This window comes from Hyla sarda, chromosome 6, assembly GCF_029499605.1.
Source record: "Hyla sarda isolate aHylSar1 chromosome 6, aHylSar1.hap1, whole genome shotgun sequence".
Classification (NCBI taxonomy): domain Eukaryota; kingdom Metazoa; phylum Chordata; class Amphibia; order Anura; family Hylidae; genus Hyla; species Hyla sarda.
This window is the reverse complement of record NC_079194.1, coordinates 131,057,196-131,201,374: the sequence shown is the minus strand read 5'-3', so window position 1 is coordinate 131,201,374 and position 144,179 is coordinate 131,057,196. Positions and strand designations below refer to the sequence as shown.

Here is a 144,179-nt window from a genome sequence, read left to right as displayed (position 1 = left end):
GCTCCAGTTGTAGATTAAGAGAATACAGATACATTTTTGCACTTCTCTGGATCTGTGATGTTTTCTGGGCCATTAGACCACAGGTGGGTAAGGACTTGCAGTTGCAACATAAATGCAAAATGCATTCATATAACACTCACGTGAAACTGGCCTAAGTAATATTTTGTCTTATACTTTGGTCAAATTCAGCATTTGACAATTTCGAATCTATCATCACACTGGTGTAGATAGTAGTACTTATGGTGAGAGAATTAGTAATGATTGTATTACTAGTAGTAACAATGGTGATAGTTGTATTGAGGATTATGATAGCATTAAAGTGTACCTGTCGTTAACAAAAACTTTTTATATAGGGTGGATAATACCATTTTATGTATATTTATAATATATATTGGTTAAAAAATGTGTATCGTTTTGTCCCTATAGCTATTGTCTTTGTGTCTTTGTGAGGAAACCAAATACAGAAAGTGAGGATGGACAGGCAGGGCTCTGTGTACTGAGGAAAAGCAGGGCTCTGTGCAATGAGGACAAGCAGGGCTCTGTGTACTGAGGACAAGCAGGGCTCTGTACACTGAGGACAAGCAGGGCTCTGTACACTGAGAACAAGCAGGGCTCTGTGTACTGAGGACAAGCAGGGCTCTGTGTACTGAGGACAAGCAGGGCTCTGTACGCTGAGGACAAGCAGGGCTCTGTACGCTGAGGACAAGCAGGGCTCTGTACGCTGAGGACAAGCAGGGCTCTGTGCGCTGAGGACAAGCAGGGCTCTGTGCGCTGAGGACAAGCAGGGCTCTGTGCACTAAGGACATGACTAGGGGAGATTCTCGCTGCCTGACCCTGCCCATACAAACCCATCCAATAATGACCAACACATCTGTATGGTGCAAAGGCCACAGCAGCCCAACTTTATTAAATAACAATTACAACATTGTGCATAAATATATAACTTTTGTAAGAAAGTCATACAACAACATAAATATATATGTATATAACCATAACTGTTACCCCGTTACCAGGAGAAGACCCAGAGGCACCGTCCACTTTGTTTCCACCAACATGAATTCCTAGGGTCTCCTACTCTTGCTCCCGGCCGACCAACACCTAGCCCTGGAGCACCACCTTCGGAGCCCCGTATCCTTCCCTGGGCCCCCCCATGGCCGCAGGAACCATACCGCCGGGGCGTATCTCCCCCACGCTCCACCTTACTTCTGATCCAAAGTGCCTCCAGAACTTCTCCTGTCCCCATCCACTGCTGCAATGAAAACAGATACCAGAAAGGAGGGTGGGTGGCAATCTTCTTCTCCTGCGCGGCAACTGCCTGGCTCCTCCTCTCTTCTTGCTCCTTTGAAGCCCTTCCGGACTCCTCCCTCCCCCCTCATCCTAACTACCCATACACAACCTAACCTATCCTTCCTTTCCGGCCCATAATCCCCCTGTCATGTGCCCCTCCCCTCCGATTCTCTGCGCTACAGGGCTTACTAGATGGGCTCTATGCACTGAGGACAAGCAGGGCTCTGTACAGTGAGGACAAGCGGGGCTCTGTACACTGAGGACAAGCAGGGCTCTGTACACTAAGGACAAGATGGGCTCTATGCACTGAGGACAAGCAGGGCTTTGTGCACTGAGGACAAGCAGGGCTCTGTACAATGAGGACAAGCAGGGCTCTGTGTAATGAGGCTCTTTAACATGCTCTCAGCTCATACATTAGGATGATTGACAAGCCAGGAGCCTGCACAGAGCCCTGCTTGTCCCGTCCTCACTTCCAGACAGTAGCTGCAGGAAAGCATTTTTTCACCCAAAAAATATACAAACTTTTAAATCAATGTAAATTACAAATATATATATATATATATATATATATATAATAGTATTATCTACAAAATCTAAAAAGTTTTTGTTAACAACAGGTACACTTTAATGATGGTGGTGAGTAGCATTGGCTAGTAGTAGTACTGGTGGTGATAGTACTAGTGATAATGGTGGTGATAGTAGTAGTAGTACTGATGGTGATAGTAGTAGTGATGATGGTGATAGAAGTGATGATGGTAGCAATAGGAGTCGTAGTGGTGGTGATAGCAGTAGTGATGATGGTGATGGAATTGATGAGGGTGGCGATAGTAGTAGTGATGATGCTGATAGTAGTAGTGATGATGGTGGCAATAGTAGTAGTACTGGCATTGATAGTACTAGAGATAAGGGAATTTTTGAAAAATTTGATTCGGCCATGTGTGCTGGGTTAGTGAAATAATACTGTTATTCAGTATGACATGCAGATCAGAGGTGTCGCTATTAGAATCACTGTTGCAGAGCGGCACCATGACAGAGCCTGGAGGTGGCATCAGTATGAGGAGACCATATAGTGGCTGAATGACACAGCGTGGAAGTGGCGGCAGCATGAGGAGACCATATAGTGGCTGAATGACACAGCGTGGATGTGGCGGCAGCATGCGGAGAACATATAGTGGCTGAATGACACAGCCTGGAGTTTGCGGCAGCATGAGGATAACATATAGTGGCTGAATGACACAGCCTGGAGGTGGTGGCAGCATATGGAGACCATATAGTGGCTGAATGACACAGCCTGGAGTTTGCGGCAGCGTGAGGATAACATATAGTGGCGGAATGACAAAGCCTGGAGGTGGCGGAAGCATGAGGAGACAATATAGTGGCTGAATGACACAGCGTGGAAGTGGCTGCAGCATGAGGAGACCATATAGTGGCTGAATGACACAGCGTGGATGTGGCGGCAGCATGAGGAGAACATATAGTGGCTGAATGACACAGCCTGGAGTTGGCGGAAGCATATAGTGGCTGAATGACACAGCCTGGAGTTTGCGGCAGCATGAGGATAACATATAGTGGCTGAATGACACAGCCTGGAGGTGGCGGCAGCATATGGAGACCATATAGTGGCTGAATGACACAGCCTGGAGTTTGCGGCAGCGTGAGGATAACATATAGTGGCGGAATGACAAAGCCTGGAGGTGGCAGAAGCATGAGGAGACCATATAGTGGCTGAATGACACAGCGTGGAGGGGGCAGCAGCATGAGGAGACCATAGGAGACCTGAAGAATACACAGTAGAAAATCTATCAGCATCAATTCTGGGTCTTGAACAAACTCAAGTACTTGCGAAAGGACTCAATTTCGTCCAAACACAGAGAGCTGACTTGTACCAGACCATTAAAGATGTCAATAGATTCATAAGGAGCATTATAGTTAAAAAAAAACACTTTTCTACATTGGAGAACTCTGACAAAGAATCCCTTAATGCCAATCCCTGCATTCCTAATTATCATACCTCGGTGCTGAACGAATTGGGAAACAACTGTTTACCTCTTGAAACATCTTTTCAGGATTCCACTGCTGTTTTTACTCTAATGGACATTCAAGATCATATTACACCTAATCCTGAGCAAATACGGCATAACACTCTGGACAGTTTTTCCACTTCCAATCCATCATTTTACCCTATTTCATCCAGAACTGACTCCATGGATACCTTCCAACGGAGAGTTGAACGTGATCTTATAGATCTATTTAATAGCAACACTGATATAACATACAATCTGAACAAAGCTCAACAGAAGGCACTAACAGAACTTTCGAACAATAAACACATTACTGTCAGACAGGCGGCAAAGGGGGATCAGTGGTTGTATTGGATACTAAACTCTATGAATTCCTCATTATAAAACAACTCAGTGATAGCACCACATATCTACCTCTTACAGTTAACCCCTTCAAACATATTACAAAAAAAACGTAATCTTCTTTTACAGGATGGAGTTTCTTTAGGAATCATCAGCATCAAACAAAAATAACATTTACTACCCCACTCACGAAAATGTGCAATATTTCATGGTTTCCCTAAAACACATAAAACACTTTTCCTCCACCACTCTGACCGATAGTTGCGAACATAGACTCGGTCCTGGTAAGAATTGGTGCTTGGCTGGATCACCTGTTACAGCCACTCGTTATCCGAACCATGGGGTATATCCAAGATACAAAAACATTGCTGCAAGCTATGAATCACATGCCCTGGAGTGAAAACAGTAAATGGATGTCTTTTGACGTTACTGCACTTTACACATGCATACCACATAATAAGGCTATTGAAGCCGTACAATACCACATGACAAAGTACAGCAATTACTCTGCAACGTTAATAAAGTACACATTAGATGTATAGCTTAACATCCAACCAATCACAAGGTAAAATAACTTTCTCTACGGCCTACACAGTGGACTTTAATAATATTCGGGACATCATACAAAAACACCTACCTTTACTATATCAAGACTCCATCACAGACAACATACTACACAATGGATATCAGATTTGTAGCTAAGTGAGCAAAATCACTACAGGACAAACTATCACCTAGTGAGTATCATGAAGTAGAAGCCAATACCACCTGGCTATCTACAATGGGATTCTTTAAATGCAGTCAGCCACGATGCTCCACATGTAAATTTGTTACCAATACTCATACTTTCTCATCCACTACCACAAAATGCAGTTATCAAATAAAAGGACTCATGAATTGCAACTCTCACCATCTTGTATATCTTGCCACCTGCAAATCTTGTGCTCTACAATACGTGGGGTGCACCACTAGGAGACTTAAACTCAGAGTGGCAGAACATATGAGAGGCATCACACCTTCCCCACAAGTCACCGGTACCAGAAGTTCATCTCACAAATCAGGGATATACATATGGGTGACTCTTCTTGTATCTCTGTAGTAGGGATTGAAAAGGTCAACCAAACTCGACGGGGTGGGGACTGGACCAGTCTGGTGTTTGCACGGGAGGCATATTGGATTTTATCCTTGGGCTCCTGTGCACCCAGCGGACTGAATTACTGCAACGACCTAATGTACATTTATTGAGTATACATACCATATATTTAATTCATATATATATATATATATATATATATATATATATATATATATATATATGTTACTAGGGGGTCATTTTCTTTCTATTTTTTGTTCTAATTAATACGATTATACCCTTATATGGTCCATAGTAGTGTATCTTACTTAGGAAATTACTTTTTACTTTACTCGGGTTACATCTACTGAGTGAGTTGGACAGTATATTATTATTATATCATTACTAGGGTCTTTTTTCATATGACAGTCTGACAGACTATAGTTATATATTTTTTTTGCCTATCTCATACTACATTGTACTAATACAACGTATTTTGTATATATATTATTTCTATATATTTTTGTCCATTTATTCTTATCTCATTATATTCATCATATATTTTGTTTCATATTTCTTGCTAGTTTGCATGCTAAATTGTATACTTGAATAATCTCAATTTTTGTACATGAACCTGCACCTAGCTACTTTGCAGTTGATCCGTTCATGTTATGACATAGGCTCGTACCTTTTTATATAATTTTCTACTTATTTACGCTAGGTGATGTCAAGTGCATTTGATATTCTGGTTCTATTTATTTTGTGTATTATACCATGTCCATTTTTCAATGCTGTTCATGTTTTGTATTGCGCTCGACCACTGTTACTAAGGGATACTACAGCACTTGATCCGATTTGTGCGGTGTATCCCAATTAGGTCTTTCCACGTGTGAGCCGGGATTGCCCGGATATGTTGACACACGCTGGAAAATCCAGCCCGATGACTCGCGGGCCAAACCACGTGCAATTACTCATTCCCATCACCAGCACATATAAACCGTGCTTCAACAGTGCAAAGTAGCCATGACTAAGAGCTCTCTAGTAGCTTTAAACGCATCGGCGTACTGATTTTATGTGTAGGAGTGCCTCCCCCTCCCCCTTTTTCTTTGTGTTTGTTCATTATGTTTTTAACATGAGCCAGTAAAAGCTATATTTTAACTACTACCTTCATTCCTGTGAGCTGGATCCCTTCTGTCTTCATAGACCATATAGTGCCTGAATGACATAGCATGAAGGTGGTGGCAGCATGAGGAGAACATATAATGGCTGATTGACACAGCCTGGAGTTGGTGGCAGTATAAGGACAACATATAGTGGCTGAATGACACAGCCTGGAGGTGGCAGAAGCATGAGGAGACCATATAGTGGCTGAATGACACAGCCTGGAGTTGGGGGTAGCATGAGGAAACCATATAGTGGCTGAATGACACAGCATCAGGAGTCCTGAAAGTGACCCGGTGACAGAGTGGTGCGGTGGGTGCCAATACCAGTACCCGGTGATAGGTGGGTGAAAAAAGGTGAACTTTGCATCAGATGTGTGGCATCAGGCGGGTGGCAGGATCAGAATAGTAGTTGAGGCAGGTAGGCAGAAGAAAACAGCCTCTTTTGTAAAAGTGTTAGTGTGCACAGGTAAGTATTGAGGATATGCATTACGTAAAACTTTACTTTTAATAATATGCTTAGGATAAAATATATGGACCCACATTTTTTTTTTAAATCAAACAAAAGGAAAGGTGTGCAAAAAACACCATGTGCCACCTTCACCACCAAGTATTGATGTGATGCAAAAACCTCTAAAAGGTGGGAGGGAACAACGTATGGTCCACTGCAACCGGAGAGGGTAAAAACTTCACCTGTAATGCCCTACTCCCGCACTATTAATTCCCTTCTTGGCAAGTGTTACTCTCCATAAAAAGGGTGGCCCCACACAGGAACCTCTCCCTATTTCCACCTACAAACACTGTCATTTTCCAGGGTTTTTAGGTGGAAATAGGGATTTGTTCCTGTGTGGGGCCGCACTTTTTAAGACAAGTAACACTTTCCTCGAAAAGGTGGAAGGGACCAACGTATTGTCCATTGTAGCAGGTGGGGGTAAAAACTTCCCCTGTAAGGCCCTACTCTCGCCCTATTCATTCCCTTCTTGGCAATTGTTACTCGCCCTAAAAGGGTGGCCCCACACAGGAAACTCTCTATTTCCACCTAAAAACCCTGTGAAATGGCAGTGTTTGTTGGGTGAATAGGGAGAGGTTCCTGTGTGGGGCCGCCCTTTTTAGGGCGAGTAACACTTGCCAAGAAGGGAATTAATAATACGAGAGTAGGGCCTTACAGGGGAAGTTTTTACCCCCTTCGGTTACACTGGACCATACGTTGTTCCCTTCCACCTTTTAGAGGTCTTTGCATCACATCAATACTTGGTGGTGTAGGTGGAACATGGTGTTTTTTGCACACCTTTCCTTTTGTTTGACTTTAAAAAAAATTTGGGGTCCATATATTTTATCCTAAGCATATTATTAAAAGTTAAGTTTTACAAAATGCATATCCTCAATACTTACTTGTGGTCTGATGCGGAGGAATTTCTGTAACTGGGGAGCAGCGCCTTAAATATGTTTAGCACTATCCATATTTGTGAAGTGTTGGTGTGGCACCATGGTCAATCTACTCTGATGCATCATGCATTGGTGGTTGGAAATCCTGGCTGATCCATGCCTGATTCATCTTCACAAAGGTCAGTCGCTCCACATTTTTCGTGGACAGACGAGTTCTCCTTGGGGTTATCATAGCCCCCGTCGCACTAAACACCCGCTCTGATGGAACACTACTGGCCGGCCAGGACAGCTTTTCCAGGGCAAACTCTGCTAGTTGCAGCCACAAATCAAGTTTGGCTGCCCAGAAGTCCAGCGGATCTTCAAGGTATGTTGGCATGGGCATGTCAAGGAATGCCATCACCTGCTGGTTCAGGTCCTGCTCCAGGTCTACCTGCTGCTGATGAGTTGCTTCACTATGCAGGTGAAGAAAGCTACTCATCAGCAACTGTAGACTCAGGCTGCTGCTGATGGAGCTGGTACTGCTCCTGCCACCCCACCCCTCCCCAGCAGCCATGGCAGTGGAAGGTGAGCGCAGAGTGCAAAGTTTCCTTCGCATTGTTAGGATGTCTTGTGGATGGGGGGAACACTTCCGGAACTGCTTGACAACCAGAATGAACATGTGTGCTATGCAGGGCGCATGTCTCAGGCTTCCTTGTTGTAGCGCAGACAAGATGTTCTTCCCATTGTTGGTCACCATGGTTCCCATTTCCAGTTTTCGTGGAGTAAGTCATGATTCAATTTCTTCATGAATTACTTTTAGCAGTTCCTCCCCTGTGTGACTCAGTTCGCCAAGGCAATCCATGTGAAGAACAGCATGACACCGCAGTGCCCTCTACACATGGTATGCTGGAGGGGCACTGAGACTTCTCCATGCAGTGGAGGCTGAGGACACGGTGGGGGTCACAGGACCACAGGACCAACGACCTGACAGCATGGAGGCGAAAGCGGCATGACCTGTCCAAGTTGCTGTTGTCTCTGTGCAGGAACCACATTTAGCCAGCGGGCTGTAAAGGACATGTATTGTCTCTGACTGTAGTTACAGCTCCACACATCAGCACTGCCGTGCACTTTGGTACACACCGACAGGCTCAAGGACTGGCCCACCTTCTGTTCCACAAAATTGTACCGGCTGGTGCTGTCTTCTTCGTGAAGAAATGACGGCTTGGCACTCTCCACCTCGGCTTGGCACAAGCCATCAGTTCTCTGAAAGTTGCAGAGTCCACCACTGGAAAAGGGAGGGACTGCAGCACCAGCACCTTGGACAGGAGCACATTTAGCTTCTGTGCCAATGGATGAGGGGGTGCATACTGTTGTCTCTTGGACATGGCTTCGCCGATGGATTGCTGGCGGAATGACTGACTCAAAGTAGGAGGAGCAGGAGCATCTGGAGCGACAGAAGATGGGTATGACACACAGCTCCCTTTGGCTGAGGTGGTGGAGCCTTGGCTGGCTGAAACAGGGAGCAGTGTGGCACTGGGTGATGAAGCAGGCTGGACCACCACATCTGAGCCACGGTTCTCCAGGCCGCTTTATGGTGACGCTGCATATGTTGATGCAAGGCCATGGTGCCAACATTGCTACCCTGGCCACGCTTCACCTTCTGCCAACACATCTTGCATGTGGCCATTGTTACGCCGAGCGCTCCGGGTCCCCGCTCCTCCCCGGAGCGCTCGCTACACTCTCCTCACTGCAGCGCTCCGGTCAGATCCACTGACCCGGGGCGCTGCGATACCGCCTCCAGCCGGGATGCGATTCGCGATGCGGGTAGCGCCCGCTCGCGATGCGCACCCCGGCTCCCGTACCTGACTCGCTCTCCGTCGGTCCTGTCCCGGCGCGCGCGGCCCCGCTCCTTAGGGCGCGCGCGCGCCGGGTCTTTGCGATTTAAAGGGCCACTGCGCCGCTGATTGGCGCAGTGGTTCCAATTAGTCTGATCACCTGTGCACTTCCCTATATCACCTCACTTCCCCTGCACTTCCTTGCCGGATCTTGTTGCCATCGTGCCAGTGAAAGCGTTTCCTTGTGTGTTCCTAGCCTGTGTTCCAGACCTCCTGCCGTTGCCCCTGACTACGATCCTTGCTGCCTGCCCCGACCTTCTGCTACGTCCGACCTTGCTTCTGTCTACTCCCTTGTACCGCGCCTATCTTCAGCAGCCAGAGAGGTGAGCCGTTGCTAGTGGATACGACCTGGTCACTACCGCCGCAGCAAGACCATCCCGCTTTGCGGCGGGCTCTGGTGAAAACCAGTAGTGACTTAGAACCGATCCACTAGCACGGTCCACGCCAATCCCTCTCCGGCACAGAGGATCCACTACCTGCCAGCCGGCATCGTGACAGCCATGTTAACCTCCTCCGGATGCTTGATTAAAAACTGCCACACCGCCGAGTAGCTGATTTCCCCCCCAACAGTCGGCACTGATTGACTGCTACTGCCGCAGACTCCAGGAACCCCTGTTTCACTATCTCCTGAGAAGGTAGGCTGCCGCGAAGAAGGGGGTCTACCCCAGGCACGTTTGGCTCAAGACTTTCCACTTCTGCTACCATGCTACCACCTTGCTGGCTTAGCTGCTGCCTCACAGACAACCTGCCACCCTCTTCTACTGATGATGATGAAGACCCTTCTGCACCCGGCTCCCAAGTGCCATCGGCTTCATCATCAACTTGTGTCAGCACGTCACTGATGTCCTCCTCAGGTTCCTCAACAGTGTCTGCTTCAGGAGCCTGAACGCTCGCAACACCACCTCTCATGCCCCTCTCCTCATCACTACTTGCCCGCCTAGCGGAGAAAGCGGCAGATGTCTCCTCCACTTCTTGGCTGGGTAGTATCTGCTGACTGTCCTCTAGATCGTCCTCACTAAATAGTGGAGCTGAACCCACAGAATAAGATACTTCTGTGGAGGAAGGAACAGCATATGACAGAGAATGGGAGGACAGGGACTGCTCCTGGGCCATGCCAACTGAGGGTTGTGTCTAAGGAACCCACCGACTGTTGACTGGGGGTGTCAGATGTCACTTGTGATGAAGTGGATGACCGTGTTAACCAATCGCTGACGGCAGATGGGTGGCTGGTCGAGACACGACCGCTGGCTGATAACGGGAGCTCAGGCCTCTCGCTGCAACTCCTGCTGCCACTAGCCCCTAGCCTGCTGTGACCTCTACCTGATGAATTTAGGCCTCTGCCACTCCTCTGTGCACGTCTTGACACTTCTCTGTCTGACATACTTAGTGCGTATATGAGGGGAGTACAATATGCTCCACTACGCTTAAAACAGTATTTGTCTACAACACCCGCCGGTGTTTACCTTTGGCTGGCCTTTCACAGTAGGCCCTTAAGACTTTAACTGGAACAAAATAATACACCACTTAGACTTACCTTTGTGGTATACACTTATGAGGGTAGGACAATGCGCTCCAGTACGCTTAAAACAGTATTTGTGTACAACATCCGCCGATGTTTACCTTTGGCTGGCCTTTCACAGTAGACCCTTAAGACTTTAACAGGAACAAAATAGTACACCAATTTGATGTACATATGTGGTATGCACTTATGAGGGGAAGACAATGCGCTCCAGTACACTTAAAAAAGTATCTGTGTACTACACCAGCAGTACACACCAGTGCTGCAGCACACAGTCACTGTGTACTACACCCAAAATTGCACGTTCTCTCTCAATCTCACTCCCTTCCCTATCAGTGCTTCTAGGCAGGATTTGGGCTTGAGGTGAATCGCTGCTGTTCTGTGCAACACACTGTGCAACACACTGCTCTCTGTCACTCTCTGTAATAGAATGCTGTTGTGACTGGGAGGTGAATCGGTGCTGTAAAAATGCTTTTCTGTGCAACACACTGCTTTCTGTCCCTCCCTCTGTGCAACAGAATGCTGATATGACTGGGAGGTGAATCACTGCTGGAAAAATGCTTTTCTGTGCAACACACAGCGCTCTCTGTCCCTCTGTCTCTCAATCTCTCTGAAATAAAAGGCTGAAGTGACTGGATGCAAAATGGCTGCCGATTATATAGGGCTGTGACATTACAGGGGTAGCTAGCTGCTGATAGGCTGCATGCTGCATGTGATTCAAGGTCATCCCGCCTTCCCTTGTTCCCGCCTTCCCAGGATTCCTTGCCCCATGTCCTCACATGTGGATCCACCATTTTGGATGCCCTGGAGCCTGGACTGCACTAAGTGGAGTTTAATGAAGCGATTCGTGCGATGGAATCGTGGCAATATTCGCATTCGTTGCGAATATAATTTTTCCTGAAATTCGTAACAAATTTGGATTCATCAGATTCGATTCACTTATCCCTACTAGTGATGATGATGGCAAAAGTAGTAATATGGGTGATAGTAGTGATTACGTTGGTGATAGGGTTAGTACTAATGCTGACAGTAGTAGTGATAATAGTGATAGTAGTATTGATAATAGTGGCAATAGGAAGTAGTGATGGTTATATGAGTAGTTATGGTATTAGCAGTGTTGATGGTGGTTATAGTAGTAGTACTAATGATGATAGTAGTAGTAGTAGGGATGATAGTAAAATCAGTGATAACATTGGAAATAGGAGTAGTACTGATGGTGATAACAGCAGTGATGATAGTGATAGTAGGGATGATGGTAGTACTGACAGTCATAGCAGTAGTGAGGATGCTGATGCTTGCCTCCTGGTCTTCCTAGATACGGGCTGTATTTTTAGCAGCTTATATTGATGCCGGGCTATTAGCCACATTAGGAATGCAATTAAAATGAAAACAAATAATGAGCTGCCTAATTACCCTTGAAGCTGCAGACAGAATGTGCTGGTAACATTCAGGCGACTTTCATCTCCTCCCATCTTTGCTGTAAAGTGTAGTGTGCTTGGTCAAGGAGGGAAGACGGGAATCTACCAAACATTGGCGCCATGTGCACTCACCACTCCAATGTCACAGAGTGCCAACACAACCACAAGGGTCATAACACAGTGTGAAACACCTCTACATTATACAGCGTGTAATGGAAACACTACAGCAGAGCAAACTGTGGAAAGACACTTCAACAGGGAGCAACAGGGTGACATGAACTGCTGCAGCCAATAGAGTTATGATTATGAGTACAGCTCTGGGTGTCACCGTGGTATAAGAAACAAGAAAAAATGAAGTCGGTGTTAGAATAGTTTGTTATCATAGTTATCATATATCTGAGGTGTTGCATAGGACTGCATGTAACAGCCACTACATAATATTTTCCCAATCACAGTACATTATCTTTGGTGTTACATAAGACTGCAAGGAACTCCTACTGCATTGTCTGCACTTAGAGCTATCGCTGTGTGATATCTGCAGGGTTACATAGGACTGCGGGTATGCCTATCTCATTTACTGTACTAAATAATAGGTAAAAAAAATAAAATGCTACCCACGCTACATCTGTGTGTGTATATATATATATATATATATATATATATATATAGAAGGTACAAGCAAGTCGAACCAGCTCTACCCCAGGCTTCAGCGCACGGACAGGACCAGGACTGGATCCAGAGAAATGCAAAAGAAGAAGAATGTCCAGCGCACACACGTATAAAACTGAGCTGCTTTATTGCATAGTTGCCATGGGAAACATCAGACACTCAGGTAATGTGACGCGTTTCGGCCAGCAAGGCCTTAGTCATACACTGTGTGTATGACTAAGGCCTTGCTGGCCGAAACGCGTCACGTTACCTGAGTGTCTGATGTTTCCCATGGCAACTATGCAATAAAGCAGCTCAGTTTTATACGTGTGTGCGCTGGACATTCTTCTTCTTTTGTGTATATATATATATATATATATATATATATATATATATTTATTTATATAGTAATATGCAGCACACCGAAATGAACTTAAAGTGCTTTATTGTGTTGCTTATATTGGAACTGTATATATATATATATATATATATATATATATATATATATATATATATATGGGTGAAGAGGAGAGACAGCACCGATCCAATCAGCATGTGCAGGTGATCATCCGGGAATGCCAACCCGGAAAGGCATACAGAAATTCAGAGTGGATACAGCACCAAATAGCTGAGGACTCAGGCTGGTAGATGGAGCAAGACTTTATTTGCCATCCATGTGGGGATAACGTCTCCTGGGTAGACAGGCACAGTTTTGCAGGAACACTGTAGAAATTGCAGTCCAAACAGCAGGGAATTCGTTTAACTGACCTTAGCCAGTTTTATTGACAGGTTGCGGTACAGAACATAAAATATAAAAAACAAAATCCTAAGCCTGTCCGGCTCTAACTAACAACAGGAAACCTCACTAACCAAGTGCCGGCCTAATACCGGGCACCAAACAATATGGCAAAGTCCATACCACTTGAAGTGCTCTCACAGGCTCCATGCAGATAACCTGTTCCCAGGCAGAGAGAGAGATGTGTCTGCATTCTCAGCCTTATATGAGGCCAGCACACCTGAGGAGTGATTACCTGACAGCCCAAAACCTGGACTGTCCGGATGGAGTGGGGGCCCACCCTTCTCTCCCCACTCCAGCAACACAGGCCCTAAAAACACACAGGTTTTATACAAACCCAAATTGCAGAGACGTCTGCATAGACCTCTGCTGAACATTTCCCTGGTTGCTTTAAATTACATAAGTGAGGAACCTCGGGCACACATAAACCCCATCCACTACTTCTCCAGACACTCTGTCACAATATATATATATATATATATATATATAGTGTCCCGGTACTGCATCCTATGCGGTCCCTTTATGTGTATGGGTCCCCATAGCCACAGTCCCTAGGACGTAGGGGTCCATGTTGTATAGTCTACCCCTTGTCACCTCTATTCCATCTAGTAAACCAGTAACTTTTGCAAGGTTTATGTAAATATAGTTATATAAATGTAAATGAATAGTTAATTACCTGCGCGTAGCGTACCCGGACCTGCGGGTCACGTGACTAGGTGAACTCTATGGTATTTCTGCTTGAGGACCTATGGAGGTCCCTATGACATATGCAATCCCATCATTCTGTGTACGAGTGAATGACAGGTATTCGGACCAATCAGTTTCACCCCGCCCCTGTCCATATAAGTGAGCGGTGCCCATTATTCTCTCTTTTGTTCCAGGGCTGTCAACCGAGAAGGACCTGCGCAGCTATTCTCGCAGTGAGTTAGGCCTGAGCCTTGCAGTGACGGCTGATCAATACTAAATCGAGAGTGTATCAATCCCCAGACACGCTGCATCATCACCGGACCTAATCTAACCCCTAAATCCGGACGGATCTGCAATATCTACCCTAAATTCAGAGACTTTCTAAATACCTCAAGGTCCTCAACAACTGTCAGTCACTGAGCAATATAGACCGAATTAGACTGTTACTGTGCCTTGGATGTACCGTAAGCACATAAGTAAAGTTGTTCAAGTTCAAGTTAAATCTCCTTGTGGACCTTCAGTCATTTCATGCATCTATCATTACTGGGAAGGGCGGCGATAGGCCAGAGAATTACCTCAGCATACTAGCCCTCTGCCTGGCGTCACAAACTATCGGGTTAATATTAACCCCTCATATACCGATACAACATCCCCACTACTATACACCCCCCAAGGGTTACCACAAAGCCATTTTGGCATCACGAACAGGATACGGGTGTGTGTCTACTACAGTCGCCATTAGTGAAAGTGTACTCCCCCCAGAAAAAGAACTTTATTCATGTGCTGTAAACCGTGTTGCTGTGTACAGGAACGGTGCTTGCGCTGCACCACACAAGGGGGCCAAGAGAAAAGTAAGGGCCCATCAAGAAGTCGAGCTGGCCGAATTGATGGAAAAGCTAAAGGCCCGATACAAAGAACTCTATGCTCCCAAGCACGTGCATTTGCCTTATGAAGAAAGAGTGTGATATCAAGAAAATACCAAAGAAATGGAGGCATTGTACATCTGTAAATGGGATCCCCCCCGAGAAGGGGAGGAGCCATTAGAAAGAAGAAGAGCAACTGTGGCCAAGTTCAACAAGGTCAGAGGTTATGGGACACTCCTTGACTGCCACACTGGGCAGACCATCCTCGTAAACCGGCGAGCAGTGCAAAGGCCATATCTCCATAAAAAGTTCTACACCTTGGGGGTGGGTGAATTTGGGGAGTACACCCCCGTCCAGAGCCTTTGTGGAGAATGGGCTGCAGCGGTCACTAGACCAACAGCCCCAACACAGCTTCCTTTCAAATATTTCCCGTCAACGGATTGGGAGTCTGATCCCTTCAACTTGAGGCCGACAAGGTCTGCTCCTAAAGCCTCCACCAGCGCACCCAAGGAAGAGGAGCTTCAACAGTCAAGTTCATCATCTTCTATGTACAGTAAAGAGTCAGGTTCTTCATTTTCTACAGATCGTCGAGAGTCAAGTCCTGCTCAAGTTCAAGAAAGCAAGCCCAAATTGCGGGCAACAAAGACCGTACCTAGGCCCTTTCGGAGCAATGAGAGTTTGCCTCCTGCACAGGTACCAACGTATGTACCAAGGCCCTCTTCTGACATGGAGAGTTTGCCTGCTTCCAGGGTACCAACGAAAGAGTCATGGGTCCATCCTGGTTTGGAGATGGTGCTCAAGCCCTATTGCCCCACTGTGATCCTGGCTAGTAACCCTATAACCCCTTCTCAAGCTGCCTTTCACCACTCCATCCTCACCAATGTGGTGTGGCAAAGCTATGTCAATTCTAATCCTGCCCCTGATGTTGGCAGATATAGAGGAACCAGAAGAGGCACTACAAGAGTAAGGAAGAACATCTTCTAAAGAGACTCTAAAGTAATGTCACATTGTTTTTCTGTCTAACCATTTTTGTCTTACAGCAACCAAGTTCAAGAATAGTGCCTAGCAGGACTGTGCTAGGTTTTGTTCCAGTTCAAAGTTCAGCAACGTAACCACTAAGCTTGTGCCTGACTATTAAGTCAATAGACTCCTAGCCTGTAGGAGATTCATTAAAGGGGTAGTCCAGTAGTGAAAAACTTATCCCCTATCCTAAGGATAGGGGATAAGTTTGAGATCGCGGGGGGTCCGACCGCTGGGGCCCCCCTGCGATCTCTCTGTACAGGGCCCGGGCTCTCCGGCCAGATAGCGGGTGTCGACCCCCGCACGAAGCGGCGGCCGACACGCCCCTTCAATACATCTCAATGGCAGAGACGGAGATTGCCGAAGGCAGCGCTTCGGCTCTGCCATAGAGTTGTATTGAGGGGGCGTGTCGGCCGCTGCTTCGTGCCGAGGTCGACACGCCCCCTTCCCGCGGGCTGTCGTAGCTCCGTACAGGTGATCGCAGGGGGCCCCAGCGGTCGGACCCCCCGCGATCTGCAACTTATCCCCTATCCTTAGGATAGGGGATAAGTTGTTCACCACTGGGTCACCACTGGACTACTCCTTTAAGGACTGTGCCGCTGAGTTGTGATAAGGCCGTGTTTACCTTTCCCTTCCTATGAACTCCTAGTGTAGGTGGACTGCTGATCCTTACACTCCATTTTGTATATTTTCTTTGGACTCTTAGTGTAGGTGGACTGCTGATCCTTACACGTCTGCTTTATGTATATACCAGCAGCTTCATAAGAACTCTTATGCTGAATGTTGCACTTATCGGGTGAATGCACCTGAAACATGTTGGAGTGTTGATAAATGTATAGTAAATATGTACATGGTTCTGTACACAGGAAGGTATCCTTGTGTCTGTGTACATGAGTAGTAAGTAAAGGTTGTACATAGGAAAATAGTCTAATGTCTATGTACATAAAAAGTAAGTTAGAGTTGTACACAGAAAATATCGACGTACTGCACGTGTACACTCAACACTAAAAATATATATCATTCTTGTACATACAAATGTATAAAATGCTAAAGGTGTTTAATAGGTAGCTCAACAGGGGACACCTTGGCTCCTCCGAGGGTAGTATTATTGCTGTTGCCCATTGCTAGCACCTGTCTCGACAAAAATAGTAGGGAGGATTCCCCTTAAAATAGTACTTGTACACATAGTACCCTAGATTACTAACTTAAATGTACTACCTAAAAATTTTCTAGTACATACATCAAAACAAATATCTCACTTAAGAAAACACTTAAGGAATTGTAGCATATTGATACACAGTTCCTGCCACTGTTAGGTACACTTCTTTTTCTCCTTCTTTGCGTATGTGAGATTCTCTGCCTGGCCAGTAGGTGCTCCTACTAATATAGAATTAAACACGTAATTCTAAGAATAACCTAGATAGGTCGTTTTGAAAGTGCTCTAGGGGTAAGTAACGTGTAGGCGATAGACCCTAGCAGCCATCCTTACTGTGGCCTAGCTTCCGGCTAGCCAGTATAACCTTATGTGTACTTACAGGTATCTTATTGTTGGCAAAGAAATAAAATGTGTGAGATAATAATAAAATTGTCTAGTCAGCTTGACGCTAAAGGTATATAGAGCTGAACTAATGTCTAGATAGTCTCATGTGTAGAGAGCTGTGCTAATGTTCAGTTTAGCCTCATAAAAATTGTATGGAAAGCTAATAAAATGTCTTAGGAGCTAGCAATTACATGTCAGATAGCTGCCTAATTGTCTAGTAAACTTCAAAATGTATAACAGGTCTAATAAGGTTGTATAGGAAGCTAGAAACTAAAGGGTAAATAGCTTTGTTAATGTCTAGATAGCATTAAAATGTCTAGATAGCATTAAATTGTCTAGATAGCATTGAAATGTCTAGATATATTTCTATTGTCTAATTCAGATACTAGCAAAGGTATCAAAAGAATGTAAATGTGTTTAGTTTAATTAGGATGTACACCAGATGTATAGATCATCCTGTTTTGAAGCATCCTGTTCTAGTCCTAGTCCCTTTGTCTCAGGGGACAGATGTCGAGGTCGACTTATCTTAAGTAAGGGGGTTTGTGGTGTCCCGGTACTGCATCCTATGCGGTCCCTTTATGTGTATGGATCCCCATAGCCAGAGTCCCTAGGACGTAGGGGTCCATGTTATATAGTCTACCCCTTGTCACCTCTATTCCATCTAGTAAACCAGTAACTTTTGCAAGGTTTATGTAAATATAGTTATATAAATGTAAATGAATAGTTAAATACCTGGGCGTAGCGTACCGGGTCCTGCGGGTCACGAGACTAGGTGAACTCTATGGTATTTCTGCTTGAGGACCTGTGGAGGTCCCTATGACGTACGCAATCCCATCATTCTGTGTACGAGTGAATGACAGGTATTCGGACCAATCAGTTTCACCCCGCCCCTGCCCATATAAGGGAGCGGCGGCCATTATTCTCTCTCTTGTTCCTGGGCTGTCAACCGAGAAGGACCTGCGCAGCTATTCTCGCAGTGAGTTAGACCTGAGCCTTGCGGCGACACTCTGCAGCATCACCGGACCTAATCTAACCCCTAAATCCGGACGGATCTGCAATATCTACCCTAAATTCAGAGACTTTCTAAATATCTCAAGGTCGGCAACAACTGTCAGTCACTGAGCAATATAAGGACTGTTAGATTAGACTGTTCCTGTGCCTTGGATGTACCGTAAGTACATAAGTAAAGTTGTTCAAGTTAAATCTCCTTGTGGACCTTCAGTCATTTCATGCACCTATCATTACTGGGAAGGGAAGGGCAGCGATAGGCCGGAGAATTACCTCAGCATACTAGCCCTCAGCCTGGCGTCACGAACTATCGGGTTAATATTAACCCCTCATACACCGATACAACATCCCCACTACTATACACCCCCCAGGGGCTACCACATATATCGTATTTATCGGGGTATACCACGCACCGGCCTTTAACACGCACCCTCATTTTACCAAGGATATTTGGGTAAAAAAAGTTTTTAACCCAAATATCCATGGTAAAATGGGGGTGCGTGTGTGTGCATGCGTATACCCCGATACACCCCCAGGAAAGGCAGGGGGAGAGAGGCCGTCGCTGCCCGCTTCTCTCCCCCTGCCTTTCCTGGGGTCTAGAGCCCTGCTGCCGCCGCTTCTCTCCCGCTGGCTATCGGCGCCGCTGCCCGTTCTTTCCCCCTGACTATCGGTGCCCGCGCCCCATTGCCGATGCCGATAGCCAGGGGGAGAGAAGCGGAGCCGGCAATGGGGCAGTGGCGCCGATAGCCAGGGGGAGAGAAGGGACAGCGGCACCCATTGCCGGCGCCGCTGCCCCGTTGCCTCCCCCATCCCCGGTTGCATTATTACCTGTTGCCGGGGTCGGGTCCGCGCTGCTTCAGGCCTCCGGTGTGCGTCCCATGCGTCGTTGCTATGCACTGAACGGCGTGGCGCAATGACGAGTGAAGTAATTGCGCCGCGCCGTGCAGCGCATAGCAAAGACGCAGGGGACGCACACCGGAGGCCTGAAGCAGCGCGGACCCGATCCCGGCAACAGGTAATAATGCAACCGGGGATGGGGGAGGCAATGGGGCAGCGGCGCCGGCAATGGGTGCCGCTGCCCCTTCTCTCCCCGTCTGTTGGCGTCGCTGCCCCATTGCCGGCGCCGCTTCTCTCCCCCTGGCTATCGGCGCTGGCAATGGGGCGCCGGCACCGATAGTCAGGGGGAGAGAACGGGCAGCGGTGCCGATAGCCAGGGGGAGAGAAGGGCCGGCAGCAGGGCTCTAGACCCCAAGGCAGGCAGGGGCAGAGAAGCTGGCAGCGCTGGCGGTCTCTGCACCTGCAAAGCCGCTGCAGTTCATTGATTTAAAGCGCCCGCTTTAAATAATTGAACTGCAGCGGCTTATCAGTGTATAACACGCAGGTAGACTTTAGGCTAAAAATTTTAGCCTAAAAAGTGCGTGTTATACGCCGATAAATACGGTATATAGACTCAGTTATTTTTATACATGGACAGCTGACTATTCTACAGCTAATCCATGTGGACACATTTCCCATATACATTTCATTTCCTGACATTAAAAGGCATTGGCACAAGCCTGAGCCCCAGCTGACTGATAACAGAGGTCAACAGCTTGCAGTGGGGGAGATAACACAGCTTGCATTGACGTCTTATCTCTGAACATTATTTATACATTTGTGAATGTCACCGGATGGGTTTTCTTATTATGTGTATTTGTCCTGGAGGAGGAGCCAGCGATAATATAATGTACAGCAGGCAATAAAACCTGGTAAATTGTAGCAGTCACCCGGTCCTTTCTTATTTATTACATTGTATATGTGCATAAAGCAATGTATACAAGTCTAAATAAGATGGCTGTATGGGCATGCAGGAGTTTGTAGTTTTTCAACAGCTGGAGGCGCCTTGCTTGGGAAACACTGGTGTACATATATGGTAGCTTGGGGGTGTAGGGTAGGTAGTGTGTAGCTGTGCAGTGATGAAATGTTGTTGGATTAACCCTCAACTATCGTGATGCCAGGGTGAGGTTTCTTCCTTTATATATATATCCTACCGCCAACCGTCCCAGGAACAATAGGGAGGAATAAAGGATTGTCCACAACTGGAGTTTTAGTAAACTGAAGATAACTTTACTGCAGATTTTATGCAGGTTAAACGTAGTAACAGTCTTTACAGAGGACCGGACTTTAGGTTCCCCACAGGTTTGGTTGGGACCGTTAGGGAATAAGCTTGAAGTAATTGCTTTACGTTGTTCCACTGGATTTAGGGGAATTGTTTAGGTCCAGCAGTCACGTAGGATTAGGATTGAGTTGGATTGAACTCACGGTTTTGTATTCGGCTGAAGTTAGCAGGCTTCAGGCCTAGATTTGTCTTGCAGGTGTACACAGAACTCCTCTCTCTCTCTCTCATAGTCCGGAACCCAAGAGGGCATTGCTGCTTGCTTTGCAGCCAGGAGACAAGAGAGCGATGATTGGGTAACAGCGCCCTTATATCTAAAGGGGCAGGCTTCAAGCTTATTGGTCCTCCAGACCTGTCAGTTCTAATACAAACCATTGTGGTACAACATGTGACAAGAGCACCTGACCTGGAAGGTCCTTAACCTTAGCAACAATATAATCACTAGTCATGTGACCTAAGGTCCTGGAAGCAATATTTACACTATACATTATACATTCCAAACACATAAAATTAAAGAAGGAAGAGGTGACTAGGGGTCATCCCATGAAGAGCATCCTATCGGTGCTGAGGAACTCTGACTTTGGGGACTTATACGACAAGGTACAGTACGTGTACGGTACCGAGACACCACACATACAGAGAGATATACAGGGGCTCAGATGTCTGTTGATCATATTTACACAGAATAGTATGATATTTCCCAAATAATTCCACCCTCTTTTATTACTTGTTCCCTTCACTGTAAGGGGCATGGCTGGGCAAGTGCAACATTGTATTATTTAATAATCTTACTGCACCAATTCTTCACCTCCAAAATGGCGATTGTATACAATAAGTTGGATCTGTTGGATAAGGTTTCTAACATTAAATGAAATCAGCTACAAAGTGACTGTATTGATCCAGGCCCCCTGGGTAGTGCGCAGAAATCATCCTGCATTACCTATAATGATACTGTGAGCAGAAGATAATTCACCCAAAGAGCAGCTGAGGCTTCACTGATCCGTTATCTGTAGATTTTACAACTACAATCCTCATTATCCCCCCCCCCCCCTTAGGTGGGGCCCTTAGATGATTCTGTTTGGCCCTTATCTACCCATCCATCTAATGCAGTGTTTCCCAACCCGGGTGCCGCCAGCTGCTACAAAACTACAACTCCCAGCATGCCCGGACAGCCAAAGGCTGTCCGGGCATGCCGGGAGTTGTAGTTTTGCAACAGCTGGAGGCACCCTGGTTGGGAAACATGATTTAACGTCTCATGAAATCACAGATAAGTATTAGCCCCCAGCATTTCAGCACCTGGACAGCGTCTGCACTGCAGCTGTGATCAGTGAATCTATCTCTGCAATGTCTACCAGAATCTGAATCAGGCTGGGTTCACATCACGTTTTTGCCATACTGTTTTCAATCCGTTTTTCTAAAGAAAAGCGTATGGCAAAAAAATGTATGGAACAGTATGGAAAAAAGTAAACCGTATGCATTTTTAAACAGTATACTGTTTTTAAAAGTGCTTACAGTTCCGTCAGTTTTTATAGAAAAAAAAAACATCCGTTTTTGAAAATTTTGTCCATTTTTAATGGGAGGGGTGTTGGGTGGGGACTTTAGGATTCAAATGCGCATGTGCAAAGTAAAAACGTATACGTTTTTCCCGCATGGAACCGTATACATGTGCGTTTCCCATTGACGTCCATGTTAAAAAAAAACGTATGCGGTTGCAGTACGGTTTTTAAACCGGAGTCAAAACCGTGCTGTTCTGTTCTCTGTGCTTAACCCCTTAAGGACCGGGCTTTTTTCCGTTTTTGCATTTTTGTTTTTTTCTCCTTGCCTTTAAAAAAGCATAACTCTTTCAACTTTGCACCTAAAAATCCATATGATTGCTTATTTTTGCATCACCAATTCTACTTTGTAATGACGTCAGTCATTTTGCCCAAAAATCTACGGTGAAACGGAAAAAAAAATAATTGTGAGACAAAATTGAAAAAAAAAACGCTGTTTTGTAAATTTTGGGGGCTTCCGTTTCTACGTAGTACATTTTTCGGTAAAATGACACCTTATCTTTATTCTGTAGGTTCATACGATTAAAATGATACCCTACTTATATAGGTTTGATTTTGTTGTACTTCTGGAAAAAATCATAACTTCATGCAGGAAAATTTATATGTTTAAAATTGTCATCTTCTGACCTCTATAACTTTTTTATTTTTCTGCATATGGGGCGGTATTAGGGCTAATTTTTTGCGCCGTGATCTGAAGTTTTTAACGGTACCATTTTTGCATCGATAGGACTTATTGATCGCTTTTTATTCATTTTTTCATGATATAAAAAGTGACCAAAAATACACTATTTTGGACTCTGGAATTTTTTTTTTGCGCGTACACCATTGACCGTGCTATTTAATTAATTATATATTTTTATGATTCGGACATTTCCGCACGTGGCGATACCATATATGTTTATCTTTATTTTTATTCCAGTACGTCATGTGTCCTTAAAGGGTTAAAGGGGTATTACAGGAAAAAACTTTTTTTTTATATCAACTGGCTCCAGAAAGTTAAACCGATTTGTAAATTACTTCTATTAAAAAATCTTAATCCTTTCAATAACTATCAGCTACTGAAGTTGAGTTGTTGTTTTCTGTCTGGCAACAGTGCTCTCTGCTGACATCTCTGCTTGTCTCGGGAACTGCAAAGAGTAGAAGAGGTTTGCTATGGGGATTTGCTTCGGTTCCCAATCGGACCAGATCAGAGAGCACTTCATCAGCTCATAAGTACTGAAAGGATTAAGATTTTTGACCTGCGGGTCATGTGACCGGGTTGCAGAACTCTATGGTTTTTGCTAAAGGACCTTTGGTGGTTTTGGTCATGTGATCACCCACAATCCATTGTAACGGTGAGTGACAGCTGATATGGACCAATCCAAGACGGCCAGCCCCTGCCCATATAAGGGAGTTGCGCCATTTTTTTCGTTCTCTTTTCTCTTGGGTTGCTGACTCTGGACGAGGTAGGACCTCCGCAGCTTACAAGACAAGTACTAGGCCCAAAACTTTGCGGCCTAGGACTGCCCTATAGACGGACAGTTCTTACAATTCCCTGCTATCTCCGCAAGATCTCTGGACCTAATCCAACCCCTAAATCCAATGGATCGATGCACAAGTACAATCTTCCTAAACTTAAGAGAACTTTCCGGTCCAAAGCATCTGTCAGTCACTGCTGTGCTGTTTATAAAGACTCTGTTATCTGGACTGTTACCGATACTGCATGTACAGAAAATCTTCAGTAAAGTTCCTGCAAGTTTTAAGTTCAGCACTGCTGTGGACAATCCATTTATTTTACACTCACCTATCGCTCTTGGGAAGGGTGGAGATAGGCCCAGCATCACTACAGAGTTTTAACCCTCACCCTGGCGTCACGAGTGACAAGTGTTAACAGCGCCCTTTATTATACAGAACCGCAAAACCCCTTATACCCTACAACCACCACCAGGCTATCACATAATTTACAAATCTGTTTAACTTTCTGGAGCCAGTTGATATATATATTAAAAAAAAAGTTTTTTCTTATATTCACAGAAGGGGTACACACATATTAAAACTTAACCTTTACTGGCCAATTAAAAGAGAACCCCACTACAAAAACCAAAACAGGACACAACAGGATATAATATAGTGTCAAATATCCTGTAGTAATGCTCATGGAGCTAGATGGAACAAAGAAGTCACAACGTCTCGCTTGATGTATTGCGAGAATAATAGGGGTAAATCTGGTTGTTGACCCTAGTAGTCTCTATCAGGGGGAAAGGTAGTGAGACTACCCCTGCTCGCTCAGGGACCTTCAGAGCACTCGCCCTAATAAGGGCGGCCCCTGCCCCGTTCTACCCCTTGGACTCGCCCTAGAAGTCCCTAACAAATTAGATAAGAATCACCCTTAGTACAACCCAACGCGTTTCCACCACATAAAGTGGGTTCATCAGGGGTTGAGACACAATAAATGATCATGCACATGTGAGGTAGGGGAGCTGCCAGTAAACACAGTTCTTACCCAATGATATTGCAGAAAACAAAGTCCATGTATTTCTATGTATTAGCAGTCAACAGGAAGTCAAGGCATTACAATGTGATTTCTGTAACAAAACATTAAACTATGAAGCCCCTAGTGAGAGAGAAATGTCAGGAAACAGGTATTGATGGATGTCAGCGCTGTAAAAAAGGCCTTTAATGTCCAAAAACACCAATACTGTCCTATCCCTTGCCGATCTAGTGGAGATGCTACAGTATTCCCTTGCAGTCTTTGTTTACATTCTGTCAACAATTATGCACTGTATTTGGCTCATGACCCCTGCAGCCAATCACTGGCTTCGGCATTGCCGTCAATGGGGACGGTGCATTTCCGTGTGATCCTAGCACTGATTCATTTCGGTGGTGTCTGCTGTAGTGTTGAGCGGCATAGGCCATATTCGAATTTGCGAATATTCGCGAATATATGGACGAATATTCGTCATATATTCGCGAATATTCGCATATTCGTTATATCCTCGTTTTATTTTCGCATATGCGAATATTCGCGTATGCGAAAATTAACATGTGAATATTAGCATATACAAAATTAGCATATGCGAACATTCGCATATGCGAACATTCGTATATGCTAATTTTCGCATATGCGAAGTTTCGCACGCCAGTCTCACACAGTAGTATTACAGCCTTCTTTACACCACACAAGCTGGAAGCAGAGAGGGGTGATCACTGTGATGTGTACTGTGAAGAAAGAAGGAAAAAAACAAAAAAAAAAAAAAGAATATTCGTAATTACGAATATATAGCGCTATATTCGCGAAATTCGCGAATATGCGATATTCGCGAATAATATTCGAATTGCGAATATTCGCGAGCAACACTAGTCTGCTGCACGTGTCTGTCCGAAGAAGTTTCGTAGTGTGACTGGGCCATTACTGGTATCATGGCACAATGCTGAGAGGTGATGCCAGTAATATGGCACATGACTTCCAATGGTCACGTGTAGCCACAGCATTTCACCAATGGCAGACTGTAAGATGGCAGAGCATCTGTATAGACAGGGGATTGAAGACTGAATATTGTTTTTTTTTTTATTTTGTAACCTATGTGGCTCTTTTTATTCACAGGCAATAAAACACAACTTTAGGGTACATTGACATGTACAGGACCTGCTGCATATTTTCTGCAGCTGATTTTGTTACCCACTGAAGTTAATGGGTAGCAAACTTAGCTGCACAAAATATGCAGCAAAAATATGCAGCAGATCCTGTATGTGTGAACGTACCCTTACAGAGCAAAAGATAGGAAATAAAGTCTCATCGCGTCTTCAGGTCTTTAGCTGGGTGATGGCCAATATGGCTACATGACATTTTCCACAGAATCATGCAGATAGGGGGGGGCATAACAATACATATGTGGACTGGCTATCTTCCTAATTAGAACTCTAGGAAATTTGGGTCATCTCCAGGGGGAGCTTGCCCACATGGAAGCAGGTGATCTGATGCTGCCCATGTTGTGGGGGCAGGATAATATCATGTAATTGTTCTTCTGGATTGAGTAGACTAAGCCTCATTCTGCTTTGAGAAAAGTTAAACTGAAGTCCCTTCTCCAGTGTTGGAAGAGTTAATCTTGGTTGGGTCGATCAATTGTTCCTTACATTATCCAACAATGATGTGTTGCTGGTACAGATGAACATGGGCACTAGATGTTGACAAAGCTCCTTATTCTAGAGCTGCAGCCCCAATAAGCATTCTGCTGCCGCAGCACTCGAGCCGTGAACTCTGCTGCACCATAAACTTTTTATATGCACTTAGCAGAGAGTTGTATGAGGTCAGTGTGGGTTCATTGAGCGCCTGTACAGCTGCCAAGCACATTACATTACTGCAGTATACCACCTGGGGCGAGCCAGTTCACTCACAACCTACCCTGCAGAACAGCAATACCCTAACACAGTGATATCATGTTAATCTTAACAACATACATTTATAAAAGAGCAAGAGATGGTCCTACTGTGTATTGCAAATGGAAAGACCCCTAAAGTCTCTGTGCAGAAGTCTCTGTGCAGAATGTGATTGAGCCCTGTTTGGTGTATACAACAGGAAGTATCCATAGGGCTTCATTCACCTGATGTGTCCTGTCCTCCTTCAGGCTTGGACAGTAAAACTTATCCAAAAGGATACCTCCTTGAGAAGACCACCCTCTTATCCAGACCTGAATTTGTGTGATGAATTTTTAGTTTACCATACAGTATGTATGCACGGTGTCCATTTTCTTTGAGAAGACTACCCCCATAGAGGTCAACTTTTCAATGCAACTTTTGGTGGTGATCTCAAAGAGGTTTCATTGTATATGCCAGTATAAAATTATTTTAACTGTATAAGAAAGCACAGTGACTGCACTTCACCAACACAGTGGTGTGGTGCCACGGGGTGCAAGGGATTCTTGTCAATTCGTGACACCAGGGCACCGTTAACCTATACACGGTCCGAGGTGGAGACAGCTTCTCCTGGGCCAGACACGGGGGTAAGAAACACACAGACATTGGGTTACAGATAACTGTCTTCTACTGAGCATGTGTAGATGGTACAACAAACGCAGTACAGAGCAGAGGAGAAGGGATGCAGTGTAACCCTTGGGAGCCCTGTTGCCTTGCTGGGAATTATGGTGCTTTACACCCACTTTGAACATATATAGACTTGAGATTTGAGACTGGAAGAATTCCCATGCTGACTAGTGTTCTGACAAGGTCCAATCACTATCACCGCCAGGGCTTGACTCACCACTGTATGGGGGAACCCTTGCAGAATGGCGGGGCTGACTTGATTCTGAGATTTTCTCAGGCCTCCTTCAGTATTCACCACACATGACTTTTGTCTCCTTTCCCCACTGGATTCACATGGAGCTCTGCACTAGACAAAACTGGGGCAACTCCTCTCCCCCTACACTATATAAAGGAGAATTTGGGGGTTCCCATTGGGCAGACAGGGTCACCTGATCACCACTGCATTTCTCTCTCCTAAAGGCACAGTACATAAATAACAGAACGAATGCAACAAATATAATGAATGTGATAAAGTGCATGAACATAGTATTGTATAATTAATTTATGGGGCACAGTCTATTTTGTATTTCAGAGGTATAATATTTATTTAAGGGACTATCTGTGATGGAATGAATTTATCTCTAGTGACAGCTTTTTGCCCCGTAATCCTTATTCATGCCTCATGAGCAACATTTTAACACAGCTCCTGCCCGGCAGGTGCCTCTTTGACACTCTTTTTTTGGCACAGCTTAAATCAAGATACAGAAAATATCCTTACACTAATCTATGGGGCTGTGCAGACTGTTTCATAACCATACACAATAGTGTGACAGATACACTTAAGAACATATAATATTGACAATGTTAGAAGTTAAACAAAATGACAAGATCAGTTTCAAAAATATCAGAGAAGAGAAATATACAGTTACCATGGGGACCAAATGCTGCAAACAGGCATAATAGTACAATAGCACAGACTAGTAGAGTTCATTCCAGGTTGTGTTGACCATTACTGCCATCTACTGTACTACAGTAGTATTAATGACAATTCCAACTGCAGTCTGCCTCTTATATCCCAAGTTCACACTTTTTAACAGACTTGATCATTTATGATAAATTAACATCTGTTCATATTAGTTTAGCAATCTGTTAAGTTAACATTAAGGCATACCTGTACTTTTAAAAGAATTTTAAAAACCTTCATGGTTTTGTTGCAGTTTAGCATATAGCATACACAAGACCCTCTACATTATTCACATATTATAGCCTATGCTGCACTATATAATTAAATAAAAATGTTCAATTTACTAAAACTGCTGTATGAAGGTGTGGCGGCCACTGGGTGTAAGTAGATGTACCTTGATCACTTCGTGATGCCAGGGCACCGTTTATCCAACCCACGGTCCGAAGGTGAGAAGCAGTCTTCCTGGGCCAGATACAATGAGTCAATAAACACACCGACGTAAGGTTACAGTTAACTGCTTTACTGAGCTTGTGAAGTTGGTATAACACAAACAGCTGGCCTTAGTGTGAGAGTGCAGTGTACCTCTTGCGCGCCTTGTTGCCGTTCTGAGACTTGTGGTGCTTTTCACCGGACGGGATTGTAGAATTTGTGATTCTGGTAGTTAGGGTCCTTCACAGGCACTGTAAACTATTCTTCAGGGACATGTAGTTCTCCTGCAAGTGACACTTGTAGGATGACCAGGAGTAAACTGAAGTCGGTCTCTACTTAGGACTCACGACTCAACACACCTGAGCTTAGCTGTTGCTCAGGAGTCTTGCTGGAACTAGACTCTAGCGTGAACTAACTAACTCCTCCCCTGTACATCACTGTACAGAGGGGAATTTTGAGGTCTCATTGGCTCACATGGTCACATGAGGTTTGCTGCTCACAATTTTAAAGGCACAGTTACGCATTACACTTACATACATGGAACAATAACAAATTTAAAGAAGATATATTATTTTATATTACACTATACACATAATTTATGTTACAAAGGAACGGCAGTGGGACACCACAAAGGTCTTCATGGGTAGTACATTGTAATGTGATCAGGAAAGCAGGAGGTCCAGTGCAGCAATCTCAAACAGATATGCGGTTTATTTTATCATGCAAGCAGCATACAGGACAAGCATGGAGGTGACGCGTTTTGGCCGGTATACCCAGCCTTACTCATGAGTAATGCCTGATCGCAACTATCTAGAGCAAGGTTAAGTCCACCTCTTTTCCAAAGGAGAGGCGGGTGGACTTGGCACTGGCTTCTGTATTTATTACACAATAGTCTACATGTGACCAAATCAGTCATTCAGCTTTACAGTAAATACAATGCAAACAAGTTACCCCCTGCATGATGTAAATCTCAGTGCATGCTTTAGACTTGTGGTGCAAGACAGAAAATACATTTAACATAGAAAAAAAACTTTGCACAACCATACAATACTGAAATCATGTAATATGAAACAAGAAAATCGATAACTTAGCAACCCAACTACTCTTTGATGGGTAGCAGATGAAAATGATGTATTGGGCCACCACAATGATGATGATGATGACAAAATAATGGGAGGGAGAGAGGTGATTACAGCAAGAAAGGTGTTACATCACAAAAGCACCCTTGGTCTAAGCAGTGAACTGCTGCTGACAATGATAACAAGCTACAGACAGCAACACACACATTTCTGGGTGGTAAGATAAGAAGGAAGCCTTCATTTACATTTCAGGCAATGTGTGGACCGGCTTGAGGAGAAAGACAGGCTCAGTTTGCATGCACACAGTACAGGCTCTCTCTTACACATTGCACTAGCTAAACCCTAGCTCCATTTCCTTTGTTTTCTGGTCTCTCTGCTGCTAGTTACAGAATTCCCCTAACAACAGGCAGTGGACACCTAGTGATCAATATTTTAGAACTTTTTTCTGCAGTAGGGAGTCATTTTTGGTAACTTAAGTGATTCACAAATAGGTTACAGATCACATAGGCTATCACATGAAAGGAATATGTTTAAAATGACAGTGACCATTTATAGGGCCACTAACTGTGAAGTTATAAGTCTATATTCACACACTGTATTTTAAAGCAAAAAAAATATTTTTGTATAACATTTTAGCCATGTTTTCTTGTTTATTGACAGTTTTTTTTTGTCATTTTTTTAATCAGCTTTTTGCAAATAAGGCTGCTGCCCCATTCAATACCCCCCTTTGAGGGGCTTCAGTTGCACTTCATTTTCCAGCTGTAATAAGTCCAGCAGTAAAATTAAGCTACATGTGAACTGAAAGATGTTTTCTCATTAAATTTAGTTGAAAAAAATGGCAATTTTGTGGACATCTTTTGAGGCATACAAACAGATATTTTTATGCCTCTAAATGAGGTCCAAAAACAATGTGTGAACATAGCCTAACAATACTTTGCATTATAAGAAAATTAAAATGTACCTCGTCAACAAAAACTTTATATAATGTAGACAATACAGTTATATGTATATTTGGAAAATACAATGGTTAATTAATGTGTATATTTATGGGTGAAAAAGTGCTGTCCCTGCAGCTATTGCCTGTGTGTCTCTGTGAGAAGTCCAAATACAGGAAGTGAGGACAGGACAAGCAGGGCTCTGTGCAGACTCCTGGCTTGTCAATCATCCTCACGTGTAAACCCCTAGCATGTCACAGAGCCTCAGTGTACAGAGCCCTGCTTGTCCTTACTGCACAGAGCCCTGCTTGTCTTCAGTGCACAGAGCCCTGCTTGTCCTCAGTGCACAGAGCCCTGCTTGTCCTCAGTATATAGAGCCCTGCTTGTCCTCAGTGTACAGAGCCCTGCTTGTCCTCAGTGTACAGAGCCCTGCTTGTCCTTACTGCACAGAGCCCTGCTTGTCTTCAGTGCACAGAGCCCTGCTTGTCCTCAGTGCACAGAGCCCTGCTTGTCCTCAGTATATAGAGCCCTGCTTGTCCTCAGTGTACAGAGCCCTGCTTGTCCTCAGTGTACAGAGCCCTGCTTTTCCTCGGTGTACAGAGCCCCGCTTGTCCTCGGTGCACAGAGCCCTGCTTGTCCTCAGTGTACACAGAGCCCTGCTTGTCCTCAGTGTACAGAGCCCTGCTTGTCCTCAGTGTACAGAGCCCTGCTTGTCCTCAGTGTGCAGAGCCCTGCTTGTCCTCAGTGTACAGAGCCCTGCTTGTCCTCTGTGTACAGAACCCTGCTTGTCCTCCGTGTACAGAGCCCTGCTTGTCCTCACTGCACAGAGCCCTGCTTGTCCTCCATGCACAGAACCCTGCTTGTCCTCAGTGTTCAGAGCCCTGCTTGTCCTCACTGCACAGAGCCCTGCTTGTCCTCGGTGCACAGAGCCCTGCTTGTCCTCAGCGCACAGAACCCTGCTGGTCCTCGGTGTACAGAGCCCTGCTTGTCCTCAGTGTACAGAGCCCTTTTTGTCCTCAGTGTACAGAGCCCTACTTGTCCTCAGTATACAGAGCCCTGCTTGTGTACAGATTCCATTTACCTGTCCTATAAAGTTAGCCTCTCCCCAATATGACATTGCTTATAAAAAGGAGCTCTTTATTATCTTTCTGTCTTTTTTCTTTATTTATTTTACAAATGTACAGCTGCTGCCCAGAAACCATCAGCAAGCTGCTGTTGATGGACACATCATTCTGTGTTTGATAGTTTAGGGCATAATGTCCTCCAGCTGTGAACCTGATGGGCCCTGCAAAACACTTAAATAACCAATCAAAAAAAATGTATATGCTTTGAACTATTATGATGTTAATTTATTGATTTATTTTTTATTTTTTTTGTCAAATCTTTTTATTAGGCCCAGATACAGAATACAAAAGAAAGGAAGAATATGTTCCAATTATAATCAAGGAACAAAAGCAAGAACAATACTCCTCTATAACAAAAGGATCCCACATCAAAAACAAGCCCTCCTTCTCCCCCAATGCACTGCAAGCAATACATCTTCTACTGAGATAGGAAAACAATAGAAATCGGCAATTATATGGGCTGCGAATATTCAGGTGTTTGTCCTACTAGCATTAACTTTCATATCTCGGCCATTGAATTGAAAATAGTGAGGTAAATCTTATTGGCAAATGGTTGTGTATTCATAAATTCAGTTTTTTGTTGTAAAGAACTTCTTAGAGTATTTTGCTTAAAGCCTCATTCCTATTGACGTTTGCATCCGACCCGTTAGGGGTCCAATTGGCTCTTTAATTTAGATTTTTTTTTGAGCCGATCGGACCGTAAAAAGGGTCGTATGCAAACGGCTACTATCGGGTCCCAACGGACTCCATTCACTTGCATGGGGTTTGTCAGTGATCCGGTAATTTTACAGGAATTTAGTGGAGAAAAAAATAGTGCTTGCATTATTTTTTCCCCCACTAAACTCTTGTCCTACTGGTCGGATTGCCAACGAAACTCTGAATAGCAGAGTCCGACAACAATGTGAACAAGGTCTTATCCAGCAATGTGTTAATCCAGTATATCCTGATGAGAAACCCCTAACTGCTATGAAGAGATATTGGTTATTTTTATCTGAATGGGGATATTTAAATGGATAGAAAAGTTGTACACAATTCTGCAAACAATGTGAAAACTTTTCCTAAAGGTATATTTTATATGTTGGGTCACCATGTGCTATCAAAGAGATCAGCCAGAGATATAGAACATTAAGAACATAGATATTGCCCTGTTGGTGACATTTTAGGATTATATTCAGAAAGAGATTATCAGCTCACCCGCGGGTGAATAAGGGTGGATGTATCTGCACTTTATCTGCCCTGGACATTCCTTCTGTTTGTTGAGGGTGTATAAGCCTGATGAAAAACTATTAGCGCCATTGTATTATAACGCTCTTATGGTAGAATCGTATTGATTTTTAATGCAGCTTCTAAGCCATCACTGAGAGAGATGATAATTGCAATGTCCAGGACCTGAGGAAGAATCAGTCCACTGAATACTGGGTTTTATGATCTGGTGTATAGAACTGAGAGAAAAGGAAAATTGTCTGGCTTTGAGAAGCATCAAAGATAGAGACTATCCTCTAGTGTCATCAGTTAGTCGGCAAAGTGCATAACCTGTAACAAAATGTAAACCGGTTAAAGGAGGCATCATCGTAAGTGTTATACTAACAGTCAAGAAATTAAACCGCGACCAGATGTTTTCAAGGCAGTAAAATTTGAGGGGATTAGGGAATAGAGAAGGGTTACTCCAAACAAAGAGTAGGGAAAATCTGAACCAAATCTATTTTTATTCTCACAAATGCTACAGGATACAGCAACATTCTGACATGTATATTAACTGTCTGCTCTGTTGGTTTTGTTAGCGCAACTTCCTGTCTGGTGTACATCCTGTAACAGACTTCCTGTTCCTGTGTACACTCTAGCTGAGAATCCAACCAATTCTATCTCCCTCCCACCATGTAGGAGGGGTTAAAGTTAAGAAGGTGGTAATGACTCATCCGTGTTTGACCTGAAGGGTTAAATTTCCCTGGGTTTCGGCTTGGCCTGGTTGCTTTGGCTATGCCCTAGTCAATCTGGGCTGTGAGCAGCTAACCAGGCTGAGCCTGCACCTGTGGGCTTAGCTACTTAAGTCCAGCTTTCTCTGTTTGCAGTTGCCAGAGAAAGACTGTTTAGTAACCAGCAATCTTATAGTGTTTCTTGATCTTTGGCTTGGCTTTTGGACTACTCTCCTGCTAAGTGTTCTGGTACTAAGTTTTGGGTGCCTCCAGCTGTTTCCGACTGTTTTGTATTTTATTGTTTTGACTCTGTCTGTCCCTGCACGAACATAGGAAGGGACTGTCCTTGTGGGTTGTGGACCCGTTGTTTAGGATGGGTACACAAGTAGGCAGGGACAGAGGGTTTAGGCAAGATTAGGGCTTCACTCTATCGCTGCCCTACGTGACAAAAGTGTAGTCTGGCTGCGAAAAATTTGGCAAAATTCCCAGCTAGAGTGTCCTGGGCAGACAGTTTACATCAAATGCCAAAGGAAACCATAAAATACTACAAAAAGGTAGTTAAGTAACTTTATTTACCAACATATGTTTATTTATTAGACAATTTTAAATAAGTTTAATTGTTGTACAACCCCTTTAAGGATGCTGGAGCCATTGTGTATTTTTCCTAGAATCCACTTTCTCAATTTACTGTTACATAGAAATGTTCTGAAGGTTTTATATAACAACTTTTATTCTGACCTTTTCAGTATCCCTGGTAGAGCCTGTAATAAAAATTTTAACTTAAGGCAGGAATTAAGTCTCTTTGCACTAAGCACAAGATGCTACAGCAAGATGCTGGCCTCAGCAGTGCACGCAGGAAGACTGGTGATTGGCTACAGCGGTACGTGCTGGCGACATCATTGCAGCACCTCTGGTGGAGAAAGCCTGATTGGCAGTGGGGTCAAGGATGAGGGTTTTTTGTTCCTTTTTTCCACCTCATTCCCTGTCTGTATGCAATTTTAAGGCCATAATATCTTCTTAAATTGCACTGCACACTAAAAAATATATACAGATTTGCAGTGTGTCTATACTGGAGGACACTAGGAGTTAAATGTTACAACCCACCAGATCAACAAAGCCCCACAGCCACATAGTTAACACAGAAACTGTCTGTTTGGAACAGTGGCCATCTGCAACTACATATAGTCCATGGGAGGAATTTATCATTGGTTTTCATTGATTTTGATGAATAGTTTTTGAATAGTTTTTTTCGCATGTGCAGTTTTGTGCATACTTTTTGTAAGAGCAGTGTCTCTTTAAATTTCTTGTTTGTTTTCTGTGTTAAGTTTCTGTGGTTACACCCTGACCTATCGTTATTCTGTCTCACCTACCTATCATATACCTGGTGTGACCACACCTGTTTAGCTGGCTATTAAAGCTTTTACTGGCTAAGACACCTCTGCCAGTGAAAGAAGAAATTTTCTTTAGCTAGCATTCTCAATTGTATTTTGCTTTCTGGTATCTAACTTTGGCTCTGTTTTCCTACATTAACCCCTTGCTTTCTGATTCAGCATCTTTCTGGTTCTCTAAGTTTTGATTTTGGCTTGTTGACTCTGATTTATCTGTTGGTTTATTTGTCTCCCTCTGTATTGTTTAGTGTGCATTTACCTTTTGTATTTCCTGACAATCCCCTGACCTGTGACTGTGATTATTTTGAAGTTTGTTATTTTGACTCTGAAGTCCCAGCACTTAGATAGGCAGGGACCATTGTTGCGCCGAGCGCTCCAGGTCTTTGCTCCTCCCCGGAGCGCTCACGGCATTCTCCTGTTCGCAGTGCCTCAGTCAGACCCGCTGACCGGGTGCGCTGCGATAATATCCCCAGCCGGGATGCGATTCGCGATGCGGGATGCGCCCGCTCGCGGTGCGCATCCCGACCCGCTTACCAGACTCGTTCCCCGTCTGTGCTGTCCCGGTGCGCGCGGCCCCGCTCCCTAGGGCGCGCGCGCGCCGGGTCTTTGCGATTTAAAGGGCCGGTGCGCCACTGATTGGCGCATGGGTTTTAATTAGTGTCTTAACCTGTGCACTTCCCTATAATACCTCACTTCCCCTGCACTTCCTTGCCGGATCTTGTTGCCATTGTGCCAGTGAAAGCGTTCCTTGTGTGTTCCTAGCCTGTGTTCCAGACCTCTTGCCGTTGCCCCTGACTACGATCCTTGCTGCCTGCCCTGACCTTCTCCTACGTCCGACCCTGCTCTTGTCTAATCCCTTGTACCGCGCCTATCTCAGCAGTCAGAGAGGTTGAGCCATTGTCGGTGGATACGACCTGGTTGCTACCGCCGCTGCAAGTCCATCCCGCTTTGCGGCGGGCTCTGGTGAAAACCAGTAGCAACTTAGAACCGGTCCACCGACACGGTCCACGCCAATCCCTCTCTGACACATAGGATCCACGAGCTATCCAACGTTTCTTGGGGTTTGCCAATTACTACAGACAGTTTATTCCACATTTTTCCACTATTGTGGCCCCAACCAAGAAAAACGCCAAAAGTCCTGGCCTCCTGAAGCGGAAGAGGCGTTCAACCGTCTCAAAACTGCCTTTTCTTCTGCTTCCGTACTCTCCAGACCTGATCCAGCTAAACCCTTCTCACTGGAGGTAGACGCCTCCTCAGTGGGAGCTGTACTCCTACAGAAAAATTCTTCCGGACATGCTGTTACTTGTGGTTTCTTTTCTAGGACCTTCTCTCCGGCGGAAAAAAAATACTCCATTGGGGATCGAGAACTACTGGCCATATAACTGGTTCTCGAGGAATGGAGGCACCTGCTGGAGGGGTCCAAATACCCAGTTATTATAAACACCGATCACAAGAATCTCTCTTATCTTCAGTCTGCCCAACGGCTGAACCCTCGCCAGGCTAGGTGATCGTTGTTCTTTGCCCGTTTTAACTTTGAGATTAATTTTCGCCCCGCTGACAAGAACATTAGGGCTGACGCTCTCTCTCGTTCCTCGGATGCCTCTGAAATGGAAGCCTCCTCGCAACACATTATTCCTCCTGACTGTCTGATCTCCGCTTCTCCAGCTTCCATCAGACAAACTCCTCCAGGAAAGACCTTCGTCCCTCCACGCCAGCGCCTCAGGATTCTCAGGTGGGGACACTCCTCACACCTCGCTGGCCATGCTGGTATCAAGAAATCCGTCCAGCTCATCTCTCGTTTTTATTGGTGGCCTACCCTGGAAACAGATGTTGCTGATTTTGTTCGGGCTTGTACAGTCTGTGCCCGGGACAAGACTCCTCGCCAGAAGCCTGCCGGTCTCCTCCATCCTCTGCCTGTTCCTGAGCGACCATGGTCTCAGATTGCTATGGACTTTATTACAGACTTACCTTTATCCCATGGCAACACAGTTATTTGGGTGGTCGTTGATCGTTTTTCTAAGATGGCACATTTTATTCTTCTTCCAGGTCTTCATTCTGCGCCTCAGTTGGCGAAACAATTTTTCGTGCACATTTTTCGCCTTCACGGGCTTCCCACGCATATCGTCTCGGATAGAGGCGTTCAATTTGTGTCGAAATTCTGGAGGGCCCTCTGTAATCAGCTTAAAATGAAATTAAACTTCTCGTCTTCTTATCATCCCCAATCCAATGGGCAAGTGGAAAGAGTTAATCAGGTTCTTGGTGACTATTTGCGACATTTTGTTTCCTCCCGCCAGGATGACTGGGCCGATCTCCTACCATGGGCCGAACTCTCGTACAATTTCAAAGTCTCTGAGTCTTCCGCTAAATCCCCATTCTTTGTGGTGTACGGCCGTCACCCTCTTCCCCCCCTCCCCACTCCCATGCCTTCTGGTTTGCCCGCTGTTGATGAGGTGACTCGGGACTTCTCCACCATCTGGAAAGAGACTCAAAAATCTCTCCTACAGGCCTCATCCCGGATGAAGAAACATGCCGACAAAAAAAGAAGAACTCCTCCTGTCTTTTCTCCTGGAGACAAAGTGTGGCTCTCCGCCAAGTATGTCCGCTTTCGTGTCCCCAGTTATAAACTGGGACCACGTTATCTTGGTTCTTTTAAAGTCAAATGCCAAATCAACCCTGTCTCCTACAAACTCCTTCTTCCTCCTTCTCTCCGTATTCCTAATGCTTCTAACCGCTTCTCTCCTAAGGTTGTTGCTCCTACTCCTGTCTCCGGGTCCTCTGACATCTTCTCGGTTAAAGAAATTCTGGCATCCAAGATGGTCAGAGGTAAAAAAAAAAAATTCTTGTAGATTGGGAGAATTGCGGCCTGGAGGAGAGGTCATGGGAACCCGAGGACAACATCCTTGACAAGGACCTTATCCACAAGTTCTCGGGTTCTAAAAAGAGGGGGAGACCCAAGGGGGGGGTACTGTTACGCCGAGCGCTCCGGGTCTCCGCTCCTCCCCGGAGCGCTCACGGCGTTCTCAGACCCGCTGACCGGGTGCGCTGCGATAATGTCCCCAGTCGGGATGCGATTCGCGATGCGGGACGCGCCCGCTCGCGGTGCGCATCCCGACCCGCTTACCAGACTCGTTCCCCGTATGTGCTGTCCCGGCGCGCGCGGCCCCGCTCCCTAGGGTCTTTGCGATTTAAAGGGCCGGTGCGCCACTGATTGGCGCATGGTTTTTAATTAGTGTGTTCACCTGTGCACTTCCCTATAATACCTCACTTCCCCTGCACTTCCTTGCCAGATCTTGTTGCCATTGTGCCAGTGAAAGCGTTCCTTGTGTGTTCCTAGCCTGTATTCCAGACCTCTTGCTGTTGCCCCTGACTACGATCCTTGCTGCCTGCCCTGACCTTCTGCTACGTTCGACCCTGCTCTTGTCTAATCCCTTGTACCGCGCCTATCTCAGCAGTCAGAGAGGTTGAGCCGTTGCCGGTGGATACGACCTGGTTGCTACCGCCGCTGCAAGTCCATCCCGCTTTGCGGCGGGCTCTGGTGAAAACCAGTAGCAACTTAGAACCGGTCCACCGACACGGTCCACGCCAATCCCTCTCTGACACAGAGGATCCACCTCCAGCCTGCCGAATCCTGACAACCATCTTCGTAGTTGTGGATCCATCAGTTAGAAAGAGGTTGTGGGCGAGTGCAGGACTTTATCTTTTCCCTGCCCATATGTGACACTTTTTATGAATTTTGACAACACCTAACTTCACCGTGATTTGCTACAAAACAGACTAGCTACACGTTTGACTTGCAGTGGTCATGAATTTATAAACTGCAAAATTATTGAAAATGCACAAAAGCACACCGCAAATGGTCAAAATATTCGCAAATCTATACCACCCCAAGCAGAGTGCCAGAAAAAGGCTTTCTTATATGTTTTTACATTTTTAATCTTACAGCCTTCTTTAGTGTACTTTCTTTAAATTTACCACATAGTGGCCCTCATTTACTAAAGGATAACCAACGCTTTTTCTCGGTTATTGCGCCTAAAATTTGCGACCAAATCTGCAACTTAAATTTAGGCGCACAACCTACATTTTCTTAAACACTCTGAGATTTTTTTTTTTTCCTACAAAATGGGCATGTTTTACTCGAAAAGGGGCGAGAACCCAACAAAAACAGAAAAAACACTCCTGTGAGTTTTGCTTCACAGAAAGCCGACAGCTCAGAGCTGTCAGTAAATTCCTCAAAACGGAGTGAATCCTGCTACCCCCAGCATGGAACAGGGTCTGTTCCATGTTGGGGGTAGTAGTAGAGGGGCTGAGGGATTGATCGCACCGGGTCTCACTTCTGAGACCCGATCTGATCAGATGTTATTAAGCAGGGGAGCGGGCGGCATGTTCCAATCCCCTGCAATGTACAGTAAACTTTCATTTTTACATTTCCCACCCGAAGCCCTGAATGGCCGGGACCGAGGAGCCAATCAGGGCTCCTGGCAGGGTTTTAATATAGAAGCGCTGTGGTGGGCAAAGATGTATAGAATCGCTGGGGGGGGTATATATCTGGCCCCTCCAGCGTTTCTATATATCTTTCCCCCTGCTGCGCTATATCAAACTTAGTGCCCGCTGCGCTTGAATAAATGTACTGCCCCCCAGCGCTATTATATATCTATACTGACCCCCGCTGCGCATATACTGACCCCCGCTGCGCATATTTATATATACACTGACCCCCCTCCCCCCCAGCTGCGCATATTAATATTCATATTTTCTCCCTCCCCTGGCTGCCAATGAATGAAAACTCTATTAGCGGCGGAGCGGAAGGCTGCTACCCGCTCACGCTGCTAAGAGTTTGTCATTCATAGCGGGCAGTAGCTGCATATCATGCTGTGGGGGTCAGACATATGGATATATGTCTGACCCTCACATCATACATATACAATTGCCGGCTCACCGCTATGAATGACAAGTAAGCTATTAGGAGCAGCAGCGCAAGCCTCCCTGCACTGCTTTACTTGTCATTCATAGAGGTGAGCCAGCATTTGTATATGTATGATGTGAGGGTCAGACATATATCCATATGTCACACCCCCACAGCATGATATGCAGCTGCTGCCCGCTATGAATGACAAACTCTTAGCAGCGTGAGCGGGCAGCAGCCTTCCGCTCCGCCGCTAATAGAGTTTTCATTCATTAAATATGAACATTAATATGCGCAGCTGGGGGGGGGGGGGTCAGTGTATATATAAATATGCGCAGCGGGGGTCAGTATATGCGCAGCGGGGGTCAGTATAGATATATAATAGCGCTGGGGGGCAGTACATTTATTCAAGCAAATAAAGATATATAGAAACGCTGGAGGGGCCAGATATATACCCCCCCCCAGCGATCCTATACATCTTTGCCCACCACAGCGCTTCTATATTAAAACCCCGCCAGGAGCCCTGGCTTCTGGTGGGAAATGTAAAAATGAAAGTTTACTGTACATTGCAGGGGATCGGAACATGCCGCCCCCTCCCCTGCTTAATAACATCTGATCGGATCGGGTCTCAGAAGTGAGACCCGGTGCGATCAATCCCTCAGCCTCCCTACTACTACCCCCAACATGGAACAGACCCTGTTCCATGATTGGGTTGGTAGTACAAGCACTAATGTAGTCAGAATTTGCAGAGACTTTTTTCTGTCGGACAGAATACATTTTGTGCGACAGAAAAAAAACCTGCAACAGAAAGAAAGGGAAATTGGGCGACAGATTAGTAAATCACAAGGAAAAAAAAGACGAGTACACTGAAAAAAAAAACCTAACCGACACTCCAGTCTTTGTAAATGAGGGCCAGTGTGTAAACTTTTAATACATTTCCCACAAATCCACTAAATTCAATGACAAAAAGCAACAAGGACAAGGAGAAAAGTAACTACACACATGGACCAATAACCCCCCCCCATAAGTCATCAAAGGAACCTCCTTGTTACAGGGATGTTGTTATGGCCTTTATTTGGCCTGACTGGCTCACTTCTTTTTCCAGCCTTCCTGTGAGCAGCCTTGTTTATTATCCAAAAATGTATGTCATCCTTTAATCAAGGGGACTCAAGTAGCACCAACAAGAGTCCAGTTTTCTGTTGCAGTACACTATATTGTATGTACTGTGTACACTTTTTTTTTTTTATATATTTTTATTGAGTTTTCAATCAACAGAACAACAATTAGAAAAATGGAAAAAAAAAACAGTTCCAGTAGACCTGCCCCATCCACCTCCCAACATAGTCATGTCAAGAAACAGTTGTACAAAATCAGATCTAATATGATTGGTCAGAGAAGGGTGGGCCCACCAACAACAACAACACAAAAAAACTACACTACAGACTAGGCCAGTCACACACACACACAGCCATTCACACCCTAGGAGATCCTATTCCCATCCAGCCACTCTACGTCTGAGAGGCTCCCCGAACTGGGGGGGTCAGTAGAGACGTCCGACAACAACCATGGTACCCAGACTTTGTCAAATTTCCTTGGGCATTTCCTACTGACATAAAGTGCATGGTACAGGGGGACATACAGTACTTGTTGACTAGGGCTATCCACCTGACCAGAGGGGGCGATGACACATCCTTCCATGCCATCACTAGGACTTTGCGCGCACAAGACAAGAGGAAGCGTATCAAAATGCATCTATAGGAACCCGTCACAAACCCATTAATGACTCCCAGCAGACTTACCTCTGGCGTGAAAACCAAGGGAAAATCCAAGTGATCCGACAAGAACGTCATTACCTCCCTCCAAAAGGGTACCACACAAGAGCAAGTCCAAACCGCATGTAGAAAGGTGCCTCTCTCACTCTCACACAACAGACCTCTGATCCTGAGACCCCCATACTATGCAGTCTCACTGGAGTATAGTACAAAATGAGGACAAACCTGGATTGGATAAGCATGTCCCGAGCACTAACTACTGTAGCATAATACGTCTTAACAACCTCCTTCCACATATCCTCAGAAAGACTGGGGATATCCTCAACCCACTTCAACTGCGCCGCAGCAAACGGGTCCGGGCCACTGATTGCAGTAAAGCATAACTCTGGGTGAGAGGCTTAGCCAGGTCAGTGGTCCCCAAGAACAGCTCCAATTCAGTAAATACAGGGGTAACCTCCAGTGAACCAAACTGCGCAGAGACCACATGTCGCAACTGGAGATACATCCCAAGGGACATTGAAACGATCTCTAACTGCAGCAAATGAAGGGAAGACACAGTCCTCTCTAAACAGGTGCATGGCAAATTTGATTCCCTGGGAGCTCCAATACTATGCTGCCTCCAACTCCTGTAGGTGTTCCAAATGGAGATTACACCACAGGGGTGCTCTCAGGGAAACAACCGGTTGAGGGAACCATCCAGTAACCACCAGGCCACAGCCACTGTCTTGATAGGGGCCGGGAGGGATAGAGAGGGAACGTACCTGTATAATGTATTAGTCAACGTCTCATAAGAACCCAGGAGAGCCCCCGCCAAAGCCGTGAAGGCATTTGAAAGGTCCAGGTCGATCCACCAGGCCGCGTACACCAGCTGTGAGGCTAGAAAATAATTATGCATATTAGGGGCAGCTAGTCCCCCCCGCTGCTTAGGCGCCTGGAGCATAGCCTGTCCCAACCTTGGAGGTTTATTCTGCCAGTAGAAGGATCTCAGAGCTCGATTTAGTTTAACAAAAAAACCTTTGGGAGGGATAATAGGTAACAAATGAAAGGTGGAGGAACTTGGGGAGGAAGATTATTTTAAAAATGTTAACCCTACCAGCCAAGGATAAAGGCAAGTAGTCCCACGCCCGTAAACGAGCAAGTGTACTATTAAGCAAGGGATCTAAATTAACGGCCATAAACTCAGAGTTGCTAGGGGACACCTCCACACCCAGATATTTAAAGCGGGATACAGCCTGCAACCCATTAGGAAGTATAGAGGGTAGAACCCCCTTCACGAGACAAGGACATAATGGATGATTTAGCGCAGTTAACGTGCAGACCCGAGACCACACCAAACCTATCCAACAGACAGAATAAAGCATCCAGGGAGTCCCCAACATAAGCCAAATACACTAAGGTGTCGTAGGCATATAAGTACTGTGTACACTTTACCAGCTGATCAGAGGTGTCTTCCACTGATATGACCCAGGCAGCAGAGATGAGTCTGGTTATTCTTATATCTCATTCCTTGCAATTATGGGTTCTATTCGTCTTTTTTTTTTTTTTTTTCTTTAGCTGAATTTCTTGTTAAACATACATTGCATTCGGAATGTTTTCAGACCCATTAACTTTTTCCACATTTTGTTATGCTGCAGCCTTGTACTTAAATAAAAAAATTTAAAGAAACTCTATTTTTCCCTATCTGTATATCAAATGTTTGAAAAAAAAAATAAAATAAAAAAAAGATTAAAAAAACAAAAACAAAAGTATTCTGCACTCGAAGACCCATAATGAGAATGTAAAAATTGAATTTTAGACAATTTAGCAAATTTATTAATAAAGGACAAACTAAAATATCACATGGACATAAATATTTAGACCCTTTGCTGTGACACGTGAAATTTAGCTCTGGGGATTTTACATGTCTTTTAAGTGTCGGGACAGGGAGACTGGTCAGGGTTGAGGAAAAGCTGGATAGTCTTAATGAAAACCTGAACCAGAGTGCTCTGGATCTGACAATGAGCCAAAGGTTCGTTTTCCAACAAGACAATGCACACAGACAAGATAACACAGAAAAGAATTGTGTGGTGACCCAGTACAAAATATAGCATCCTGCCCGGCCTGTGTGGCAAATGTTGCCTTCAGTGTCCGTCTTGGGCCCAAATTACTCAGGACTCTACTATACTACAGTTATGCTATGGTTAATGTATTGTCATTTATTTTATACCTGTTGATTTAAGCCCTGTTCTTAGAAACCTTGTTGTTAGGGGAGTTTGCCTGAGGAGAACCATGTGACCTATCTGCCCAATGGGAATGCTCCAAATCAGCCCCTTATATAGTGTAGGAGAGATGAAGCTGAGGTACAGTTTGGAGAAGTCTGAAGTGAGTGTGTGAGGTGATCCTGAGGAGGCCTCAAGTCTAATCCTGCAACCACGCATCTGCTAAAGAATAACCCCAGTACAGCCTAGCGGTAAGCACTTAAGTCTCGGGGATTCAATTCAAGTCAAGTTAGTCAAGTCCAAGTCGATAAGCTTCCATGGTTTACCCTGCATCTCTCTTTATACCAAGCTGTAACAGATTGTACCATTTATTCTGCCTCAGTAAAGTCAGTTTCCCCTTAACCTTGCGTTGGAGTACTTATTGTCCCGTGCCTGACCCAGGAGAAGCTGGTTCAACCTCGGGTGGTGTATAGGATAATCACCCCCTGGCATCATGAAAAGGTTAATTACACATTACCCTCACCCGACACCCCACATGTCCATCAGTGTCCCAGCCAGAGCCCTGACTTGAACTCAATCGAACGTCTCTGAAAAGACCTAAAAATAGCTTCCACTGACGGTCCCTATCTGACCTGACAGAGCTTGAGAGGATCTGTAGAAAATGTCAAAAATCAGCAAATCCAGGTGTAAACCTTGTGGCCTCTTCTCTAAGACTCCAGGCTGTAATCCCTGCAAAATGTGTTTTACCTAAGTACCGAGTAAAGGGTGTGAATACTTATGTCAGTGCAATTCTTTAGTTTTCAATTTTCAATAAATTAGCAAAGAATTCTAACATTCTATATTCACTTTGTCACTATGGGGTATTGGGTGCAGAATGATGAAAACTAGAATGTTTTTTTATTTATTTTTTTAGCACAAGGTCGCAACATTTCTTGTGTTCCTCCATTTGGGAGGTATTAGGAGGTATTTCCATCTATGACATTTCAGGTATACAAACAGAATACCAAAACCATCTGATAAATGAGGATTCCCACCTCTCAGGCCTGCACCTATCTGGTGATCATAGCCCCCCATCCCCATGTGGACTGCTTGCAGCATCAGATTGCCAAAACCAGATAACTGGATTGCTTTATGCAGTTTACCTAGGTGTCACGATCACACCCTATTGGTCCAGACAAGACATTAGAGAGAGTGTGATGGTGCAAGGGTTAAGGCCACCAGACCTCTGGGTATCCACTACTAGTCCCAGCAAGTCACCAAATGAACCCTTAGATAAACGTGTTTCACCAGAGCTTCCTTCAGAAAGGTGAGCTCATATATTTAGAGATCAAAGACTAGATCTGATTAATTAAACATTTAATCTGATAAAAGGTATCACAGTACTATATATATATATATATATATATATATATATATAAATAAACAAATTACATACATAATAATAATAACAAATAACAAATAATAATGAAAGAGTTTAGCAAGGCAAGTTCAGAAAACGAAAGATGAAGTTCTTACAGCATGATGGTATAGCAGTCCATGAGAGTGAGGTTCCAGCTGTTCTTAGGATGGTCTTGTCAGCCTATACCCTGACCAGTATCTCAGTTCTTATAATGGCCTATCTGGAGGGGAAAACCTTCATTCCCCCCCCCCCCCCTCCCCTATGATCCCACCAGGTGGGGGCATCTCTTATCTCATATATGGGACCAGAGACCCCTTACATCCTGCTGCTTCAAAGGACCTTTGACTTCAAAAGAGCAGACAGACCCCAATTGACTGCAATACACAAACACACAGTCTGAATGACCCTCACCCCCAGGTCTTAGTTTATACACAGATACAATTATAAAACACATGTATGTTTCCATAATCAGGCCTTGGGCCTGACACTAGGTCTCATAGGAGTTACATAAACAGAGTATAGTCGGCCTTTCGTTTTGCTGTTTGCTCCTCTCATAGTAGCTGTAGCAGACAACAAATGTAAGTATTTCTCATTGCTTAGGGTACATTTTCTCAAAATTGATAGTATATTAACCCCTTAAGGACCAAGGACGTACCGGTACGTCCTTGGTCCTGCTCTTCCGATATAACGCGGGGTTACACAGTAATCCCACGTCATATCATGGCGGGCCCGGCGTCATAGTGAAGCCGGGACCCGCCTCTAATAGCGCGCAGCGCCGATCGCGGCGCCGCGCGATATTAACCCTTTAGCCGCGCGCTCAAAGCTGAGCCGCGCGGCTAAAAGTGAAAGTGAAAGTTCCCGGCTAGCTCAGTCGGGCTGTTCGGGATAGCCGCGGCTAATCGCGGCATCCCGAACAGCTGACAGGACAGCGGGAGGGCCCCTTCCTGCCTCCTCGCTGTCAGATCGCTGAATGACTGCTCAGTGCCTGAGATCCAGGCATGAGCAGTCATCCGGCAGAATCGTTGATCACTGGTTTCTTATGAGAAACCAGTGATCAGCATAGAAGATCAGTGTGTGCAGTGTTATAGGTCCCTATGGGACCTATAACACTGCAAAAAAAAAGTGAAAAAAAAAAGTGAATAAAGATCATTTAACTCCTCCCCTATTAAAAGTTTGAATCACCCCCCTTTTCCAATAAAAAAAAAAACACAGTGTAAATAAAAATAAAAATAAACATATGTGGTATCACCGCGTGCGGAAATGTCCGAATTATAAAAATATATCATTAATTAAACCGCTGGGTCAATGGCGTGCGCGCAAAAAAATTCCAAAGTCCAAAATAGTGCATTTTTGGTCACTTTTTATATCATTTAAAAATGAATAAAAAGTGATCAATAAGTCCTATTAATGCAAAAATGGTACCGTTAAAAACTTCAGATCACGGCGCAAAAAATGAGCCCTCATACCACCCCATACACAGAAAAATAAAAAAGTTATAGGGGTCAGAAGATGACAATTTTAAACGTATTAATTTTCCTGCATGTAGTTATGATTTTTTCCAGAAGTCCGACAAAATCAAACCTATATAAGTAGGGTATCATTTTAATCGTATGGACCTACAGAATACATATCAGGTGTCATTTTTACCGAAAAATGTACTACGTAGAAACGGAAGCCCCCAAAAGTTACAAAACAGCGTTTTTTTTTTTTCAATTTTGTCGCACAATGATTTTTTTTCCCGCTTCACCATAGATTTTTGGGCAAAATGACTGAAGTCATTACAAAGTAGAATTGGTGGCGCAAAAAATAAGCCATCATATGGATTTTTAGGTGTAAATTTGAAAGAGTTATGATTTTTTAAAGGCAAGGAGCAAAAAACGAAAATGCAAAAACGGAAAAACCTCCGGTCCTTAAGGGGTTAACCAAATGCATGTCAAAAGGAGGTATGGGACAAAACTCCACTTATTATGGAATAGTTACTGGTAGCATTTTGGTAGGATAGTGTTACTGGTTGGATTTAACATAATGAAAGTTACAGGAAATTTGTCATCAGTTTTACCTGTACTTACCTGTTCCAAGGCCTACTTGGAGCATGGACGGAGCTTAGTGACATCACTGCTGCTGTTCTCTGCTGGGTCCCTCTGCTAGCAAACAGCAGCTGTGACATCATGAAGCTCCGCCAATGCTCTAAGTTGGCTCTGAAATGGAAGACACAGAAAAGGATAGCCAGAGAACCAGAGCACGGAACTGGAACAGGTAAGTACCATTGTCATCAGTGTCACTTGTATTAGCTGTCTGTACCGACAGGTTAGTGCAGGTGAAATTGATGACAGATTTTCTTTAAAGGGTGTACTGTAGCTTTTAATGGCCAATGCTGTAAGAAGCCAAGAGGAATGTTTATGACAATCTGCTGGGATAGATAAATCGCCCACTGAGTGTTACTGTAAGAGTGCGGTCATACGGATGTGCCGACGTCAGTCACACAAGTAGGCTCCCTGCTGTGGCTCGATAGCTCCTACAAGAGGACATACAGAGCTATGAACGGACACACAGAGCTACCTGGCCACAGCATGTGACTGCCGTTGGCGTATCTCTAGCATGAAATACGCTGTGGATGCGCTCCGTGTGACCCTACCCTAAAAAGGTAAAATATCTTTATGGCTTTAGTAAAAACTATGCGGGTGTTCTGGGTGCCTCTACTGCAGGACAAAATTATTTTACATGGATAACTCAGTCCCTGCGACCTGTGTGGCCTATTTCCTACATTATAAGGTGCTACTATTTGGTGCCAATGCATCTACTGAGCTATGTACTGCATACCAAGTAGGTAGATGACTCTTAGCTATTGTGGCCTGGAGTGTCAATGGTGGTCCGCCACTTACCGCAGACAACATCTCTCAGTTGCAGTTAAGACCATAGACACAAAATACAGTCCACATTACTTTTCTAAGAATAGATATAGTGGAAAATCAACCAAAAATCAGTCCTCAAGGTATATAGGAAAATGGAGATAATAGAAAATAGAGAGAGATATCCAGGTATATTAATTAAGAATATTTATTTGTTCAGTAATAAATGTGTAGTTCACTAATGATCACTGTCCCAGCAGGGCCCTTGCATGGGACATAGAACACAGTGTAAATATTAAAATGGAATAAAATACATAAATTAAATCAATAAAAGATAAGTAAATCAAATAGGTTAGTAACTTGCATCTGAAAAGTCCGGTTAGTAGATCGTAAGATCAGTGGGTAATGCTGTTCAATAGTAAAAGGAACAGTGTCTCTCAGTAACCAGAGAAATTCCAAAGTCTGAGTGCAATGTAGCAGCAGTAGGATAAAATAAGTCTTTCTGCACAGTGGCACTGTGAGTATACAGTAGCGGTCTTTGCATATAATGTATCAAATGTGGCAGATTGTATCACAAAGTCCGGTGCACAGCACCACTCACCTCTCCTGGGATCGCTGTTTATGATTAAGTCAGCGGGATGGCATGGAGGTGTCAGGCCTCCGGCAGTGACCGGTCTCTGTCCCCTGCAATTGGTAGCGCTGTGGGTAAAGCTGCAAAGAACCTCCTTCAGAGGTCCGTGGCTGTATTTCTTTAGAGATCCGCGGCTGGCACGGATGGATGATGAATCATTATTGTACTGAGGAAAATGCCCGAGGCCTTGAAACCCCTCTAGATATATATTATATACTTGCATCTATCCATACTCATCAGAATTTCTCAATAACCCAGCGAAATACAGAATTCCATTCGCAACTGCTGGAAGTCCCTAGCTTCGGGACCACTGTTACCATTTCTGCTGCTCCACGCGCGCTTAAGCACCTAATTCACACGAGGCACACCAGCACCCACTCCCACCGCTGCTACGACTACACCGCTACGATCCTGCTGTCTCCCTATACCATCGAGGACCCACGGCATACCTGCTGGGCCGGTGCCATCCGTGCCAGCCGTGGATCTCTAAAGAAATACAGCCACGGACCTCTGAAGGAGGTTCTTTGCAGCTTTACCCACAGCGCTACCAATTGCAGGGGACAGAGACCGGTCACTGCCGGAGGCCTGACACCTCCATGCCATCCCGCTGACTAAATCATAAACAGCGATCCCAGGAGAGGTGAGTGGTGCTGTGCACCGGACTTTGTGATACAATCTGCCACATTTGATACATTATATGCAAAGACTGCTACTGTATACTCACAGTGCCACTGTGCAGAAAGACTTATTTTATCCTACTGCTGCTACATTGCACTCAGACTTTGGAATTTCTCTGGTTACTGAGAGACACTGTTTCTTTTATTATTGAACAGCATTACCCAGTGATTTTACGATCTACTAACTGGACTTTTCAGATGCAAGTTACTAACCTATTTGATTTACTTATCTTTTATTGATTTAATTTATGTATTTTATTCCATTGTAATATTTACACTGTATTCTATGTCCCATGCAAGGGCCCTGCTGGGACAGTGATCATTAGTGAACTACACATTTATTACTGAACAAATAAATATTCTTAATATACCTGGATATCTCTCTCTATTTTCCTATATACCTTGAGGACTGATTTTTGGTTGATTTTCAACTATATCTTTTCCTATTCCAATAGACCTTTGGGTGAAGGTAACATCAGTTCACCTCAGGTATATCTATCCACTGAGTGAGCTACACTATTTTTTCATATTTTGTTTTCACATTACTTTTCTGTTTGCTAATGATTTTTAAGTAGCAGAATATTTTGTTTACAATGTAGTGAAGATATTAGGCTACATGCACATCTTGTTTTGTCCCTCCGGCTGCCGGGTCTGGCTGGGAAATTTCAAAACCTGGCACTCCCGTATGCCAGCCTGACCGGCGCCAAATCTCATTCACCTAAATGAGTGAGATAGTGACTCTGGTCGGCTAATTTTTGCCCCATATATGGTTTTGTGACTGGACTTAAAACCGTGGTATACCACGGGTTTAAAGTCCAGTCACAAAACTGGATAGAGGGCAAAAATGAGCCGACCAGAATCACTATCTCACTCATTTAGGTGAATGAGATTTGGCGCCAGTCAGGCTGGCATACGGGAGTGCCAGGTTTTGAAATTTCCCAGCCAAACCCGGCAGCCGGAGGAACAATATGTGATGTGAATGCAGCCTTAGGGTATCTTCACACTGAGTAAATCAAGAGTAATTCACGCCGAAAAATTTACGGGCGGAAAAAATTATTTTATTTTTGCGCGCAAATTGCGCGGAATTGCGCGCTGAAATGGGGGAGAAAGAAGTGAAGGGTTTTTCAGCCATTTCCGCACGAATTCCACATAAATTCCTCGTGAATTCCACGCAAATACCGCGCAAAAACGATATCGGGCGGAATTGTTTTTTTACCATTGACTTCTATTGATTTCTGCTAGCGGATTCCGCTTGAAGAATAAACATGCTCATTCTTCAGGTGGGAACGGAATTCAGCGTCGGAATTCAGCGTCGGAATTCCGCTAGCAGAATTTCCGCAGTGGGAACAGGACAGCGGGTCAATGGGCAGAGGAGATGTGAATTAGTTTGGAGCGGAGAAATCATGAGGAATTACTCGAGTAAATTCCTCTTGAATTACTCAGTGTGAACACACCCTTACAGAGACTTTAGAATTAACAATTCATAATGTCATATCAGATACAGGTGATACTTCACAATAAATCTCTACTTCTCTACAATGTGTCCATGTGAGGTCTCAGCTAGAGCTAGGCAACTCATCTTTCTCATAGTGAAATGTTCCAGCTTGATTTTAAGGACTCAAATGATAAATAATCCAAATTAAGGAGGGTGATGATAATATATATGAGTATTATGTGTGCAGTAGTTGTGCTGTAGGTTTATAAGCAGCAGGATCTCAGATTTACGGCGCCTGTAGGTGTAGAACGGTTTTGTTCCAGAGTTATTTTTAGGAAGCGCTGCATTTACTGGAAGAATTGTGGCAACTCAGCAGGAAATCCACAGCTCATAGAGAGAAAGCAGAGACTGAGGCAAACAGGCGACCCATTGCCCCGAAAGTTTCAGCAGGATAACAAAACAGTGTATGGAACTAGTGTCTGTACTCTCACATAAGATCCAAATTCAAGGACAATGCAGTCATAAATTTTGGTGCTAAAATGAAAAAAAAAAAAAAAAGTCAAGCTTTCCACCATCATTCTGCTCTCAAGTAACAAGACAATTTTACAAATCTTTACAATATTTCAATTTTGTAATTTTCAATAAATTAGCATATTAGTATTGCAAGGGTCTTCAGTATTAAAGGAAAAACTGTCACTAACCCCCCCCCCCCCCCCCCCCGCACTTACCAGAGGTACTGGCTGGTAGTGCGGGGGATGCTGATCAATATGATGCCTACCATGCCCGGCACGGCGGCGTTACTGCCTTCATCTGGCACTGTGCCGTCAGCGCCGCTCGTCCGCAGCACTGCCCGGCTTATGCATATTCATGCCCTCCCTCAGCATCTCCCCCTCCTCCCCGCTCTGTATATGACTCCACTGCGCATGTGCCGGTGTAGTGAAGAAAATTGTTCCCTGTAGAGAAATATGTCCAAGCAGCTGATGATAAATGCTCAGTATTTGGCACCAGCTTCCTGGGCACATTTCACTACACCCCGATCTCTGCGCTCTCACAGTGGAATATAGAAAACTGTATCATCTCTAGAGAGTGGAGAGACCAGGGCAGAGAAATGGAGAACAGGGATGGTAAAAACTGTGTCCCCGCTGCTGCAGCTCGCTCTCGCCACTGCTGTAAAACTGTGAACCCGATCCGCACAGCTCTCATCAGCCTGGAGGATGTAGAAATCGGTGTCCCCCCTGCTGGCTCTCTCCATTCCCTGCAGTGAGGATGTAGAAATCTGTGTCCCCCCCTGCTGGCTCTCTCCATCTCCATTCCCTGCAGCGAGGATGTAGAAATGTGTGTCTTGGGGTGCAGAGGCAGGAGAGACCGCTATCCATCACCGCTCTCCCCTGCCTCTGATTACCACTTCTTCAAATCAGTGTACCTGTGCCTCACTGTTTCCCCACAGATTTTCTACATCCTCGAGGCAGGGGAGAGCAGGGATCGCGCCCTCCCTTGCCTCTGCACGGGGGACACTGTCACGGGGAAGCAGTGAGGTGCAGGTACACTGATTTGAAGAAGCAGTAATGAGAGGCAGGGGAGAGCGGTGATGGATAGCGGTATCTCATGCCTCTGCACTAAGGGACACACATTCTTACATCCTCGCCGCGGGGATCGGGATCCAGGCTGATGAGAGCCAGCAGTGGGGACACAGATTTCTACATCCTCCAGGCTGATGAGAGCCGTGGGGATCGGTTTCAGAGTTTTACAGCAGAGGAGAGAGTGAGCCGCAGCAGCAGGGACACAGTTTTCATCATCCCTGTTCTCCACTTATGTCCCGATCTCTCTGCTCTCATAGGGGGAGATTTATCAAAACCTGTGCAGAGGAACAGTTGCCCATAGCAACCAATCAGATCGCTTCTTTCATTTTTAACAAGGCCTTTGCAAAATGAAAGAAGCAATCTGATTGGTTGCTATGGGCAACTGGGCAACTTTTCCTCTGCACAGGTTTTGATAAATCTCCCCCATAGAGAGGATACAGTTTGCTTTATCCTGCTGTGAGAGCGTGGAGATCGGGGTGTAGTGAAATGTGTCCATTGAGCTGGTGCCAAATAATGAGCAGAGCGAGGCTGCACCCCCCCCCCCAACAACCAATAGTCAACAGCCAATCACAGTGGCTTTGCTGACTCAGCATTTATCATCAGCTGCTTGGACACATTTCTCTATAGGGAACAGTTTTCTTTACTACACCGGCTTCCTGTGCACACCCGGAAGCGGCTTCAGCGCTGCTTCATTCCAGCGGAACGGAGCTGCAGTGAGGGTGTAGTAAGTAAAGGTGCAGTAAGCCGGCACATGCGCAGTGAAGTCACATACAGAGCGAAGAGGAGGAGGAGGAGGAGATGCGGAGGGAGGGCATGAATATGCATAAGCCGGGCAGTGCTGCGGACGAGCAGCGCTGATGTCACAATGCCAGATGAAGGCAGTAACCCCGCCCGTGCCAGTTAGAAGATGATTTGCATATATTGAAAAATCAAGATAACAGGCGAACGGCTGGATGGATCCGGGCATGGATGGTAGGCATTATATTGATCAGCGTCCTCCGCACTACCAGTCAGTAAGTCAGTACCTCTGGTTAGTGCCGGGGGGGGGGGGGGGGGGGGTTAGTGACAGTTTTCCTTTAAAACCCTTAGTTGATGGACCCTTGGCAGCGATTACAGCCTTCAGTCTTTTGGGGGGAGGATACCACATGGTTTGCCATTCTTCTATGCAGATTCTCTTAACCTCTGACTGCTTGGGTGGGGACCATCGGTGGAAGCCATTTTCAGGGCTCTAGCAAGGCCACTCTAGGACATTCACACAGTTGTTTCTAAGCCAATCCTGTGTTGTCTCGGCTGTGTGCTTATGGTCATTGTCTTGATGGAAGGTGAACCTTTGGCCCAGAGCATTATGGATTAGGTTTTCACTAAGAATATTTCTGTACTTTGCTCTATTCAACTTTCCCTCAACCCTGACCAGTCTCTCTATCCCAGCCACTAAAACAAAACACCCCCACAGCATGATGCTGCCATGATCATGTGTCACTGTAGGGATGGTATTGGGCAGGTGATGAGCAGTGCCTGGTTTCATCCAGACATGACACTTACAATTGAGGCCAAAAACTTCACTCTTGGTTTCATCAGACCAGAGAATGTTGTTTCTCACTGTCCTTTAGGTTCTTTGTTGCAAACTCAAGGTGTCTTTCATATGGCTGCTTTCTGGCCACTATGCCATAAATCCCAGATTGGTGGACTGTTCCAGTGATGGTTGTGTGGTATGGCGGGGTGTGAGGTGCAGGGCAGATGTTGTTACCCTAGGGGCAGATGATATTAGCCCATTGTGTATGTGATGCCAGGTCGTGGTTTAGCCTTAACCACCCGAAGGTATACCGCTGGATCCTGGGCTAGGCACTGGGACAATGAAGACACCGACGCCAAGTTACGGACAACGGTAACTTTACTGAGGGTAAACGGTTGTTACAGTCTATGCAGTACAGCCAGGGTCCAAGGAGGTGACCAGTGACAGAGGCCTCGCAGGCTTGCTGGGACTTGTAGTTGGAAGGGAAAATTTAGTGCTGGCCACGCTGGTAGACAATAGTGTTGCTCGCGAATATTCGCAATTCAAATTTTATTCGCGAATATAGCGCTATATATTCGTAATTACGAATATTCGTTTTTTTATTTTGTTTTTTTTTCACAGTACACATCACAGTGATCATCCCTCTCTGCTTCCAGCTTGTGTGGTGTAAAGAAGGCTCTAATACTACTGTGTGAGACCGGTGTGCGAATTTTCGCATATGCGAAAATTTACATATGCGAATTTTCGCATATGTTAATTTTCGCACAACGCGAATACTCACATATGCGAAAATACAACGAGAATATTACGAATATGCGAATATTCGCGAATATGATGAATATTCGTCCATATATTCGCGAATATGACTTTATCTTACTTGCACTTGACTTGTGGCTGCAGGACTTGACTTGAGGCCTCCATTACTCTGGACACACACACTAGGCACCACTTTACTGGACCTCAGCAGGAAGCAAGAGAGAGAAGCTAGCTCCAACCAGGGTTTATATGGGAGAGACTAGCAGGGAGCCCATAGGTCACCTTTGGGGCCAGCTGGTCACTGGTACCTCCTGGGTAACAATCATTTTATTAAAGGCATAACACATCTTTTAATATACAACATATATACAAATGGGGAAACAACTACAGGGGGCCCTGGGACACTGCCTGACAGGGCAGAAAAAGTACGGGGCAACACCATCCCATACTGGGCCACCATAGTTGACCTTCTGGAAGTTTCTCCAAACTTCCTTCCTTTAAGAATTTTAGAGATCACTGAGCTCTTTCGAACTTTCAGTGCAGCTGAATATTTTTGAATCCTTATTCAGATCTGTGCCCCCACACAATCCTGTCTCTGAGCTCTACAGGCAGTTATTTTACACCTCATGGCTTGGTTTGTGCTCAAGAATGTATTATCAGCTGTGAGACCTTATATAGACAGGACTTTATCTTTCCAAATCCTGTCCAATCAGCTGAATTTACCACAAGAGACTTCAATGAAGGTGTAAAAACATCTCAGAGATGATCAATAATAATGGAAGTTTACCAAGCTAAATTTCAAGTGTCATAGTAAAAGTTCTCAATACCCATGTCCGTGCAGAATTTTAGTTTTTCCTTTTAAGACAAATTAAATTAAAATTCTGCTTTGTCTTTGTCCTTATGGGGTATTGAGTGCAGAATGATGGGTTGAAAACTTTGGAGGATTTTTTATTTTAGCACAAGGGGTACTCTAGTGGAAAACATTTTTTTTTTTTTTTTTTATCAATTGGTGCCAGAAAGTTAAACAGATTTGTAAACTACTTCTATTAAAAAAAATCTTTATCCTTCCATTACTTTTTAGCAGCTGTATGCTACAAAAGAAATGCTTTGCTTTTTGAATTTCTTTTTTGTCTTGTCCACACTGCTCTCTGCTGACACCTGATGCCCGTATCAGGAACTGTCCAAAGCAGGAGAAAATCCTCATAGCAAACCTCTATGGATATGGACAAGACAAAAAAAAAAAATCAAGAAACAAAGAATTTCCTATGTAGCATACAGCTTTTAATAAGTACTGGAAGGATGAAGCTTTTTTTTTTATAGAAGTAATTTACAGATCTGTTTAAATTTCTGGCACCAGTTCTTTAAAAAAAAAAAAAGTTTTTCACCGGAGTACCCCTTTACCAAATTTTGAATAAAGGATCTGAAGACTTTTCAAATGCACTGTATGTTCTTCTAATAAAATCAATGTATGACAGAAGGAATCCTCTGCACTTATACCATCTCCTACAATGCTCATCAGCCAGGGGTCAAGGGCCCATCCCTTTGCACTAAGCGGTACATTGGGCCCAGTGATGGGAACCCAACTGCAGAAAACAGGGAGTCCCAAGCCAAACAACACATCAGATTCAATACCAATTGTATCCTTTAAAAAGCATCAGTCCCTATGATGTCCTTGTCTTTTCCTAACAATCCAGTTATACTGTGTATACTGCAGCCACATGAAGCCCCGGTAGATTGTGCCCTGTTATTTAGCTGCCACTTACATGAGGCAGGGGACAGAGAATTAGAGCTAAATAACCAGATTAAAGATTAAATGGCTGCAGTGATTTCCTTATACAATGACATACACGTCATCGCCCAAGCTGCTTTGGCGGTCTCCAATGGGTCCTGATGTAACCACTTAATTATTAAGGATCAGGAGGCAGAACATTGCAAAATAATAGGGCTAAGTATCTCCGAGATGCTGGAATTGGTGGCTTATTAGGGAAACAAAGAGCAAATTAACCAGGGCATTAGCTACCCTTACTTTCTCTCCGCTAGAAATAATACTGAGGAAGAGGACCGATTGCCTTACAATGTAACTTGAATGAGACATATGAAAGTCTAATCCCTGGAGCTTGAAAGGGACCACAAAGGCACTGTGTCACATAAACACTATAATACAAACACTATAATAGTATACATGTCACTCGTAAAACATCTGTATTACTAAAGTGCATGCACTGACTGGCTGTCTGGAAGCGCCTCCCTACTGTACAGGGAGGTACTACATGTTCTGTACTACTATTTACCTGTACCAGGGTTAGCTGCTCCTTTGGACACCAGGTGGGTACGGTTCTATTTTCCTTTTTTACGACACTGTGTGTACTGTACAGGACCCTGAAGAAGCTCGGCCTCTACATAGAAAGTGATTTCCAGCTTCCAGCAGATCTTTCTTACTTTTATATTTAAGGACTTGCTTTATCTGTATTAGTTATCTACTTATTTTTCTTTAAAGGGGTACTCCACCCCTAGACATCTTATCCCCTATCCAAAGGATAGGGGATAAGATGTCTGATCGCGGGGGTCCCGCCGCTGGGGACCCCCGCAATATAGCACGCAGCACCCACCTGTTACTGCTCTGGAAGTGCTGGAGGGTCTGGCTCCCAACCACAGGGACGGAAGATCGTGACATCACGACTCTGCCCCCGTGTGACATCACACCCCGCCCCCACAATGCAAGTCTATGGGAGGGGGCGTGACAGCCCCCACAGAACACAGTGGCATCTTTCAACAGGACAGTGGTCTTTGTTATTGGGTTGGCTTATTAGGGACTGTTTGGAGAAACACTACAATGAATTCTCCACAGTACCTTGTCCTTTCAACTCCTCATGTTTTAACCCCATTGAACTTATTTGAGATAATCTGAAATAGAACCAAAAACAAATGTGCCAAGGATGGGAAAGGGGGTTAGATAAACCAAACCCCAGTCACCATAGGTGACAGGGTATAAAACCCCTAACTGAAGTTTCCCTCCCTATTTATAAAACTTCACTTTTATTTATGCATTGATAAAAGGTTCCATATAGTGAGTTAAAATCACAGCAAACTTCCCTGTTCAATTGATTCCACTCCTGTATGGAGATAAGTATTTATGCTTAAGAGTGGCTGCAGACCACTGTCTACTTGGGAATACAGCTTCTTTTTAAAATATAATCAATTTGTCTCCCCTATATGTTTCGTGGTATGACCCACGTCCTCAGGGGTTAAGAGACAAATGGCAACGTGTCTCTTAACCCCCTGAGGATGTGGGTCATACCACGAAACATGTAGGGGAGACAAATTGATTATATTTTAAACAGCAGCTGTATTCCCAAGTAGACAGTGGTCTGTAGCCACTGTTAAGCATAGATACTTATCTCCATACAGGAGTGTAATCAATTGAACAGGGAAGTTTTCTGTGATTTTAACTCACTATATGGAACCTTTTATCAATGCATAAATAAAAGTGAAGTTTTATATATAGGGAGGGAAACTTCAGTTAGGGGTTTTATACCCTGTCACCTACGGTGACTGGGGTTTGGTGTTTGGAATCTGAAACAGAAGGCAAAGCACACATCCATCTCTGCTATGCAATTATATAATGCACTAAACTGCAGGGAAATTATATACAATACTATAGATAGCGCCTTCCAAACCCAATGCCTTTCCTCACTATGCTATGTGAGCAGAAGAGCAAGAAATAGCAGCAGCACAGCATGAAAGGAGTTACACTAAGCACTGAACTGCTGTCACTGCTGAGAAGCAAAAGGAAGAGAGGAGATCACACTGCAGCACTGTGGACATACAACAGTATGTCTGTTATGTACACAATGGGTGGCTACCCTGAGCATTGTAAGTAGACAGAAATTAGAGAGAAGCCTTAATTTACCTTTTAGGAACTTTGGTTAAAGGGGTAGTCCAGTGGTGAAAAACGTATCCCCTATCCTAAGGATAGGGGATAAGTTTGAGATCGCGGGGGGTCCGACCTCTGGGGCCCCTGCGATCTCTCTGTACGGGGCCCCGGCTCTCCGCCGAGATAGCGGGTGTCGACCCCCGCACGAGGCGGCGGCCGACACGCCCCCTCAATACATCTCAATGGCAGAGCCGGAGATTGCCGAAGGCAGCGCTTCGGCTCTGAGATAGAGTTGTATTGAGGGGGCGTGTCGGCCGCCGCTTCGTGCGGAGGTCGACACGCCCCCTTCCCGCGGGCTGTCGGGGCTCCGTACAGGAGATCGCGGGGGGCCCCAGGGGTCGGACCCCCCGCGATCTGCAACTTATCCCCTATCCTTAAGATAGGGGATAAGTTGTAAACCACTGAATCACCACTGGACTACTCCTTTAACATTTATCAATTGTGATAACAACCAATCACAGCTCAGCTTTTATTTTTCCAGGGCTTGTTAAAGGGGTACTCCGTTTTTTTAATTTGTTTAAATCAACTGTTGCCAGAAAGTTAAACAGATTTGTAAATTACTTCTATTAAAAAATCTTAATCCTTTCAGTACTTATTAGCTGCTAAATAGAAGGCATAGGAAATTATTTTATTTTTGGAACACAGTGCTCTCATGACATCATAACCACAGTGCTCTTTGCTGACACCTCTGTCTATTTTAAGAACTGTCCAGAGTAAGATAAAATCCCCATAGAAAACATATGCTGCTTTGGAAAGTTACTAAAATGGACAGCGATGTCAGCAGAGAGGACTGTAGTCATGATGTCAGCAGAGAGCACTGTGTTCCAAAAAGAAAATAATTTACTATGCCTTCTATTCAGCAGCTAATAAGTACTGGAAGGATACAATACAGGAATTTAGGTGCACTACTGTGGAAGATGTATACAATGACATTGGCTAATCCCTCAACACTGATGTTAAAATTGAGACATTCGCCAGTATATCCTTATATGAAGGACACACCAGAGCCCGCACACCAACGCCAAGGTTTCTCAAGTGGCACGGTACCTAACGCTAAACCTACCTGTGCGTGATGAACAAACACCAGGGGCCAGTGTGCAACTATAGCAGCATTAGGTCGACTTGCAGCCACCTCCCAGGTACCCTCCAGTGTGGCTACAAGCACACCCAATGGAAGGAGGGAGGCAGACTGCAAGCCCCACCTAAGTTGGCTGGTATGTGTGCCGACCTCACAGCTGAACCTTAATGCTGCCTTAATAGTGATCAAGGCGCATTAAATGTGGAGTTTATACACCTCCAAGTTTAAGATTTAAACAACAACAAAGACGTGGTCTCAAATGGCAGGAGGTGCTCAACCCCAAATGCAGTTGTGCATATATACTGGGGTAGCAGATCCTGCCCTTGTGATCCTGGCACTTGTAGTCTGTTGCAGGCATCCTTCATTGTATGCCTTTTATGCTGGGGATCGCCCATAGCAACAGACCACAATGGCAGGATCTGCTCCCCCAGTATATATGCACAACTGCATTTGGGGTTGAGCACCTCCTGCCCTTTGAGACCACATCTTTGTTGTTGTTTAAAGTACTGGAAGGATTAAGATTTTTTAATAGAAGTAATTTACAAATCTGTTTAACTTTCTGTCACCAGTTGATGCCACCGGAGTACCTCTTTAACCCCTTAACAACGAGCGCCGTAAATGTATGTCCTGGTGAGTTGGTACTTAACGCACCAGGACGTACATTTACGTCCTAAGCATAACTGCAAGCATCGGAGCGATGCCCGGATCATGCGCGGCAGATCCCGGCTGCTGATCGCAGCCAGGGACCCGCCCGTAATGGCGGACACCCGCGATCCTGCAAATGTCCGCCATTAACCCCTCAGATGCCGTGATAAATACAGATCCCGGCATCTGCAGCATCACGGACACTTAAATGGATGATCGCATCGCCCGCAGCGCTGCCGCAGCGATCCGATCATCCAGCACGGAAGACGGAGGTCCCTTCACCTGCCTCCGTTGCCTTCCGGGAGTCTTCTGCTCTGATCTGCCTTCCCGCAGACCAGAGCAGAAGATGACCGATAACCCTGGTCAGTGCTGTGTCCTATACATAGCACTGAACAGGATTAGCAATCGAGTGATTGCTATAAATAGTCCCCTATGGGGACTATTAAAGTGTAAAAATAAAAAAGTTAAAAAAAATTTGAAAAACCCCCTCCCCCAATAAAAACGTAAATTGTCCCATTTTCCCTATTTCACCCCCAAAAAGTGTTACAAAAATATTTTATATACATATTTGGTATTGCCGCATGCGTAAATATCTTAACTATTAAAATAAAATGTTAATGATACCGTACGGTGAACGGCGTGAAGGCAAAAATAAAAAAAAGTCCAAAATAGATGCTTTTTTATAACATTTTATTCCCAAATTTTTTTATAAAAAATGGATTAAAAGTTCTATATAAGTAAATATGGTATGAATAAAAAGTACAGGTCAAGGCACAAAAAATGAGCCCTCATACCGCCGCTTATACGGAAAAATGAAAAAGTTATAGGTCTTCAAAATAGGGGGATTTTAAACATACTAATTTGGTTTAAAAAAGTTTGCTTTTTTATAAGCGCAACAGTAATAGAAAAGTATGTTATCATGGGTATTTTTTTTATCGTATTGACCCAAAGAATAAAGAACACATGTAATTTTTACCGTAAAATGTACGGCGTGAAAACAAAACCTTCCAAAATTAGCAAAATTGCGGTTTTCTTTTTAATTTCACCACACAAATAGTATTTTTTTGGTTGCGCCATACATTTAATGGTAAAGTGAGTGATGGCATTACAATGGACGGACAACTGGTCTCGCAAAAAACAAGCCCTCATACTAGTCTGTGGATGAAAATATAAAAAGAGTTATGATTTTTGGAAGGAGAGGAGGAAAAAACAAAAATGTAAAAATTAAATTGTCTGCGTCCTTAAGGCCCAAATGGGCTGCGTCCTTAAGGGGTTAAGATATAAAAACTGAGCTGTGATTGTCTGAAATTGGGAAAACCAGTTTTGCTTTTAAGCAGATTAATAGATCTAGGCCAGTGGGCATCATCTTCAGCAAGAAGACAGGCTCAGCTGGCAGATACACACTCTCTCTCTCCTGGTCACTTTTCTGTTCCATCTTGCTGTCAAAGACAAATTTCTCCAAACAACAGGCAGTGGCCAGCAGATTGTGCAGAAGGGAGACCCCTAGCAGCCAATACTTAAAAGTTGTTGTTTTTCTCTGGTAAGGAGTACTTTTTGGTAAATGAAGTGGGTTAGAAATATGTTGGCTATCAACTGTAGGGAAGGTGTTGGAAACTAGTTGTTTTAAAAGAATTAAGTAATATAATAGACAGACCCCTATTTTTAATATTTGAGGACTCTATAGTGACAGGGTCTCTTCCCCAGGACTGGCGCATGACAAATGTGGTGCCAATTTGTAAAAAGGGGTCAAAAGGTGACCCCAGGAATTATAGGCCTGTTAGTTTAACCTCCGTTGTATGTAAATTGTTTGAGGGAGTATTTGGAGTATGAGGGTTTTTTGCCTTCCTCTGGATCAACTCATTAGGGACTCATCAGGGTTATAGGTTGAACTTGATGGACTCTGGTCTTTTTTCAAACTTATGAACTATATTACTATGTTACCATGTTATATTGCCATGTAAATGTAGTGTATCCAAATTCATTCCCGAAATACTCTGTGCTGCTATGGACCTTAATACTTTCATTATATAAACCCCCTGTCTGTGATCTCCCACAAGCTCCTTTCCTAAAATACTTTGTGCTGCTGGGGACCCTATTTCTTACACTATGTAACTCTCAGTCTGTGACTCACCCTACTACAATGACATACTAGTGCACTCACTAATTTTCTGCAACTTTAAGTGACTGCCTGTAGCTCCTAGCCTTAGAAGAGAAACATACTCCAACCTGGTAATAGAGGCTGCTGAGCCAGGCTCTCTCTGTAGATCACTGATAACACTGAGTAATGCTGTGCAATAACACAACATTATTCAGTGTAAGTAATCTAATGATTACATGAAAAAGTCCCCTATGGGTACTTAAAAAGTATACATAAAATGATAACACATCACATCCTAGAAAAAAGTGGAATAAAAAGTGATCAAAAAGTCATATATGTTAAAAATTGGAACTGATAAAAACTACAGATCACACTACAAAAATGAGGCCATACAGTCCCATATACAGTGCTCAAAAAAATAAAGGGAACACTAAGATAACACATCCTAGATCTGAATGAATGAACTAATCGTATGAAATACTTTCGTCTTTACATAGCTGAATGTGCTGACAACAAAATCACACAAAAATTATCAATGGAAATCAAATTTATCAACCCATGGAGGTCTGGATATGGAGTCACACTCAAAATCAAAGTGGAAAACCGCACTACAGGCTGATCCAACTTTGATGTAATGTCCTTAAAACAAGTCACAATGACACTCAGTAGTGTGTGTGTGGCCTCCACGTGCCTGTATGACCTCCCTACAACACCTGGACATGCTCCTGATGAGGTGGAGGATGGTCTTCTGAGGGATTTCCTCCCAGACCTGGACTAAAGCATCCGCCTGGACAGTCTGTGGTGCAACATGGCATTGGTGGATGGAGCAAGACATGATGTCCCAGATGTGCTCAATCGGATTCAGGTGTGGGGAACGGGCCGGCCAGTCCATAGCATCAATGCCTTCTTCTTGCAGCAACTGCTGACACACTCCAGTCACATGAGGTCTAGCATTGTCTTGCATTAGGAGAAATCCAGGGCCAACCGCACCAGCATATGGTCTCACAAGGGGTTTGTGGATCTCAACTCAGTACCTAATGGCAGTCAGGCTACCTCTGGCAAGCACATGGAGGGCTGTGTGGCCCCCAAAGAAATGCCACCCCACATCATTACTGAACCACTGCCAAACTGGTCATGCTGGAGGATTCTTCATGACGTCTCCAGACTCTGTCACATGTGCTCAGTGTGAACCTGCTTTCATCTGTGAAGAGCACAGGGCGCCAGTGGCGAATTTGCCAATCTTGGTGTCCTCTGGAAAAATGCCAAATGTCCTGCACGGTGTTGGGCTGTAAGCACAACCCCCACCTGTGGACGCCGGACCCTCATACCACCCTCCTGTAGTCTGTTTCTGACCGTTTGAGTGGGCACATGTACATTTGTGGCCTGCTGGAGGTCATTTTGCAGGGCTCTGGCAGTGATCCTCCTTGCACAATGGCAGAGGTAGCAGTCCTGCTGCTGGGTTGTTGCCCTCCTACGGCCTCCTCCACATCTCCTGATGTACTGGCCTCTCTCATGGTAGTGCCTCCATGCTCTGGACACTACGCTGACAGACACAGCAAACCAAATAAACCTATTGGTTTTACCTGGCTGTTATCCGTGCTTTACTTGCGACCACAGCTTCCATGCAAATGCCGGAATTGCAGACAGAATACAGTGAGTAGTCCTTCTCTCAAACCATCTAATCCAGCAAAACATCAGCCAGGAAGTATAGGAACTGAGAAGTGGTCTGTGACCACCACCTGCAGAACCACTCCTTTATTGGGGATGTCTTGCTAATGTCCTATAATTTCTACCTGTTGTCTGTTCCATTTGAACAACAGCATGTGAAATTGATTGTCAATCAGTGTTGCTTCCTGAGTGGACAGTGTGATTTCACAGAAGTGTGATTGATTTGGAGTTACATTGTGTTGTTTAAGTGTTCCCTTTATTTTTTTGAGCAGTGTATATAAAAATAAAAGTTATAGGGGGTCAGATTCTGTTGTTTAAAATGCTTAACCCACACTAAACCTAAACCCAATACAATGGGTTATAGGGCGGGTGAACAGGAGACTGAAGCAGGGTCACTGACTAAGGCTGGGTTCACATCACGTTTTTACCAATACGGGACCGCATACGCTGGGGGGAGCTAAAACCTTGCGCCCCTGTATCCCTGCTGTATGCCGCCTGTATATAATTCATTTCAATGAGCCGACCGGAGTGAAACGCTGACTCCGGTCGGCTCATTTTTGCCCCGTATGCGGTTTTCCCACCGCACCTAAAACCGTAGTCGACCACGGTTTGAGGTCCAGAGGAAAACCGCATACGGGGCAGAAATGAGCCGACCGGAGTGAAATGCTAACTCTGGTCGCCTCATTTTTGCCCCGTATACGGGCGGCATATGGCAGGGATACGGGAGCACAAGGTTTTAGCTCCCCCAGCGAATGCGGTCCCTTATTGGTAAAAACGTGATGTGAATTTAGCCAAAGATACGTACCTGCAACCCGGAGCGGTGTTCCTCTGAAGGTCCGCTTCTTTCTTCAGTGAATTGCGCACAGGAGACGGGTGAATATGAATATTCATGGGCGCTTGTCACATTAGCACGTGAGAAACCATTGATTAATGTAAAAGATCAGTATGTGCAGTGATATAGCCCCTTATGGGAGCTATATCATTGCAAAAAAAAAAAAAAAAAAAAAAAGTTAATCAAGGTCATTTAACCCCTTCCCTAATAATCACCCCCCCCTTTTCCCATTTAAAAAAAAAAACTGTGTAAATAAAAACAAACATATGTGGTATCTCCACATGCGGAAATGTCCGAATTATAAAAATATATTGTTGATTAAACCGCACGGTCAATGGCGTACGCGCCAAAAATTCCAAAGTCCAAAATAGCGTATTTTTGGTCGCTTTTTATATCATGAAAAAATGAATAAAAAGCGATCAAAAAGTCCGATCAATACAAATGGTACCGCTAAAAACTTCAGATCATGGTGCAAAAAAATGAGCCCTCATACCGCCTCATGACATTTTTAAACGTATACATTTTCCTGCATGTAGTTATGATTTTTTCCAGAAGTGCGACAAAATCAAACCTATATAAGTAGGGTATCATTTTAATCGTATGGACCTACAGAATAAAGAGGAGGTGTCATTCTTACCAAAAAATGTACTACGTAGGAACAGAGGCCCCCAAAATTACAAAATTGTGTTTTTTCTTCAATTTTGTCACACATGATTTTTTTCTCCGTTTTGTCGTAGATTTTTGGGTAAAACGACAAAGCAGAATTGGTGGCGCAAAAAATAAGCCATCATATGGATTTTTAGGTGCAAAATCGAAAGAGTTATGGAAGAAAAAATTTAAGTGCAAAAACGGAAAAAACCCTGGTCCTTAAAGGGTTAAAGCAGCATATTAAAAGAAAAAGAATGAAAACATGGGTATTATTTTAATTGTATTGCCCCATAGTATATAGATATGTCAGTTTTACCGTAAACTGCATTCTATAAAAACATAATCCCGCAAAAAAATACAAAGTTGGGGTTTTCTTTTAATTTCCCTAACAAATAATATTATTGGGGTTTTAATGGTCAGTTTTATGGTAAAAAGAAAGGATCCATTATAAAGTCCAATTGGTCACACAAAAACAAGACCTCATATAGGTCTGTAGATGAAATAATAAAAGTTGTGTCTCTTAAAAGGGAGGAACTAAAAAATGAAGATTAGCTGTGTCCTCAAGGCCAATATGGGCTGTGTCCTCAAAAAAGTCTGCACTAGAAAAACATTACAATGTTCTTAACAAGATGCTGGGAATTGTAGTCCTCCTGCTGGCAGCCACAATGTTTCAGTGTGTCAGAGGCAATGTGCAATCCTTCAATCTCCCAGCAGAGGGAACCAAAGACCAACAGACAACCGGAAGCTGCTCTGCTCCACATGTATTCGTGGTCAGGCCAGGGCTTCCGACCGGCCATGAATCCCCGGGACTTGTGTGGCGGAGAGGAGGCTCTGCCGGTACCTGTGTGTGGGGAATGGACGCGACTGCCGGCCTTCCAGGTGAGATGGTCTAGGCTTTACAGAGCGCAGAGCATGCTGGGACCTGTAGTTTTGTCTGGGTTTCGCCTGCAGCTACTTTATGTGAGAACCAATCGCAGTGTCAGTGTCTGGTGACGTCATTATGGTCACTTATTGTTCAGTATTGCACGGTGCAGAACTTTGAGATGATAGAGGTCCCCCATAACTATGTGCCAACCACAGAGCCCCCATAACTACCAACCACAGAGCCCCCATAGCTATGTGCCAACCACAAAGCCCTCCAAAATTGTGCCAGCCACAAAACACACAACCTCCATAACTGTGCCAACCACAGAGCCCCCATAACTGTGCCACCCACAGAGCCCTGCATATAACTGTGCTAACCACACAGCCTCCATTATTGTGCCAACCACTGATCCTCATCAGTGCCAACCCCAAAAAAAACTGTGCCAACCACAGAGCCCCCATAACTGTGTGCAAACCATAGATTCCCCCATAACTGTGCCAACCACAGAGCCCTTCATAACTGTGCCAACCACAGAGCCCCCATAACTGTGCCAACCACAGAGCCCCCATAACTGTGCCAACCACAGATCCCCTATTACTATGTGCCAACCGCAGAGCCCCCATAACTACCAACCACAGAGTCCACCATAACTGTGCCAACCACAGAGCCCCCTATTACTATGTGCCAACCGCAGAGCCCCCATAACTACCAACCACAGAGTTCACCATAACTGTGCCAACCTCAGCCCCCATAACTATGTGCAAACCAGATTCCCCCATAACTGTGCCAACCGCAGAGCCCTCTATCACAGTGCCAACCGCAGAGCCCTCTATCACAGTGCCAACCGCAGAGCCCTCTATCACAGTGCCAACCGCAGAGCCCTCTATCACAGTGCCAACCGCAGAGCCCTCTATCACAGTGCCAACCGCAGAGCCCTCTATCACAGTGCCAACCAACCAGAGCCCCCTATCACAGTGCCAACCAACCAGAGCCCCCCCATAACTGTGCCAACCAACCAGAGCCCCCCCATAACTGTGCCAACCAACCAGAGCCCCCCCATAACTGTGCCAACCAACCAGAGCCCCCCCATAACTGTGCCAACCAACCAGAGCCCCCCCATAACTGTGCCAACCAACCAGAGCCCCCCCATAACTGTGCCAACCAACCAGAGCCCCCCCATAACTGTGCCAACCAACCAGAGCCCCCCCATAACTGTGCCAACCAACCAGAGCCCCCCCATAACTGTGCCAACCAACCAGAGCCCCCCCATAACTGTGCCAACCAACCAGAGCCCCCCCATAACTGTGCCAACCAACCAGAGCCCCCCCATAACTGTGCCAACCAACCAGAGCCCCCCCATAACTGTGCCAACCAACCAGAGCCCCCCCATAACTGTGCCAACCAACCAGAGCCCCCCCATAACTGTGCCAACCGCAGAGCCCCCCCATAACTGTGCCAACCGCAGAGCCCCCCCATAACTGTGCCAACCGCAGAGCCCCCCCATAACTGTGCCAACCGCAGAGCCCCCCCATAACTGTGCCAACCGCAGAGCCCCCCCATAACTGTGCCAACCGCAGAGCCCCCCCATAACTGTGCCAACCGCAGAGCCCCCCCATAACTGTGCCAACCGCAGAGCCCCCCCATAACTGTGCCAACCGCAGAGCCCCCCCATAACTGTGCCAACCGCAGAGCCCCCCCATAACTGTGCCAACCGCAGAGCCCCCCCATAACTGTGCCAACCGCAGAGCCCCCCCATAACTGTGCCAACCGCAGAGCCCCCCCCATAACTGTGCCAACCGCAGAGCCCCCCCCATAACTGTGCCAACCGCAGAGCCCCCCCCATAACTGTGCCAACCGCAGAGCCCCCCCCATAACTGTGCCAACCGCAGAGCCCCCCCCATAACTGTGCCAACCGCAGAGCCCCCCCCATAACTGTGCCAACCGCAGAGCCCCCCCCATAACTGTGCCAACCGCAGAGCCCCCCCATAACTGTGCCAACCGCAGAGCCCCCCCATAACTGTGCCAACCGCAGAGCCCCCCCATAACTGTGCCAACCGCAGAGCCCCCCCATAACTGTGCCAACCGCAGAGCCCCCCCATAACTGTGCCAACCGCAGAGCCCCCCCATAACTGTGCCAACCGCAGAGCCCCCCCATAACTGTGCCAACCGCAGAGCCCCCCCATAACTGTGCCAACCGCAGAGCCCCCCATAACTGTGCCAACCGCAGAGCCCCCCATAACTGTGCCAACCGCAGAGCCCCCCATAACTGTGCCAACCGCAGAGCCCCCTATCACTGTGCCAACCGCAGAGCCCACCATAACTGTGCCAACCACAGAGCCCACCATAACTGTGCCAACCACAGGTTTATTGTCATCCTATGTACCTTAGGCCTCTGTGCTGCCTCTGATTAATTCCCTCCTTGCCCGGTTCATGAGTTTTGGTGGGCGGACGTCTCTTGGCAGGTTTGCTGTTGTGCCATGTTCTTTCCATTTGGTTATGATAGATTTGATGGTGCTCCTGGGGATCATCAAAGATTTGGATATTTTTTATAACCACCCTGACTTGTACTTCTCAACAACATTGTCCCGTACTTGTTTGGAGAGAGCCTTGGTCTTCATGGCAGTGTTTGGTAAATAATGCCTCTAGCTTAGGTGTTGCAGCCTCTGAGGTGTGTATATGTAATGACAGATCATGTGACCCTTAGATTGGATACAGGTGGACATCATTTCACTAATTATGTGACTTCTGAAGGTAATTGGTTGCACCAGAGCTTTTTATGGGCTTCCTAACAAAGGGGGTGAATACATACACACATGCCAATTTTCTATTTCTAAACAATAGTTTTATTTATATATTTTTCTCATTTCCAAAATATGAAAACAGTCAAGGGCAAGGCACTGTATGGAAAATAAAGGTGTATTTTATTTATCCTAGTGTGACTCCTTGTATATTCAGGGCTCTTACCACTATGATACTAGATCTGCTTAGTCCTTAATTACTATTTAGCAATATGCTGATTATTAATATTGGACATAAGTAGTTGTACCAGGTGGAACCCCCTGTATTTATTTAAGCCTCCCATAACTGTGCCAACAACAGAGCATCTCATAAATGTGCCAGCCAGAGCACCCTTATTTTAGTCTTTTATCCTAATCTCCTTGTGAGAATACAGCAGTTCCAGTGCCAGTCCTCACATTGGGTGGCGCCTCCTACAGCATGGGGCAGTTTTGACAGACTGAATTTAATGGGGATGACTCATGACCATTGAGCACAGCGGCGCAGTCTGCGCTTCTAGATCCCAGAGAAGAGTTAATAACAGGGTTTAGTGGGAGTAATTGTACATTTCCTCTTCACCGGCACCCACCTACAGGATGGGAATCCTCCCCTCCATCATTCCACAGCCCTATTCCAAGTATGGGGAGCTCTGGCCTGTAGGGGACAGGACCCCATTTCCATATAGGGTGACAGCTGCGATGTGGAATGTAGACAGGTAGACCTGCACACAGACAGCCATTGTCTAAGCACATGACGTGGCTACGCTATGGCCGGGTGCACTTCCACAGCCGTGCCTCCCCATAAACTGGAGGAAATAAATTATAGTCTGCACCCAATAAAAGCAGTCAGCCTAGGATTCAAGGATTCATTTAGGATTTAAAGGTGTAGCCAACACAAATGCTGAACGCAGGAGGAATTTTGCAGTTTTTCTATAAACATTTGATAATCCAGAATCTCTCTTTCTTGCACAGTACACTGCTGAGCTGGTTGCTGGTCCTGGTGCACAGTTGGATCCAAGTGAAGTCACCATTCAGGGCTGTAAGTGCCAAGGTCCAAGCTGCTTGCCTGGGAAGTGTGCCTGCCTGCCTCATGGTGAGAGCTACCTTCACCGCCGCTTACACAGTGCCCAGAAGCCAATCCTGGAATGTAACATCATGTGTCCCTGTGGGGAATCTTGTGCCAACCGAGAAACGCAGCAAGGACTGCAGTTCCAGCTCCAGGTGTGTCAGGTGCCAGGAAAGGGTTGGGGTCTTTTCACCCAGGAGAACGTACCCAGTGGGAGGTTTATTTGTGAGTATGCAGGTGAGGTCCTGGGCCGTGAAGAAGTGCATCGCAGGATACATGAGCAGGACCCTGAAGCCAATAACTACATCATTGCTGTACTCGAGCACCTTCATAGCGGGTGCACCTTGGAGACATTTGTAGACCCGACCTTTATCGGCAATATAGGGAGGTTTTTGAATCATTCGTGTCAGCCTAATCTAGTTATGGTGCCAGTCCGTACCCACTCCATGGTGCCCAGGCTGGCATTGTTTGCTGCTCGGGATATACAGGCTGGAGAAGAATTATGTTATGATTACTCTGGAATGGCTTTTAATTTTACCCCCAACAGTGAGCTGCACAGCAGACCCAGTCAGGACAAGGAAAGGGAGAGAAACCAGGGCAAGAAGTGTCTGTGTGGCACTGCCCCCTGCTCTGGGTATCTGCCCTTTGATGTCACACTCTATAAAGCAGCACCATAAGAGGTATTGGCAACAGTATTAACTAGATTTTAACATATGTAGAAGATCCCAAGATCAGAGCTTTTATTATATTTTCTATTCTTCTGGTTGTACAATAAAATTTGGGGCAAAAAGGGAGAAGGGTAGTTGACAATTACCTCTTCATTTCAATGCACATTTACATCTGACAAGAAGGCCAGAGACACATTTTATTTCAGGTGGGGGTCCTGGCAGTTGACAGAGCTTTTGACTTTTTCTATTAACAAGAAAAAAAAATTGACCTTTGAAACCTAACCCGGAGCACCGTGCAGTCGAGTCATTCACAAGCATTGGAAACCTATGAGGGTCCAAGAAGAGAGACCATTATGCCCACAAAAGGGTTCTGAAATTTATAGAAACAAACTAATTGCTGAATATATTTTAATTTAATTTCAAATATTTTTTAGGCTGCACTAGATACAGCTTTTCCGAAGCATCTACTTTTGTGTTTCAGGTTTATGATGTGGAAGGGGAGGGGGGGGATTGGAGCTCTAAATCCTCATTCATTTCACCGCCCCCCTCCCCCAGCGCAAGGTCCTCATAATAAGACATCATTCTCTTTTATATAGGCTTCTATTGCACAGTGAACGTCTCTTCCTCGAGTCATTGTTCCCATGTACAATGTGCGTAAAGTCTTATCCTGCGGTGGGCAGATCCTGCAGCTGCGACTTATCATTGATGCTGCTTATTATAGCACAGGAGGTGGGAACATTACCACCCTAGAAATCTTATCTCATTCTACCCCTCCTGGCAACCACAAATACGCAGAACAGGCAAAGAAAATCACAAAATACATTTTATTAACACGATTTATGTACAGTGAAATGAAGGTAAATTGTGTTACTCAATGGTCCATAGTACGACACCAATACCGACTGGTGTCAGCTGACACCCCAGACTGAGGCAGTCCTGGCCTGACTGTCCTATACAGCCCTTGGCGTTAGGGTCACTGGTGTTATCTGGCGCTCAATGCACAGCGGAATCCAAGATTGGAGGAGGAGCTGTCAGGGGTGTTCTGACTGCGAGCGGCACAGCGATATCTGTAGCAGTAAGACTGCAGGGAAAGGTGTAAGAGAAAATATTTATAAAACATAGCACTGTGGCCATTATAACAACCCATAAGATAATTATATTAAAGGGGGATTCCAACTCATTGTAATTTATAGCACTTATAATACACAGTCCATAATCCCATCTATATTAAGGAGGAATTCCAAGCCCAATAAGCTTTATTTTGATGGGCTACACCTTATCCATCCATTCATATGAATAAAGCATTATTGTATAATGAACCATTCTGCAAGTTTCTAATATAATCTGGTTTTATCTCACTATTTCCAAGACCTTTGCTCTCTATCTTTCTATGTTAATATTCTGTATACAGCTGTGTGTTTGTTAAATAGTGTTCTCGCAGGTAAGAGCTGTTCAGGAGTTAAAGGGGTACTACCGTACTGACAACTTATCCCCTATCTAAAGGATAGGTGATAAGTTGCCTGATTGCGCGGGGTCCCGCCGCTGGGGACTAGGGATCGACCGATATCGTTTTTTTAGGGCCAATACCGATAATCGGTGGAGGTTAGGGCCGATAGCCGATAACTTAGACCGATATTCCGGTATAAGTTATCGGCTATTTATCCCCCCGCGACACCGCTGCAGATCATTGATTTAAAGCGGGCGCTTTAAATCAATGCACTGCAGTGGCTTTTGCGGTGCCATAGGCCGCCGCCGCCACCTGCCTCTCTCCCCCTACCTGTCAGGGTGGTCCGGGCCATCCTTCCTTCCTGTAGTGTCCGGCAGCTTTCCGGGTGGAGGGTGAACCGGTCCGGGCTGTCCTTCTTCTCCGGGGGTCATCTTCTCCACTCCGGGCAGGCTCCGGCCTAGTAACGCAGCATAGACACCGCTGCGCAGTGACGCCTGTGTGCAGCGACGCACCTGACGTCACGGCGTAGCGGCGTCTATGCAGCGTACTAGGCCGGAGCCTGCCCGGAGTGGAGAAGATGACCCCCGGAGAAGGACAGCCCGGACCGGTTCACCCTCCACCCGGAATGCTGCCGGACACTACAGGAAGGATGGATGGCCCGGACCACCCCCATTACGGGTAAGTTTAATTTTTTTTAATTGACTCGGAGGGTGGGGGAGGGGCCCGACCGGTATAGCGGTATGGGCAAAAATCCATACCGGTATACCGCCCAGCAGTACGGCGGGGGGTGCGACACGGTGCGGCGGGTCGGGCGGTCGCGGTGCGGGGCATTATCAGCAAGGTAATTGCTGATACCGATAATGCCCAAAATCGTGATTATCAGCCGATAATATCGCCCATACCGATAATCAGTCGATCCCTACTGGGGACCCCCAGGATCTTGCACGCAGCACCCCACTCTCATCAGGCCCCAGAGCGAACATCCGTTCCGGGTCTGATGACAGGGCCGGAGTATCGTGACGTCACGCTCCGCCCCTCAATGCAAGTCTATGGCAGGGTGCGGAGCCGTGACGCTACGATACTCCGGCCCCGTGATCGGCAGTCATCAGACCCGGAGCGATGTTCTCTCCAGGGCCTGATGAGAGCGGGGTGCTGCGTGCAAGATCGCGGGGGTCCCCAGCGGCAGGACCCAACGCGATCAGGCAACTTATCCCCTATCCTTTAGATAGGGGATAAGTTGTCAGCACAGTAGTACTCCTTTAAAGGGTTACTCCACTGGCCATGATCGGAAGTAAATGTTCCGAACGCTGTTTTTACGCTGCGGGGGGTCGGCCACTCCCCTCGTGACATCATGCCAACGCCCCCTAAATGCAAGTCTATGGGAGGGTGCGTGATGGCCGTCACGCCCCCTCCCATAGACTTGCATTTAGGGGGTGTGGCCTTGATGTCACGAGGGACGTAGCCGACCCCCTGCAGCACGAAAACAGCATTCGGAACATTTACTTCCGATCGTTGGCCAGTGGAGTACTCCTTTAAGGACATATTGTGCTTCTACCAAGCACTCAAAGAAAAAAGTCTTCGCCTATTGTAACAAACATGTAGCTGTGTGAGCAGAACTAAAGGGGGGGGATTTATCAATGAATCTACACTGCTCATTTTTGTGTGTGTGGTAAAAAGTTGCAGTTTATTGCGCTATGAATCAAAGAGTCGCAACTCTTTCAAGAAAACAACTTGCATGGTTAGCTTTTTGCAGTGGTAAGCAATCTAGTGACTACGACTTTTTTGCTAATTTTTTGCTTAACCTCACACAAGTTCGGACGACATTTCTGGCTTACACACTTAGAAACTCGTCTACATCGTCTCTTTGAGAAATGTGAGGGAAGTACACATGATGTGTGCCTAGAAAAACGGGTAAAAAGAGCTGATACAGACAACGATACATACACCAAGGACTCTCCCTACAAACGTAGACAATGCTCCATTTCCGGGATTCTATCCTTGAAGGGTGACACAAGTTGCAAGGGACATGAAGCTGAGCCACACACGTCACATTTATCAGCAGTGCCTGATGAGTTTGTGTGATATTCAAGGTGTCGGATGCCGTAGCCCAGCACGAAGAGGAATGTGAAGGATTCAACTGGGACTTTCATAAGGGAATGTTTCTGGCCAACAGCATGAGAGGCACAAAATACCAGTTCAGCAGTGATGTACATAATGCTGTATAAATGGCTGTGGCCAAAGGAGGGTGTACAGTCATATGGGTCTGTGTCACAAGGTCACACATACAGATGTCTATCCTTCAATCTACTATACCCTTATGGATGGCCACACACTAACATAGATCATTCCTGCACTGTAAGGGATCTGCAATAAACGTGCAATGTCCTGTAAGCAAATAGACCAGTTCTAGAAATCAGCAAAATCAGTTCTCACCTTGTGGCACATGTAGGACCCTCCTTTCTTCACTTTATCCTTTCCTGAGCTAGGACCTTTCTGAATAAAGTGATGGCAAGATAATATTAAGAAAAATAGTCTTACATCTTACATTTCTCCTTGGTAGAATGATTTTTTTTAATTTCTTTTAAACATTTAAAGAAAAAAAAAAGAAAGCTATTCTGTCCTTCCCCATACTTTACACTGCAGCTCTATTCCATTAGGGCATGATTAATTATTTAGTGGCAGAGCGTTGCTATATTTGAGATGGCTAAAGATTATCAGGAGGCATGAGGTTATACCTTATTGTCCACGTAAGGCTATGTTCACATAGCGGACATTCCACAAATAGCAGGCGCCGGCAGAATATGCTGGCACTAGAACTGTTCGGACATGCGCTGTCTCTATGTACAGCATTGCATTTCCAAGCAGATTCCGGTAAAAGAATTGACATGTCAAAAATTCCGCCGGGTACACGTTGCAGCAGTATCCCATTAAAAACAATGGCACTCTGTTGCAATGGAATTTACGAATGGATTCCATTCAAAAATTCTGTTGTGTGAACATTGTCTGAGTTTGCAGTAGTCTGACATATACCGCCTGTTATCACAAGGTCCTGCTCTTTCCCTCCCCATGCTTTACTCTGTAAATTTACTTGTTGATCTTGTGAAGCATAGAGGGATGCTCTCTACTACAGTACAGTAGAATGATTGTGTAAATTTACTATTAATGTTTGTCTTTAACCCCCTTAACGACCACGGACATAAATGTATGTCCTGGTGCAAAGGTACTTTGCACACCAGGACGTAAATTTAAATCCTATAAATGATGCTCAGGTCATGCACGGCAGGTCCCGGCTGCTGATAGCGATCACGCGGATGTCCGCAATTAACTTCTTAGATGCCGTGATCAATACAGATCACTGCATCTGCGGCAGTGCGGCTACAGTTTTATCTGATCTGATCGCTCGGGATCAGACCAGCTAACATAGCGGACAGAGGTCCCCTCACCTTCCTCCGCCACCTTCCCGTCATCTTCTGCACTGATCTGCCTCCAGCAGACCAGAGCAGAAGATCGCCAATAATACTGATCAGTGCTATGCCCTATGCATAGCACTGAACAATATTAGCAATCAAGTGATCGCTATGAATAGTCCCCTATGGGAAAAAAAAAGTAAAGTGAAAAATCCCCTACCCCAATAAAAATGTAAATTGTCCCCTTTTCCCATTTTACCCCCCCAAAGAAAAATTTATAAACATATTTGGTATCGCCGCGTGCATAAATGTCCGAACTATTAAAATATAATGTTAATGATGCCGTACGGTGAACGTTAAAAAAAAAAAGTCAAAAATTGCTGCTTTTTTGTCGCATTTTATTCCAAAAAAATTCCACAAAAAAATTAGCCCTCATACCGCCGCTTAGACAGAAAATTTAAAAAAAGTTGTAGGTGGTCAAAATAGAGGGATTAGGTTAAAAAGTTTGTGATTTTTGTAAAGCGGTACAATAATGGAAACGTATGTACTCATGGGTATCATTTTAATTGTATTGTTCCATAGAATAAAGAAAACATTTTTACAGTAAATTATACAGCGTGAAAACAAAACCTTCCAAAATTTGCTAAATTGTGGTTTTCTTTTCAATTTCCCCACACAAATAGTATTTTGTTTGGGTTGCAAAGGACAACTGGTCGCGCAAAAAACAAACCCTTATACTCATCTATGGATGAAAATATTAAAGTTATGATTTTTTAGAAGGCGAGGAGGAAAAAAACAAAAAAGCTAAAATAAAATTGGCCTGGTCCTTAAGGGGTTAATGCTGCCTTTTGTGCTGCAAGTAACATTGTGACTAAGGAAGCAGCCAATAAAAATCATTATTAACCCAGTCATGTTTTTCTCCTCCAAGATCTCCACACACTTATGATCAATGTAGGAGATTAATATAGACAGACATCCTAACACAGTGGGGTACCTACCACACATGTAGGTTTGTTATCTCTTAATTGAGCTGACAGCAGTTTATATTACAAGTGCTGCCACTTACTTAAGTAGGAGAGATCATAGGAATAGAGAAGGACAGTGACAAGGAAATAGAACAAGGAATAACCCTATTTCCAAGTTATATTTAAAATGTTCTCATCATCCAATAGACAATGCAGCTAAACTTCAGTCATTGATCATGGCTATGACCCTACAATGCAGCCGGAGATTCTGGTGGGACAGGAGGTGGAGTTGAGCCTCAATAGACAATGCAGCTGAACTGGACCTTAAAAGGGGTATTCCGGGCAAAAACATTTTATCCCCTATCCAAAGGATAGGGGATAAGATGTCTGATCGTGGGGGGCCCGCCACTGAGACCCACTAACACCCCCCCCCCCGTGATCTTCCTGCAGCACCCGCTTTCTATGCGGGTGCTGAATCTCCAGTTTTGGAAACCTCCGGGTTTCCGGGACTCGGGACGTGATGTCACGCCACGTCCCTTCCATTCATGTCTATGGGCCCCCCGCGATCAGACATCTTATCCCCTATCCTTTGGATAGGGGATAAAATGTTTTTGCCCGGATTACCCCTTTAATAAAGAAGACTAGAAGCTGACACAGGCTAATATGTAGTTTTTATGTCTATATGTAGATTGGGCTTTAGGAATTTCAGTCTAAGGGTGGGTTCACACCACGTTTCTCAAGTACGTTCCCCGTATACGTTTTCATTATTGAAAATGTATGGAACCGTATTGAAAACCGTATACATAGACAAATAACTGAAAACCGGATGCATCCGGTTGCGTACGGTTTGCTTGCAATACGGTTTTCTCCTGTACTCAAAACCGTAGTTGACCACGGTTTTGTCTCAGGTTTAAAAACCGTACTGCAACCGCATACTTTTTTTTTAACATGGACGTCAATGGTTCCATACGGGAAACCGTATACGGTTTTTACTTTGCACATGCGCATTTGCATCCTAAAGTCCCCACTAGAGATGAGCGAACTTACAGTAAATTTGATTCTTCACAAACTTCTCGACTCGGCAGTTGATGACTTATCCTGCATAAATTAGTTCAGCTTTCAGGTGCTCCGGTGGGCTGGAAAAGGTGGATACATTCTTAGGAAAGAGTCTCCTAGGACTGTATCCATCTTTTCCAGCCCACGGGAGCACCTGAAAGCTGAACTAATTTACGCAGGAAAAGTCATCAACTGCCGAGCCGAGAAGTTCGTGACGAATCGAATTTACTGTAAGTTCGCTCATCTCTAGTCCCCACCCAAGACCCCTCCCATTAAAAATGGACAAAATATTCAAAAACTTGTTTAAAAAAAAAAAAAAACGGACGGAACTGTATACACTTACAGTATACGGTTTAAAAACAGTATACGGTCTACTTTTTCCCATACTGTTCCATCCGTTTTTTTGCCATACGGCTTTTTTTAGAAAAACTGATTGAAGAAAGTATGGCAAAAACCTGATGTGAACCCAGCCTTAGAAACGCTTACCGGGTTGTACGCCTCATCAGCTGTGTGTTGGGTGGTCCACCAGTCTGAAGTCCATTCCCACGCATTTCCCACCATATTGTAAAGGCCATAACCATTAGGTGGGAAAGAGGTTACCTGGAGGAAAGAGAATGCAGTAAATACCTTGGCCTACATTTACTAAAACTCTCTAGTGTTTCCCAGTGTCTAGGCATGCTGGGAGTTGTAGTTCTGCAACAGTTGGAGGCTCCCTGGCTGGGAAGCACTGCTCTAATTCTTTGCCAGTGTAAACGTAGACTAAACATTCAGAATGCAGCAAATTTAGTTTAGTAAATATGACACGTTCTTTTAGATTGTCCCGTGCAGTGGTTCTTAACCTGGGTTTGATCGAACACCAGGAGTTCGGTGAGTCAGTCCCGGGGGTTCGGCGGGGGAGATCGCAACAGGACAGGCAAACCAAGCAATTGCTTGGGGCCCCGAGCAGAGCCGGTGTTTGCCCATCCTGTAGCGACGGGGCAATTCCCCCCATCACTATTAACTCCCTGTGGCCCCACGTTAAGTTTACAAACGCAGGGGCTGCCGGGAGATAGCGCACGCCGGGACGTCACTGACATCCCGTGCGTGCGCCCATGGAAACGAAGACGCTGAGGACCGGAGGATAGAGAAGGAGGAAGACGCGCGCTGGCCAGCTTGGAAAGTGACCAGCAGCATGTCATCTTTGGTGCTCCGACCACCACTATAGACGGAGCTGTTGTCGGAGCACTGAAGTGGGCAGTACACAGGCATACAGCCTCCAGACATACACAGTATATGGCTGGAGGCTGTATGTCTGTGGGGGAACACTGCCTACATCAGTGGTCTTCAACCTGTGGACCTCCAGATGTTGCAAAACTACAAGCATGCCAGGAGAGCCGTTGGCTGTCCGGGCATGCTGGGAGTTGTAGTTTTGCAACATCTGGAGGTCCGCAGGTTGAAGACCACTGGCCTACATATTGTGGGGGAACACTGCCTGCCTAATGTGGGGGGGAACTGTCTGTCTTCCTAATGTGGGGGAACACTGCCTGCCTAATGTGGGGGAACTCTGTCTGCCTAATGTGGGGGAACACTGCCTGCCTAATGTGGGGGAACACTGTCTAACTAATGTGGGGGAACACTGCCATTGTTGCGAAAATGACATGAGAGTTGCACTTGCCAAGGTAAAGCTGCGCATTTCTGAACTGGTCTCTGAAAGACAACAGCAGAAGTCACACTGATTTGCAGTAAATATTCATTATGTTTTTGTGTGAAAATCATGTTTTCATGGTTTTGTTCATTTTGTGCACCTATGTATAAATATATACTTAAATATATACCTCCTATGTTTTGAATTTAAAAAAATCATATTTTATTTTTCCTATTAAGAGGGTTCGGTGAATGCGCATATGAAACTGGTGGGGTTCAGTACCTCCAACAAGGTTAAGAACCACTGCTCTAGTGTAAGTTTAGAACAACTATTAACTGGCTTAAGCTGCACCAAAATCTTGTATCAGTATTAGGCTGGGTTCACACTACGTTTTCTCCCATACGGGAGCGCATACGGCAGGGGGGAGCTAAAACCTCGCGCTCCCGTATGCCTTCGTATGCGCTCCCGTGTGTCATTCATTTCAATGAGCCGGCCGGAGTGAAACGTTCGGTCGGCTCATTTTTGCGCCATATGCGCTTTTCCCCCGGACCTAAAACTGTGGATAACCACGGTTTGAGGTCCGGTCATAAAAGCACATACGGTGCAAAAATGAGCCGACCGGACCGAACGTTTCACTCCGGCCGGCTCATTGAAATGAATGACACACGGGAGCGCATACGAAGGCATACAGGAGCGCGAGGTTTTAGCTCCCCCTGCCGTATGCACTCCCGTATGGGAGAAAACGTAGTGTGAACCCACCCTTATACAAAATATATATATATATATATATATGTGACCTTACCAGCAGACAAGTGAGTGCAGCTCTGGGGTATAACACATTATGTAATTTAGGATTACTATAGGGTAAGAAACATTATGTATATATACACAGTGACTAATAGTGAGTACAGCCCTAGGGCACAATACAGGCTGCAATTCAGGATCAGTACTGGATATGTAATGTGTACACCGAGCAGAATAGTGAGTGCTACTCTAGAGTACAATACAGGCTGTAATTCAGGATCAGTACAGGACAAGTAATGTGTACACCGAGCAGAATAGTGAGTGCTACTCTAGAGTATAATACAGTATGTAACTCAGGATCAGTACAGGATAATAACTGCTTTAATAACAATTGATATACTTGTAAAAGCAATTATAAAAAAATATATATATATGTAAACCTGGAGAGAACATACAAACCCCATACAGATGTTGCTGTCTGTTGGATCTAAACCCCAGTGCTGAAAGTAAACAATGCTAACCACTGAGCCACAAGTGCTGCCCACAATGTAATGGCATACAAAAAAGTAAAGAGCTAATTTTTGCACTTGCTCCATTTTGCTTTAACTTTCTTTGCACCTTTTCCACGTTTCTTGTGCAAAAATTGCTACTTTTCTGGTGTAAGCGTTGACAAATTCCCCCAGTGACACCACACAAGATGTTATTTACCTATAGCAACCAATCAGATCGGTTCTTTCTATTTTTGAAAAGCCCTCTAAGAAATAAGAGGCGATCTGATTGGTTTCTACAGACAACTGCTCCACTGTTCCCTACACAGGTTATGATAAATCTCCCCCAATGACTCCATCAGCAGAATAGTGAGTGCAGCTCTGTATAATAAAGGATTTATCTCAGCATCATTACAAACAATACATGTCTAAAACATTTTACACAGATTATAAATAAGCTGTAAAGCTGTGTTCCAAGGGTGACGTCCTTTAAATGAAACTAGTCAGGTAATTTATATGGCACGCTGTTTTCAGTGGTCTTTCATTAATGCTGTTATGCATAGTACCTTACAAGGACTATGAAGCACAAGGACAATTTGAAGCACGCAACCATTGCTGCCAGGGAAGAGCCAAGGTCATTTATACTGCTGTTGCTGTTGTACTGCTGTTGCCACTTACCTGCTGATCATTGTGCAAAGGAAAAAGTAGATTTTTATGCTTACCGTAAAATATCTTTCTCGCAGGATCCATTGGGGGACACAGAGACCGTAGGTATATGCTGCTGCCACTAGGAGGCTGACACTAGACAACAACAACAAAAAAGTCATCCCCTCCTGGCAGGATATACTCGCCTACAGACTCTGAGCTAATAAGCTTAGTCCCAAAGAAGTAGGAGAGGACCGAAAGGAAAAGAAAAAACAGCCACTGTCCAAGGGAACCACAGACAAAAAAAAATAACCGAACCAACCCTCGGACAGGCAACCGAACCAAGGACACCAGAACAAATGGGTGGGTGCTGTGTCACCCAATGGATCCTCCGAGAAAGAGTTTACGGTAAGCATAAAAATCTACTTTTCTCAGTCGGCTCCAATGGAAGGACAGAGAGACCGTGGGATGTACCAAAGCAGTCCCCGGGGTGGGAGAGAACCCAAGCAACTCAGGTGGAAGGCTGGGCCACAGCCACCTGCAACACCTTGTGACCCAAACCAGCGTCAGCGGACGCAAAGGTGTGCACCTGGTAAAATTTTGTAAAAGTGTGCAAGGACAATTAGGTGGCGGCCTTACAGACATGCAAGGCCAAAGCCCTGTTCCGGAGAGCCCAGGAGGCCCCGACGGAACGAGTGAAATGAGCTGAAGCCCAGAAAGGCAGAGTCTTCCCTTTGCAGTGGTGAGCTTTCGAGATGGCAGAACAGATCCACTGCGAAATGGTCACCTTCGAAGCAGGAAATCCCTTACGACGACCCTCCATAAGCACAAAGAAAGAATCACACTGGTGAAAGGATGACGTGACCGAAAGGTAAATCCAAACGGCCCGTACCACGTCAAGACCATGAAGCAACCGTTCCCTGGGATGGGATGGAGCTGAGCAAAAAGATGGGAGGATGATATCCTCATTTACGTGAAAGGCTGAGACCACCTTAGGCAAAAATGATGAGTCCGGAATGAAAACAATTTTGTCCTGGTGCAAGACCATGTAGGGGGAACAGCAGGAGAGAGCCACCAGCTCAGAAACTCTCCTAATGGAAGTGACCGCAATGAGGAAGGCCACCTTCCAGGAAAGGACACGAAGAGAAATGTCCCGTAGAGGTTTCGAAGGGAACACCCTGCAAAACACTGAGAACCAGATTCAGATCCCACAGAGGAGTAAGGGACCTGTACTGCAGAGCCGCATGAGCTACACCCTGCAGAAAAGTGGGGATGTGAGGGTCAGACGCCAGGGGAAGCTGAAAGAGAATGGAGAGAGCAGACACCTGACCCTTAAACGGAACTGAGATCTAAGCGTTGTTACTGCCCAGACTGCAAAAAGGAAAGAAGGCGTGGAAGGGAGAAAACAACTCGAGCACCTGGGCCAGTCCGGAGCCACGAGAATGGCGGGACGGCCTCCGTTTTGAGTTTCCTCAGGACCCTGGAAAGGAGAGGAGGAGGAAGGAAGAGATAGGGGAGGACTAAGTGCTACCAGGGGATTACTAGGGCATCTACAGCTAGGGCCAGAGGATCTCTGGACTTCGCGATAAAGCGAGGAACTGTCTGGTTGTGGCGAGATGCGAAGAGGTCCATGTCCGGAGTGCCCCCGAGGTTGCAGATCTCCACAAACACCTCTGGATAAAGAGACCACTCACCGGGGTCGGCAGAGGAGAGGCTGAGGAAGTCCGCTTCCCAATTGTCCACCCCCGGGATGTGAATCACCGACATGGAGGGAACTCTGAGTTCCGCCTAGAGCAGAATCCTGGAGACCTCGGTCATCGCTGCAGGGCTGCATGTGCCGCCCTGGTGATTGACATATGCCACAGCCGGGGAGTTGTCCGACTGAACACGAACAGGACGGCCCTGGAGAAGACGATCCCAATGGAGGAGGCAAAGGTAAATTGCCTGAAGTTCCAGAATGTTGATGGGGAGAAGAGCTTCCTGGGAGGACCAACGTCCCTGGACCGTCCGATCCCTAAAACTCCCCCCTTCCCAACCGCTGAGACTTGCATCCATCGTGATGACCTCCCATTGCAGGGGAGGGAATGATCACCCCTGACCAAGAAGAGGAGACCGAAGCCACCACACGAGGGAGTCCTGGGGGGAAGAATAATCCTGCGATTGAGGGACAGCGGAGACTTGTCCCACTGGGACAGAAAAGAAAGTTGAAGAGGACAACAATGAAACTGGATGAAGGGAACGGCCTCCATGGCCATGACTATCTGACCCAGGACTTCCATGCAGAAACGAATGGAAACTGGAACAGGACGATGGAGAAGACGGGCGGCCACCGTGTCGAACTGGAGTCCCAAGAAGATCAGAGACTGGGTGGGAATTAAGTTGGACTTGTCCTGATTGACCACCCAGCCGAAACGGGACAAGGTCTGAAGAGTGATTCTACTCCATGGTTGGAGCCTTGATCAGGAGGTCATCCAGGTAGGGGATGACAGACACACCCCGGACTCGCAGGATGGTGATCACCGCCGCCAGGCCCTTGGTGAAGACCCTTGGGGCCGTGGCCAAAAGGAAGGGCCACAAACTGAAAATGGCCGTCCGGAATGGCGAAGCGGAGATAATGCTGGTGCGCCAGAAAAATTGGGATGCAAAGGTAAGTCTCTCTGATATCCACCGAGGAAAGAAACTCCCCTTGATCCATGGATGCCACCACAGAACGGAGTTACTCCATACAGAAATGGATCAGGAGAAGGTGGCAGTTGAGGAGCTTCAGATCCAGGAACGGGCGGTCGGCGAACAGGTTTGCATAGAACCCCGAAAAACGCTCCTTGGGAGGAAATGGGACTATCACTCCCTGAAAGAGAAGGGTCCGAAGCGCGACTCGAAAAGCTGCCGCTAAGGAAGGAGAGCGAGGAGGGCGGGGTCGAAAAAAGCGGTCCCTGCGGAAGGAAGGAAACTCGATCCGATAGCCGTTGGAAATGACATCTCGGACCCAACAGTCCTGCACGTAGGCAATCCAAAAGTCCTGGAACAGTGACAAACAACCTGGTGGAGGCATCCCTTCAGGCGGAGGGAGGCTTATGGTTGCCCGTTTTGTGGCCGGAACGGGTTTTAGACTTACAGGAGGGGCAAGCTTTGAAGGAATGCTTCCTATCCTGGGAGGGCACCAGTCTGGCATGCCCGACCCAAGCCCAAAGACCAAAAGGGCCGAAAGGAGGTGGACTTCCTGCAGGAATCGGTACGGCAAGACTTGTTCTGTGGTAATAAGGAGCTCTTACCTCCAGCAGACTCGGAGATTATCTCATCCAGGCGTTTCCTGAAGAGTTGGGTCGGAGAGAAAGGAAGCTCAGTGAGAGATTTCTTGGAAGCGGCATCGGCGTCCCAGGCCTTGAGCCACATGGAGTGACGAATCGCCACCAGGTTTCCTGTGGCAAATGCCGTACAACGGGCAGACTGCAAGGAAGCAGAGCACATGTAGTCTCCAGCATTGGAGAGTTGAAGAGCAAGATCTGCCAAATCTTCTGAAGGGGCCCCGGACAAAATGCCCTGGCGGAGCTGGGAAGCCCAGACAGAAAGGGCTTTGGAAACCCAAGCAGAAGCGAAAGCAGGAAGCAAGGATTAACCCACCGCTTCAAAGGAAAACTTGGCCAGAGTCACAATCCTCTTGTCCGCTGGGTCCTTAAAGGATGTCGCATCGACAGACAGGAAACCGGAGGATCCACAGACGGCGGTGACGTCCATTTCGCAAAAAGGTCCTGGGCAAAGGTAAACAACGCCTGAACCTTCCTAGTCCCCTGAAAGCATTTGTCTGGATGCTACCATGCCATTTCTAGTAAGGTGTCAAATTCAGCATGAGAGCTGAATACCTTAGGAGAGCGACTGGAGCGATGAAAGGAAGCTTCTGGAGCTGGGTCCGAAGTTCCGGGGTCCTCTAAGTGAAAGGTGTCCCTGATGGCTGACACCAAGCTGTCCACCATGTCGGACACGCTGACTCGGTCCTCTGGATCAGAGGCAGAACCTGATGCTTCATCTTTCAGCTCCCCCGGGTCAAGGCAGCCTTAGATGAAGGAGAGGCGGACCTGGCACACAGACCTGGAGACCTAGGACGGCCACCAGGAGAGCAACCCCTAGAGCTGGGGCACTTCTGGGGGGCCAGGGAGGAGGAGCTAGACCCATGAGGAGAGCGCTTGTCCCGAGCCAGAGGAGAACACCCTAGGGCTCTTGTGAGATCGCCCGAAATAAGGATCAGGGGAAGGGGAGCGAGCCTCTCTGGAGGTCTGGCGTAAGGAAGATCTCTCTAATGCAGTCACCACAGAACGTGAAACCCGTACCAGGTCAGAAGTCGACAGAGAGGGAGGAAACCCATTCCGGGTGGGGGGGGGGGGAGCAGAGCCTGAACGCTCCGGGACATCCTGGGAGGAATTACCAGGAGGGCCGGGGAGCGTAGTGGTGCAGGCAGGACAGGTGGGTTCAGAAGGGGTCTGGAGGGGGGGGGGGGGGGGGGTCGTTGTGGGTTCGGACATAGGTGCAAGCAAAAAGAAAGATAGCAAAAAGTAAATGGAGCAGTCTCACCCGGTTTCTGTGTCCCTCAGATGGAGAGGAGAAGCAGGCTGTAGTGTGAAGAGCCGACACTCGGTCCAGGAGAGAGGGAGGGCTAAGGCTAAAGAGAAGGGGGGCAGATCCAGCCTGGCCCTTATTGGAGGAGAGGAGGGAGGCACCTAGAAATGACCCCTGTAGCGGCAGGGGTCATTTAGCTCCACCCACTCCCTGCTGGCCAGGCATATCGGTGGGGGTCCCGGCCCCCTTCTAACCAAGTCCTATTGCCTTTCAACGCACGCACCGTACTGATAGGAGGTTAGTGACCTCCCAGTTCGAGCACTGAAAGACAATAGGATGTGGTGAGAAGGGGGCCAGGACCCCCGCCGATATGCCTGGCCGGCGGGGAGTGGGCAGAGCTAAATGCTGCGATTAGGCCGTAGCCTCAATTAAATGACCCCCGGCGCTCCAGTTGCCTCACGTTGAGGGAGGACGAAGTGAAGTAAACTGCTGGCCGTGCGCATGCAGTGCAGTCGACAGGGAAAAACAACCCCCGGCGCTACGGTCGCCTCACACGTGGAGGTGGCCGAAGTGAAAAGTTAACTGCCGGCTGTGCACATACAGCTCAGGGAGTGGAACTGCGGGGCTCTGAAAGATGCCCCAGGTGAAATAAGCTGGCCCCAGAGACTGATCCTGACTACAGGATGGACCGAGCAGGAACTGTCCCTAGAAATGAATAAAGAGGAGTGGGCCCAAAACAGGGGAACTCCAGAGGTTGAAAACCCTAAATAAAAGATAAACCCCAGGAAAAAGAGTGGGGGAGGGAAAGGGGGAAAAAATACTCACCCTGTCCTGGGAAAACTTACCTACTGGAGACTTCAGCCAGCTATTAAACACCTGCATCATGCTGGGCTGAGACAGCGAGACAAGCAGGGTAGGTAGGGGGACCTGTACCCAGGGTGCAATCCCAGGCGCTGGCCGGTGGCGAGAAGGGGTTGACAGTACATAACTATGTCTGTGCCCCTTCTTCGCATAAGGGGAAACAGGTAGAGCAATGCTCTTAAACTCCCACCTAAAAAGAGAGAAATAAAAGGGAGGAAAAAATCTACATACATGTCCCTAAACTAAAAAATAAGATAATAAAAAAGACCAGGTCTGGAGAACTGTGTCTGCCTCCTACGGACACTAAGCTAAAACTGATTAGCTCAGAGTCGGTAGGCAGGGGTATATCCTGCCAGGAGGGGCCGACTTTCTTTTTGTTGCCTAGTGGCAGCAGCATATACCACGATCTCTGTGTCCCCCAATGGAGTCGACCGAGAAAAAATGTGTAAAGCATCAGCAGGTGTGTGGGGGAGGCGGCACCTTATGAATATCTGAAGATTTTCTCCAGCAGAGATGTTTGTGCACTTCAAATTGTAAGTCCCTATAACCTACTATACATCAGGGCATAAACTACAGACAGCTTAAAAAAATGTGCCTGGCACAATTTTATGCTGCTCTCTGTGAGGACATCATAAGTAACCTGAAAGGTTTCCATTTTGGCTTGTATACACAGGTGCGTTTCCATCCTCTAGAATAAAATTATGTAAATTCACTCTTTCACTACTAGATGTTGAGCCGTAGGGCTACACCTTAGTCTCTGCAGAAACAAGGACTCACCGGTGCCGTTTGTAAGTATCCATCTTCTTCGGTGTTAGTATTGGGGAAATCTCCTTGCCACACGTTGGCGTAATGCTTTCCCTTTGGCTCCAGTTTATTTCCCCACGGAAAAAGTCTTTAAGAGAAAATGTTGCCAATGTAAGATTTAGTCCAGGGCAATGGGAGGGGCAGTGAAGACAGTGAGGGTAAGAAAGCATATGTACCCAAATATAGCTATCTTAAATGGGCACTGTCACCAACTTAATTTTTTGATATGTTGTAGTACTTATGTACTACAACATATCTCTAATATACTTTTATTATTATTTTTTCATTAAAAAGGTTTAATTTACATTAAAAAAAACACGTGGCAATCAGTCCTTTTTCAGTTAGGCTGCACTCGCTCCCTGCCTGTCAATCAGACAGGTGGGAGCGAGCGCATTGGCTCCCCGGCCACTGGCTGGGAGGCCACTCCTCCCGCACATCGACGCTGCCGCCTCGTTACCGCCGCTGTCCCTGCACGCCCGCTGCCGGACTCTGCAGTTACTGCAAGTGTAATGAGGGAACGGGGTATGCGGGGCAGGAGGGGGGAGGAGGGAATGGGCTAGTGCCGTAGCGGGGGGGGGGGGGGGGGGGTGAACGGTCAAGCAAAAAAAAAAATAGGATGGTGGGAGCTACCCTTTAACAAATAAGGGCTATACACATGGGTACATACCCCTTATATACCCAGAAGATCACTAATAAAAAGTCATTAAAGGAAATATGCAGCAAAAACAACAGGATAGGGGGAAAGTGTCTGATCGCGGGAGGTCCGAACACTGGGACCCCCACGATCTCTTGCACGGGGCCGCAGCTCTCCTGTGCAGGAGGCATGTCGGCCGTAACATGACGTTTTGGCCGACATGCCTCCTCCATGTATCTCTATGGGAGAGGCGGGAATGCAGCGTTCGTGCCTCCCCGCCTCTCCCATAGAGCTGTATGAGGAGGGGGCGTACCATCTACCTCACTGAGGTCGACGCTACGCGCATTAGCAGTCGCACAGTGTGGCAATGTGGGTGCCCCGTTCGGGAGATCGTGGGGGGTACGACCGCTGGGACAATTATCCTGTGGATAGGGGATAAGTTGTTTTTGCTGCAGATGTCATTTAAGGATGTTTTTGTACAGAAGCCTGATATATAATAAATAAATGATATTAGTAACAATGACTGGACTGATCAATGCTCAGGCGACCTCTTCCTGAATAACATAGGAAATGTGATCCTATTTTTAGCATCACAGCATTGGCAGATCTGTAGTTATAGCAGGAAATCTTGTGGAGGACAAAATAGATCTGTAACTTAAAGCGTTACTGTAGATAGAAAGAACTTTTTTCCATTTAATACTTAAAAACTAAGCATTTCCTAATATATTTAATTTTAAAAAAATTGATTAAGATGTAAAAAAAAGGGTTTTAAAAAAATGGCCACTAGGGGTCTTTGTCCTTTTATTTTGCAAACGAACCCTACAAATCCAGCCTTTTTGGTCCATCAAAATAAAGGACCAAAATATCTGAGGGGAGGGAGCAGTGGATATAAGAAGCAGACAGCTTGCAGCCTTTAAGAAGAGAAGCATTTAAATGCACAGTGACAAGCAATACAAGGTGCTTAACTATTATTTATATGCAAAATGGTTTCTCTCTGGTCATTTTATGAACTTATTTCATGTGTATTTGCATCATATAGGTTCCACATGGTTGCTGTTGGGTTATAAAAAGCATGCATTTTGGTCACAAAGCTGTGAAAATGTAAAAATCTCTATTTTTTGGCACAAAATGTAGGTTTTTCTTCTGTCCTTGCACCATATAGTTTCACATGGCTGCATTTGTGTTATATAGAGCATGCATTTAGGTAGAAAACTTTGCAAATGTAAAAATGTTTGTGCAGACCTCATGACAGGAGAGGAGCATATTATTATGCATACAGGTCTTAGGGTATATTACTACACTGATTTAAGCATTTTTTTAACATTTTCTTACTAGTGACAGTAACGCTTTAACCTGATACTGGGACACAAGGTTGCAGCACCAGGAACCCATCCTGGCACTTCTGCAGCATCCAATGCATCATAAACTGTGGTTATTGTTATTACTGACTCTTTTCAGAACCAGGCCTGTTTTGGCATAGGTTTATTTATTTAATTTTTTTAGTCCCACCTGGGGACGTTACAACACAATCACTTGTATAATGCTTTGGTACATTCAGCATACCAAAACATTTTTTCCCAGTCATTAATAAACTGATAGACAATCTATTAGGCCCTGCCTTTAACAGAACCTAATCGGCACATAACCATGATAGGCATGGGGCCTTTGTCATCACCCCAGATGATATTGCAACCTATTGGCCCCCCCATTATCAAGTTGTAGGGCACCAATGGGGTGACAGGGATCGACCTACCTAAGTTTAACCACCTAGATGCCATTGTTGCGTTGATTATGGCATCTAAGGGGTCCAGGATTGGAGTTATTTCTGGTCTTAGCCATTGAAGCATGGCAGCTGTATATTACAGCCAGCACCTGTAACTGGTACCATGGTCACAGCCAACCATTTACAAAAATATAACTACAATAACATTCCCTATGTATAAGCATATAGCCACTAGAATACTACCCCACTGTGTACAAAAAGATTGCTATTAGAATACTGCCCCTACATAAAAATATGACTACAATAATACTGCCTCCTATGTCCAAGACTATAATGCTGACCCCTATGTACAAGAATATAACTACTATAATGCTTCTTCTTATGTACAAGAATATAACTGCTATAATACTGCCCCTATGTATAAGAATACAACTACTATAATACTGCCTCTTATGTACAAAAATGTAACTACTATAATACTGCCTTCTATGTACAAAGATATAATTGCTATAACACTGCCTCCTATGTACAAGAATATAACTACTATAATGCAACATCAGTAGAGAAATGAAGATAGACGGACGACTTACCCAGTTAGCAAAATATTCTTCTTTATTCAGAGCTTGCAGCGTAAAATAACAGCAGGTTCAAGGGGGTCTGAAGAAGCTTCAGTCCGAAGCGATACGGTAGCCGCACTCCACAGCCCTGCGTTCCTGCTGACAGACCCCCCTGAACCTGCTGTTATTTTACGCTGCAAGCTCTGAATAAAGAAGAATATTTTGCTAACTGGGTGAGTCGTCCGTCTATCTTCATTTCTCTACTGATGTTGCATGAAAGACTTTGCTCTTTATCAGACATAGACGCTCCCCATAGCATCTAGTTCAGCAGGTTACATATCCCGGATAGTCCGGACAGGACAACTTGACCTATAGCCGAGTAGACAGTGCCTGGTGCTCTTCTCTTTATCACAATAGTTGTAGTTATGTACAAGAATATAACTACTATAATACGGCCCCCTATGTAAACAAATATAACTGTTATACTGCCCCTATGTACAAGAATATACCTACTACTATAATACTGACCCTTTGCACAAGAATATAACTACTGACCCTTTGTACAAGAATATAACAACTTTAAAACTACTCCCTATGTACAAGAATTATCTTCTATAATACTGCCCCTATGCACAAGAATACATCTTCTATAATACTGCCCCTATGCACAAGAATATATCTTCTATAGTACTGTCCCCTATGTACAAGAATATAACTACTATAATACTGCACCCTATGTACAAGAATATAACTACTATAATACTGTCCCTATGTACAAGAATATAACTACTATAATACTGCACCCTATGTACAAGAATATATCTTCTATAATACTGCCCCTATGTACAAGAATATAACTACTATAATACTGCCCCTATGTACAAGAATATAACTACTATATTACTGCCCCTATGTACACGTATATAACTACTATAATACTGCCCCCTATGTACAAGAATATAATGACTAGAAGTCTGTCCCTTATTTACAAGAATATAACTTATACAACATTGTACCTGTTCTCCAAGCCACCTCGACAAGCATATTCCCATTCTGCCTCAGTTGGGAGGCGTTTCCCAGCCCAGCTGCAGAAGGCAGAGGCGTCGTTCCAGGACACGTGCAGAACAGGATGATCCATTCTGTGGTCAACAGAAGATGAGCCATCACCCAAAGATAAAAGGGAGGTGAGAGCGGATTAACCCAGTAAGAGCGCAGCATAGACAAACCTATAGCATTGCATATATTTTCTACAAATCAGCACACTCAGCATATACAGAGCCTTGGGTATAATTATTGACAGGTACATTGGGTTGTCAGCAAGTTATTTTTAACTCTTATTACAAAACCATAGACTACATTTACTGTCTACAATGAAAAATATAGAGGGCGATTTATCAAGTGATTTAAGCAGCTTTTTTTGCTTAAAAAAGTCGCACGTGCGCCTAAGCAATTTTTTGTGCGACCTTTGTGGGTAAGCAAAAAATACCAATCTGCCCTGCCTAAGCAATTTTCAGTTTTTACTTTGCAGTGGTCAGAGGATTTATCATTGCGAAAGTCGAATGTAAGCAAATAAAAGTCGCAAACCCCCTTCAAAAAGTCGCAAGTGTAAGCAAGGTCAGACCTGGCTTAAAAACTTGCCTATGACAGCATTTTCAAAAAGTCGCACGAGACTTTTTGTGCGATTTTTTTTGCGTAGCTCCGCTCCCCAGCACCCACTCACATATACCACCTGCCTGCAAGGTGTTGGGACTACAACTCCCAGCATGTCCTCACTGTAAGGGCATGCTGGTAGTTGTAGTCCTGCAATAGCTAGCATGTGGGTGGTAGATGTTGGCGGGTGGTCGGGGAGCGAAACTGAAAAAAGTCACACAAAAAGTCGCAGGTGAGACTTTTTGTGCGACTTTTTTTTTTTTAACATTCATTTTCACAGGCACGGTGGGGAGAGCGAGTAGGAGATGTACAGTAGGGTGACAAGCTTGCCCACGCAACACTACTACATCTCCCAGCATGTCCTTACTGTAAGGACATGCCGGGAATTGTAGTTGTGCGGCACAGGGGGAGTGTGTTAGATATGCGGGCGGATGACAAGCTTGTCACCCGCCCGCCCATCTAACAAACTCCAAACCCACCTCCTCCCCCCGTGAGTCACCCGCTTGCACATCTCCCCCCAGCCCTGCTGAATGACTATAACTCCCATTATGTCCTTTCTGTAAGTGCATGCTGGAAGTTGTAGTCATGCCGTGGGGGGCGGGAAATGTGCGGGTGGGTTACAATAAATGTACTAACCTATTTTCCTTGTTTTTTTTTCCTTCTCATTTCAGATCCGTGTATCCTGTGGACTATGATGATGAACAGTGTTTTTTTTTTTGTTTAATGTTAATAAAATGGTTAACCAGGGCTTGTGAGGGAGTGCTTTTTGGAATATAAGTTAAAAAAAAAATTATGTCTTATAGACATAATCCATTTTCTAAGCCGGTGCTTCACGTTAGCCCCAAAAACAGCTAGCGATAACCCCAATTATTACACCAGTACCCACCGCCCCAGGGGTGTCGGGAAGAGCCGGTACCAACAGGCCCGGAGCGTCAAATATGGCACTCCTGGGCCTAGGGGGTAACAGGCTGGGGAGGGCCAGTAACAATGGTCCTCGCTCACCCTGGTAACATCCGGCTGTTGCTGCTTGGTTGGTATTTGGCTGAGAATGAAAATATGGGGAACCCTTTGCATTTTATTTTTCATAAATAATTAAATAATAAAAGAAAAATGCATAGGGTTCCCTGTATTTTTATTCTCAGCCAGATACCAACCAAACAGCAACAGCCTGACATTACCAGGGTGGGCGAGGACCATTGTTACTGGACCTCCCGAGCCTAAATAACGCCAGCCTGTTACCGCCTAGGCCCAGGAGCACCATTTTTGATGCTCTGGGCCTGTTGGTACCAGCTCTTCCTGACACCCTTGTGGCGGTGGGTACTGGAGTAATATTTGGGGGTTGGCGATAGCTGTTTTTGGGGCTAATGCTAAGCCCCAGCTTAGTAATGGATCTCATCTATAAGACAGCTTCCACTCCTAAGTCTGTTAAGTAAATAATAAAAAAAAAAGACATTTAAAAAACTTTTATTCCAAAAAACACTCCCCACAAGCCCTCGTTACAAAATGTTGTTAATATTAAACAAAAAACGCTGATCATCGTAGTCCACCAAATCTGAAGTAGCCCACAGGATAGATGAAAAGAAATAAAAACAAAAAATGGGTTAGTACATTTAGGGGTAAAAACATGTAAAACACACACACATATTTTTTTGCTTATGTGTGCTAAGAAAATGGTATTCCAAAGTGTTTTTATTGTTTTTTGCTTATGTGAGCCAAATGTATCAACCCCCTGTGATAGTATGATAAATATGTCACACATAAGCAAAACCAAAGCAAAAAAAACAAAATAATACCTAAAGAACTCGCTTACTAAAGCAACAATGATAAATGTCCCCCATAATGTTTACCAGAAGCAGCGCTCATCTAGACGTTGAAGGAGATCTGTAGCCATAGACACTTATCCCCTATCCGCAGGATAGGGGATAATTGTCTGATTGTGGGGGCGGGGGGTGGCGAATGCTGGAACCCCCCACGATCTCCTTTATGGGGCCCCGGCTGACATGTACCCTCCATGTATCTCTATGAGAGAGACGGAGATGCAGCGTTTGTGCCTCTTCCATAGACCTGTATGGAGGGGGGCGTGTTGTCAACCTCAGTGAGGTCGACGACACGTGCATGAGCCACGCAGATCCGCGGCAATGCCGGGTCACCATACGGGAGATCACTGGGGGTCCCAGCGGACAGACCCCCACGATTAAACACTTATCCCCTATCACTCCTGCAAAAGTTTCAAGGGAAAGGCAATAAAAAAATTGTTCAATATTCACTACACTTTAAGCATTCTATTCATGAATCAGAAAGATTAGGATGAGCAGTGCTAAAGGCCCTGTCCAGACAAGATAGCATGGAATATGTGCAAACAAGGAATGTGGGCACACTGCATAAGTGAAAGGAACCCCTGGGTTTAACCCCTTAAGGACCCATTTTGGCCTTAAGGACTCAGCAAATTTTATTTTTGCATTTTCGTTTTTTCCTCCTCACCTCCTAAAAATCATAAATTTTTAATATTTTTACAAGTACAAGCTTGTATTTTGTGCGACCAGTTGTCCTTTGTAATGACATAACTCATTTTACCATAAAATGTATGGCGCAACCAAAAAAATACTATTTGCGTGGGGAAATTTATAAGAAAACCGCAATTTTGCTAATTTTGGAAGGTTTTGTCTTCACGCTGTACAATTTACGGTAAAAATTACATGTGTTCTTTATTCTGTGGGTCAATATGATTAAAATGATACCCATGATTACATACTGTTGTATTATTGTACCGCTTAAAAAAAAATAGTACATTTAAAATCCCTTTATTTTGACAACCTATAACTTTTTCACTTTTCCATATAAGCGGCAGTATGAGGGCTCGTTTTTTTGCGCCGTGATCTGTACTTTTTATTGGTACCACATTTGCGTATACATTTTTTATTAATTTCTTTTGGAATAAAATTTGATTGTTTGATAGTTCATTTATGCACGCGGCTATACCAAATATGTTTTTTTTTTTTTTTACTTTTTGGGGGTAAAATAGGGAAAAAAGGGACCATTTACATTTTTAATGTGGAGGGGATTTTTTTCTAATTTTTTTCCATTTATTTATTTTTTACACTTTTTATGTCCCCATAGGGGACTATTTATTGCAATCACTTGATTGCAGATACTGAACAGTGCTATGTATAGGGCATAGCACTGATCAGTATTATCGGCTATCTTCTGCTCTGGTCTGCGATCGAGGAAGGCGGTGGAGGCAGGTGAGGGGACCTGGATCACCCACTTTAGTGACCGCACTGCCGCAGATGCCGTGATCTGTATTGATCGCGGCATCTGAGGGGTTAATGGCACACATCAGCGCGATCGTTAATGTGTGCCATTACCAGCGGGTCCCTGGCTGCTGATAGCAGCCGGGACCTGCCACGCATGACACGAGCACCCTCCGGTGCTCGCGGTCATGTACAGGACGTAAATGTACGTCTTGGTGCGTTAAGTACCAACGCTCCAGGACGTACATTTACATCTTGCGTCGTTAAGGGGTTAAAGGGTTACTAAAATGTTTGAAAGCCTACCCCATATCCACAGCATTAGGGATAAGTATTTGATCATGTGCAATCTCCAAACGGAGGGCCTGAATCCCTGCGCTCCATGGACAGGTCTGCACACGCTCAATGCATGCTCTATGGGAGCACTGGAGATACTGGAGTACAGCGCTCGTGTATCGTCCGGGTTCCCATAAAAAATACATGGAGCGCGGGCTGTGCCCATGCTCTATGAAGCGGATAGATTCAGGATGTGGTTCTGGAGATCGTGGGAGGGTCCCAGAGGTCAGAGCACCCACAATTGAACACTTATCCCCTTTTGTGTGGATAAGGGGATACGTTTTTAAATGCTGGAATAGCCCTTTAATTTTTGATTGCGTTCAATGGAGTAGTGATGCAAGAACTCTCCCCCCTCTTCTTACTCTTCACAGCTGACACCATGATAGGCATTGCTCAATTTCCCTGCAGCACTTCTAAAGTATAAGTTAAAAAAAAACAGGACCCACTCTCTCTACCAGATTACCATGCTGTAATAGGGAGAATACAAGTAGGGGTGTCTAACAACATTATTCAGCTGCTGGCGAGTGCATCATTTCAGTGGGATTACCCATCAGTTACATCATGTCTTCTGCTCCAGTCACATCACAAGCTGCTTCACACATCTGCAGGTCACACAACAACAGCTCGGCTAAGTTTCTTATCATGGCACGATACCAGACACCAATAGAGGAGCTGAACCTGCAAAGGCCAGAAGCCTGAGTGTCCAGACCAGTGTTTCCCAACAGGGTGCCTCCAGGTGTTGCAAAACTACAACTCCCAGCATGCCTGGACAGCCGAAGGCTGTCCAGGCATGCTGGGAGTTGTAGTTTTGCAACATCTGGAGGCACCCTGGTTGGGAAACCCTGGTCCAGACAGCCTGCAGAATTCTGAACGCAGCTTCAGATGTGGCTGGAGTGTGTTTGTAAGCATTCAGTATGTGTTCAGATACCTTTTCTGGATATCAGAGGCTGGTCCTTCTGGATGCCTCCAGTCTGTTCCTTTTACCGGGAGCCACCAGGGAGCAGCTGCAACCTAGGCAAAGAATGACACAAACATCAGCACAAAGCCATGTCACCATACATCTGTCACACTCTGCTCATCCCAGGCGTGAAAGGGACGTGTGTCACAATCATTCTATATTCCCATCTAAATGTAGAGCTGAACAGCAGCGCCCACAGCTAAAACTGTCCATTCCATGTAAGAGAGGGTAGAATCATTTGCCGTCTTATTGTACGGTTGTGTCATGTGACGCCACGAAATCTGCTCCCAATTGTAACACTTAGACACATGACTGTTAGACGCATGACTTTAGCGCCGAATCCTCTTTCTATTCACCTTGGTAACAATAGTGCAGGTCTCCACATCCCACCAGGATAACAGGATTATAATTGGGTTTTATCTAATTAGCACAAATGATAATTAGCTGAGGGATCTTCTATTCCCGTGTGGGCCGCGGCTAATTCAACTCTGAGCAACTCCGACGCAGCCAGCCGCAACGAGAACAAGGCAAGAAATTCTTCACCGCAACAGAATGTGAAACTACAGATCCCAGCAATTTATTTCGTGCTTCTGTTCTGGAATGACCCGTGCACAACTGTTAAATGGCTTTAACACAGCACTAAGGGTTAATCCATAGAATAACCCCACAGTAAATGTAAGTATTTGAGCCGTCTTCTAGTCATCTAGGTAGTCTGTCACTAGGTCTTACTCCCACAAACTTGTCACGGCTCAATAGAGGATTCTAAATACGTACATTTTATCTCAGTACTTACTGGCATTCCCTAAAGTTCAGCTCACAAAGGTCAGTGCGCTGAAGCATTAAGTAGCCCGCGCCATCATATCACACGGAGCTTGGCAGTCCTCAGTGTACAGACGCACACAGCGCACTGACCCGGGTAGTGCAGCATAATATAGGGACAGACATTCAGCTTTCAGTGGTTTGTTCCTTACACCGCGTTATGTACTGTAGGTTAGGAGCTACACCTAATAGCATACAGTGCACAGCCAGAGAAGATTCACCGCTGGCATTGCCCCTGCCCACCTTCTGATGACTGACAGATTACTTCCTATGCACAGTAAGGCTAGGTTCAGACTACGGAATTTCCACCTGCAATTCCTCTTTGAAATTGCAGGCGGAAATTCCGCTTGCTAAAATGTGTAGTGTAGTGAATGGGTTTCCGTTCACAAATTCACACTTCGGAACTTGTGAAGCGGAATTTGTGAACGGAAAATCCGCTTGGAAATTTCCGCCTGAAGAATGGCGTTGCTCTTTCTTCAGGCGGAAATACTTGCGGAACACATTGCAGTCTATTGGAGACTGCATTGTCGGCACGGTCCTAGCACCGACTGATTCAGTCAGCGCTGGCCGCACTCGGAATCTCCGGGCGGAAATGTTCTGCCCGGAGATTCCGTAGTCTGAACCTAGTCTAAGTCTTCTCTGGCTGTTTGCTGCACAGATGTATGTTCCCCTAACTTACAGTATATCCCGATGTAAGGGACAGACCGCTGAAAACAAAGGGGAAGATTTCTCAAAACCTGTCCAGAGGAAAAGTTGCTGAGTTGCCCATAGCAACCAATCAGATGGCTTCTTTCTTTTTTAAGTAGGCCTCTGCAAAATGAAAGAAGCGATGTGATTGGTTGCTATGGGCAACTCAGCAACTTTTCCTCTGGACATGTTTTGATAAAGCTCCCCCAGTGTGTCTATACCTATGTTATGCTGTACTCAAGAAGAATAGCTGCTGCCCCAGCATTTGAAATATGTTGTTCTGAATGCTTGAAGCGGAGCAGCAGGGTCGTGACTTGACTACCACGCCCATCATGACGTCACGCCGCGCCCCCCCCCCTCCCCCAATGCAAGTCTATGGGAGGGGGCGTGGCGGCCGCCACGCCCCCTCCCATAGACTTGCATTGGGGGGTATGGCGTGACATCATGAGGGGCGTGGCCATGACATAACAATACAGCCACTACAAAGGTAGATAAAGTCATGGGATGCATCAGAAGGGACATAAATGCACATGATGTAGAAATGGTTCTATCACTGAACAAACCAGTAGTCACACCACACATGGGATAATGGGCACAGATTTCAGTAAACACACACAAGGAGAAAGTGGAGCTGGAGTGGCTTCAAATGGAACAGGTGAACTACAGTACACAGAAAAATTATCACAATGAAGATTAGTTATTTCTAAAAAATGGAAACGTTTGCAGAAGCTCAAAATCAGCTGCCAAAATATCCTTGCACGGAGCAGCATGGACCCCATTAAATCCAATGACCCAAATGTAGTTGGGTCATTTTCCAAGCATATGCACTTTCTGGTTGGAATGAAAATGGTCGTCTGGATTGGGGAGCGGCACGGTTATGTTGGTAGCCAATTTTGAGCTTCTGCAAATGTATCAGTGTCACTGAGGCACAAATCTTGAAGTGAATGCGGCCTAATAGTGTTCAGAAGGCACCAAGATACATTTCTGCAGTTTAATAATATTGCAGGTTATATTCACTAGATTCTGGAGAAGGGTTGCTGATTTATGGATTCAGTCATATTTCGATGTCTTTTTTCATCCTAATGTTCCAGGGCATATGTCAGGCATCCTGTTAGGGTACGTTCACATGTTCCAGGGCACTGTGATGTGCGAGTCGCAGTGCGTATGCGCAGTAATACTAGCACATCGCAGCAGCTCTCGGCCTAGCTCATTGAGCAGGGGGAGCGGCCGCTATGTGTGCGAGTACACCACGCATGAGCGGCAACTGGAACATAGCAGTGTGTCTGCTTGTAGTGGCGGATCTGCAACGTAAAATACGCTGTGGGTCCGCTCGTGTAAACTTACCCTAAAGAAGAAGTCTCATGCCGATCAGTACAGAAAACCTTATCCCCTATGCGCAGGATAGGGGATAAGTTTTGGATTGCGGGGTTCTGAGCACTGTGGCCCCTCACGATCTTCTGTACGGAGCCCCGGCTCTCCCACAGAGTGAAGCGTGATGACCTCCGTCCTGAAGCGGGGGCTGCCACGCCCTCTCCATATATCTCTATGGGAGAGCTGAAGATAGCAGAACGGCTCTCCCATAGAGATATATGGAGGGGTCATGACGCCACTCTGTGGGAGAGCCAGGGCTCCATACAGATGATCGTAGGGGGGCCACAGTGCTCAGACCCCCCGATATAAAACTACATGTTACTGTGGGCCCAGTGGCTGAACCTAGTCTAAGGATACATTCTCACGGACAAAAGAAGCAATGTTTTTCATGTGAAAAATCTGTTGTTTTCCACATTAAAAACAATGCGGTCTCACTGCTCAAAACCATCTCGGATTGACTTCAATGGCACCAAAGGAAACGTGCTGAAAATTTGTGACATGTCACTTATTTTCAATGCAGTTTAGCGCCAAAGCTCCCACTGAAGTCAAAAAGAGTTTCAGGGCATTTTCACATCCCCCAACACCCAGTGCTGCCTGTGGCTCTTCACACAGACCCTTCTTTTTGCCCATGTGAATCCATGCTAATTGTGACTTGATTTGGTTTATTTCCCAAATTCATTCCATTTTTGTACTTTTGTACTTTTGTAAATGAAATGTGATGTAAATGGGACCTTACAAGCTAGGTTACTATACTTATGAGATCTCAATCTGCCACCAAGTTGGACTTCGAATCCAACTATAGGGCCACTGACTTTAGTTTGCAGCAAGTGGCCTCCTCATATGTATGTTGTATAAAATGGCCATCCTGTGAGCTGCTACAGTAAAGACATTTTAGCTTGAGGCTCCACCGATAACTATAAAAACCTAGACATGGCTATTTTTTTTACTTGACAGAAAAGGCCAATTTATAGTTACATCTAACATTATTGAAAATATCTTCTTGTTTTGTCTCTACAGCTCTTATGCCAGTGTTTCCCAACCAGGGTGCCTCCAGCTGTTGCAAAACTACAACTAATAGACGAAAAAGAAAGAAAGCATCTGCACTCACCGCTAGGTATCGGTAGTAGCGTCCGGGAGTCCGGGGTCACAGGCGCAGCATGTCGCAGGAAGCGCTAAGAGCGCTTCCTGCAACATGCTGCGCCTGTGACCCCGGACTCCCGGACGCTACTACCGATACCTAGCGGTGAGTGCAGATGCTTTCTTTCTTTTTCGTCTATTATATGATTCTGCTGTGAGTTTTCTGCACCCCGCAGATCGGTTCTACTCTGAAAATCCTGACGTCCCGTAGCCGCTGCTATTCCCACCCAGCCATCACCTGGTAGGTGTGTATGTGCTAACCCCTACACCCACGTGTGCTCTCTTCTCATCTTCATTTTGTAGCAAAACTACAACTCCCAGCATGCCCGGACAGCGAAAGGCTGTCCGGGCATGCTGGGAGTTGTAGTTTTGAAACAGCTGGAGGCACCCTGGTTGGGAAACACTGTCTTATGCAGACCTATGTCTCCATGGTTACAGACTAAAAACAAACACTGTGAGGTCTCATCCTGTAGTCATGTCTTACACCCTTTATCTGAGACAGATGAAAGTAACAAAAGACTGCAGGATCTAAATGCACAAGGTTTGTTTGTAATTTGTAACTACGGAGACACAAAAGCTAAATGGGGAGATTTATCAAAACCTATGCCGAGGAACAGTTGATCATAGGCAGATCCTATCTTTTATTTTTCATATAACTTTAAAAAAAAAATAAAGATGCGATCTGATTGGTTGCTATGGGGGGGGGTACATGTGTGTTGCATTTTAACGGCACAGGGACAGACCATAAAAAGGGATATATTGCATTCCATTAGGCTCCTGTTGAAAATACTGAGGGCAGTACACCCTAAATTTGCCACATAGCACTGCTAAATCCCATCAGTTGAGAATGGGTATTATAACCACCTCATCTAGGTTCTAGTCCCTGTGGGGTTTTAATCACAATGGGGGACATTTATCAAGGGATTTAGAGTAGGGATCGACCGATATCGTTTTTTTAGGGCCGATACCGATAATCGGTGGAGGTTAGGGCCGATAGCTGATAACTTATACTGATATTCCGGTATAAGTTATCGGCTATTTATTCCCCCCTTGACACCGCTGCAGAGCATTGATTTAAAGCGGGCGCTTTAAATCAATGCACTGCGGTGGCTTTTGCGGTGCCATAGACCGCCGCCACCACCACCCGCTTCTCTCCCCCTACCTGTCAGGGTGGTCCGGGCCATCCATCCTCCCTTCCTGTAGTGTCCGGCGGCATTCCGGGTGGAGGGTGAACCGGTCCGGGCTGTCCTTCTTCTCCGGCGGTCATCTTCTTCACTCCGGGCAGGCTACGGCCTAGTACGCTGCATAGACGCCACTACGCAGTGACGCCCATGCGCAGCGACGCACCTGACGTCACGGCGTAGCGGCGTCTATGCAGCTTACTAGGCCGGAGCCTGCCCGGAGTGGAGAAGATGACCGCCGGAGAAGAAGGACAGCCCGGACCGGTTCACCCTCCACCCGGAATGCCCCGGACACTACAGGAAGGATGGATGGATGGATGGCCCGGACCACCTCCATTACGGGTAAGTTTAATTTTTTTTTATTGACTCGGAGGGTGGGGGAGGGGCCCGACCGGTATAGCGGTATGGGCAAAAATCCATACCGGTATACCACCCAGCACTATGGGGGGCGGTCGCGGTGCGGGGGGCGGGGCATTATCGGCTTATCGGCAAGGTAATTGCCGATACCGATAAAGCCCAAAATCGTGATAATCGGTCGATCCCTAATTTAGAGCTTTTTTTTTTTGCTTTCAAAAGTGGCACAAAAAGTCGCATTAGCACTTAAGCTATTTTTTGTGCGACTTTTGGCTGTAAGCAAAAAGGGAAAAAGAGCGTACGAAAGTAAATTTTATTTTTTACTTTGCAGTGGTCAGACACAGTCAAGTGCGAAAGTCGCACAAACAGTCGCAAGCCCTCCAAAACAGCGTAAATGTTAGCCAGCCCAGAGTTGGCTTACAAAGCGGCTTTTGAGAGCAAATTTTATATTTCCCGTGATCACAGCTCCAGCGGGAAATATATTGCAACTGTACAAAGGAGCCCGGGCTGGCATCACTCTGCAGTCGCCTGGCTCCGTCTGATTCTAACCCTGCTACCCTAACATAATGACATCCCCCCTTGTCTCCCACCCGCCTGCGCCTTGTCTGCTACCTGTTGCAAGACTACAACTCCCAGCATGTCCATACAGTGAGGGCATGCTGGGAGTTGTAGTATTGTAGCAGGCGGACAATGTGCGGCGCGGATGGGTGGAAGACAAGGGGGGGTGGGGGTTATGTAAAGCAGTGTCCCCATCATTATATTAGGGTAGCAGGGATAGAATCAGAGGAACCCGGGCGGCTGCAGAGTTATGTCAGCCCGGGCTCCTTTTAACATACCTCAGTGCCGCAGAGTTTCTATTTCCCCTACTGTAATTTCATATTTCCCGCTGGGTCCCGTGATTGGCCAGGACCGAGCAGCCAATCACGGGACCCTGCGGGAAATTTGATATTACATTAGGGACTAAAAGCTCCGCGGCTCCGCTAGATGTTAAAAGGAGCCCGGGCTGGCATCACTCTGCAGCCGCCCGGGCTCCTCATATATCCTGCAGCGCCGTGGTAAGGTGCTAGCCTCACTTCAGCCCCCCGGGCTCCGTCAACTATTTCCGTAGCGCCTGGTAAGGAGTCCAGGCTGACATAACTCTGCAGCCGCCCGGGACTCCCACAACCGGGCAGGGAGATGTGTAGGTGCCATCCCTTCCATCTCTGAGCACTACGGTACACGCCGAGAGATGGCAGGGACGGCTTCTGCACATCTCCCTGCCCGGTTGTGGGAGTCCTGGGAGGCTGCAGAGTTATGTCAGCCCGGGCTCCTTACCATAGCGCCGCGGAGTTTAGTGTAATTTCAAATTTCCCGCTGGGTCCAGTGTCACGTGACCCGGCAGGAAATATGAAATTACAGTGATTCTCTGATCACTGCAGCCAGGGAGCGGAGCACATTACCACCCGCTTCCCTGGCTGGCACGACTACAACTCCCAGCATGTCCTTACAGTAAGGGCATGCTGGGAGAGTTGTAGGGGGGGGGTGGGGGCAGGTGACAAGCTTGTCACCTGCCCCCTGCCGCACAACTACAACTCCCAGCATGCCCTTACAGTAAGGATATGCTGGGAGTTGTAGTCATGTGGTGCGGGAGATTGTCACCCCCCCCCCCCCCCTACAACTCCCAGCATGTCCTTACTGTAAGGGCATGCTGGGAGTTGTAGTTGTGGGGCAGGTGACAGGCTTGTGACCCGCCCCCCTACAACTCCCAGTAGAGATGAGCGAACTTACAGTAAATTCGATTCGTCACGAACTTCTCGGCTCGGCAGTTGATGACTTTCCTGCATAAATGTGTTCAGCTTTCAGGTGCTCCCGTGGGCTGGAAAAGGTGGATACAGTCCTAGGAGACTCTTTTCTAGGACTGTATCCACCTTTTCCAGACCACCGGAGCACCTGAAAGTTGAACACATTTATGCAGGAAAAGACATCAACTGCCAAGCCGAGAAGTTCGTGACGAATCGAATTTACTGTAAGTTCGCTCATCTCTAACTCCCAGCATGCCCTTACAGTAGGGATATGATGGCAGTTGTATTCATGTGGTGCGGGAGATTGTTAACCCCCCCCCTCACACACACACACACACACACACACACACACTACAACTTCCAGCATATCCTTACTGTAAGGGCATGCTGGGAGATGTAGTAATGCGCGGGCGGGTGACAATACATTTATTCACTTTTTTTTTTTTTTTTAACTCATTTCAGATCCGTGTATCCTGTGGACTACTTCGGTTTCGGTGGACTACATGGATGACCAGCGTTTTAATCTGTTTAATGTTAATAAAATGGTTAACGAGGGCTTGCGGGGGAGTGTTTTTTGGAATAAATTTTTTTGAAACGTGTTGTGTTTTTTTTTTTATTTACTTGACAGCGTTAGTAGTGGAAGCTATCTAATAGACGTAATCCATTATTAAGCCTGGGCTTAGTGTTAGCCCCCAAGGCAGCTAGCGCTAACCCCCAATTATTACCCCGGTACCCACCGCCACAGGGGTGCCGGGAAGAGCCGGTACCAACAGGCCGGGAGCGTCAAATATGGCGCTCCTGGGCCTAGGCGGTAACAGGCTGGCGTTATTTAGGCTGGGGAGGGCCAGTAACAATGGTCCTCACCCACCCTGGTAACGTCAGGTTGTTGCTGCTTGGTTGGTATTTGGCTGAAAATAAAAAGACGCGTGAACCCTATGCTTATTTTTTTTTATTATTTATTATTTATGCAAAAAAAAAGAAGATTCCCCCTATTTTTATTTTTAGCCAAATACCAACCAAGCAGCAACAGCCTGACGTTACCAGGGTGGGTGAGGACCATTGTTACTGGCTCTCCCAAGCCTAAATAACGCCAGCATGTTACCACCTAGGCCCTGGAGCACCATATTTGACGCTCCGGGTCTGTTGGTACCGGCTCCCCTGTGGTGGTGGGTGCTGGGGTAATAATTGGGGGTTAGCGCTAGCTGTTTTGGGGGCTAACGCTAAGCCCAGGCTTAGTAATGGACTCCGTCTATAAGACAGCTTCCACTACTAAGCCTGCAAGTAAATAAATAAAAAAATAAAATCATTTATTCCAAAAAAACACTCCCCCAAAACACCCACCCTAACTATGTTCATGGATAATACTGCCACCCTGGTCACTTTATTAAAGTAAAATGTATCCTCCGGAATAACCCTTTAAATACACACATCTGTATTTAGAACCCACTGTGATTAACCTGATATCCTTACATTAAACAGTGTATCAGTAACCTATGAGACTCACCATCTTGTCAATGCGGTTTTTTACATCTTCACTTATAAGCCCTTCAAACACAAAGGAGTCCCCAAATGTCTCTGCCTAGAAATACATAAGCGATGGTATGTCAACCAGCAGGGTGATAAATAACATGGCAGCCAACAGTGTTGAGGAAATAAATGTTATGAATTGATCCATGTAATGTGTTGTGTCAAACTTCATTCAACTATACAGAAAAGTGTACAGAAGATAGACTGCATGCACAAAAGGAATAGGGTGGTCATGATATAAATGTGTTGGAAAGAAATCCAGAAGGTAATGGTTGTACTAGTACATCACATGTATACAGAGTAACTGGGGCAGAGGAGATCCAGCATCACTCCGCACACTTCTCACCTCGGTCACATAACCCGTCACTGACACAAATTTTTCAAACTCCAAGTTGCTGACTTCATGTTTGTCCATATAAAACGAGTCAATATGGACCCTCCGTGCAGGACCCTCACCATCCGGGGGGATTCCTGGCTCATCTGTTCCCATAGTAAATATCCCTGAGGACAGTAAGACCATCTGTGGGAGGTGAGGTAAAGTTTCATTACATGTATTGGAATTCAATCATTTACAGATTATTCTGTCAAGAAAAACAAGGATATTCACTGAGTCACTGTCAGGAGAATTGCAATACTTTCCCTTTCTGCTGCATCATGGTAGCAATCTGCCATTATAAAGTAAACCTGCTGAATTGTGACTAGACAACTGCCCTTTCTTGCTCTATGCTCATGGCCTCTCTATTATACCAAGGTCACTCTCCTTCCCCCTCTATTGTAGCCAGATGACTATCCTGCCCTTTTGATATACCCAGGTCCCTCTCTTGCCCCTTTACTGTACCCAGATAACTTTCCTGCCCCCTCTGAGGTACCCAGATCACTCTCATGCCCCTCTGTTGTACTCAGGTCCCTCTTCTGCCCACTCTATTGTAGCTAATCACTCTCCTGCATCTAGATCACTCTCCTGCCCTCTCCATTGTACCCAGACCACTCTACTGCCCTCTCCACTGAACCCAGATCACTCTCCTGCCCTCTCCACTGTACCCAGACCACTCTACTGCCCTCTCCATTGTACCCAGACCACTCTACTGCCCTCTCCACTGAACCCAGATCACTCTCCTGCCCTCTTCGCTGTCCCAAAATTACTCTTCTTCCCTCTCCACACCACCCAGCTCACTGTACTGCCCTGTCCACTGTACACAGCTCACTCTCCTGCCCCTCTGCTGTACTGAGGTCCCTCTTCTGCCCCCTCTATTTTAGCCAGATCACTCTCCTGCATCTAGATCACTCTCCTGCCCTCTCCACTGTACCCAGACCTCTCTACTGCCCTCTCCACTGTACCCAGACCACCCTCCTGCTCTCTCCACTGAACCCAGATCATTCTCCTGCCCTCTTCACTGTCCCCAAATTACTCTCCTACCCTGTCCACAGACCACTGTCCTGCTCTTTCCACTGAAACTAGATAACTCTTCTGCCTTCTCTGCTGTACCCATACCACTCTCCTGCTCTCTCCACTGAACCCAACTCACTCTCCTGCCCCATCTTCTGTACCCAGATCACTCTCCTGCCTCCTCTCCACTGTACCCAGATCACTCCCCAGTGTATTTGATCCCTCTTCTGTCCCGTCCGCTGTATCCAGATCACTCCCGTCCCCAGATCATTCTTCTGCTCCCTCTGCTTTAACCAGATCACTCTGCTGTACCCAGATCATTCTTCTGCCCCCTCTGCTGTACCCAGATCACTCTTCTGCCTCCTATGCTGTAACAGATCACTCTTTTGCCCCATATGCTGAACCCTGATCACTCTTCTGCCACCTCTGTTGTACCAAGATTACTCTCTTGTCCCCTCTGCTGAACCGAGATCACTCTTCTGCCCCCTCTGCTGTATCCAGATCACTCTTCTGCCCCCTTTGCTGTATCCAGATCACTATTCTGCCCCCTCTGCTGTACCCAGATCACTCTTCTGCCCACTCTGATGTATCCAGATCACTCTTCTGCCCCCTCTGCTGTATCCAGATCACTATTCTGCCCCCTCTGCTGTACCCAGATCACTCTTCTGCCCCCTCTGATGTATCCAGATCACTCTTCTGCCCCCTCTGATGTATCCAGATCACTATTCTGCTACCTCTGCTGTACCCAGATCACTATTATGCCCCCTCTGCTGTACCCAGATCACTCTTCTGCCCCCTCTGATGTATCCAGATCACTATTCTGCCCCCTCTGCTGTATCCAGATCACTCTTCTGCCTCCTCTGCTGTACCAGATCACTCTTCTGCCTCCTCTGCTGTACCCAGATCACTATTCTGCCCCCTCTGCTGTATCCAGATCACTCTTCTGTCCCCTCTACTGTACCCAGATCCTACTCCTGTCCCCTTCACATTATCTCTCATTGTACCCAGGTAACACACGCGTTACCCTCCATCCTTTCTAACCCACTCCCGATCTTTACATTGTCCCGCTGTTCGGTCCCGGTTTCTCTGGTTGGCGGCTCATTGGCCTCTAGGGAGTATTTGAATGCCGCCCCCTGCTGGTGACTGTGTGCACTGCCCTCCCTCTGGACAGAGTTGCAGCCGCAGTCTCCGTGCCCCAGGGCCGGGTACATAAGCGCCATTGACAAGTAGATCGCCCAGACCCCGGGACTCGGCGCCTCACCGGGCGCAGCCATAAGCAGGTCACGTGACAGCAGTCAGGTGACCTCCACTGTCAGCGCCTGGTACTTCCGGTGATGGATAAACTGTTTAGACTGTGCTGACACATTGTTACAGATACTGGACAAGGGGCAGGATACCTAGAAGAGCACAGGGTCTTGGCTGGGCACTTTCTGTAGGTTAGGGTACCACCATGTCATTGCTAATATGTGTATTTAATTATAACTATATTCATCCAAGCTGCTGCAAAACTTCTTTAACCCCTTAAGGGCTGAGCCCTTTTTCGCAATTCTGACCACCGTCACTTTACGAATTAATAACTCAAAAACACTTTTACCGAATATTCTGATTCTGAGATTGTTTTTTCGTGACATTCTAATTTATTTTGGTGGTAAATTTTCGGCAAAAAATCCACACATTTCATGAAAATTTTGCATTTTTCTAACTTTGAAGCTCTCTACTTGTAAGGAAAATGGATATTCCAAATACATTTTATTTTCATTCACAAATACAATATGTCCACTTTATGTTCGCATCATAAAATGGACATATTTTTGCTTTTTGAAAAAATTAGAGGGCTTCAAAGTAGAGCAGCAATTTTAAAAAATTTCATGAAAATTGCAAAATCTGAAGGGACAGATGTTACAGAACTACAACTCCCAGCATGCCTGAGCAGTCTAGGCATGCTGAGAGTTGTAGTTTGGTAACATCTGGAGGGCTACAGTTTGGGCACTTTACTTTCACTTTCATTAAGAGAGCACTGTGTTCCAAAAAGAAAAGAATTTTCTCTGTAGTATTCAGCAGCTAATAAGTACTGGAAGGATTACGATTTTTTAATAGAAGTAATTTACAAATCTGTTTAACTTTCTGGCACCAATTGATTTAAAAAAAAAAAAGTTTTCCACCAGAGTACCCCTTTAACCTTTTGAGGACGAAGCCATTTCCTTCTCTCCTAAAAATTTTATTTTACACCTACAGACCATATGACGACTCGTTTTTTGCGACACCAATTTTACTTTGTAATACTGTCAATCATTTCACTATCAAATCTACAGCGAAACCAGAAAAAATATTTGTGAGGCAAAATTGAAAAAAAAAAAAAGACGCCAATTGGTAACTTTGGGGGCTTCCGCTTCTACGCAGTGCACTTTTCTGTAAAAATGGCATCTTATATTTATTCTGTAGGTCCATACGATTAAAATGATACCTTATTATTATGATCTACATAGGTTTGATTTGGTTTTACTTGTTTTAAAAAAAATGATAACTTTTTGTATGAAAATTAGAATGTTTAACCTGTTAAGGACATAGGACGTTCTCTAACGTCCCCACTACTTGGGCTTTAATGCCTAAAGACGTTAGAGAACGTCCTGTTGTATTTCCGGTCTCTGCCGCTCGCCGGGCAGAGATCGGAAGCGGATGCCTGCTGAAATCCTTCAGCAGGCATCCAGGGCAAATGCGATCTGCGGCGATACCGGGCTGATCAGGTCTCTGGGACCCGACAGCCCGGTAATTTTGCATGATCCCGGTTGTCACAGACAGCCAGGACCATGCTAAAGTATAGGAGCGAGGTGGCAAGCCTGCCACCTCCTCCGATCCCCCTGCAATCCGTCGGTTAACTAACTGACCAATCGCAGGGGGGGGGGGGGCGGTTACTTTCTCCCGCCCTGCCCGGCCCCTGGAAGTCCGGAGAGGACGGGAGGAAGACCGGAGGACGAGGCAGGGGACAGGGGAGTGCTGGGGACCAGCCCCGGTACTTACCTCGTCCCTGAAGACCCGGATCCCGGCAATGAAGATGGCGGCAGCAGCGACAGGTGAGTTCCTCTTCAGCCACGGTGGCCCTTTACAGCAATGCACGTCACCGTAAAGCGACATGCATTGCTGTAATGGGGCCCTGTATACTACAACTCCCAGCATGGCCAGACAGCCCTTGGAGTCTGGGCATGCTGGGAGTTGCAGTTTTCCAGATGTTGCAAAACTACACATCCTCAGCATGCCCTTACTGTGCAGGCATGCTGGGAGTTGTAGTTCTGTAACATCTGGCCCTTCAGATGTTGCAGAACTACAACTCCCAGCATGCCTGGACAGTTTTAGCATATTGGGAGTTGTAGTTTTGCAACATCTGGAAGGGCACAGATTGGGAACCACTGTATTAGTGGTCTGCAAACTGTAGTCCTCCAGATGTTGCAAAACTACAACTCCAAGCATGCTGGGAGTTGTAGTTCGGCAACATCTGGCTCTAAAGATGTTGCCGAACTACTACTTCCAGCATGCCTGAGAATGTTTGGAAGTTGTGGTTTTGCAACAACTGGAGGCACACTGGTTGGGAAACATTGTCTGTTTCCTAACTCAGTGTTTCCCAACCCGTGTGCCTCCAGCTGTTGCAAAACTATAACTACCAGCATGCACTGATAGACTGTGCATGCTGGGAGTTGTAGTTTTGCAACAGCTGGAGGTCCCCCCCCCCCCCCTGTGAATGTACAGGGTACATTCACATGGGCAGGGGGCTTACAGTGAGTATCAGGCTGCAAGTTTGCGATGCAGCAAATTTTGCGCGGCAGCTCAAACTCGCAGCGGGAAACTCGCTGTAATCCCCCGCCCATGTGACTCAACCCTAAAAACACTACACTACACTAACACAAAATAAAATAGAAAGTAAAAAACACTACATATACACATACCCCTACACAGCTCCCCTCCCCAATAAAAATGAAAAACGTTTGGTACGCCACTGTTTCCAAAATGGAGCCTCCAGCTGTTGCAAAACAACAACTCCCAGTATTGCCGGAAAGCCGTTGACTGTCCAAGCATGCTGGGAGTTTTCAACAGCTGGAGACACCCTGTTTGGGAATCACTGGCGTAGAATACCCCTATGTCCACCCCTATGCAAATCCCTAATTCAGGCCTCAAATGCACATGGCGCTCTCACTTTGGAGCCCTGTCGTATTTCAAGGCAACAGTTTAGGGTCACATATGGGGTATCGCCGTACTCGGGAGAAATTGTGTTACAAATTTTGGGGGGCTTTTTCTCCTTTAACCCCTTATGAAAAGGTGAAGTTGGGGTCTACAACAGCATGTTAGTGTAAAAAAATTAATTTTTTCACTAACACACTGGTGTTGCCCTATACTGTTCATTTTGACAAGAGGTAAAAGGGTAAAAAGCCCCCCAAAATTTGTAATGCAACTTCTCCCGACTACGTAGATACCCCATATGTGGGCGCAAAGTGCTCTGGGGGTGCACAACAAGGCCCAGAAGAGAGAGTGCACCATGTACATTTGAGGTGATTTGCACAGGAGTAGCTGATTGTTACAGCGGTTTTGACAAACGCAAAAACAAAAACCCCACATGTGACCCCATTTTGGAAACTACACCCCTCACGGAATGTAATGAGGGGTGCAGTGATAATTTACACCCCACTGGTGTCTGACAGATCTTTGGAACAGTGGGCTGTGCAAATTAAAAATTTTGTACAGACAACTGTTCCAAAGATCTGACAGACAACAGTGGAGGGTAAATGCTCACTGTACCCCTTGTTATGTTCCTCAAGGGGTCTAGTTTCCAAAATGGTATGCCATGTGTTTTTTTTTTGCTGTTCTGGCACCATAGGGGCTTCCTAAATGCGACATGCCCCCGACCAAAATTTGCTCTCAAAAAGCCAAATGTGACTCCTCTTCTGAGCATTGTAGTTCGCCCGTAGTGCACTTCAGGTCAACTTATGGGGTACCTCCATACTCAGAAGAGATGGGGTTACAAATTATGGGGGGTATTTTCTGCTATTAACCCTTGTAAAAATGTGAAATTTGGGGGGAAACACACATTTTAGTGAAAAAAATTTTTTTTTTTACATATGCAAAAGTCGTGAAACACCTGTGGGGTATTAAGGTTCACTTTACCCCTTGTTACGTTCCCCAAGGGGTCTAGTTTCCAAAATGGTATGCCAGGTGAGGGTTTTTTGCTGTTCTGGTACCATAGGGGCTTCCTAAATGCAACATGCCCCCCAAAAACCATTTCAGAAAAACATACTCTCCAAAATCTCCTTGTCGCTCCTTCGCTTCTGAGCCCTCTACTGCGCCCGCCGAACAATATACATAGACATATGAGGTATGTGCTTACTCGAGAGAAATTGGGCTACAAATATAAGTATAAATGTTCTCCTTCTACCCCTTGTAAAAATTAAAAAATTTGGTCTACAAGAACCTCCGAGTGTAAAAAATGAAGATTGTGAATTTTCTCCTTCACTTTGCTGCTATTCCTGTGAAACACCTAAAGGGTTAAAATGCTGACTGAATGTCATTTTGAATACTTTGGGGGGTGCAGTTTTTATAATGGGGTCATTTGTGGGGTATTTCTAATTGGTAAGGGTAGAGTGTGACACTGTAGGATTGAGGTTAACAGTTGGTGCTGGTTGATTCGGCCCCACCTCCTCGTGGGGAGTGGGACGCAGCACATTCGTCGGTACCTGATGAGCAGGCCAAACCTCCGCGTTGGGAGAAGGCCTAGGTACTTCGGTTGGTACCCGCGGTCGAATCCAAACCTCCTGGATAGGAGTAGGCCAGGGTACTTTGTTGAAGGTAGAAGGAAGTAGCTGCTGCTGTAGAGACTCCTCCTTGGGTTCGCAGGTGGAGGCGTCAGCTGGAAGGGGTCCGCTTCCCAATCCTCATAGGGGAAGTACTTGAAGGAAGTTGGGTTGGAGCTGCTGGTCTGGTGACTGCGGCAGCCCACTCTCCTCGCAGACCCTGGATGGGGGTGTACTCCACTATTTCACCCACTTCCAGGGAATGGAACTTTTTGTGAAGATATGGCCTCTGGACATCCCGATTTCACCGCAATGGTCCCGATCAGCTCCGCTGAGCTGCTGGGTTCGTTAACCCTGCATTTTAGAGGCCTCAATCAACTTTTATTGCCGCGTCTAAAGGGTTAATGCCGGGCCTCGGCCCGATTGGTGATGCCCGGCATTAATTTGGGGCCTGGCTGCTCATAGCATGCTTCTAACACCGGTAACGGGACATGGGCATACAGGTATGCCCACGGTCCTTAAGCACCAAAGACCAAGGGTGTACCGGTACGCCCCTGGGTCCTTAAGGTGTTAATGTGAGCAGTCAGCATTTAGTCAGGATGCCTTCATAGTGACACATTCTGTGATATATTGCCAGATCTTAGGTAAGTCTCACTGTAATCCTTACCTGGATTTCTGCGATAAATGAGAAATTGTAAGGTGTGAATTGGAGCGTACAGCTGATGGCAGCCATACAAGAGACCAAGATTACTGGATAATGGCATGGCAAAATACCAGGTGTGTGCGATCATTGCAGGTGTTTAATCATCATGAAACCCTGACCTAATGCTCTGTTCACACTGATAAAAAGCAAAACAGATCTATATACATGCCATACTTGCCTACTGAAGAAGGGGTTAATTTGAGCACCCTGAAATGCGTCTAGGCCGTTTCATCTGAACAGAGCGCTATACAAGCACTACCTTAATTACCAACAACATCTGAATTTTAGCCGGCACGGAAGTTCGCAACCCGTACCACCTGCTGCACTAACTACTGATCTCTCTCACTGAGCCTACCACAAGTCTGCTGCTTCTAGTGCTAGTCCTTTACCGACATCGGTGTTTGCTGACACCACGGACCGCTTACGAGGGAGCTCCTTGCCGGAACCCTCCAGCTGCCAAGGCATTCACGCCGAGAACATCGCAGAGAATACAGCACTTGTTTCCATTGGCCCGCCGCAGTGCGGAACCAGCAGCCAGGGTGAGACTGTTCCATTCATTCTATACAAACTGTGAGCGAATCCATCTAATGCCACTTTAAAAATTGTGCCATCATTGAAACATCTACTGTATTTTTTTGCCGGACTAACGGTCTAATTCGGAGCAATATCCATGGACTATCCTAGAATTGTTTAGGTAGTTGCTTCAACATCTATCTGTCATTAGGGCCCAACGACAGTTTATTATTACTAATGCTCTGATCTTTTAACTACTATTTTATATTGATATTTCTGTTTTTTATAAAAATTTGCATTTTTTTTAGAAACCATCTGTCTAATTTTTTATTCATTGTGTACCCAGTAGGGTGATATTCTTGAGGTGTAGTTAAATTTGCATACTAGATCTATAAACATGTTTCACCAGTAAAAAAAACTGATTGGGAAAAAATTAATCAAATGTTGTCTTCCCAGTGCAGTTTCGATGTGTTTATAAAACACACTCCCACAAAAAAAAAATGAAAACATGCCATGTGTTCCCACCCTAAGAGTATGTTCATTTGTTGCCTAGCCTACTTTACGTCTCCACCGTTTTTTTCTTTTTTATAATTCTTTATTTTCACATTTTTAAGCATGAACAAACTACAACACCATCCCTGCGCAGAGGGAAGAAAATAAAATATAGAATGGGAACAGGTTATGGTGAAGGCCAGTGTATCGGCAGGGCGTACCAATACACCCTTGTCAGGTGGTCTATTATAAAATAACACATTGCAAATGCCAAAGGCAAAAACAAAGCAAAATCAGGGAGTAGGGAAACAAAAAGAGCTGAAGAGAGAAGGAACAGAGGCAGGAAAAGAGGAGGAAACAGAGAACTGGTGCACAGACCAGGGAAAACAGCCAATGCGATACTAAAGAGAAAGGGAGGAGGTGGAGTACGGGGGTCCCCGACACCCTGGGGAGGGCAGTTCAGTTGCGCAGCAGAGCAGGATATTTCCTGGGGTCTCTTGTAAAGATGATCAGTTAAACCAAGTCTTAGAGTAGCGTTCTGGGGAGTGATGAAGGTGGGCAGTGAGTCTTCCATGCGCTGTATAGCCAGGATGTTCAGGATCCACAGGCGCATGTAGGGGGGTTTCCCGACACTTAACTATGAGCTGAAATACACGCTATTGAAGCATTGACCAGGTGGCACAGAATAGAAAAACGGTAGTATGAAGTCAGAAGGTCAGAAAGATAATGGAGAAAGAAGGCAGGTAAATGGTAAGACATGCTCTAAAGCATAGGCCATTTTCCAAACTTCCCTCCAAAATGGGGAAAGCAATGGGCACTCCCAAAACATATGTAGAATGGAGCCAATTTGTTCACAACCCTCGAAGGTGAAGTAGCGGGGAACATGTTGTGAAGGCAAGTTGCAGAATATGGCAGAAAAAATCTACTATGAAATCTGTTGCTGCAGACTCCCATTCTTTTCAATGGACAATGCAGAATTTCCACTGAGGAAACATGTGCCACAAAAATTCCAATTCTGGCCTCTTCAGAAAGAATTGACATGGAGATAGCGCATTTTCTGCTGGCACCTGTGGAATGTCCACCTGGAAAATTTCAGTCTCATATTCCACAGACAGTGAAAAACTGCACTATATTCATAGACAACAATGCATTTCTGAGCAGATTTTGCCGAAAGAAATTCTGTTTTCTATGTGGAAATTCTGCCGTTTGCATTTAGCAGCAGAATGCTGTTGAAGACAAGGGAACTCTGCTGCAACAGAATTTCCAAGCGGAATTTCTGCTGTCTGAACAAACCCTTAGACTCCTGCACTGCAGTTAGGCCCTGTCAGGTTGAGTCCCTTGGTGACCTGGAGGCTCTCCTGCAGGGTCTCTCCTCCTGTTTCTATAATGTTATTTATCCTACCTTATGTGTAGTCAGTGTCCTAATGTATAGATAGTCTAAAGGATCTGCAAGTTGTCTAAAGGACCTATAAAAGGGGGTGGCCATTACAATTTTCTCTCTTCTCTTCTTTTACTGAGAGCCAGCCAGTACAGACATCTCAGTGCTAGTGATCAGCATCTGGAAGGCCACAAAGCTACAGTCATTCCAGTAATTCAAAAGGCTATGTGATAGCCTGGGGGAGTAGGGTATATGGGGTGTAGCTGTGCGGTGACTAAAGGGTGTCTGGTTAACCCTTTCTATTCGTGACGCCAGGGTAAGGGCTCCTCTGTAATGCTTGTCCTACCGCCACCCTTCTCAAGAGCGATAGGGAGGTATAGAATAATTGAATGTCCACAACCGGAGAGTTTGCTGAAAACAGTCGGAACTTTACTGAAGATTTTATGCAAGCTTCATAACCGGAACAGTCTCTATACATGCAAAGTCTCTTAGAGATTGATAGTGGTTGGGACCTTAAGGGTTTTAGAGTCCGTAGACTGATATGCGCTGTTCCACTGGATTTAGGGGTTTTAGTTGCAGTCCAATAGTCATGCTAGCTTTAGCGGGGATTAGTGTAGAACTCAGGGTTTAGTTTAGGCTGAGGCCAGTAGGTTTTCTGGCCTAGCGTGTCTTTGAAAATTGCGCAGATTCGTCCTGCTAGTCCGGCATCCATGAGAGCAGCAACCCAAGAGAGCGATAATTGGCTACAGCTCCCTTATATGGGCAGGGGCTGGACTAGAGCTAATTGGTCCAATACTTCTGTCAACCACCTTCACATAGAATTATGGGTAGCATGTGACCCAAGGACCTCCAAAGGTCCTCTAACATACCATAGAGGAATCAACATAGTCACATGACCGAAGGTCCTGCGACGCTAACAAGGTAAGTATACTATACATTATATTAAATATACATTATTAAATACATACATAGAAACATCATGAAATTAGAATAGAAGAGAGGCGACTAGGGGCTGTCCCACCTGGGGGACACTACCTGAACGTAGTAACTCTGACTTTGGGAACCACCATATAAGGTACGGTATGCAATACGGTACTGGGACACCACATCTATGTCTGCTGTCACTACAAATAGTCAAATCCGGCACATAGTCAAGCCTCAAGATAATTGTCTCAAGTCTATTACAAGTATAATTGGTCCCAGCAAGCTGCAATGTCTTCTGAGTTCCTGGCCACCTCTCTGAGAGTCTGGCCTAGCTGTGAAGATAATTCCATCTGTCTTAAACTCAGTAAAGCCTCCATTAAACCATAACTGGTTGTGGACTCTCCTTTCCCTAACAAGCCATTGGAATAGCAGATATACCATTCGTGTGGTTCCGGTGCAAAAAACCACTCTGGCGTCACGAACACTAGGGGTAAATACCATCTGGCCCCACCACATACACCACTACACCCCGTAGTCCGGCCATACACCGGTGGTCCACCACACATAAGCACTGAAGAGTGGGCTTCACATCATTCACCTAGTTCAGTTGTCTCAAACTTGTGTACTTCCAGCTATTGCAAAACTACCAGCAGGAGTTGTAGGTTTTCAACAGCTGGAGGTCCACAGTTTGAAGTCCACTGACCTAGTTGGAGAAAGGTAGGCTGATAAGTGGAGGAGAAGGAGGATGATCAGTTTGGATTGCATAAGAACTGAAAGCAGATCACCCCACTGGCACCTAAGGGTGAATTCACACTGCGTTTTTGTCTCCATTTCTCCGTTTCTGCTACTGTATTTTTTTTTACTGAGAGAGTAGTGGATGCATGGAATAGCCTTCCTGCTGAAGTGGTCGCTGAAAAAACTGTGAATGAGTTTAAGCATGCATGGGATAGGCATAAGGCTATCCTTCATATAAGATAGGACCAGGGACTATTAAATTCCAATCTTTGTGAACGTTCCATTAATTCAAGCCTCAAGGTAAGGACTAGCTAGTGGCTAGTAGCCACCCTCCCCTTTACCCCAGGACCACCCTTAGGGTCTATTCACACACTGCGACTATGCCACTTTTTCCCCATAATGTCACGGTTTTGCTGCGAAATGTAAATGAACCCATAGGCATTGGTTTGTCCATTACTGTACAAAATGTAATAGATATTGGTGGCTAATGCTTTCCCTCATTGTGCTGTAAATAATATATCATTAGTGCGGTGCTTCCTGCTCTTCTCTGCTGCAAGGTGTAAAAGCAGAATGAAGATAAAGGAATAATGCAGATATAATATACTACAATATCCAGCATTGTGATAAAACAAGAGGAAAGCAAACCTTTATGTTTCTCTGTTTGTGACACTTCTACATCTGTATCACGTGTGAGAATCACAGGCAATGTGTGACCAGTGATAACCCGTCATTTATCGTAAAGACTTGTTACATATTCTATTTATATGTCAACACTTACATAATAAAAAAGAGGAACAGAGAGTGTATATCTTAAAGGGCTACTCCACTGGAAAACCTTTTTATTAAATCAACTGGTGCCAGAAAGTTAAACAGATATGTAAATTACTTTTATTAAATTACTATTAAAAAATCCTAATCCTTCCAGTACTTATCAGCTGCTGTATGATCCACAGGAAGTTCTTTTCTTTTTGAATTTCCTTTCAGCCTGACCACAGTGCTCTCTGCTGGCATCCCCATAGAAAACCTATCCTGCTCTGGACAGCTCCTAAAATGAACAGAGGAGAGCACTGTGGTCAGGCAGAAAGGAAATTCAAAAAGAAGAGCGCTTCCTGTGCATCATAACAGCAGCTGATAAGTACTGGAAGGATTAAGATTTTTTCACAGAAGTAATTTACAAATCTGTTTAACTTTCTGGCAACAGTTGATTTAAAAAAAAAAAAAAATGTTTTCCAGTGGAGTACTCCTTTAACTCCGTAAGGATTTAGCCCTTTTTCACCTTAAAGGGGTATTCCGGGCAAAAACATCTTATCCCCTATCCAAAGGATAGGGGATAAGATGTCTGATCGCGGGGGCCCACTGCTGGGATCCCCCGCGATCTCCCTGCAACACCCGCATGCTATGCGGGGCTGTGTATCCAGTTTTGGAAACCTCCGTTTCCGGGACTGGGGTTGTCACGCCACGCCCCCTCCATTCATGTATATGGGAGGCCATCATGCCCCCTCCCATAGACATGAATGTAGGGGACATGGCATGATGTCATGTCCCCATGTCCCCGGGTGCTGCTGGCGTCCCCCCCCTGCGATTAGACATCTTATCCCCTATCCATTGGATAGGGGATAAGATGTTTTTGGCCGGAATAACCCTTTAAGAACTGCTATAACCGTTTATTCTGATTCAGAGATTTTTTTTCGTGACATATTCTACTTTAACATAGTGGTAAATTTTCGGCCTTACTTGCATCTTTTCTTGAAAAGAGAATTTGAAATTGAAAATGTAATGAAAATTTAGCATTTTTCTAACTTTGAAGCTCTCTGCTTGTAAGGAAAATGGATATTCCAAATACATTTTCTATTGGTTCACAAATACAATATGTCTACTTTATGTTGGCATTAGAAAGTTGAGATGTTTTTACTTTTTGAAGACATCAGAGGGCTTCAAAGTATAGCAGCAATTTTCAAAATTTTCACAAAAATGTCTAAATCAGAATTTTTCAGGGACCAGTTAAGTTTGAAGTGGATTTGAGGGGCCTTTCTGTGAGAAATACCCCATAAATGACCCCATTATAGAAACTGCACCCGTCAAAGCATTCAAAATGACATTCAGAAAGTTTATTAACCCTTTAGGTGTTTCACAAAAATAGCAGCAAAGTGGAGACGAAAAATCTAAATCTGCATTTTTTACACTAACATATTCTTGTAGCCCCATTTTTAAAAGTGGTAAATGGAGAAAAAGCCCCCCCACCCCCACCCCCAAAATTTGTAGCCCAATTTCAGGAGAACATTTTCAGGAGTTTGACCCCTATCATCAGTGGAAATTACAAGAGGTGTTCCTTTACAACAAGACAGACACTGCAGATTAACAGACTATTTCTTTATAGATGTGATCAAGCATGGTTAAAAAAAAAAGAAACCTGTAATTGCCAAAAGTGAATACACCCTTAAGTGGAAATGGCCAATTTGGCCCAATTAGCCATTTTCTCGCCTTGGTGTAATGTGACTCGTTAGTGTTACAAGGTCTCAGGTGTAAATGGGGAACAGGTGTCTTAAATTTGGTGTTATCGCTTTTATATTCTCTAATACTGCTCACTGGAAGTTCAACATAGCACCTCATGGCAAAGAACTCTCTGAGGATCTAAAAAATAAATAAAGAATTGTTGGCCTAGGCTGTAAGAAGATTGCCAGGACCCTGAAACTGAGCTGCAGCATGGTAGGCAAAACCATACAGCGGTTTCATAGGACAGGTTCCACTAAAAACAGACCTCACCATGGTCGAGCAAAGAAGTTGAGTGCATGTTCTCAGCGTCATATCCAGAGGTTGCCTTTGGGAAATAGATGTATGAGTGCTTCCAGCATTGCTGCAGACGTTTAAGGGGGAAGTCAGTCTGTCAGTGCTCAGACCATACACCACACACTGCATATAATTGGTCTGCATGGCTGTCGTCCTAGAAGGAAGCCCCTTCTAAAGATGAAGCACAAGAAAGCCTGCAAGAAGTTTGCTAAAGACAAGCAGATTAAGGGCATGGATTACTGAAACCATGTCCTGTGTCCGTTGAGACTAAGATAAACTTATTTGGTTCAGATGGTGTCAACAGCATGTGACAGCAACCAGGAACAAAGAAGACCGAAGACAAGTACTGTCTTACCTACTGTCAAGCATGGTGGTGGAGGTGTCATGATCTGGGGTTGCATGAGTGCTGCTGGCACTGGGGAGCTACAGTTCACTTGGGGAACCATGAATGCCAATGTGGTGGAGGGCTGTACAGGACTTCCTGGAGATCTTCGTCTGTTCCTCCCTCTATCCTGGCTTTCTCTGGAGCAACTTATGCTCAAATGATGGGTGTGTCCATAATGATTGAAGGTGTGTCCTTTATAAATATGGGCGTTTTCATCCTAATTGATCCTGTTTCTATTATCCATAAATATAAAAATATGGTTTATTAAAAGTATATGGGTTGGCTGGATATATATATATATATATATATATATATATTTAACTTGTGGGTGTATACATAATGTCATGGCTATATTGTTATCTGATTGTATACTACTAGCGCTACAAATATGGTACTTCTCTGAAGTCTCGACATGACTATTCTATTGTACATATATACTGAAATAGTATATAGTGTATCATGTTGTCTGTCTATAGACATGATATCCTTTGACAACTGGTGAGCACGTAGCATGTACTTAATAACCTTGGTTATTATGTGATATTGAAAAATGACATACTTTTATAATTCCCCCCTGTTTGAGATTAAATACATTTTTGAATTCTCCAAATAAAGTTTTTTCAATATACAATTACCATATAAAGTATTAATTACCAAATCCTTACTTAGTATTTTTCTTCATAAATAAATTAGACAACCTCCGATAAATTAGAATATATTATGGAATATCAAGTGTAAGTAAAATAATCAATTCATGGCATTATTGGGTAATATTATCATTAATTCTAATAATTCTATGTCATAGCATATCATGATATGTACCAGATCATGTTACACTAGGCCATATTATGATCACTTATGTCATATTATATTATATCATATTAAATTATAACCATGTTGTGCTATATTATGTCATGTTGTGGTATATTATGATCTAGTCTTCATAAAAAATATTAACTAATAACTAAACCTAATCTAGATCTTCTTCTCTTGGGCCTTGGAAAAAATTTAGAAAATCCCTGTAACTTCTTGGCATAACACAGTCCATAAAGGTCCTTGGGATGAAATAAATGTGAACATAATATTAAAAATCACACTATATAAGCAGAAGTTGGCTGGCACTGGTGCTGTGTAAAATGACTGAGATGATCACAACATGTAGCCGCAGCCGCGGTATAGCACATGTCTTCAACACTATTCCACCTAGGTGCTCCACCCGTATGAGCGACAGCAAAATCCACAATTCATCCACATAGAAAGAAACACGGGGGCACTCACGTTTAGGTGAACAGGTATGAACTTCTTTATTTCTTTAAATAAGGTACATTTTCAAACGTAGCGTAGCGGGGCGTTCAGGAGACACATCCGTATGCAACGATAGCTATTTCGTGCCGCTCCCAGCACTTCTTCTGGTCACGCCCCTCCAGGTGAGAAGGATCAGGTAAATACTTCCTGAATCCTTACGTCATTAAAAGGAGGGTGTTACGAATCTTAGATGAAAAAATGCTAACAACTTTAAAGACATTACAACCATTGGACTGTGCATAACAATAATATTATAGTGTAACAAAACATAAAATCTTTGAGACGACCTGTCTAAAGGGTGAGCGTCCCGATTTAATGCCATATTTTTCGGAACATTATTTGAGCAAAAACGCTCATATCAAGGCGGTCATTCAGACCGAGATTTCCTTCTGCTGCGGTCCGAATAATCCATCTTGCTTCTGCCTGCTGCAGGCGTTTTCTGCTATCCGTTCCCGGAATAGGCATTATTTTTTCAACTAAGATTCGTAACACCCTCCTTTTAATGACGTAAGGATTCAGGAAGTATTTACCAGATCCTTCTCACCTGGAGGGGCGTGACCTGAAGAAGTGCCGGGAGCGGCACGAAATAGCTATCGTTGCAAACGGATGTGTCTCCTGAACGCCCCGCTACGCTACGTTTGAAAATGCACCTTATTTAAAGAAATAAAGAAGTTCATACCTGTTCACCTAAACGTGAGTGCCCCCGTGTTTCTTTCTATGTGTATAATATTAAAAATCTTTGAAGAATCTTTTCATTTTCTTTGCTGAGGTTAGTCTTTGGTAAGCAACAACAATTCTTGTCCTCTGGATAGCAAAGACTCAGCATCCCTTGATGAGTCACCTCCACCTAGACTCTGTATCTTTTACTGTACAGCACTGCAAGGGTTAACTTTAACTCTTCACTTCTTTGCTGGAACAACAGCTGGTGGTCAGATACCAAACTCTGTAACTGGACACAGGTGGTGAACGGCGGCAATCTTTTCTCATACTTGACTCAGCCTTTCCATCAGTCATCTGGCGAACTAGAAATCTCAGCAGGTCCACTTTACATTCCTTTGATACAGGCAAACCTTTGCAATGGTTTCCTTTGATTGGACCCCAGACTCTTATTCGTCTGTAGAAACAACTTGTATAGTCTTTGTTACTCCCAAAGAAACAGCACAAACTGTAGCAGTGCTTCAGCTCACCCCAGGTGTGGCACGGACCGGGTGCGGACAACACCCAAACACAAACCAGGAAAGAAGACGAAGGTCCAGCGCAGAGACTCGAGAGAAAATGATGATTTATTCACATGCCATATGGAACAAACAAACGTTGTACAGGTGACGCGTTTCGGCCTTACGCAGAGGCCTTAGTCATACAAGGTAAGTATGTGGTGTGATCACTTTTATATGGGAGGACGGAACTGACATCACACACCTGCGTGCGCAGATCCGTCACGCCCATATGCAAAAGTCTGTGGCAACCAAGCCAACATAGTACTACATGACATAAAGATATGTCAGAAGCTGTTAAGTGTAATTATATATATCCTCATAATGTTGTACTGGCTAAAAAAAAACACTTTTAATTAGGTCCGTAGACCAAAAATATAAAAACAATGTATATATGGCTGTGAATAGGTTAAAATAACTAGTAGAATACAAAAAATACAAACTAGCCATATTATCTAAAATGTGACAAAAGATTCTAAAACATTTACATGAAAATGATCAGATACATTAAAACCGCTAGAAGAAAAAAGCTGTTATGTGAACAGTTGCATAAATTTATGGGTGAATCATTTAATTAGTAACAACTGTTTGCGAAGCTGTCAATAGTGCAGGATGGTATCTAACCTCCTGTTCAGACCTGCTGGGAAATTAGTTTCCAACTTCAAGATCCAAAAGATCTCCCGATCCAGTATTTTTTGTTTTAGATTGCCTCCTCTTGTGGGCATGTTGACCCTTTCGATTCCTTGCAAGCACAAAACAATGTTTGGAGACAGTAGACACATTGCGGGATAAAAAGTGGGGTACATCCGAGATGTGCTTGCGGATTCGGGTTTTAAGAGAATTAGTGGTACAGCCCACATACTGTAAACTGCAAATACGGCACGTGAACAAATAAATGACCCCGGTCGTATTGCAGTTTACATATTGCTGGATGGGATAATTTTGCTTGTTAACAGAGGAAGTAAAAGTGGTAGAGCGCATCATGAAGCCGCAGCATATGCATTTATTCGCTCCGCATTTGTGTGAACCGGAGCATGTAAGCCACGTTGGCTTCCTCTGTAGACCTTCCAAAAATAGACTGGGTGATAAGCGTTGCCCTATAGACGGAGCCCGTTTGGACACGCATCTATATCCCTCTGATAATACATGTTTGAAATCCGGATCTGCGGTGACAAAGGGAATGTAGTTTTCTATGATCTTTTTAATGGACACATAATCAGAACTGTATTGAGTGGAGAAAACCACGGGGGAGGGAGTTTTGGTTTTATTGGTAGCACTATTACTGAAACCCCTATCTTGTCCTATAAGGGAGTATCTGTCCCTCTCCATAGCTAGTTTGATAGCCCGGTTGATCGTCCATTGGGGATACCCCCTCGCTCGCAGTCTATCACCTATGGCAGCAGATTCTTCCCTAAACTCGGCCAAACGTGAGCAGTTTCTACGGGCACGTACCATTTCTCTGGTGGGGAGATTATTAATTACATGTCTGGGGTGGCAGGATTTGGCGTGCAGAATAGAGTTTGCTGCTGTATTTTTTCGATATGTTCGAGTATTTATTGCTCCGCCAATCGCGTCACCCCAGAGATGCAAGTCCAGAAAATTAATGGCACTGGCTTCCACAGTGACAGTAAACTGTAGGTTTAGATAATTGTGGTTAAGGTAAAAAGTAAACCCCTGTATGGCCGCCACATCAGACCCCCAAATAAATAGGAGGTCGTCGATGTAGCAGCCATACCAGACGATATTCTGTCTGTAGGGGTTGGTGGGGGTGAAAAGAATCTCCCTCTCCCACCAACACATATAAATATTGGCAAGAGAGGGGGGAGAATTTTGCCCCCATCGAAGCTCCTGTGACTGATAAGAAAAATTGTCTATTAAACATGAAAAAATTATGTTTATGTCAGTATTCGGCAGGCTGGAGGTGGATCCTCTGTGTCAGAGAGGGATTGGCGTGGACCGTGTCGGTGGACCGGTTCTAAGTTGCTACTGGTTTTCACCAGAGCCCGCCGCAAAGCGGGATGGTCTTGCAGCGGCGGTAGCAACCAGGTCGTATCCACCGACAACGGCTCAACCTCTCTGACTGCTGAGATAGGCGCAGTACAAGTGATTAGACAAGAGCAAGGTCGGACGTAGCAGAAGGTCAGGGCAGGCAGCAAGAATCGTAGTCAGGGGCAACGGCAAGAGGTCTGGAACACTGGCTAGGGATACACAAGGAACGCTTTCACTGGCACAATGGCAACAAGATCCAGCAAGGAAGTGCAGGGGAAGTGAGGTAATATAGGGAAGTGCACAGGTGAAGGTACTGATTAAAACCCATGCGCCAATCAGTGGCGCACCGGCCCTTTTAAATCGCAAAGAACCGGCGCGCGCGCCCTAGGGAGCGGGGCTGCGCGCGCCGGGACAGCACCGAAGGGGAGCGAGTCTGGTAAGCGGGTCGGGATGCGTACCGTGAGCGGGCGCGTCCCGCATCGCGAATCACATCCCGGCTAGGGACATTATCGCAGCGCAACCGGTCAGCTGGTCTGACCGGGGCGCTGCGAACAGGAGAACGCTGTGAGCGCTCCGGGGAGGAGCACGGACCCGGAGCGCTCGGCGTAACAGTTTAAGAAGATAGTCAACCACTGTACATAAATAGTCCCGCAATCCAGAAGGATAACGGGAGTAAACCTGTAGAAACCAATGAAACCCCCTTTTTTTTTTTTTGCAGTGTTATAGCTCCCATAGGGGGCTATAACACTGCACACACTGATTTTTTACATTGATCAATGGTTTCTCATAGGAATTTGAACGCGTCTAAAGGGTTAATAGCACGCGGCACCACGATCAGTGCCGCGCGCTATTAGCCACGGGTCCCGGCCATTGTTAGAGGCCGGGCCCAACCCGCTATGTTGCGGGGCCACGGCGTGGCCCGGCATTATAAAAAGGGAGTGGGTGGAGGATGTAAAGGGACACCCTCCATCCCCAACAGGTTAAAGAAAATGTTTTCCAGTTGAGTACCCCTTTAATATTTTTTTATAGAAGTAATTTACAAATCTGTTTAACTTTCTGGCACCAGTTCATTTATAAAAAAATTTAATTTATAAAAAATATGTTTTCCACCTTCATGAAAAATATGTTTTCCACCATGTTTTCCACCTTTAATCTCCTCAAAATCTTCAATTGACATCTTAAAAATCTCTTTAATCTCTTCAATTGTGATGCCATATGATCTTCCGACCCTGCTGCCACCTCCAGACTCTGTCTTTGTGTCGCTCTATGGTCTCGTCATGCTGCTGGCACCTCCAGGCTCTGTTATTGTGCCGCTCTGTGGCCTACTTAGGCTGCCGCCACCTCCAGGCTGTGTCATTCTGCTGCCATATGGTCTCCTCATGCTGCTGCCCACCTCCAGGCTCTGTCATTGTGCCGCTCTGTGGCCTACATTGGGTTGCTGCCACCTACAGGCTGTGTCATTCTGCTGCCATATGGCCTCCTCATGCTGCTGCCATATCCAGGCTCTATCATAGTCCCGCTCTATGGTCTCGTCATGCTGCTGCCCTCTTCAGGCTCTGTCATTGTGCCGCCATGTGATCTCCTTGTTATATTGATTTTGTGGTAATACAGTATTTTTTTCAAAGTAAATACTTCGGGCCCCCAGGACACTCAGTCATGAGCATCAGGGGGGACGCTGAGAGGCAGGGGCTGGAACAGGTGTTAGCTCACCTCGCGGTGGAGCGCCAGCTCGATTTTAAGATACAAGTACGAGCTTTTTCATAGTTTACACAGCAGCAATTATACACTATTGGAGCTGGAATTACGGCGGCTGCTGGCACTAGACTTGCCCTCCAATGGGGCCTCAAAAAAGGATTTAAAGTTTGCTCATTCCAATTACCAGGCTCTGTCATTGTGCCACTCCCTGGCAGTGATTCCAATAGCAATGCCTGTAATCTGCGTGTCATACTGAATAACAGTATGAATTCGGGTAGAAAAACAGACATGGTGCACATCTACAATCTTGTATAATGATCTGATTGCTTCTCAGCATAATATCAAAAACTAACAGGTTGTTAGTATACATTTTTGATCAAAAAGTACAAGCCCACTCGCCACGTCAAGGCCACCTATTTAGAGTGGGTCCCTAACATCCCTAGCATAAAATGGCGCAGCACCGGGCAGCGACCATCACGACACCAATGCCCACAGGGGGAACGACCCACCGGCAGAGCGGCCCCAATGCCACTCAAACCAGTCTATGGGCCGCACCCCCCCGCAGACACGGCGCCACGGCAGCAAAGAACACCGCACAGCACCACACCAGTCTGAACAAGGTGTAATGGCTCACTTACCATGCTCTCCCAGTCAGACTGGGAGGCTGCTAGGAAAGAAATGACCCATGTGTAGCTAACTACTACTTATATAGGGTTGGGCTGAGGGGGTGGGGAAGAGTGCAGCACATGTTCAAACAAAAAAAAAAGAGGGGATAGAAATCACAGTGTGAATTCGGGTAGAAAAACAGACATGGTGCACATCTACAATCTTGTATAATGATCTGAATAACAGTATTAATTCACTACCCCAGCACACTAACTACGCGTGTTATGGCAAGGCAAAGTGTTCTACACCCCTATTGAGGCTCTCTGTAGCCCAGAAATAGCTGTTTTTAATAGTTATTCAACGCAAATAAATTAGGATCAAGAATCTTTTTGGAAAATTTGGCGAATAGGCCAAATCGAATTTTTCAAAAATTCGCTCATCTCTAATGATCATCTTATGATCATTTCCAGATGCAGAACAACTGCCAGGTTTCAAACAATAACTTCCACAAGACGTGCTTCTCAACACACAGGAGGAGGTATATTATTAAAGAGAGTTTTCCCAATGCACAACCAACCCATAGATTGTGGCATCACACATAGTATTTTGGTCAGTATTGTTACCCAAAACCACGAGTGGAACAGACACAACGTAAAAATTTATTGAAAAGATTCTTTTTCTGTGTGGTGAACTAATTCCTTTATTTTTTTTCCTTTTTATTGGGTTTTTAACAATTTTATACAATATGTAATGGGGCATACCCCGCTTCGTCATTACATGCCTAAGGGAGCAAAGTACAATAGGCATAGCAAAAAAATAAATAAAATAACAGTAATACTCCCTCCTTTCAATAACTGCAAACCCCACCCACCCCCATGCCCGCCCCCTCCCCACAACTTCCCCTGAAGAGAACCAAGACCCCCCCACCCCTACCCAACGTGTGTAGTATATCCAGAATTGGTTCAGCACCATAGTAGTCCAACTAATGATTCCAAGAGACACTCAGAAAAATATAACCAAGAAAACCAAGCGAACCATGGAATTCTAGTGGCTAGTAGGAGAGGAAACTCTCAATTGACCCAGGGTGCCAGAAATGTCCCTAGTCAGATACCATTCTGTAGAGGTAAACGGTCCCATAAGTGCGGCGATTTTGGTGTCGTCAAGGAAGGCCAATATGAATGTCTGCCATTTCTTAAAGAAAGCCTTCGCCGACTTGTCTTTGGTCCAAAGGATCTCACACCTATCTAGGTACATATATTTTTTAACCTGGGAAATAACCTCTGCCATTGACGGCATGTCAGCAACTAACCAGTGAGCCAGGAGGCACTTCTTAGCCACCAGTACAATAACGTGGATAAGGAGGGTCAAAGTCACTCCATCCGGTGCCAGGTGTAACACAATGAGTTCAGGGGTTAGGGGAAGAGACTTCCCCATTTTGACCGACAGCAATCAGAACAGCCCCAACCAAAAAAGACGTGATTTGTAACAAGTTAATAACCCATGAAGTAGGTCAGTCCTAAACATTCCACAGTTAGGGCAGTGCTCTAACCTGTCCGGCCTGTCAGGGGTCTTGGGCAGTGTGAAGCTGTAAGTCGCTTGATGGAGGATCTTAAACTGGGTCTCCCTCCAGCCTTCATTTACTACTGCTTTCCTCACCTTTGTCCATCCCTCCAAGATCCGCGCCACGGAATCCAGCAGGTTAAGTTTGCCCTCCCAATAGCGGAAGAGAGATTGCGCCACCCCCGTACTCCCCTTCCATGTAAGGTATCTGTATAGCAAGGAAAGAGAGTGGTAGGAAGAAGAGGAAGAAATGAAGTCGTCAAAAGAATTCGCCCCCTCCCTCGTCAGGTCCTGAAGTCGGGGTCTCAAGAAAGCCATCAGTTGACAGTATTGAAGGTAGTGTCCCCCATGTAGGTTGTACCGTCCACAAAGTTCCTCAAAAGTCAGATACCGTCTGTCAGTCGGATGTATCACATGCCCCACCGTTTGTATGCCCATCGCCTGCCAAGTCCTGAACAGAGGGAATTCTATCAATGACCAAAGCGGCATGTGTTTGGACAAAGAATATGGCAGTCGCATGAGATCACTGCACTGTTTCCATGCAATTATAGTGTCCCTAAAAAGAAGATTACTACGGATATACGTGGGTGCTTAGACAACGGAGAATGGATCAGGCCTCCCAATGACCAAGGCGCAGACATAGCCGTCTCGAGATGGACATTGGAGAACCTGGATTCCCCTTTCAACCAGTCAATACAGTGTCTTAATAAGCACGATAAGTTGTAATGTTTTACATCTGGAAAGCCCACCCAACCCTGCTCCTTGGGCAGCATCAACTTGCCGAGGGCGATGCGAGGTCTCCTATTGTTCCAAATTAATCTACTGTAGGCAGCATTCAAACATATCAGCAGTTTTCAGCAGAACAGGTATCGTTTGTAGCGGATAAAGCAATTTAGAAAAATTGAGCATTTTGATCAAGTGGCACCTCGCTAAAAATGGGAGGGGCAAGGACGACCATTGCCGCAGCTCCTCGGCAAGTTTACGAAACAAAGGAGTGAGATTCAGGGAGTACAACGACGAGGGAGATCTCCCCACCCATATGCCTAGGTATTTAAAAGATGTCCTGGTCACCTGAACCTGGGACAGTGCGGAGCCCGGCAGGCTTCGGAGAGGGGTAGTGGCCAGGTCCAAGAGGATACTCTTGGACACATTCACTCTAAAGCCCGAGACCTTCCCATAATCTGTGAGGATCCTAAACACCGCGTCCAAGTCTCTCCCTGGGTTGGCCAAGAACAGTCGTCTGCAAAAAGAGCATGGGAGACAGTCTGTCCTCCCAGGCTGATTCCCTCCACCTCTTCGGTCATTGCCAGCCGTCGAGATAGCGGCTCAATCGCCAGGTTGAAGAGGAGGGGTGACAAAGGACACCCCTGGCGAGTGCCCCTCTGCAGTGGGAAGGGGGCTGATAGAAACCCTGGGAGATGAATGCGAGCCACTGGGCTCTCGTATAGGGATCGTAGATAAGATAGGAAGGGGCCCTCGAAACCCATTTGCTGAAGAACCGTCCACAGCCACTCTCACTCGACATGATCGAAAGCTTTTTCAGCGTCAATGGAGAGCATGGCGGGCGCGGAGTGGCTGCTCTGGTTACGGTGGATCTCCTCCAGGAAGGCAATAACCGTCCTGATGTGCGTCACAGCAGACCTGCCAACCGTGAACGCCACCTGAGCATGTGAAATCAATTGGGGCATCAGTGTTGCCAACCTATCAGCCATTACCTTTGACAGTATTTTGAGGTCCACATTGATCAACGATATCGGTCTATACCCCCCCAGGAGACAACAGATCCCTGCCCGGCTTCGGTAATACCTTAATATATGTGGTATTAGAGGTTGATGGTATGGGGGCCCCTGAGAGGTAAGAGTTGTATAAGTGAAGCAATGTGGAGACAATGTTGCTCGAGAGGATCTTATAGAAATCTCCCGAGAACCCATCGGGGCCCGGGGCCTTGCTCACCTGTAGCCCTCTAATCACCCCTTCCAGTTCTTCCCTTGAAATAGGCCCATTAAGCATGTCCCTATCCTCAGACGACAGAGAAGACCTCCCTGGAGCCACGATGGAAAGTCTTCCATCGCAACCTCCGCCTCAGAGTATAGAGCTTTATAGAAGTTGGCTAAAATCTCTACTATACGTTTCGGGTCCTTATGCACAGTCCCTCCATCATCCCGCAGAGCCAAGATCGCGGAGGAGGGCATTGCTCCCTTCGCAAATCTGGCTAGGAGGCGGCCAGGTTTATTGCCAATCCGAAAGAGGGAGGCTTCCAGGTGTGACCTTTTCAGATTCTCCCGCCGTTCTACCCAGCCATCGTATGAAGCCTTCGCCGCCACCCAGGCCTGTTTGTTGACCTCACTCGGAATGGCAAGAAAGCCGGTATAGGCCTTGCGCAGCTCACCCCCCAGGGTCGTCAATTTATCCTGTATCTGTCTTTTCAGGGAGGACGTGTATGACAAGATGCGACCCCTCAAGACAGCCTTTGCCGTGTCCCAGAATAGTTGGGGGTTGTCCGTATGCTCGGCATTGTTGGTAGCCTACTCCGTCCACCACCCCATCAATAACGCATGAAATTGCTCGTCCCTGGCTAGGCTAGATGGAAACCTCCAGAGGAAGTCCTTCCCTCTAGGCGTCGAGTCCGTCAAGGTGATAATCAGTGGGGCATGGTCAGAAATGACAAGATCAGAGAAAGAAATAGAATCCAGTTTAGGGAGAAGAGAATCAGTCAAAAAGCAATAGTCAAGTCTGGACCAGGAGTCATGAGAGTGTGAGTAGTGACTATAGTCTCGTTCATCAAAGTGCGTCAATCTACATACGTCCGTCAGTCCAAGTCCCGTAGCCCAAGGTAGTAGCAACATGTCAGAAGGTCGCGGAGGGGGGGGTGGGCGCCTGGCGCTCCGTCTGTCTTCACTGCAAACCATTACCAGGTTAAAGTCTCCTGCCACTAATTTCTGAGAGGGCCCTGCCACCCCTAGCACTCCCGCCTAGTCATGTCTGGAGTTTGGACCATAGGCGTTAATTATCACTAATTCGTCTAAGGCTGTCTTGATATGCACACAACAGCACCTACCCGCCGTGTCCGACACTACAGAGACAATTTCACAGGCCAGCGACTTATTGAAAAGGATCAGCACCCCTGCCTTGCGGTCAACCGCTGGGGACCCCTCAACCCTCCCCACCCACCATTTCCGCATCCGTGCAAAGTCGTCCGGGGTCAAGTGGGTCTCTTGCAGGAGCACTATGTCAGGCGATAACCTTTTCAAATGCCTAAGAACCATGCTTCCCTTGTGAGGAGAACGTAACCCTTTAACGTTCCACGAGATAACTCGCATAAAAAAGTGTACAGAGCAGCAATAGCTGAGGGATCGTGGACCAAACCCCCCCTCAAACTCCCCCAACATCCCACCCCCCTCCCCAATGACATACTGAAGTATTACAACAATCCCAAGCCCAATGGGCCCATCACCCTCCCTCCCTGGAGCGTGATCTACTTCCATTTCCCATACACAAGGAGACATGCTACACATCCTATGTCCACCCCTCCTCACCCCCATAAGGAAAAGAAACCAAAGAGGTTGTTACCCATTACGTCCAGTAGGTGAAAGACTCAGCCCCTCAGGACCCTTATCCCCCCCTTAACACAGAACTATCACCCGCCACCATTCCGGGAGAAATCCCGCAGCCTTAGGAACACTGACCATGCCTGTAAAGAGTAAGACCCCCAACATTGTCAATATAATAATACATAACACAATAATAATAACACAAAAATGTTTTTTAATTTTTTTTGCCCTTTCCCCCCCTCTATCCCCCCCTCCCCCTAACTATCCCCCCCTCCCCCTAACTATCCCCCCCTCCCCAACCCCTCCCTAACGACACTCAGTAGCTACCGAAGCCAGCATGTCACCCCTCCCTCCATCCCCCCCCGCAAACCCCCCTTTTTAATCCCAGCCACCCCGTTCCCATCCCTCCCCCCAACCCAAACTCCCCCTTCCCCTCCCAAATTAGTGATCAACCTATACTAGATAACAAGCAATATAAGATAAGTAAAGTCAGTGCCCATAAAGGATATGTTGGAATAGAAAGGTTAGGTAAGTGCGGGAACAGCCACAAACTGTCAGGATCCGGATAGGTATGCAGCGAGGACACTGGTGGTGGATCCTCTGTGTTAGTGGGGTGATGACGTGGGCCGTACCAGGGGAACGGAGTCTAAGGGGTCACTGGTTTTCACCAGAGCCCGCCACAAAGCGGGATGGACTTGCTGCGGCAGGTAACCCCCAGGTCGTTCCACCCGATAGCAACTCAACCCCAGCTGACAGCTGAGACAGGCAAGAGTAGGTCGGACGTAGCAGAAGGTCAGGGCAGGCAGCAAGGATCGTAGTCAGGGGCAACAGCAGAAGGTCTGGAAACACTGGCTTGGGAACACACTAAACGCTTTCACTGGGCACAAGGCAACAAGATCCGGCAATGACAGGAAGGGGAAGTGAGTTTATATAAGGAAGGCACAGGTGCAGGTACTGATTGGGCCAGGCGCCAATAAATGGCACATTGGCCCTTTAAATCTCAGAGAGCCGGCGCGCGCCCTAGGGAGCAGGGCCGCGCGCGCCGGGACTGAGCAGACGGAGGACGGGGCAGGTGAGGATATTGGGATGCGAGCCGCGGGCGCGTCCTGCTACGCGGATCGCATCCCCACCGGTGACACTATTGCAGCGCTCCCGGTCAGCGGGTCTGACCAGGGCACTGCACGGAGGTGAACGCCGCGAGTGCTCCGGGGAGGAGCAGGGACCTGAAGCGCTCGGCGTAACACAAATGTCCCGGGATGGGAACGTTGGAGGGGCCACCGAGACCAGGGTAACGTCTATGTGAGAGGGCCCGTAGCAGGTGAGTCCACTGGCATCCCAGGGGGGGCCAAGAGTAAAAGTAGCGTGACTAGGGTAAGGGAGTCAAGCAGCGTAGTGTGTCTGATCGGGGACTGGGAGAAATAACAAGACAATGCTGGGGCACAAAACAAGTACTTGCGTGAATCCTGTTAATCCATATTGAGGCACTCAGAGTATCCGTGGCCGGAATTAAGTCATTCATTCAAGCGGGCAGGTGAATGGTGGGGGGGCCCGCAAGACGAGTCCCGGCGTTGTTCTGCGACGAGCCAAAGTGGAGGCAGAGAAGATCTCAGGAAGCCCTCCAGCGCCGGTGTTGCATCCTCCGGAGAGCGGTAAGTGCCGATAGTTCCGTCAGGGTAGAAAATGCGGAGCAGGGCCGGGTACAGGAGGGCAAACCGAATCCCCCTGCGATGCATAGAAGTGCATAGGGGAGAGAACAGCTTCCGTTTGCGGGAGACCTCTGCAGAAAAGTCCCCAAAAATAAGCAGCTTGGCGCCATCCACAGTGAGATCCTCCCGGCGGCGCCTAAATGCACGCAGGATCGCTGCTTTATCTTGGAAATCCAAGTACTTCCCAATCACTTGGCGCAGGCGGTTACGGTGCTGCAGGCCAGGGGGGACCGTGGGATCTGGGCCACTCTGCAAGTCCGGCCCCAGCCTAAACACCCTCTCCACCTTGCATGGCCTAGGGAGACCCAGCATTTTCAGAAGCACATATTCACAAAGATGGAGGAGGTCACTCGAGGGGACCGACTCAGGCACCCCAACAATCCGCAGGTTGCTCCTTCTGGAGCTATTCTCCAGGTCCTCCACCTTGTCCCACAATCTTTTGCACTCTCCTTCTAGCGCAGCCATGCGCGATTCGGTTTTAATGTCCGATTCCTCAATGGTGCTAACCCGGTTCTTCACCTCACTAAGGCGCCCGCCATGTTGCGTCACAGTCTGCTGTACCTCGAGGAGCGTGGCCTCCATGGTGGCAATAATAGATTCATGTACCTTGGGCACGATTAGTTCAGCCACAGCATTCGCCAATGTCACATAGTCAATGCCCGATACGTCGGGTCTCTCGTCACCTCCCGCCACGGCGGAGAGCGAGGGTGCAGGCGAGCCGGCCCTGCTGGAAGCTTTGGAGGAGGCCATGCTGGATCTCCCACTGCGGCTTCGTGACGACTGTCTGGACTCCAACTGGTGGCGTTTCCTGTTGCGGTTTCCCATCGGCACCAGGAAACGGTCCATACACTCCCTCATCCCCTGAGATCGTGAGGGCCCCCAAGGAGCCGGTAGAATGCGGGTAAGTGGGGAAATAGCCGCGCGGGGTGAGGAGCTGGTGTGCCGCACGTCCTTACTGCATGGCGCCGGAACCGGAAGTAACTAATTCCTTTTTATAGCTAAAATACTGACCAAAATACCACGTGAACTCCCCAGGACAGAAGTCCCCTTTGTCAGTCGGCCAATGTTTAGGCTCTGAAGTCCTCTCTATCTGCTCAGTTTAGCTCAGTAGTCTCCTGCTTTCTGGACATCTTGTTGGAGCTGGGTGGGCCTGTCACAGCACTTAAGCAGGTTCCACTGGCTGTACACGTGGTCAGAGCCACACTTTTCCCTACCAATTCCTGCAATGGCTTCCTAATATAACCTCCCCTGACTCCTCCTCATAACAGTGCCAAGGTGTATGTCATATTTTTTATCTTTGCTAAAATCTTGCAAAATAACTAACATCTAACTGAAACCCGACAGACCCCCATTTATGTTCAGAACGCCGGCTGTGCTAGCCTTGGGGCAGCCGTGCGTTGTCACTCCCTCTCCACTCCCTCTCTGGGTCCGTTTTGACACATTCCATCCAGCCCTATTATCAGTGTACTGATTGGAGCTCCATAACACTGATGTGAACATAGTCTAAGAGCAAGGCTGGGTTTACATCTGTATTTGTGTTCTCCACTTCATTTCCATTTGTCTGCCCTGTTAAGGAGTCAGAAAAACAGAAATAAACTAATCCTAATTTCAATAGGTAATTTTTATCATCAGTTCGTCTCATTTTACATCAGTTCAGTCTGTTGTTTGTTTTTTGTGAGGTGACCGAAAAAAAAGGTGCTGACACAATTTTTTCTCATCCATAAGAAAACTGGCAGCAAAGGGAACTTAAACATCTGTTCAAAATATTACATTGAAATCAACAGTGACAGATGTAAATGCAAGAGTGTTCCATTTGTGTCCGTCTGTTTACATCCGTTTGTCAAACTGAGCATGCTCAGAAGGTGGAAGAGATCCAGCAAATGAGGCCAGATCACGTGATCTGCATTCAAGCTGCCCAAAAACAGCAGAAGGAAGTGTACATGAGGTGTGTGGCATCTGCAGAACCCATTGTTGGTTTAATGCTTTTAAAGAGGTACTCCAGAGTGAATTTGTTTTTCACATCAAACAGATTTGTAAATGACTTCTATTTAAAAACCTTACTCCTTCCAGTACTTATTAGCTGCTGTATGCTCCAGAGGAAGTTGTGTAGTTATTTCCAGTCTGACCACAGTACAGAGGCAGCTCTCCCATTAGGCAAGTTAAGTGGCCCCCTAAGGCCTTGCAGCCGCCTAACATGCCCCCCCCTGTGTGAGTGGCAATGCGTACAGTGTATGTACGCATCATCACCACTTGCTGATGCTCCACTTACAGATGCACCTATAGTTAAATGCTGCTCTCGGCTGCTTTGACAGAGGGAAGAGCCATAGGTTGCTTGCCCTTTCTATCACTCTGTGGCCGCCCACATTACGTATGCAACCACAAGAGGCACAGCGTCCTGCCTTTGCGCTCCAGTGCATAATTGATGTCACCATGCGCCAGAACACAGACCGGAGGAGAAGACAGGAGAGGCATGCAGTGACTAGGTGATTATCTTTGTTTGTTTTTTTTGTTTTTGTTTTTTTGCTATTGTCAAGAGGGGGCTGCCATACCAATACCACCTAAAGGGGTGGCTACTTTTACTAGCTAAAAGAGGCTGTGGCTGCTACTTTTACTACTATGGTGTCCCGGTACCGTATTGCATACCGTACCTTGTATGGTGGTCCCCAAAGTCAGAGTAACTACGTTCAGGTAGGGTCCCCCAGGTTGGACAGCCCCTAGTCGCCTCTCTTCTATGCTAATTTTGTAATGTCTATACATGTATATATTTAATAATAATGCATATTTAATATAATGTATAGCCTGGGTTCTCAACCTGGGGTGCGCGTACCCCTAGGGGTACGCCAGGGGCTGTCAGGGGGTACGCGAAAGCGCTGACAAATACCGGCCATGCATTGGCCAGTATTTGACAGCGCATAGCCGTGGCAGCTCACTGTACAGTAGCACGGCCCGAGCTGCGGCTACTGTAAGTGAGCTGCGTGGTTGCTGGGGAGATGTGTGGCCACCCCTGACGTTGCGCCGAGTTGCCGCACAGCGCAGGAGACGTGACACGTCAGTGCGGCCCCGCCAAACATCCCGTGAAGGAGCAGGCAATGGGACCGCAGGACACCAGGTAAACAACTGTCTGGGATGGAGGGGGGACTGTATGGGACGAAGGGGGGACTGTATGGGACGGAGGGGGGACTGAATGGGATGGAGGGAGGACTGTATGGGACGGAGCACAAGGCATTAAGATGGAGGGGGAGAGGGATAATGTCGGAGGGGGGATGGGGAGTAATAAAGCACAAGGCATTAAAATGTTATGCCTTGTGCTTTATTACTCCCCCCCCCTCCCCCTCCATCTTAATCCCCTTGCACCATTCCCCCTTCCTCTGATCCCCTTTTGCCATATCTGATAATAATGGCACAAGGGGATTCATATGGAGGGGGGAAATGGCAAAAGGGGATCAGAGGGAGGGGGGAATAATGAAACAAGGGGATTAATATGGAGGGAGGGATAATCACCCCCCTCCCTCCCCCCTCCATATTAATCCCCTTGTGCTATTATTATCCGATATGGCAAAAGGGAATCAGAGGGATAGGGGAATAATGGCACAAGTGGATTAATATGGAGGAGGGGGGATTGATTACCCCCCCCCCCCCCTCCATCTTAATCCCCTTGTGCTATTATTCCTCCTCCATCTTAATCCCCTTGTGCCAATATTCCCCCCTCCCTCTGATCCCCTTTTGCCATTTTTCCCCCCTCCAATTTAATCCCCTTGTGCTATTATTATCCGATATGGCAAAAGGGGATCAGAGGGAGGGGGGAATTATCAACCTCCCCTCCATATTAATCCCCTTGTGTCATTATTCCCCCTCCTCCATATTTATCCCCTTGTGAGATTTTTCCTCCCTCCCTCTGATCCCCTTTTGCCATTTTCCCCCCCTCCATCTTAATCTCCTTGTGCCATTATTATCAGAGGAAGGGGGAATAATGGCACAAGGGGATTAAGATGGAGGGGGGAATAATGGGACAAGGGGATTAAGTTGGAGGGGGGAATAATGGGACAAGGGGATAAAGATGGAGGTGAGAAAATGGCGCAAGAGGATCAGAGGAAGGGAGGAATAATGGCACAAGAGATTAAGATGGGGGGGGGGGGGGGGGGTTAATTATCCCCCCCCCCCATCTTAATCCCCTTTTGCCATTATTCCCCCTCCATCTTAATCCCCTTTTGCCATATTGGATAATAATGCCACAAGGGGATTAAGATGGAGGGGGAATAATGGCAAAAGGGGATCAGAGGGAGGTGGGAATAGTGGGACAGGGGGATTAAGACAGAGGGGGAATAATGGCACAAGGGGATTAAGATGGAGGGGGGGATGCATTAGTATAAAGGTAAGAACACGCCTTTTGTCCACGGGTACCCCTCGCGCGCAAGTTCCGTGTGAGGGGGTACCCGCGGACATACTTTCAGGCCTTGGGGGTACGCTCGCCGAAAAGGTTGAGAACCACTGATGTATAGTATGCTTACCTTGCTAGCGTGGCAGGACCTTCAGTCATGTGACCATGTTGATTCTTCTATGGTATGTTAGAGGACGTTTGGAGGTCCTTGGGTCACATGCTACCCATAATTCTATGTGAAGGTGATTGACATCTGTATGGACCAAGTAGCTCTAGTCCAGCCCCTGCCCATATAAGGGAGTTGTAGCCAATTATCGCTTTCTTGGGTTGCTGCTCTCGTGGATGCTGGACTAGCAGGACGGATCTGCGCAACTTTCAAAGACACGCTAGGCCTGAAAACCTACCGGCCTCAGCAGAAACTAAACCGTGAGTTCTAAACTAATCCCAGCTAAAGCTAGTGTGACTACTGGTCCGCAACTAATTCCCCTAAATCCAGTTGAACAGCGCATATCAGTTTAAAGACTCAAAACTGCTTAAGCTCCCAACCTTTGTCAATCTTCAAGAGAATTTGCATTTGTAGAGACTGTTCCTGTTGTGAAGTTGCATAAAATCTTCAGTAAGAGTTCAAACTATTTTCAGCAAACTCTCCGGTTGTGGACATTCCATTATTCTAAACCTCCCTATCGCTCTTGGGAAGGGTGGCAGTAGGACAAGCATTACAGAGGAGCCCTCACCTTGGCGTAACTAATAGAAAGTGTTAACCAGACATCCTTTAGTAACCGCACAGCTACACTCCCTACAGCCAACTCCCCCAGGCTATCACACTACCTAAAGGAGCTGGGGCTGCTACTTTTACTACCTCAAGGGGGTGCTACTGCTGCTACTTTTACTACCTAATGGGGGCTGGGGCTACTACCTAAAGGGGGGCACTGCTGCTACTTTTACTACCTAAAGGGGGCTGCTGTTGCTACTTTTACTACCTGCTGCTGCTACTTTTACTACCTAAAGGGGGCCACTGCTGCTACTTTTATTATCTAAAGGGGGCTGCTGATGCTAATTTTACAACCTAAAGGGGGCTGCAATGAAAATCACAGTGGTCCCAAATTATCTACATGCCAGATATGGGGTCAGTCCATCGGGTTTCCATCATAATGTTTTGGTGCTTTTTACTGCACAAACTAGCGCAGAGCATCGCAGTATTTTGTCCAGGATCATTGGTGGAAACTGTGACGCACATGTGAATGAAACCTAAGGCTGAGTCAATGTTTCCCAACCAAGGTGCCTCCAGCTGTTACAAAACTACAACTCTCAGCATGTCTGGACAGCCAAAGGCTGTCTGGGCATCCTGGGAGTTGTAGTTTTGCAACAGTTGGGGGCACCGTGGTTGGGAAACACTGGGCTGGGTTCACATTTGGTGTTTTGATCAGCAATTTTAATCATAACCAGAAGTGGATTCAGTTAAAAATACAAATCAGTATACTGACCAAAATGCCATGTGTGAACACAGCCTTATCCCTCACAAAGTACTATGGATCCTATGCATACGATGTATGTATTCCATACTGGTGGAGCTGTTTTTGCCTCTCTGGATCTTGAGGACTATATAGACCAATAGGGCTCATAGGGTTTTCCAGATGGGGGAACCCCTTTCTGTTGTCTTTTACATGGAAATATTTATTCACAGTAAAATGTTGTACCTTATAGGGAACCATACACTACTCCAAAAAACAAAGGGAACACTAAGATAACACATCCTAGATCTGATAAATAAAATTTATACCCCCGGCGCAATTATGGTATATAAGCAGCTATGATACAACTGAGCGGGTCCCTGACTTGCCGCTCCAAAGTTAAAAGCTTATAGTAATGAAGAAATTGTGTATCAGCGCTATTATGGGTAAGTAGTTTAAATAAAACTTACTTGATTATTGTAGAACAATTCATATGCGGCACGCTCTAAGCGGCGTTCACTAAAAGAAAAACATATGCCGTGATTGATCTTAATGCTGATGAGTTACTCCTGAGCAACAACCATCCAAGTAATCACCGCACCAGTACAAGTTATGCGTACAATATACACAACAGGCAGGTACAGTGGTAATAATGGGAGATAACGCCCGGGCAGGTACAGTGGTAATAATGGGAGATTTTAACTATCCAGATATAGATTGGGGTCTGGGGTTGGCTAAAACTACAAAGGGGCGACAATTCCTAAATTTATTGCAGGATAATTTTATGGGCCAGTTTGTGGAGGACCCAACAAGAAGTGATGCCTTGTTGGATCTGATCATTTCCAACAACGCAGAGCTGGTTGGTAATGTAACTGTGCGGGAAAACCTTGGTAATAGCGACCACAATATAGTTACTTTTGACTTAAAATGTAGAAAACAAAGACAGGCGGGGAAGGCAAAAACATATAACTTTAAAAAGGCAAATTTCCCTGGGCTGAGGGCTGCACTACAGGACATAGATGGGGGGAGGTGTTGTCAAATACTGATACAGAAGGTAAATGGGACATCTTTAAATCAACTGTAAATAACTATAAAGCTAAATATATACCAAAGGGGAACAAATATAAACGATTAAAACTAAATCCTACATGGCTGACAAATGATGTTAAAAGAGCAAAAAACAACAAAAAAAATTGCCTTCAAAAAATACAAATCTGATGGGTCAGCGATAACATTTAAACAGTACAAGGAGCTTAATAAAATCTGTAAAAATGTAATAAAAACAGCAAAAATTCAAAATGAGAGACAGGTGGCCAAAGAAAGCAAAACTAATCCTAAATATTTTTTTAGATATATAAATGCAAAAAAACCAAGGGAAGAGCATGTAGGACCCCTTAATAATGATAATGGGGAGGTTGTCACAGGCGATCAAGAGAAGGCGGAGCTACTGAATGGGTTCTTTAGTTCTGTATACACTATGGAAAAAGGAGCTGACATTGGCCAGGTCAGTGCTGGTAACACATCATGTAATGTACTGAACTGGCTTAATGTAGAGATGGTACAAGGTAAGTTAAGTGATATAAATGTAAGCAAATCCCCAGGGCCGGATGGACTACACCCAAGAGTTCTTAGAGAGGTAAGTTCAGTATTATCTGTACCCCTGTTCATGATATTTAGAGATTCACTGGTGTCTGGTATTGTGCCAAGGGACTGGCGCAAGGCGAATGTGGTGCCAATCTTCAAAAAGGGCTCTAGGTCTTCGCCAGGCAATTATAGACCGGTAAGTCTAAAGTGCATTGTGGGTAAATTGTTTGAAGGACTTATAAGGGATTACATACAGGAATACATAGGGGATAATTGTATTATAAGTGATAGCCAGCATGGGTTTACTAAGGATAGAAGTTGTCAAACCAATCTAATTTGCTTTTATGAAGAAGTGGCTGGCTGCCGTGTCTGACGATTCTGAGCCGAAGCCCGTGGTTTGCTTAGTGATGTCACTTACTGCAAAGGCCTAGGGCCAAAAAAGTGTCTGGGACCTGACGCGTTTCGGAAAGTCCACTTTCCTTTCTCAAAGATCTTTCCGAAACGCGTCAGTAAGTGACGTCACTAAGCAAACCACGGGCCTCGGCTCAGAATAGTCAGACACGGCAGCCAGCCGCTGAGACACTTCCGGCTGGAGTAGCTCTCCTGGCGTTCGGCTCCTGGTCACTATCTAGGATCTAACCAACCACAGGACTACAAACCTACCCCCGGAGGGACGAGGGAAGAACGGAGTACAACATAGCAACTACTAAAGGTACTCAAGTGGGAGCGTCTGTTTGTTGCGCCACTATTGTTGTGGAGATACGGGGTGGCAACGTGCAGTCACTTGTTTGGACTATTAAAATAACAACAGCTGTACTGAACCCAGGACGGACATATGACTATGAGCAATATATGGGTGGATAAAAAGTGATCATATAGCATAACGTACATTGGATAAAACTGTTGTGTATATTGTACGCATAACTTGTACTGGTGTGGTGGTTACTTGGATGGTTGTTCCTCAGGAGTAACTCATCAGCATTAAGATCAATCACGGCATATGTTTTTCTTTTAGTGAACGCCGCTTAGAGCGTGCCGCATATGAATTGTTCTACAATAATCAAGTAAGTTTTATTTACTTACCCATAATAGCGCTGATACACAATTTCTTAATTACCACATCCTAGATCTGAATGAATTAATTAATCGTATGAAATACTTTCATCTTTACATAGCTGAATGTGCTGACAACAAAATCACACAAAAATTATCAATGGAAATCACATTTATCAACCCATGGGGGTCTGGATATGGAGTCACACTCAAAATCAAAGTGGAAAACCGCACTACAGGCTGATCCAACTTTGATGTAATGTCCTTAAAACAAGTCAAAATGAGGCTCAGTAGTGTGTGTGGCCTCCACGTGCCCGTATGACCTCCGTACAATGCCTCAGCATGCTCCTAATGAGGTGGTGGATGGTCTCCTGAGAGATGTCCTCCCAGACCTGGACTAAACCATCCGCCAACTCCTGGACAGTCTGTGGTGCAATGTGGCATTAGTGGATGGAGCGAGACATGATGTCCCAGATGTGCTCAATCGGATTCAGGTGTGGGGAACGGGGGGCCAGTCCATAGCATCAATGCCTTCTTCTTGCAGGAACTGCTGACATACTCCAGCCACATGAGATCTAGCATTGTCTTGCATTAGGAGGAACTCACGGTCGACCTCACCAGCATATGGTCTCACAAGGGGTCTGAGGATCTCATCTTGGTACCTAATGGCAGTCAGGCAACCAGTGGCAAACACATGGAGGGCTGTGCGGCCCCTCAAAGAAATGCCACCCCACACCATTACTGACCCACCGCCAAACTGGTCATGCTGGAGGATATTGCAGGCAGCAGAATGTTCTCCACAGCGTCACCAGACTCTGTCACATCTGTCACATGTGCTCAGTGTGAACCTGCTTTCATCTGTGAAGTGCACAGGGCCCCAGTGGCGAATTTGCCAATCTTGGTGTTCTCTGGCAAATGCCAAATGTCCTGCACAGTGTTGGGCTGTAACGGTAGACGTCGGACCCTCGTGAAGTCTATTTCTGACCATTTGAGTGGACACATGCACATTTTTGGCCTGCTGGAGGCCATTTTGCAGGGCTCTGGCAGTGCTCCTCCTTGCACAAAGGCGGAGGTAGCGGTCCTATTGCTGGGCTGTTGCCCTCCTATGGCATCCTCCACGTCTCCTGGTAGTGCCTCCATGCTCTGGACACTACGCTGACAGTAACAGCAAAAATGTGCCATCCTGGATGAGCTGCCCTACCTGAGCCACTTGTGTGGGTTGTAAACTCTGTCTCATGTTACCACTAGAGTGAAAGCACCGCCAGCATTCAAAAGTGACCAAAACA

The 144,179-nt window shown here is 45.8% G+C and overlaps 3 protein-coding genes across 4 annotated transcripts in view; 2 read left to right on the top strand and 1 right to left on the bottom strand.

Annotated features, from left to right (window-relative positions):
• Nucleotides 1-16,225, top strand: part of LOC130276117 (uncharacterized) — a 16,959-nt gene extending 734 nt beyond the window's left edge. The window contains exons 2-3 of one of the 2 annotated variants that reach the window (XM_056525027.1): nt 8-83; nt 14,405-16,225. In XM_056525027.1, the coding sequence (XP_056381002.1) occupies nt 15,197-16,057 (861 nt within the window). In that variant the 5' untranslated portion in view covers nt 8-83; nt 14,405-15,196 and the 3' untranslated portion in view covers nt 16,058-16,225. The remainder of the gene's footprint in view (nt 1-7; nt 84-14,404) is intronic. The other variant, XM_056525026.1, reaches the window with a different exon arrangement.
• Nucleotides 16,226-66,236: 50,011 nt separating this feature from the next.
• On the top strand, nt 66,237-71,506 carry LOC130276116 (histone-lysine N-methyltransferase SETMAR). The gene is made up of 2 exons (XM_056525025.1): nt 66,237-66,674; nt 70,407-71,506. The coding sequence occupies exons 1-2, from the start codon at nt 66,483-66,485 to the stop codon at nt 71,175-71,177; spliced, it is 963 nt and encodes a 320-aa protein (XP_056381000.1). The 5' UTR covers nt 66,237-66,482; the 3' UTR covers nt 71,178-71,506.
• A 472-nt stretch (nt 71,507-71,978) lies between these two features.
• On the bottom strand, nt 71,979-108,408 carry SUMF1 (sulfatase modifying factor 1). Its single transcript, XM_056525023.1, has 9 exons — nt 108,169-108,408; nt 106,070-106,243; nt 105,701-105,775; nt 96,837-96,919; nt 91,691-91,813; nt 87,734-87,848; nt 78,530-78,643; nt 75,049-75,108; nt 71,979-72,249 (listed from the first exon to the last, which is right to left on the bottom strand). Exons 1-9 carry the CDS (start codon nt 108,382-108,384, stop codon nt 72,151-72,153), a joined length of 1,059 nt encoding a protein of 352 aa, XP_056380998.1. The 5' UTR covers nt 108,385-108,408; the 3' UTR covers nt 71,979-72,150.
• Nucleotides 108,409-144,179: the final 35,771 nt, after the last annotated feature.

Coding starts and splice junctions, on each gene's coding strand:
- LOC130276116 (XM_056525025.1), top strand. CDS start 66,483: ATGTGCAATCCTTCAATCTCCCAGCAGAGGGAACCAAAGACCAACAGA. Junction 66,675..70,406: donor CGCGACTGCCGGCCTTCCAG/GTGAGATGGTCT, acceptor TTTCTTGCACAG/TACACTGCTGAGCTGGTTGC.
- SUMF1 (XM_056525023.1), bottom strand. CDS start 108,384: ATGGCTGCGCCCGGTGAGGCGCCGAGTCCCGGGGTCTGGGCGATCTAC. Junction 105,776..106,069: donor TGACGGGTTATGTGACCGAG/GTGAGAAGTGTG, acceptor ATGTATTTCTAG/GCAGAGACATTTGGGGACTC. Junction 96,920..105,700: donor AAAACCGCATTGACAAGATG/GTGAGTCTCATA, acceptor TTCTTTGCCTAG/GTTGCAGCTGCTCCCTGGTG.